The sequence below is a fragment of the Anopheles cruzii genome, chromosome 2, assembly GCF_943734635.1.
Source record: "Anopheles cruzii chromosome 2, idAnoCruzAS_RS32_06, whole genome shotgun sequence".
Taxonomy (NCBI): Eukaryota; Metazoa; Arthropoda; class Insecta; order Diptera; family Culicidae; genus Anopheles; species Anopheles cruzii.
Window position 1 is genome coordinate 27,522,551 of NC_069144.1, and position 116,489 is coordinate 27,639,039.

The 116,489-nt window shown below is 51.6% G+C and overlaps 13 protein-coding genes across 17 annotated transcripts in view; 6 read left to right on the forward strand and 7 right to left on the reverse strand.

The window, feature by feature from the left end:
- LOC128278046 (drebrin-like protein) overlaps positions 1-2,136 on the reverse strand; it is a 2,737-nt gene extending 601 nt beyond the window's left edge. The window contains exons 1-4 of the mRNA XM_053016685.1: positions 1,376-2,136; positions 941-1,133; positions 704-867; positions 1-632 (exon numbers count right to left, since the gene is read on the reverse strand). The exon at positions 1-632 is cut by the window's left edge and continues 601 nt beyond it. Of these exons, the coding sequence (XP_052872645.1) occupies positions 1-632; positions 704-867; positions 941-1,133; positions 1,376-1,630 (1,244 nt within the window). The 5' untranslated portion in view covers positions 1,631-2,136. The remainder of the gene's footprint in view (positions 633-703; positions 868-940; positions 1,134-1,375) is intronic.
- A 2,658-nt stretch (positions 2,137-4,794) lies between these two features.
- On the forward strand, positions 4,795-6,255 carry LOC128268021 (uncharacterized). Its single transcript, XM_053005013.1, has 3 exons — positions 4,795-4,834; positions 4,907-5,152; positions 5,224-6,255. The coding sequence occupies exons 1-3, from the start codon at positions 4,795-4,797 to the stop codon at positions 6,108-6,110; spliced, it is 1,173 nt and encodes a 390-aa protein (XP_052860973.1). The 3' UTR covers positions 6,111-6,255.
- An 8,949-nt stretch (positions 6,256-15,204) lies between these two features.
- Positions 15,205-46,481, forward strand: LOC128276105 (dual specificity protein phosphatase Mpk3). 2 transcript variants are annotated; one of them, XM_053014583.1, is made up of 6 exons: positions 15,205-15,821; positions 41,415-41,523; positions 44,766-44,961; positions 45,036-45,177; positions 45,259-45,635; positions 45,810-46,481. In XM_053014583.1, exons 1-6 carry the CDS (start codon positions 15,398-15,400, stop codon positions 45,972-45,974), a joined length of 1,413 nt encoding a protein of 470 aa, XP_052870543.1. In that variant the 5' UTR covers positions 15,205-15,397; the 3' UTR covers positions 45,975-46,481. The 2 variants fall into 2 exon arrangements, with proteins under 2 accessions (XP_052870543.1, XP_052870536.1); XM_053014576.1 differs by having other exon boundaries at positions 45,259-46,481.
- Positions 46,482-52,120: 5,639 nt separating this feature from the next.
- LOC128278780 (uncharacterized) lies at positions 52,121-64,762 on the reverse strand. The gene is made up of 5 exons (XM_053017509.1): positions 61,848-64,762; positions 61,563-61,756; positions 61,016-61,487; positions 52,296-60,940; positions 52,121-52,215 (listed from the first exon to the last, which is right to left on the reverse strand). Exons 1-5 carry the CDS (start codon positions 64,760-64,762, stop codon positions 52,121-52,123), a joined length of 12,321 nt encoding a protein of 4,106 aa, XP_052873469.1.
- A 6,882-nt stretch (positions 64,763-71,644) lies between these two features.
- On the forward strand, positions 71,645-73,482 carry LOC128269382 (uncharacterized). Its single transcript, XM_053006833.1, has 4 exons — positions 71,645-71,962; positions 72,191-72,319; positions 72,390-72,918; positions 72,977-73,482. The coding sequence occupies exons 1-4, from the start codon at positions 71,949-71,951 to the stop codon at positions 73,346-73,348; spliced, it is 1,044 nt and encodes a 347-aa protein (XP_052862793.1). The 5' UTR covers positions 71,645-71,948; the 3' UTR covers positions 73,349-73,482.
- Positions 73,481-75,651, reverse strand: LOC128278781 (GATOR complex protein NPRL3). The gene is made up of 2 exons (XM_053017510.1): positions 74,866-75,651; positions 73,481-74,795 (listed from the first exon to the last, which is right to left on the reverse strand). The coding sequence occupies exons 1-2, from the start codon at positions 75,649-75,651 to the stop codon at positions 73,533-73,535; spliced, it is 2,049 nt and encodes a 682-aa protein (XP_052873470.1). The 3' UTR covers positions 73,481-73,532.
- A 197-nt stretch (positions 75,652-75,848) lies between these two features.
- LOC128267647 (probable prefoldin subunit 6) lies at positions 75,849-76,734 on the reverse strand. The gene is made up of 3 exons (XM_053004533.1): positions 76,591-76,734; positions 76,407-76,507; positions 75,849-76,318 (listed from the first exon to the last, which is right to left on the reverse strand). Exons 1-3 carry the CDS (start codon positions 76,661-76,663, stop codon positions 76,115-76,117), a joined length of 378 nt encoding a protein of 125 aa, XP_052860493.1. The 5' UTR covers positions 76,664-76,734; the 3' UTR covers positions 75,849-76,114.
- A 599-nt stretch (positions 76,735-77,333) lies between these two features.
- On the forward strand, positions 77,334-88,902 carry LOC128268632 (uncharacterized). 3 transcript variants are annotated; one of them, XM_053005771.1, is made up of 8 exons: positions 77,334-77,417; positions 80,857-81,452; positions 83,922-84,383; positions 84,447-84,779; positions 84,846-85,331; positions 85,412-85,515; positions 85,586-85,639; positions 85,710-88,902. In XM_053005771.1, exons 2-8 carry the CDS (start codon positions 81,326-81,328, stop codon positions 87,909-87,911), a joined length of 3,768 nt encoding a protein of 1,255 aa, XP_052861731.1. In that variant the 5' UTR covers positions 77,334-77,417; positions 80,857-81,325; the 3' UTR covers positions 87,912-88,902. The 3 variants fall into 3 exon arrangements, with proteins under 3 accessions (XP_052861731.1, XP_052861733.1, XP_052861730.1); XM_053005773.1 differs by lacking the exon at positions 77,334-77,417 and adding an exon at positions 80,581-80,659; XM_053005770.1 differs by lacking the exon at positions 77,334-77,417 and adding an exon at positions 80,613-80,768.
- A 620-nt stretch (positions 88,903-89,522) lies between these two features.
- On the forward strand, positions 89,523-91,627 carry LOC128278143 (leucine-rich repeat-containing protein 57-like). Its single transcript, XM_053016812.1, has 3 exons — positions 89,523-89,951; positions 90,013-90,661; positions 90,818-91,627. The coding sequence occupies exons 1-3, from the start codon at positions 89,603-89,605 to the stop codon at positions 90,936-90,938; spliced, it is 1,119 nt and encodes a 372-aa protein (XP_052872772.1). The 5' UTR covers positions 89,523-89,602; the 3' UTR covers positions 90,939-91,627.
- Positions 91,628-91,754: 127 nt separating this feature from the next.
- Positions 91,755-93,646, forward strand: LOC128269452 (histone acetyltransferase KAT8-like). Its single transcript, XM_053006916.1, has 2 exons — positions 91,755-91,976; positions 92,052-93,646. Exons 1-2 carry the CDS (start codon positions 91,755-91,757, stop codon positions 93,492-93,494), a joined length of 1,665 nt encoding a protein of 554 aa, XP_052862876.1. The 3' UTR covers positions 93,495-93,646.
- Positions 93,576-94,832, reverse strand: LOC128269453 (haloacid dehalogenase-like hydrolase domain-containing protein 2). 2 transcript variants are annotated; one of them, XM_053006917.1, is made up of 4 exons: positions 94,762-94,832; positions 94,526-94,648; positions 93,941-94,466; positions 93,576-93,875 (listed from the first exon to the last, which is right to left on the reverse strand). In XM_053006917.1, exons 2-4 carry the CDS (start codon positions 94,615-94,617, stop codon positions 93,693-93,695), a joined length of 801 nt encoding a protein of 266 aa, XP_052862877.1. In that variant the 5' UTR covers positions 94,618-94,648; positions 94,762-94,832; the 3' UTR covers positions 93,576-93,692. The 2 variants fall into 2 exon arrangements, with proteins under 2 accessions (XP_052862877.1, XP_052862878.1); XM_053006918.1 differs by having other exon boundaries at positions 94,713-94,785.
- A 1,211-nt stretch (positions 94,833-96,043) lies between these two features.
- Positions 96,044-96,768, reverse strand: LOC128278783 (zinc finger protein 510-like). Its single transcript, XM_053017511.1, has 3 exons — positions 96,586-96,768; positions 96,164-96,363; positions 96,044-96,074 (listed from the first exon to the last, which is right to left on the reverse strand). The coding sequence occupies exons 1-3, from the start codon at positions 96,766-96,768 to the stop codon at positions 96,044-96,046; spliced, it is 414 nt and encodes a 137-aa protein (XP_052873471.1).
- A 4,729-nt stretch (positions 96,769-101,497) lies between these two features.
- On the reverse strand, positions 101,498-106,444 carry LOC128278229 (uncharacterized). The gene is made up of 3 exons (XM_053016907.1): positions 106,107-106,444; positions 103,267-103,403; positions 101,498-103,133 (listed from the first exon to the last, which is right to left on the reverse strand). Exons 1-3 carry the CDS (start codon positions 106,203-106,205, stop codon positions 103,022-103,024), a joined length of 348 nt encoding a protein of 115 aa, XP_052872867.1. The 5' UTR covers positions 106,206-106,444; the 3' UTR covers positions 101,498-103,021.
- Between the last annotated feature and the right edge of the window lie 10,045 nt (positions 106,445-116,489).

The following is a 116,489-nucleotide window of genomic DNA, read 5'->3' on the forward strand; positions in this document are numbered from 1 at the left end:
GGTGCCAGTCCCTGCCACCAGCCCTCATCGATTTGATCTATGTGCGTGATGATGTCTTCAGGATCGAAGCTAATCTCGGAGTCGTCCGCCGCCTGATAGTCGTACAGGGCCCGTGCCCGGATCATATTGTCCTCGTCGGACAGATCGATCGTAGCATTTGGATCAAAGTACTGTCCCGAGCCAGTGGCCGGTTGTGCCGTTTCGGCCTCGGAAGTAACGTCCGGCGTGGTGGCTTCCACGGCAGTAGCAGGAACCGGAGGTGTTCCGGCACCGTTCGAGCGCTGTTCGTTCTCCAGTTCCGCCTTCAGCTCGTTGATGATGCTACGCTCCTCGAAGGACGCGGTCGGTGAGAAGGGTGCCTGCGTTAGCTCCTGGGCCACTTCCGCCTGAATGTGCGTTGGGCTGAGCTGGGCAGTGCTGTTCAGGAAGCGTGCCTTGGCGCTGCTCACCTTGCCGCTCGCCTCGACCACCTGGCGGATTTCACGATCCCGCTCGGTTTTGCTCTGATCGGATGCCTGCCGGGCGTAGCTTCGATCGGGCGAGACGGGTGTCACTTGTTCACTGGCACCCGGAGTGGAACCCGTGGCCGCTTCTCGCTTTTCGAACTCACGTTCCTCTCGCCGTCGCCGTTCCTGAAAGGTGGAGAGTAAACCATTTAGCCCCCGTTGCGAAGCCCTGAACGTCACGGAGCGCAGACTGGTACCTCCTCGAGCAATACTGTTTCATTAAGCTTCCGCTCGTACTCGGACTGCAGCCGGTGCTTTTCCTCTTCTTCCTCCTTGCGCCAAAACTCGTCCCGTTCCGCCGGGTTGATTTCCTTCGTCGGGTTCACGCGACTATAGTTCGTCCCGACCGGTTTTGGTGACTCTGCGAGATGGCGTACGGAATAGCAGATGTTAGTTTATTTTGTGCCAATGGAGCGTAAGGCCGCACTACGTACCGCTTGCCTGGGAGTAGTCTTTCACTTTGAAGTCGTTCACCACCACTTTCTGCAGCTTCTCGAGGATGCGCGCCTCCTCGACGTCGTCCTCGTTGGTCGCGTGCACGGTGATGTGAGCCCCGTGAAGTATCGCCGTTACATCGCGCACATGCTTCGCACATGTTCCCTTCCGTGCGGTCGGTGCGCCTTCACCCTGCAAAGATAAACGTTTCGGTATGTTTAGTGAGTACCGAGATACCGGGCGATAGAGCACACCCGCCTCTTGGTGATGCGCAGAGATAAAGCAAACATTTACACCTGCTGATAAGCGTTACAGTTGGTGATAAGCAGACAACCGTTCCCCATGCATGCTGCCAGTTATGTTGGCCAGAAATGATTCAAATGTCCAACCCTTCGAGGCCGGATGTGGTTCCGGAACCGTGTTTTCTAACCCACCTGCCAATGGATGAACACGAACTTTACGATGCCCGTTTCGGTGTTGTCGACGCGCAGGAAGGCGTACTGTATTTTGCCCGAGTTAAGCTCGGCCGCCAGCTCCGCAATGCCGTCCTCGCCGGTTTCCTGCACCTTCAGCACGTTGCTCTGGCCCTCGTACCCGAACAGGGCCCAGTTGGTGGCGGTTTTGCGATCAACCACCGCTTTCCACGCGGCCACGATGGCTTCGTGATGTTTCTGCAAATCGATCGACATGCTCTCGGCTGACTAACTGCCACCTCCGTCCGGTCGGTCGGGTGACCGTGCCTGGTTTCGGGTATCTCGAGAAGGTCTTTGATGACCCACTTTCACGCACCAACGCGCCGCTACGGCGTTGGGTGGTTGTTAAATTGATCGCTTTTTTCTGCTGCTCCACCCGATCAGTGCATGGCCCAACCCTGCTCTCCGGTGGGCCGGATGTGCACGGGACAAGACAATGCACAACCTGACTCTCGGCGAAATGGTGACGACGACGACGATTCGGATCAGTAGTCAGCCTGTGCGGGGGTGGGAGCTCCGAGACCAGTCATTGGGTATGAAGACCCCGCAAACAAACACGCGGACCTAGGCACAACAATACGCGAACTCAAACGTTCTCACTCACGCGGCACACGGTCACGCTGGCGAGCGTGCAATACTTTCGAACGCGAATTGATCACTAGAAATCATTTAATCCACGAGCCTCCGCACGCCTATGCCGCGCCACCATACCCAAAAATGGTCTTTGGTGACTTCTTCTTGCGCTGCCAGCCGTAAACTTTGCTGCGAACATTTCTCGGACTGGTCTCACCGGGCGGTTGCGTGAGCGGGACGCTCGCCCGTATGCCGGAGTGAGAACGGTAGCATACAGAGAGTGAGAGTGAGAACAAATTGACGGCACTGACGGAATGTTCCGTTTATGGTCGCAGATCCATTTGTACACTTCGGCCGGGAGGTGAGAAAGTTTTCTCACTGTTTTCATCTCACTTCTCGAAACTGTTTAAACAAAGCGCCAATAAACACACAATCGGGACTCGGAATGGAAATTGTTGCCTTCCAACACCTTCGGAGGCCTTTTGGTGCAGAACGACTTTTCATTCGAAACGAATTAAAGTTTTCTCGTCCCCCAAGCAAATGTTTTCGATGGCCAACTGTAAACACATGCCCGCTTGACAGAACCCCTGGCCAGGCTCTGACGTTCATCGTTCACGTTGAACTCACGTTCTCACTTCACGTTCGCACTCCTTCGCAGCAAGAGCCTGCCAGAATCAGTAACAGTAGCAATAGTAGCAACAACAACGGCCAAAGCAGCTCCAGCATTCGTTTGTGCAACTCTGCAGTGTGTGATGCAAGAACACAAGTGTGATCAATAAAAGAATAACCAAACAAATAAACAGCCCCTAAAGTGTGGCAGCTGCAGCCGTGCACAAAGACGCGGCAGGCCGACGAGTGGGGGTTCACCAAAGAGAAGAGTGTGCCTCGAACCGATCGCCAGCAAAAACGAACGTATTACGATCGCGCCGTATTACGTGAGAGAAGAAAGAAAGTGTTCCAATCGAATGGGGTGATCTCTCGCGATCGCGTTGCGGGTGCTGAATTTGGCCCTATTTCGTGCCAGTGTTTTGCTGGTGATTTCCCAGAAGATCACCGTGTGATATGCGAAGCAGCGAAAAGTACGTGCACTAATCCTTTGCGCACACAAACAAACGTTTTGCGCGAAGCTGAAAAGTGTACGCTCCGTGGTGCGCCGAAAGTGGTCCTCATCGGGAAGCGAGTATAAAAGTACACGATCGCCTCGTACCGGACGGGAAGGAGAGAAGATCGAAGAAAAACCCCTCTCCGACAGCACCCCCCAGGCGTGGCACAACCAGCCTGCTGCTTCTTCGCAGGGACTTCGAAGAAAAGACTTTTACCCCCCTCGGGCCGCTCTTCGTACGATCGTGCTTGCTGATTCATCTGCTGCTGCTGCTGCCGCCGCCGTCCCCGCCGTCCCCGCCCCCAGCTTGCTCATAGTGCTGCTTCGCGTTTCTTCGGGTCTCGGGAAACCTCTCCTAAAAACACACACACACAAACACGATCCGGCCGACGATCGGCAGAAAATCGTACATTTCCGCTGTAAGCGGCTAGGCAAGGAGAGAAGACTCCAAAAGGCTTCCTCTGGAGCCACAGGAAACCGAAAGGGTGCGGTAAGGAAGGAAACGCTCCTCTCGGGGCAGGTCAGCTCCACGATCGCCCGAGCGCGCGAGAGAGAGAGAGAGAAAGGGTTAGTGAGAAAGTAAGAAAAACGCGCAGCAATAACACGAAGAGCACGGCGAAGTTTGGTGGAGCCAACACAACTTTGGTTGCGCGAGACGCGAGATGGTGCCAGTGGCGAGCATGTGAGAGAAAGAGAAAGGAACCGCGAGCAGACGGCGAGTGAGAAGCACAAACAACACTAGCAAACAACAACAGCAGCAACAACAACGAACCCACCGAAGAAGATCTCAGCTCACTCACTCACTGTGTGCGTGTGCGTACGGTGATAGAGATTGTGATCAGGATCGTAGAGAACTGCGGGGAGAAAAGAAAACAACGAAAACGGCAGAGCAGCTTCTTTGTTGCTGGTGCTCAGCGAAGAATCCTCACGGGTGGCGTTCAAAGCAGAAGGATCTACCGAAGGAACGTTCGTATTTCGTACCTCGCTGGCGACCGAAACGAATCTCTCCATCTACACTGGGGCAGCGTAAGCGGAAACCGGAGCAGCAACCGAAAACTAAGCCGCACCAACAACAGCAACACAATATCGGACACCATCCGCGCCTACGTGTGTGTGTGTGTGTGGGGTGCAACTTTGCGTGAGTCAATCGGTTTGCAGATGAGCTGCGCGTTCAGCTGTATCGTTCAGCGAGGCGAAAGACTTGAATAGGAACCGAATTGCGGCCGGTTCGAAGCGCCATGGTTTGTGAGCTAACGCATTGTGATACGAAGAAATTATCCTGTCCAGTGGTCAGTCTGTGCAAATGAACGTACGCATGTTCCACGACCGTCTTTAAAGCCTCGTGAGCCAGTGAAAGGGGTTTTTTCACGTTTTGACATCTCGTCTCACCGCTCACTGGGAAGGGTGAGCTTCTGTGCTTCGTCCTCAAACCGATCACCCGATATTGGCCGTCCAAGAAGGGTGCACTTGAAACGAAATTCATCGTTCATAACTCTTTGGAGGCTTCCGGACGCATCCGTGCGCGTGTCACCTGCTGGACTAATTCAACTGCCACCACCAGTCACTACACTTGTTGCTCCTTGACTCACGGCGGCGATCGGAGTGTCTGGTGGTGTCTTGTTATTCTTCTTTGGGAACAACCGGAAGGGATTGCGGTCCCGCAAACGCTGCCACACTGAAAAAATTAGTGCAAACCCGTCTTAAAATGATTCACGATCCCGGTGCCAGTCCAAACGAGAACCACGGTCAGTAACCGTGAAACGTTGAAACGTTGCAAAGCGCCCTTTTAAATGATTTTATTTCGTCACCACCTATAGATTCTCCACCGTCGCCAAAGTATGATCGAATAGGCGGCCCGGAAAGGACACCGATGGACGACACGGAAATCCCGCTGGACATGACCGTCCGGCGGAAGGATTCGTCAGACGGACAAGGATCGCCACCGGCCGCCAGTGATCATTCGTCCCGTGACGCACCGATCAATCTGAACGTTCGGCCCAGTGTGATCACGAAAGCACCGCCACCACCGATCAAGAAACGGATCAGCCATATGCACCCTAACGGTAGACGGATGTCGAAGACCAACTGAGAGAGTTTTTGAGGCTTATTTTGTGTTTTGTTTATTTGTTTTTAGGCGAAATTGTGCTTAAAAGTTCCGTCCGGACGACGACTGCTGGTCCGGGTGTTGGGGATTCAGCGCCCATCGTTAACCTGTCGGCCACGTATTGTGATGTTTCCATCGAAGAGCACTTCAGGCGATCGCTCGGGCCAACGTACAGTTCCATTTACGGTGATAAACAACAGCAGCAACCGCAACAGCAGCAACCGCAACAGCAGCAGCAGCAGCAGCCGCAAGGAGCACTGAAAGTGCTCAACACAAACAGCGTTGCCGCTCTACCGCACGAGCTGCACCTCGGTCAATCCAAGCACCCGCTTCCGGTGCCACTGTTACTGCAGAAGCCGCTGGAAACGAACGAGCAACTAGGCGGTGGCACGAAAACCGGTATGAGGAATCACAGTAGCAGCAGTATTAGCTCCAGCAGCAGCATTTCCAGTTGCCTCAGCAGCAGTGGCGGCAGCAGCAACAGCAACAGTAGCAGCAGCAGTAGTAGCCCTTCGGCGATCAGTGGCATCCGGGCGGTGGCTCTCGATACGATCGAGCTGAAGCTCTCTAGCGACCCGGCCCCGCCCGTCCCGCTGGTGCCGGCCACGGTGCTTCCTCCTTCACCGGGTGCCCCCTCGCCAGCCGTGCTAAATACGGTCGGTGCTGCGATCTCGCTGGCATCACCGAAGCACCCACCGACGGCGAACTCGCCAGCCTCGCTAACCACCGTTTCTCTGTCGTCCTCGTCGCCGTCCTCTTCGCTCGCTTCCTCCCCAGCGCCCTTTCTGTCGTTACAGCAGCAGCAGCAGCAACAACAGCCAAAACGATCCGACTCCGGCGAAGAGGTAGACGATCATTTCGCAAAAGCACTGGGTGATACTTGGAAGAAGATTCAAGAGAACAAGATGAATTTGTAAGAGCGCCGCCGCCGAAAGGTAGTTGCGGCCTGGCGGTGGCCTTGTAGCTAATATGCGCCGGGTTACATACGCTGGGAACGTGTAACAGGCCAAACTACTTTTCTATTGTTTTTCCATGAACCAGAATTGCGATGAGTCCGATTTTTTATAATCTGTTAATTCTTTACTTCGTCCCCCAGCAATCGTCGTAAGGACGTAAAGCATGGCGGGTTTTCTTTTCGTTTTGCATCGTAATATCTCTGCACGTAACAAATCTGGAGGGGAAACGAGAATTTGGATTTCATGTTTTTTTTATCGACTAGAAAACGATTACAGAACGTTGGCTGGCGGAGATATTAGTATGACTATATAGTGGCTATTCGTCTGAACAGATCGTCTGCGCTAGCCCACATTTTCAACGGGATGGAACTTGTTCAGAACGAGTTCATTAACCGGTTAGTTTGTTGTTTTGTTACATTTTTACGCGAAACCGGTACAATGTCCCGTGAGCCTTATAAACGCACGAGGAGCAGCAGGAGGTGAAAGTGATCGCCCTAGCGCTTGCAACGGGTTGCAATGTGAGGTCCTTCGGTACATTGGTACCCCGTGCATACTGGACCGTACTGAAAAGCAATAACAAAAGTTGATATTTTTTCGCTTGATCCTACCTAATTTAATTTAAGATCGATTTCCGTCCAGTTCTTTCATCCATAGCAGATGCATACTGCGCTTGGGAAGTGCAGTTTGGTTTCTTTTCTTTTTTTTGGTAGTTGAAAGTGAATCGATCTTCCCGTCCCTTCCCGTCGGCGGAGGGTTTTATTTTATTTTTTATGACTTATTATAATTACTATTGCTTATATGCATACCTATATATTACGTTGTTAAATGCCTAGTGTCTGAGACAAGCAAACCATCTGAGCGGAACGCTTAGTAAAGAAACAATAATGCAACCAACAACCGACTTCATTCTTCCAGTCGATCTCTCCGCACCGCACAGCAGTGGTGCGGGTACAGCAGCGGTTACGGTGGGGCAGAGGAATCGAGATATTTGTAAGCTAATTTGTAATTTTACCTGTTTTTATCTACACTGTTTAAGAAACCTCCCTGGTATCCGCTTCCGCTGTCGCTTGAAGAAGAGAGGTGAGCGTTGTTTGTGTGCGCTATTCATGTGTACAAACTTATTGATGCTTTTTTACTGTAAAGACGCGCAAACGAAGATCTTAGTAAAATGTTGAAATGTTTTAACCGATTCCTTACCAACCAGTTAACAACCAGTTTAGTTGGTACTAGCTGTGCTTAAATCGCTAAACACGGACACAAGGACTCCGTGAACGACGTAAAACAAACGGAAGGTTCCTGAAGGAAGCATCTTCATGCTGTTGTCCTTTCCCACTTCCTAACAATAACTTAGGTGGATCACCGTAGATCTGTAACGCGTAATTAAATCTTATGCTGGAACGTGGAAAAGAGGCACAAGAATTACTACAATTCGGTGCCACATTCTGGTTCACTCTTCTCAGAGTGATAACGAACCGTTCTAAATCAAGGTTTCACTCGGGGCACGTTGGGAACACAGTGGAGGGCACGACACCGTTCTGCGGGCCGTACACCAAGCACACGTTTACCATAAGTTATAAGCCCTGGTAACCACCGGTGTCCCTGTTTGCCATTTTTTCATTCACTCTCCATTGATGCTCCTTCACCGGGCACTGATTTCGAATGGTGCTAGACCAATTTCAAATGCCATCTAAACACCGATTGGAAGCCAGTGCTCGTTGGGTTGGATAGGTGACCCCGGAGAAAAGGGCCAAGCGAACAGCGGGGACATACATACACGACACTGCGCCGCCGTCATGCACTCTGACGATTGCCGAGTTTGTTGTGCTGTCTGTGTTCCGCCTGTGCAGCCATATATTTTTAAAACGTTTTTTTGTATTAGCAAAATCAAGGCAAACAATCACGGATTTTATGTTTAGCAGCAACAAAACGGTTTTAGATGGTAAGAGGCCAAAAATGGGATCGACGGTGGAGCAAAAACCATGTGGTGTCGGAAACGTTCCGCCCAAAAGCTAGTGCTTCAACGTTTGTTTGTTAATGTGCGAAGGACGGGAGAGAACCCGATAAATTGGCAGGCTCTTGGTAGTGATAATGTGCTGATAAACAAGCGAAATGTCTTTTGGAAGGTAACTCTACCAGTTGTTTGTTGTGCTACACAGCGAAAGATTGACCAGCTCCACACCAACACCAAGTGTAAGAAGAAAGGCAGCAGAGTGCATCAACATTCGAAGAATTCGCTCTTATTCGATAGAAAAAACTGCTACTATTAGTATATTTACGACTACTACTAATACTACATGTACTACACCAGCAGCAAGAGATAGAGAGGGCGTAAAGTTAATGTTTTTGAAGAGGTTTTCTCGTTTGCTTACCAGATACAGTGCAGCAGCACCAGCAGCAGTAGTGAGATTTACTACGTGGAGGGAATCCGCGTAGGTCCCCGGAGGGATTTAATAAGGAAAATATGTTAACTCTAGGGGCGCTACGACCAATCAAACCTATACTTGAGCAGGTACCGGCGCATAATGCTATCGTTTAAGAGGCTGATCGTCTCGTTTGAGAAACGGACGTAAGGCGAACGACAACGGTTATGGGACAACGGCGGGAGAGAGTTTAACATAGTGCGTTCAAAGTGTGTCCTTCAACCGAGCAAGTGTTATAGGTCGCGGTTACTAAAAATGATGATACATATTTTTGTGATAAAGTGTACACTAACGGCAAACACAGTCTTTTGGGGTCGTTGTGGGGCCAAAAAGCATCCGAAGTTGATCGGTCGTTTACAAACTAACCCATAGCCAATAGCACAACGACGCTAACAGCGACAGCCCCACACAACGCAGCATCGAATCAGGAGTTACACATCACACTCGATAAACAACTGCCCCAGATCCTGACGCACTGGCACTACGATTCGCCCATCATTACCGGCACGCGCACTCAGCTCCATCGCCAAACACGAACTGTGCGGCGCAAGCAACACAACCGTTCGGTTTAAATCAACCACAGCAACCTGTCCGGTGGTTTCACGAGCCACAGGTGACAAATCTAGAACACTGCGCGCAACCTCAACCGGTGCCCGCGCCACCCCCCCGTCCGGCCCGGCGAAACCCGTCGAAGGTTTCGCAGCCGTCATCTGATACGGAACCGTTGTGGCTGCTGCTGTTGCGTCTGTCACCGGTCCGAAGATCACCGGGATAAGCGCATGTGTTGGTGGCGAGCGCTCGCGACGCTTGCGTAAATCCGAGCAAGCGGTTAAAAGTCACTGCACACTGGGATGGCAGACACTACTCTGACGGTCCTCGAACGCCGGTTTTTTTATTTCGAGGCCACCGTGGCTTAGAAGGGAAACCGGCTGAAGTCGGCGGCGGCCCGATCAAGGGATCAAATTACCTAACCTCACGATACGCCTCGAAAAGGCTCCGTCAAACTTCAGCTCATCGCCAGTGCTGCTTGGCATTACCCATCCCCGCCATCCAGCGTCACCGCGTTCACCGCAAGTGTCCGCCGACAGCGAACGGTCGGTGGCATCTCAGCTTACCGCTGCGCGATGCTAGTGTTTCTCAAGCCCCTCCCCGGAATCACCCGGTAACGACTGGCTGCACACGGGTCTTCGAGGGAGCGGAACAAAAGAGGGATGCACTTGATTCTCACGTGTAACGGAGCCCAACCAAACACCTGATCCAGCGTTGTAACTATCCGTTTCCGGTGCTGGGGCCCGGCGAAGAAGCTGGGCTACAGAGCTGCCCCCCCAGAACCAGTAATATTTCCCATTGGCCTTTTGTTTGCAAAATCCCTGGCCTGCTACTTGGTAAAACAAGAGGTAATGGACATGTAACATCCTGCGCGTTGCGTCGTCGGTGGAGTATCTTGCCCAGGGTGCTTCAGGGTTTAACGCTGGGTTTATCTTTCATCGTTAGCCACACATCAAACAATAGAGGACAACGTTTCGAGCTTTTCGTTCCTGGTGACATTCAACACGATACTTCGGAACATGAGCATTAGCCGTGGAGTAAGTGAAACTTTTTTTTCGTAAGTTTAATCATTTATTTTATGGCCTTTATTGTTATTTTTTCTCCACTCAGCCACATCAGCTGATGCAGTTTCGGGTTCTGGTTTCAGTCGAAACACCTTTTCCTGGCCATTCATAACAACCAGCAGAACAAGGGCAGCTGTGTCGGGCTAATTTGGATTGGCTCCGTTTTCCTATCGCTTCCATTCAGAATAGGCCCTTGCGCCATCAATCAATTAGGTCGTACGGTGGGTATGCTGGTGTATCCTGGATCCTGGCTCCTGCGTCGGTGGTAGGGAGGACCATTTAATGAATCAAACCGCCGTTTGATTTGGCTGCAGTAAACCGAACCGACGAAAATTCAACGCATGCGAACTTGCATCACCAGCAAAGGGGTACCGTCGTTTGTACCGGGTCTCCAAGGTTGGCACACTTGCCTACAGCAGTGGCCTTCTGTTCCGCAGTCCGCAGGGCTCGCAATCGGGCAGGCTCGTGGCATTCGCTGCATTCGGCTGCACCGAGCCACGAGCCGCTTTGCGTCCCACATATTCCGGGCCGAGCTATTTGTCCAGCCACACTGCACTCCCAGCACCAAGCGTCTCCATTTGCGATGGTTGCCCGTCGCTGTCGCGTCGGTCGGTATCCATGAATGAATATCGAAACGTGTGCCGCGCCAGCAAGGAATCGCAACCCTTTCTCGCTTGCCAGATATTCGGCTTCGCTCTCTTTCATCCACAGGATGGTTCCGTTCTGTGGAGCAAGAGCGCCAGTTAAAATGGCAAAAAACGACGGCCTGCTCTGGGGTGTGTTCAACGGCAGTGAGTGAGCGAGCAAACAACAACACAAAGCGCTCGCTCACTCACTCCTCAGGGCTGGTCCGTTTTCGTCCTAGGAGCGGCCCAGGGTCGCAGGCGCAACCACCACCATCCTACACCGCTTAATTCATCCACATTCGCATGAATTGGCTGCACCAAAGGACCGTTTCTGGGACATTGTTCAATGTATAGCCCCAGGGAGGCTAATGAAAAACGCACACACACCACGAAATTTGTTTCGCAAGGAATATTGAAACAAGCGCAGAAGGATATCCACATCAGAGTGTGTGTGTGTTTCGATGGCTGTCAAATCGTTGGCTGGTTGTGTGCGTGTCTGAAGGAATGTTGCAAACTGCTATATTCTTCAAGGACACTCGACGCATGAGCAGTAAAGAAGAGGCGTCCAGCGGTGGCGAAAAGGAGACGGCAAGCATCACTGGTCCTTGCCATTCTGATCCTTCATGGTTTTCATGTTTCTCACTTTCGCCCGCAGCGCAACCAGTTTCGGCGTCCTTTTCTGGTGGCAGCAGGCTGCGCCCGATGCGGGGCAAGGCTCTCCGGGGGCGACTTCCTTCGCAGCCGATGGCAATCCGCGTTTTGGTGGCCGCGTGTGCTGCCCACAGGTGTGTGCGACGCCCCTGCTACTGCGCTTGTGTGTGCGCGCGGTCAAGGTAGGCGCTCCCGACCAAGGCCCACACAGCGGCCCATCAGTGTGTGGTTTGAGTCCAGGAGTCAGTGTTGCTCTGTTTTCGTTCCGTTCCGTTGACTCTCCTCCGTTGGGATAAAGCGAATCTCTGGCGGGCGGCCCCCGGTCGGATCTTACGTATGTGGGGGAAAGGTTTTGCTTTTGCTTTGGTTCAGCTTCCATCCGAACCGGAGACTCGCAACTTTCTTCCCATTTGTGAAAACCCGTTGCGTGCTGTGTGCGGTGCGGTGTGAGAGTGTCTCATTGTGCTGCCGTTTTCGATTGTTTCCTGTGACTGTGCGAAAAACAGCAGCTAAACTCGTTCGGGAGCTGATGGCAGCAGCGCAAGGACACCGTTGAAGTTGTAAAAGGTGCTGCTCTGCTGGCTGGTGTAATGTCGTTTGAACATTTTCCGGACAAACTGCGAGTTCGAAAAATCCCCGTTTTAACAACACGTAACACGGTGAGCCCGTACAATTGGGCTGGGCGAACTCGGGCTGGTGGTGGGCTGAGCAAAGAAAGGAGCAACGGAAAGAAAATATTTTCTTTCTCCTTCAACTGTTGGCTCGGGCCCCTCCCGTGGGGGGCGGCTGGTGTGGGATGCAGAACGCAGCATCCAGCGGCGCGTTCTCGTTCCGAGAATTGCTCGTCAACGTCATGCTTACGCACAACGAGCGGCGGCGTACGTAGGTGGCCCACGCTGGCGACAAACCGGGGCGGAGGTTGTTCGTCCACACAGTCATTATCCTTGTTAATTTTTTTGTTGTTGTTGATTTTCGATTGCCCACGCTCGGCCAAGGTGTGCGAGGCTTCTTTCGCAATGACGACAACGCAGCCTCCAAGAACCGCCTCCTATCACACGGCGCGCTGAAAGAGTCAAGCGACCGTCGCCCTCGCGCCGCCGTGGGGAGGCCATTCCGTGGAAAAGGATTTACGCAATCCAACGCCAATGTTTTCTTTTTTTTGCCCCCTATTATCTGACCCGACAGCATAAACAGCCAACCAGTGTTGCGTGTGTAGGCGACCGCTGGAAGCGACTTTGTTCAGATTCAACTTCCTTCGGAAAATTTGCGCTGCTATAGAGTGTTTAGCTTGATTGCCAGTGGCCTCCCGGAAGGTTGAAAGTGACCGCCCGTTAATCATGTTCGGCGGAAGAACATCCGTGACATTTTGAGGCCATTTATTCGGGCACCAAACGTGTATTTTTAGTGTGTCTTTCTTTATCATAACCCTGCATGAGTCACGGCCCCTTTTTGGCCGGGACGGGGTGCCCACCGTTTTGTGGATCTTTTTGCACCTTTGCTTCCCCTTGCGCTGGAAGACAGTTCGAAATTTGAAATACATTAGAAAAAACAGGATTAAAAAAGATTATGATTATGATTTGTCAAACCGTCAATTCAAAACCTCGAGAGAGAGAGGGAACACATCAGCTCCTCTCTCGCTCTGTCAACGATTATGGGATCGTGTGGATTATGGCAAAATCGTGAAGAAAGCGAGACAGCTGGTGTGGTTCCCTCTCTCTCTCTCTCCTCTGTGTGTGTTTGTGGTTTGTGTCGTATTTTGAGGGGAGGGAATCGGTGTTAGTGTGTTAGTGTGATCAGCAAACGCAAATGCGAGTGTGTGTGCGTGTGAAGCGAGTGTGTGTGCGTGTGATTTCATGTTCTCTTTCATTCATTCATTCATTCGCTCTCTCGCTCTATTTCGCTGTTTCTCCGAAGTTGCTCCATACACACATACACACTACCGATAGCGTCGCGACGCTGTGTGGTGGTGTGAGGTTCGATTGGGTTTGAAATTTCGTTCAACTGCTTCGTCCGTTCATTTTCATTTCAACTGGCGGTGCCGTTCACGTTGTTGGGGCCGTCTCAGCACGCTTCGCGTTTCTCACCCTGTTTTCGGCCGAAGGGCCTGTCAAACAAGTGCTTCTCAGAGATAATAGGTGTTCACCAAGCGGCGACGTGCAGCAGTAGGCGTCGTCGTCGTCGACAGTTTGTGAGGTGCAATTTCACGGTGTTTTTTATCTACCACAATCGACGGCCCGAAGAAGTGTGGCACGCGCGGCCCGGACAAGTGCGCGAGAGTGAGAAAGGAATTGGGCGATAAAGCGAGTCCGAGGCACCTAAAATTCTAATCAACGACGTTTGACCCCTTCGCCAACGCGACCGACGACGACGAGAAAGTGGCCCTCGCTCGAGACCGGAGGAGACGGAAAAGGCGACGACCGTCGCCGTTCTCGTTTCTTTTTTTCTCCTCACACATTCCAGCACGGGTAGGTGCAACAGACAGGCAGTGTGTGTGTGTGTGGTTGTGTTGTGTTGCGTTGTGTGTGTGTGTGCGTGTGTGCCACCAGGGAATGAATGAAGAAACGAGGAGAAAGACAGTGGACGACAGAAAAAAACGTGAGACGGCGACGGCGACGGCGCCCATATCTCTCTGCCTAAACATTGCGTTGCACCGGGAATCGGTCCTGCCGCTGCCGCCATGTGGTCCGCATCTTCGTTTCAAATGGTCTATGATTGAAAAAGACATGATTCCCTCTCCCTAACATCAAATTAATGCTTCGCGAAAAGTCAATCTACTGTAACACACCAGGCAGGCGGCGGCTCTCCGCCCGTCGTCCCATGCGATCAGCTTGTGTGGCTTTAAACATGAAGAGGAGGCTTTGATAAAAAAAAGCAGACTGTGCTCCGCCGAACGCATCCGTCAAGCGAAACGCGAGAAGGAAGCGCTGAATTGAAAACAATTTCATACAATTGTTGCAAACACAGCAGCAGCAGGCGGCGGCGGCGGCGTGCAGGCGCCTCTAGGGGCGGGCATTTATTTTTTCTTTCCATCTTCTGACTCAATTCACTCCGTTCGCTGCTGCTGCTGCTCCTTGCTGTGTTTTCGCCTGTTGCGCCACCAGCAGCAGAGCACATCCACACCGAGGGCCAGACCGACGAGAGTTCTCATGCGTTGTTTTGTCATCGCGGTCGTCATCGCATCCGCCCAGCCAACGCGGATCACGAATGGAAGTGAGAAGCTAGCGCGCGCGAGATAGTGAGAAGAGATCGGATGCGCGTGCCAATGTATGAGTGTGCTTTTTGTTCCTCTCGGTCTGCTCCATCTCTCTCTCTCTCTCTCGCTCGACCATTTAAACCGAGGGAACCGAGGCGAGGATGAATGAAGGAACCTAAATCACATAATCGAACCACGGCCACGGTTGTAACCGGCCATCGATTCCGAAGGGGGCACCGAGCCAAGAGGCCCATGGGGGGGGATCCTACTAAAGAAGCTTGTCCGATTGAATCCGACTGGTGACGTCACCCTCCTGTTAGTGGCGCTCTAGTAACCGACGGCGACGGCGGCGACGGCGTCCATTCATTAATTCGCATTCAACCGTACACTAATCGTTATCTCGCCATCTTTCGTTTTCATTCCATTAAAGGGTTGCTGCTGCTGCTACTGACACACACACACGCAACACGGGAGGGTTGTGTTCCGCGCTCAGGAAGTGGAAGTATGTATAGGTGTCCGCGCGGTGTTGAATAGGGTCCCTAGAGGTGCGCGAAGATAACACAATTCCAACGGCCCAACAGTGAAGAGGTGGTGTACGGTACGGTACTGTGGTGCAGTGTGTGACTCGAGCCCCCCGATCGATCGATCGATGCGTTTTGTTTGCGGAAAACGGCGGTGCTCTTAATCAACAGTAACAGAAAGACAAGACGTTGTCCAGGGAAACGCAGGAAGTGTCTAACCGATCATGCCCGATCACGATATCGAAATGATAACGAGCGAGCAGTTGCACGCGGCGCTGCGCAAATCGCAGAAACACTTCATCATACTGGACTGCCGCAGCTCGCACGAGTACACCGAGAGCCACATCCGGACGGCGGTCAACTTCTCGATCCCGTCCATCATGCTGCGCCGGTTCGCGGCAGGCAAGATCGACATCACGTCCACGATCAAGTGCCGCGATCTGAAGGAGCGCATCCTGTCCTGCTACAAGGAGAGCACCTTCGTGCTGTACAACAACAGCAACGAACCGCCGGTCGACGGTAGCGGGGTGCGGCCCGAAGAGCTGCTGCTGGGCGGCGGCCCGTCCGTCGTGGCCACCAACGATACCACCATTAACGTGCTGCACCGGAAGCTCAAGCAAGATGGCTGCCGCGTCGTTTGCCTCGAAGGTTAGTCCGGTATAAATTCATAAGTGGTCGAGATGGTCCGATCGAGACGCCGCATCGATCGGCGGGATCAGCAGCGTTTGCTAAGTGAATGATAAGCCCATTAACTGGCCTGGCCGGGGGGCACCCATTACCAGTAACAGAACCACCCCGCCCTGAGGTGGGTCAGAGATGAATCATATTTTATTTTCACTCTACCATCAGTGTCCGCGGGATGGCCCGGCGGCGGCTGAACGGAAAAGGTCGTCTGCTCTAATGCTACTGCGGACGAGGGTTGGTTTTTGTTGGCCCCCCCCGAGCTTAGTCATCGCAGTGCGCAGTGCGCGTTGAATGCAGCTCGCGCCCACCGGAAGGGCCCTGTGTAAAAGCGTCCGCTTTGTCCGCTGATCGTCACACGGAAGCTGTTTAACGTCCGATTCGATGTTTAATTGTTAACTCATCGAGAGAAAGAGAGAGAGAGAGACTGCGGCTTCTCGGGGAGGTTTTACACACGCGATCCGTGCTACGCAGACGTGTGACGCGTGCGTAAACTTGCGCTGCGTGCTAGTACAACCATCGGTCGGGGCTGTCCGAGTGATTAATTAATCAATTTAGTACCCTTTTTATCTGCGCGGCCCACCATATGCTCCGGCGGACGATAAGATGGGCACTTGAAGCCCATGGTGCCGCGAATGACACACGGACGGACGGTCCCTTTTGCGGTCGATCTCGCTCTTTTATTTCATCGAAAACCGATGACGCGAGTGAACGGTTGGACCTTCCCCGGTTCGATCAATGTGCTGTTGTTGCGTTGAACACGCACAGACAGCAAACATCTTCTGTGAATTGGCCTGGAGGACTCGGGGTGCCGAGGGCGGCAGCAATGATCAGTGGGGGATGTACAAAAGTGTACCAAACTCTGGATACCGGCCGCGTAGAGGAGGATACCGAGTAGAGGAGCGTGTACACAAACGTTTTCGGGGAAAAGATAAAGTTTTGCAAACAAGTTTACTTATTCTCGTCCGGCGGCCAAGGGGCCGGTTGGTGGAATTGTAAAATTCTGCTCCATGGCTTTGGCTGTGATGATGGGTAGGAATTACTCAAATATCCTAAAACGATCTGTTGATCATGTGAATGTCTTCTTTTTTTGTTATTTTTCTATTGTTTGCCTTCGTGTTACACAATCATAATGTTGGCGGCTGTGAGATGCGGCCACCATTGGGAACATCAATGTGGTGCTTACCGGGGAAAGATACTTCTTAATATTAGGTGTTTAGGTTAACATTTGTGATCTAACTACAACAACAAAACGTATGACTACATTAACGAAAGTATTGTCCGTCATTAGCTGCTATTTTCTGCCCTCTTTTAGGTAGTTCCTTGATTCCATGTCGATAGAACTCGTCACTTTTAGAAGCGATTCAATCAGAGACCTATTTTTCAAATTGTCTACTGCCAAATCATTACATGTAACGGAACAAATACTATAGGTTTGACCGGTTTTGCGATGTGGGGTCGAGTTTTGTCATTTTGTAAAATAAGCATGTAATCTTTTCATGTCTTTTATCCCATTGTCGTCGTTTTATGGCCAAAGCTTTGGTTCAAATGCATTACTTGTTGTTGATGGGATTGTCCTTCAATAATTCCATTAGGTTCTCAAAGCTCATAGTGCACCACACCTTTCGCATCTCACCATATGCACGGTATAACCTTTGCGCAGTGAATATTTCGCTTTGGTTGCGGTGGGCCTGGTTAACCAGGCTGTATCCAGGCCTTTTTGTGTTTAGGATTATTGTACTGGGGAGTTAGTACAATAATTTTCATCACCAGTACCGATTCGGTCTATACTATATTATACTCTGTACTGCGTGAGATGCGTAATGACCGTAGCTGTCAAACACATATTTAAACAAAAAAATGTTACCATCTATTGTAAAACGGGATGAATTAATTTGCAGACCCAATAGATATTTAATCAAGACGAGCAAAACAAAAAGTGCTAAACTTGCTATGAATTGATAAAAAACACGTCCTCTTCGCTGTTCAAAAACGACTTTCGCTCAACCTAGGCATAAAGCGAACTCCTTAAGAATCGACGTATAAAAGCTGAACGTAGCAATCTTCGCTATCTTGCTGACAATTTAGTGCATTGTCCTGTGTACAACCGAGTGGCGCTCTGGCATTGCGAGTAAATCTCGATGTGTCAAATAATTTCAATAGCCACCGATCTTTGACCCTGCCATCATTGGAATTAGTTAGGAATTAAAGAAGAACCCCACACACGCACCCCATGCTCATCGGGAGGCCTCACACAGCGCGACTCACAGCTCACTGCACTCTTCTCACGCTCGCTCGCTCGCCTCTAGTGAGCGGCGCCCCCCGGAACATTTTCATTCTCATTCATGTGTCTCGCGTGTTTCCCTCCATTGACATGCCCCACCACCCCACTCCCTTGGCCATCCCCCCACCAAGAGAAGGTCGGTCGCTTGAATCGCTGGCATTACGTGTCCACCACGTGTGCGTGTGTGTGTGTGAGTTGTATTTTTTGCATGCGCGCACACACTGTGAGAGAATTATCAAACGCGGGAAGCGCGCGAACACGAGCGCCGCCGCCGCCGCGAGTGCGTTGGCGTGTGCGGCGGGACGTGTGAGGTGAGCGTGGTGTGAGACGACGACGTTTCCGTTCCCCGGTCACCGCTTGTGTCACCTTTAAAATGGGGCCGTTTTGAGCAGGGGTCGGACGGGCGGGTGATAGAGGAACAGACCGGGGGGGCATTACGCAGCCAACCAGCCCCCCCACCCAGCACCGCCGCCGCCGCCGCCGCTCGTGTGGTTGAATTCAAATGGTTTTGATTTTCTTCTTGCCACCAAGTCTTGCGCGCAGCGCGTCTTCTTCCCACTATTTACGCTTGAGGAGAGCCGCGCGCTGTTGAAGGTGAGCCTTTTTTTCTTCCTCTCCTTCTTCTTCGTCGTTGCTGTGTTCGTGTTCGTCTTCCCTCTTGTGTGTTCGTTTCGTGCAATTTCCATTCATTCATTTATTCGTTCGCTTGCGCGCCCGGTAAACAGCGAAGCGCAAGGAGAGAAAAAGAGACAGGAGGAGCACGAGAAGGAAACGAAGCAGCAGGGTTAAAAGAAACGCAACGCGCGCGCGGCGGCGAGGTGGACAACCGTCCGTCGTGTCGTGCCACAGCCCCCACCACCCGTCGCCGCCACACCCTGATTCCGTTGCTGCAAAAGAAGGGCTGGAAAGGCGAAGGGGTCTTCTCACGCGACCAACCGCGCACGGTGGAAGGAAGGCGTGCGCGGCATGAGGGGCTGCGCTTCACCGCGCCCCACCTCGCCTCATCGGCCTCATAAGGGCCGAGAAGACAGCCCGCGGCGGAAAGCACCCCGCGCCCCGCTCTGTCGAGGTTCGAGGAGGGAATGGTTACAGTGGCGTAGCTGCGCGCATAACTCATTCATAAATATTCAAAACGGCCTTCCGCAAACGGCGGCCCTCGCCGCCACCCCACCCGATCGCGCCTGCTTACGTCGTCGTGTGACAGGAAGAGGAGGAACGCCGCGCCGTGCCGCACCGCGCTGCAAACTACCTGTACCCCAGCCTGCCTGCCTGCCACCCTGTGCCACTTCTGTGCGGTGCGCGCGTTTGGCGGCGACGACGACGACGACGTGAAGCCGAAATTTAAGAGCAAAAAACGCATCAACATTAAGACAAAAAAACGACGGTCCCTCTCACGCGTTAAGTGTCCGCGGACTGAGTTTCTTTCGGTTTCGGTGCTCCCTTCGGGCGACGGTTTTAGAGTCTTCCGACAAAGTCGTCTTCCGAAACAACACAAAAACGGAAAACTGCCAAAAATTTGGCCACCACATTCCAGAATTGGAGAAGCCAGCAGCAAATGGGTCCCATTATTACGGAGAGGGGTTCTTTCAATCGAAAGTTATCAGCTCATAGTGGACGATGCCGCACCGGTTCCACACCCAAAAACGTGGCCAAATCTTTCGGATCGTCCAGAAGTCTCTGTGAGAACATCGAATTCGTTCGGGAAAGTGGATAATTTGGACTTTGGGAACGGACTTCTCAAGAGGTTTAAGCACCTCCCAGTTCTTAACCCCCGGTGACCCCATCGGGGTTGTTGCATTCTGTTGCGCGTGGCTTACACTTTTGCAACACATAAGGCCGTGGCTGAAACCGTTCAGAAAACGATATCGTCACGGCGGGGAGTAATGCTAGGCTGTTCAATAAGTTCGTATGGTCGATAAGAAAAACATTTTTTATGGTTTGAAATACACTTTATTATTCAGTATGGACTTCCTGAACATCAATACACTTGTTCCGAGGAGACTCCAATTTATAAATTCCATCCCTGAAGTGAGACACTGGAAGGGCTTCAAAATACACTTCCGAGCTGTTATGACGTCATCATTTGATGAAAAACGCTTTTCACGCACGATTTTTTGGTCTGAAAACAGATGGAAGTCGCTAGGGGCCAAATCTGTGAATACGGTGGATACTCAACAACTTTAATTCATGGATTTTTGCCATTTTCAAAATGCTCTTGTGACAGGGTGCATTGCCCTGATGAAAGAGGATGTTTTTCTTCTTCAAACCGGGTCTTTTTTCACGAATTTTCTCTTTCAGTTGGTCTAAAATGTTACAAAATAATCAAAATTTATTGTTTTATCAATTTGCAAGTAATCCGCTAGCAAAATTCCATTCGCATCCACAAAACTGATGCTAACATCTTTTTGGCAATTTCTGGACGAACTCGTTTCGGAACTGAAGAAAGGTTCACACCACTCCTTAGCCTCTTGTTTTGATTCAGGATCATAGTGATAGACCCAAGTCTCATCCACAGTGATGATTCAATGCACAAAATCCACTTTATCCTATCGAAAACGCTTTAAATGTTGTCAAGAAATGCATTCGAATGCTTTGTATTTTAGCGAATGCGGCACCCATTTTGCAAACAGCTTTCAGGAACCCAAAACTTCAGTCAAAATATTGGTTATACTGCTCAATGAGATGGCTAGGCCTTATACTAAATCTTTTCAGTGATTCGACGATTTTCCAATACGATATCCTGTATTTTTTACGATTTCAGGATGTTGTGTCTGTTTTTTGACGTTTTTGACATGGATCGTCTTGAAGGCTACTACGACCACGTTTAAACTCAGAAACCCCCCTTTTAACCCCTAATTAAAGGGAAGAGTCCTTATACACTTTCAACATTCGTTCATAATTTTCCTTTGCTTTTAAACCTTTCAAAAATAAAAATTAAATCACTGCACGATACTTGATTTTTTCCATTGTAAAAAATACTGTGACATGTCGATACTAAATGGCTTGTAAAAAAAATTAAGTGACCGATTGAAATGAAACTTCACATACGTTCATATGAAGAGTGTACCAATCAAAAAAAATTAGACCATTCGAACTTTTTGAACACCCCAGTAGGTAGGCCCCCGGAGCCCACACGAGAGCTCTCAGGTTTCCGCCCGTGCGTGCGCTCGAGCACAGGTGACAATATTTTTATTATATTTCACTTTTTTTTTCCCCACCGCCCGTTAACAATGGTGCGCCACCCCACACACAACCTGCCGCGTTTAGACACACGACGACGACGCGCGGGTCGCGGCGAAAATGACGCAATCTTCTACTAGCCGCTGCGTGGTGGTGGGTTGGTGGCCGTTTTAGTTCGGTACGCCTCCGCAAGAGGCCACCACTCGCCGCCGGGTCTCGGGGGGCCCAGGCATTTCCTGCCCCCGGCTGCGGACGACAAGCCGCCAGTCCATATCTCGAACCGCTGAATGGGCGTTCATCCGCGGCTGCCCAAACCGGACGGCGGAGGTTGAAGTTTAGGCCACACACAGTAATCAACCCCCGGCCGGCGGCGGCCCCGTTCCCCGTGGGTGCAGGTGTTGCGCTCTCTTACGTGCGTCTCTCTAACGAGGCCATCGATCGTCGGTGGCGGACTGGGCCAGATCAAGTCCGGCCTCCGCACTCGATCGGTTGCAATATCCGACGACGGAGAAGCAGATTACGTCGTTGTCGTCGTCGCGCTACGGGTTGCGCGTCTTCGACGATCACGCGATTTACGCGACCGGATCCACCGAATACCTAATCCCTCCCGGGTCGAACCGGAAATTGAACACTCCAAACATGCACACGCTTTCGGTAGCGGACATGAGCGGTTAAACTTTAATGTGAGACCCTCCGGAAATGGCTTCTCAACTTCCGATCCGGATGCGGGCAGTTTATGGGGCCGGGCCGGGGATCGCGATTCCTTCCTTGGATTTCGTGTTACTCAACTCTTAATACGTTCCTCGTGCAATATTCGCATATTGTGGTTCCCGTAGAACATCCGTCTATATTGACCAACCGACCGAAAGCAATATAAAATCGCACCGCTGTTGTGGGACCAAACGAGTTTCTTCTTATCGCTCCCAATCTCTGTGACCGCCTTGTTGTTGTTGGGGACCGTGTTCCGTTAATCCTGTACATTTCTTATTCCGATGTCTCGAGTGCGCGCAGCGGAGCCAACCACCTAATTGGCCGGAAGCCGGAGAGACAATCGAATGGAGCGGCCCGGACCCCAACCGCTTATCGGTGGCTGCCTCAGGTGTTCTCAGATGTTGCAGGAGGGTGCCACGGAAAGGGTCTCAGCAGCAGATGTATTTTGCAGAATTACGCCCTTTTTTGACAGCCTATCGATCGATGCCCAAATGTCAAACGGTGACGCGCTTGCTTCACTTTCTTCTGGCACACCGGCCCCATTAGAGAGTAGGAGAGGAGACCCACCCCGGACGAAGGATGCTGGAGTCCTGATGATTGATGAGGCAACCGAAGCGGCCAAGTGTAGGCCAAGTTTGGATCGATCGAACGAAAGGTGAAAGGTTACACTTCTTCTCGCAAGACGCCTCAGACCAGACACACGACGGTGGCCGGCCAACCGATAATGTTGCTACGTCCTCGTCGTCATCGTAACGACTAGCCGATGATGACGATGATGATGAAGTAGCAGCGCGTCACCCCTAGCCACTTAGTAGGCGTCGCTTAGGAAAGGTTTTTTTTTCTGCTGCCCCAACACTGCGTCGTTGGTGTTAAAGTAGGCGACGGCGGCGGCTCGGTGAGAGAATGAAATGAAAACAAATTCGCAATCAAAGCAATCTTCAATGCGCGCCGCACCACGCGTTAATGGGGAAGGAGGCAGGTTCGAAATTAGGGAAACGGCAGAGAGCACACACTCACAGCGGACAGGACCAGTTTCGTGTGTTCCCTGCCGCCGCCGCCGGTGGGCACTTCTGGTGTGCCCCACCACCCCGGGCGGGGTCTTGCCGTCGCCGGTTGAGGTCTCTCTCTGGTGAGATGAAATCATGAATGAATTTTGCGCCCGGCAAGCGAACCGTTCCGACCCGTCCCGTCCCGTCTCGCCGCCATGTTTCGGTGTTCGAAATTTCGTAATTCGAGCGCTTAGAGTGTGTCGTCCGTTCCCGTGTCGAGCCACGCGGTTTTTGGATGAGAGTGAACCTTTTTTGAACGCGTGACACATAACGAAGGCGTGAGTCGTGTCTATGAGGTGTCTACTACCAAAGACACACACACACGGGGACGGGGAGCATGCGCGAGACTCACCACCAACACACCACACAGCACCACCAACGGTTGGTGCTGGTGGTGAGTTTCGCGTTGTCGCGTCTCACTCTCAGCGTCGCTCGCCCCGTGTGAGACGCGCCAAAGTCCGGATGAATGAAGTCACGTTCTCGTTAACGTGCGCGGCGAGGCCACAGCATCCATTACGGGGCGCGGGCCACACGGCAATCAGCAGCATGATCAACAGCATGATCGGTCCAACGCGGCACCAAAGTAAAGTTATCGATCTTCGTTCAAAGAGCTGTGTTATGTACATTTTGTCAAATACGTACCGGGATGTGTTGTGTTTTTAAGGAAAATGCTTTATTCGATTTTCATGTTTTTTGTAGCGTTATGTTGCTACACATGTCACTCACTTATGTTGAAAATTTCGGCCATTTTTAATGCTCGGTTAATTTTTTACAGCTGTTTTGCTTGAACGTGTTTTAGCTCATCAGCGATTTCTGTGTTCTGCCAAATTAAATGAATGAAGCGGTAATTTGATAGTGGGAAACAGGAAAAAGTCACACGGTGGCCAGATCTGTGGAGAACGGTAGTTTTGGCGTCATTAGTTCGCAGGTTTTGGCCAAAAGTTCGCGCACAGGCAACGATGTTAAACTTCGTATACACGTGGTCTGTTCAAAACATTTTCGCGACTTTCAGGGTCCATTTTGGCTTTCACGTTTGAGGCGCAAATTGCGCATAGCTTGCAGGAAATCTTCCTTTTTGACCTATCCTTTGACAACATCTCATGATGCACCAAGACCAAACTTGGCTTTTCGACGTTCACATCTTCTCGGCTCTCTGACAAAATTTGGAACCACCGTTAAGCGCTGCTTTTTGTCATAATAACTTCACCATAAGCCACAGTCCACATTTCTATTGCGTCCGAGCTCTTAATTTCGTTTTTTACGCAAAATTTGATAAAGATTCTTTGCCATCCATTTTTTGGAATAGAGAAAAATCGACGGTGAGCCAAATCTTGTTCAAGCAAAACAGCTGTCAAAAATTGACTGTTTACTCAAAATGGCCGAATTTTTCCACATAAGTGAGTGATATGAGTAGCAACATAACACCATAAACAAATCGAAAATTGGACAATGCATTTTCTTTAAAATCTCAAGACCCCGATACTTATTGGACAGAATGTATGGCCGAAGATTACACCAGCCAGAATCGCCAGCCAGCGAAGAACCAGATCGTAATTACAGTAGGTTCTTTGCGTTGGTTCTTTTCAATGAGAGCGCGGGGCTTCTTCGCTGTCGTGTCGTGTCCACCTGATTTTAATGCGCTCTGCGTGCTTATTTTATGCTTTCTTTCCGCGCGCCCTTTGTCAGTGGCCGATTTTGAATTCGGCTGGCACCAGGAGGAGGTTGGTTTCTCCGTTTGCACCGTCTTCCCTTCTTTTTCTCGTTGTATCTCTCTCGAGGAACCTTAAATTTGTTCGCTACTTCCGTCCTCAATTTCTCTCTCGTACACCACGCGTACCTTTTTGTGGTGGCGGCAATGATCGTGATCATCGATCACAGGCCAACCATTTCCTGCCCTGTCGTGTTTTGTGTCGTCCCGCGATTTACGTTGACAAAGTTTGCATTCATCTACATTCTTTTAACAATTCCACAGTTCTCGCGAAGGCGCGCGCGAAGACGTGACGCCGCGGAACTCACGCACCTTCTGCGAATTTTAGGGTGCGTCAGGCGCATGGGCGGCCGAGCGAGCGAGCGAGAAGGACAATTCCCAGAACACCCAGCGGGGGTTGCTTTTTTTGGCCAATTTTGGCAACATTACGTCATCCATTCCCGGGTTCCCGGGTTTGGCGGGTGGCGGCCATTTAATTTGCTCTCCCGAACCGCCGCCGAACCGCCCGATCCCCCTGATCCTCCTTTAAAATTAGTCCAAACACGCAACCCCCGCGCGCTCTTTATTGTTGTGCGCGCTTTGGCTTATGGTTGAGTGGCGGGCGCGATCGCTGCCGCCGCGAAGATCGATATTCCATTCGCGTTCGCGAGCGATTTCGTGTAATTCTTCGTGTTTCGGAGAAAGTCCACTCACACTAACGCGTACGCCCGTCCCAAGGACGGTCATTTATCTCAGCGCGATCGTTTCGCAGGAGTTCGCGCCATTTTCGGTTTCGGGCACCGAATGTACCGAAAAATGCTTCGCGATCGCTTGTCTCTTATTTCATTCCATTCCTCAGCGGCGGCCACCGGTTTACCGCGTGTGGTGTCGTCGTCGAACAATAATGGGATGCAAGAAAAGTAACGTTATACTCTTGCGGCGGCGTCGGGGCCACCGAAATTTCCATAATTCCACCCGAAAAAAAAAACCTCATCCATTCTCTGATCGCTATCAGAGCAACCCTCGAGGGGAGCTCCTCGTGGTCCCCGCCGCTCCAGGGCTAATTTTACATTCGATCGTGTAACGGTGGCCTCCTCCAGATAGATCGCAAAGAGGCCCACGACGAGAGCGTCGTGCTGCCGCCACGCCACACTAATAACACACTTCCGTCAACGAACAAGAACCCCGATCCGATCCAACCCGTTGCGCGGGTTGCTGAGCGCGCGATCCGCATTTAAAGGCGTGTCGCGCCGAGTCCCTGCCGAGAGGTGGCCAAGAGCGGGGCGGAGAGGGTTTCGAAACAGGAACGAAAACGAGAGAAAACACATTAAACCGAGCCCGGTGAAGGAAACACAGTCTCTCGAAATCATACGCTTGGTTGGGATCGCCGGCCTGGCCTGGCTGGCCATGTTCGTATTTCCGTTTTCCCATCATCATCATCATCATCGCGCGCGCTCCGCCGCCATGATCTCTCGGTCGGTGCTGTGCCATCTTTTCGATTTTAGCTGTTTCGCTCCTTCGCTCTGTGCGCAAAAACCTGGTTTGTGGTGGGAAGGTTACGCGCTCGGCTCTCTCCGGCGGCCATTCATACCGCGTGTGCGTGACCGAGGAGTGCGCGCGCACTTCCCCGGTACCCCTTTTTCCAATCTTCAGACACACTTCCGGTCCCGGTGTGGTGCTGGACGATCGTCGCCGTCGTCGGCGGCGGCAGCAAACGAAACGGAAATCCCTTTCAATCCCTCCTCTTTTTTCGTCGTTTTCTTATGCCACAACGGTCACGTCTTTTTGGTTGATCGTTTTGATAGTTTCTCTCGTCTCTATGCCTCTCATGCCACGGTGGTGATTCGTTTTTACTTTTCAGTGTCTTCCCTTTCCTGCCCTTCGCCTTGCGTTGTTTGTTTTTGATAACGCGATTTGCGTGTTTTCGTTCGACCTCTACAACGCGACCTTCGCGCACGCCAGCTTCTTCTTCGCTTCGCTTCCGTCGTCGTGGTTTTCTTCTGCATCGCGTTTTGGGAGTGAAAACTGGCCTGCGCGCACCGGAAATGGTTGATTTGTAGCTGCGCGTCTCTCTTCCGTTGAGCTTCATCTCCGTCGGTGCGCTTCCTTCCGGTCTAATTATCGTCGTCGTCGTCGTCGTCGGCCATCCATCCGTCCGTCCGTCCGTCCGTTGCTTCCGATTTCTCACAGCGAGTTTCCAAATGATACGGTCCTGTAAATTGCAGCTAAAAAATTAGGTTCTCTACATATGGACCGGATTGTGTTTAATGCGCAGTTTTAAAGCTGCGCAGGGGCTGTAGGCCAATGGTCAGCTTCTTCAAGTGAACCCTTTCTTATAGGCAGTGTAGGATCATGCGCCTTTTAAAACTTGCAAAGTCCTATGAGAGGTTTCTTTTTTTTATGTACACGTCGATGCTTCAGATGACTGATTTTTTTGGGTCGACGATTCGATGCACCGAACGATCAATCAAACGTTTTAAGGAGCAATACCCTAGACGTACGTTTATTTTGCTAATAGTATATTTTCAATCCAAAAATCCCTCCAGGCGAAAAAAAATAGCTTGTTAGTCGATGCAAACAAACGATTCCGCCATCAGCAACACTTCTGCCGTGGCTGTCAATATTTTGGGATATTACAGGGATTTGGGATTTATTAAAAATTTACCCAGAATACAATATCGATCAAATGACCGCCTCCATTAAACACACAAAAAGCGGGCATTTTTCATTGTTGTTTGGGCATTTTTCATTGTATTTGACAACATTTCATGCATAATAGCAGCAATTTCCGCTGTGATGTTAGCTGTCAGTTCTTCAATGGTCTTCGGTTGGCTGGCACGATCCTTACTCTTCGAATATAGCCCAACAGAACAAAGTTAGAAGAAATTCGGCATTAATAAGGACACACAATTTCACGCAATTTCAACCCGCTGTTTAGCCGTAAATTGATCCATCATTAAAACGGCATAGACTGACGTTTCAGAATCATTGGTCGAAATCGACCGACAAATAGCGGAGTTATTTAACATTTAAATTGAATAAATCGTGATGGATCACCCTGTGTAATTTTGGTAACTTTAGCCAAAAAGCTAAGTCTGCAAGGAGTTTTGAATTGCACATATTCGATAAGCAAAATCAACGTAATCTACACAATACACACTACCGTCTGAACTCCAAGGCTTTCCACAGTGCACTGAGATGGCGTTTGGTCTGCACAAGAATCTGTCATTGTGCCCTGGTACAAATGTGACGTAACTGTCATTATTGTTTGATGGAAATGGTTGAAATGAAGCAACCGGTCTCCATGTACTGGAAGGTGACGGTTTAAAAATTCATGAAGAGTTCTTACATCGCAAATTGGAATACGCTCCACGAACACTCTACAATATCGTTCGCAAAAGCTACGACTTGATTGCGTTGCTGCGTAATGCATCCGATGCGAGTGAAGAATCCACATTTCTCCGAACCACGACGTTCGTTGTTGACAGATTCTAGAAATCAAAACCCAAATACAAAAATGGACCCTCTCCAATCTAAACGTTGTCCTTGATGGCCACCAGCAGCAGACATCGTTTTTCTGCCCACTCTGTCCGATCGGTGTCTGTGGTGCAGTCTTTGATGTCCTTTTTCGTCCTCGCCACAGCGCGAAAAGAGTGAGCGCACGGAATTTTCCACGCCACGAGAAACTGTCCTCAGAAGCGCAGGGGACATCCTTCGCTCGGTTCCGTCTAATTATGGAAAAACCGTATTTCCAATTATTTTGGGCTATCGTTCTCTCTCTCTCTCTCTGGATCTGAACACTTTTGTGGCTTCGAAAAGCGGGACGATAGCTGCGAGGTTGTTTGGTTTGGACTTTCGGTGGCTGAAAACGAGAATCGGGAGCTTTCGACGAATGATGCAAAACGCTCCGCCACCCTTCCAAAAAGTACACAGCGCGGCGTAGAACGATTTGCGCACCGGATTTGTAGGAAAAGCTAAAAATACGCCGCCGCGAACTTTTACGTAGGGCCCCCACGATCAACCGCCCGACCGACCGACCGCGACCCGGCGGCGGCTCGTGGGCGCCGCCAGAGTAAGTGGAAAACCTTCACCACCAGCAGCTTTTCGTGTTTTTTTGTTGGCCATTTTCCTCCTGTTTTTCGCTTCCTCCCCGTCACCGGAACACCGGCTCCCACACCGAATGCAAATAATGATTACGGTTGGTTACACACACCGTTGGGGCCGCCGCCACCCCACTAGCATCGGAGCCGGGTTTCGGAAGGATAGCTTTCTTTCGCCTCCGCCACAACCACCGCCCCGAATCGGAGCACTCGGGCGGCGGCGGCGCCTACGCACACTACGCAGCGGCCACCGGAGCCGAAGTCGAGACCCCTGGAAAGGTTGAAAATAATTTTACCTTAGAATAGTGCACCGAACAGAGAGAACGAACGAACGGCCGCACACACACACACACACACACACTCTGGAGGAGCTTTCCGAAGGACGGGCAAAGGAAGCCAGCCAGCAGCCCACCAGCCACAACCGAATATAGCACGGCAGCGGCAGCGCGCGCACGTGGGCTGGCTGACTGGCGTGTGGAGGTGGCTTTATCTACTACCGCCCACGCTTGTCGCTCGCTCTTGGCAGAAGAAAGTTCTATTGTCGACGCTTTTCACGTGCGCGGTTGGAACATGGAACCCACACCCAGCAGCAGCCCACGAGGCGCCCTCGTCGTCACCCACGTGCTGATAATGGCGAGTAAGCGAGACGGCTGCGCTGCTTGTGTGTGCGTGTGTGTGTGGGCAGTGTTTTCTTCGGCCAAAGACACACAGGAAAAAGAAGGTTTTCGCAGCGAATCGAACAGAATGTGTCAGCATCCGCTGTGGAACTGTGTGTGGATTCTAATGAGAGGCTGGCTGAGCACATTTTTGTGTATTTTTGTAGCTTCAACTGGACGCTGGGAATATTTTAAACAAATGGCCGGCCAAACACAATTCAGTATCTATTTGGGTCGTTAGTGACACGTCCGCATGCAACCAAGATTCACGTCTTCTATGCGTCATAGCATTTGTACAGGGTGAGTTAATTAACGTGTAATTTTTCATTTGGTTATAAAAAAACGGCTTTGCAAAGGATGCCGGAAAACACGGGACAGAAGACAGAATACTTAAGTTCAGAATACGTCTGATACGGACAACATCCAAAGATGGAGTGCGTGACCACGTTTATTCTATTTCCGTTGACAGATCAAATTTTGACTGTTCGCAGGGTTCGATCTTAGCGTACGTAAACACACATTTGACAGCAGGGTACGATCTTAGGGTACGTAAACACTATGCCGCGCTACAGGGTCTACAGCTTAATATTTGTCGATGCTTGTACTTTTATTTGAAAGGTGCATTCAAGACATTTTCCCAATTTTCTGGAACCAAAATTGTATTTTATACATAAATTTGGCGAATCTACCTTCCAAATAAGACTTCAAGGATTGAAAAATATTCAGCCGTTTTGGTTTTATAATCAAATGAAAATGTACATGGTAATTAGCTGATACATCGAAAACGTAAGGTTCCGTTTCGCTGTTGATCTTCTTATTCAAACAAAAACGTGAGCTAAGCTGAAAACGATTCGAACGACAACTTTCGCCAATTTTTTTGCAACATGTTCGACTGAGTGTCTTGACAAAAGAAGGATCAAATTTAGATAAAAAAGGATCAAACTAAATACTCCTTCATATTCTCTTTCATATTCTATATATCAGGTTGGGGAAAAAGTAATCGACGTTTTTCACGACAGATGCCTTTTGTGATCGATATCTCGTGAAGTATCGATCGTACAATTTTAAATTTAGGCTTGTTTTAAAGCTGATACTTCACACTTAAAAAGATGCTTTCACTATTTATTGTTTGTTCCATTCGTTTGTGAGTTATAGGGTGTAAACAATGGAAGTCACCAAAGAAAAAAATGGGTATATTTTACCATTTTTGTCCGATAAAGGTGAAAATTCATGCTAGGCCGCTGAAATTGTGCATGGTGCTTATGGTCTCGATACTTTAAAAGCTAGTAACGTTTAATTTTGGGTTCGTTGACCCGTTTCGGTTATTTTTTATGTTAAAGATGCATCTCGCACAGGCAGACCTGTCATCGAAAATGTCGATAAAATCACAGAAATAATCAAAGTTGGTCGGCATGTTAGTAGTCAGAGCATCGACCAGGACCTAAAGATTAACAATCAAATAGTTTTAAGCCATTTGCGCAAAGCTGGATCCACAAAGAAGCTCAATGTTTGGGCGCCACCATATTTACACCTAAAAACATGATGGCGCGAATTTCCATTTGCGCAATTTTGGCCAAACGGAATGAAATTGACACATTTCGTAAACGGATGGGTACTGGGGATGTTAAATGGGATACATACGACAATACTGTGTGAAAATGATCGTGGTCTAAGCGTGTTGAAGCAGCGTACAGGGTGGTCAAACCAGAACTTACAGCCAGTAAGGTTCTACTGGGTTTATGGTGGGACTTGAGAGGAACCGTTTATTGTGAGTTGCTTTCGTGTGGTCAAACATAAAATTCTGATCTCTATTGTCAATTACTGTACCGTTCGAAGCTAGCAATTGACCAGAAACGACCAGAATCGGTCATCGGAAGAGGTTTTGTGTTCCACCAGGACAACGAAATGTTACGGTCGTCTTTAATGACTCGTCAGAAAGTCCGGGAGCTTGATTGGGAAGTTTTAATGCATTCACCGTATAGTGCGGACCTTGTACTAAACAATTGACACTTTTTTACGCATTACAAAATTTCCTGAGTGATGAAAACCTGAGATCAAAAAAGAATTGTGAAAATGAATTGCTCGAGTTTTTTGCCAATAACGACTAAGCCTTTTGAAAGAGAGGTATTATGAAGGAAGTTTTTAAAAGGCAACAAATTTTCCAACAAAATGGTGCATATTTGACGCAAATCGGACAATTAAAAGTATCTTAAATAATGTTTTGAAGTTCGCGCAAAAAACGTCGATTTCTTTTTCCCCAACCTTATATTTATCTCCGATTTTCTTCTACCCTCCCGCAAGTTGCTTTGAGCTTTCAGATTGAAGTGGACAGAGAGACAGACCCTGGACGAGCAATTGGTCTTGTGAGTTCCCTATTTTCGCCAAATTTCAGATTGTTAAAATTTAATGCCAAAAGTGTCTCACGCTATTTTTGGAGGATGTCGAGTCATATACCCTTTCCTCAGAAGACGATCCGTTCTGTTTTTTTCCACGGCCTCGTGACGTCCTTCTACGTCCGGACAAGGTGAACCGATGGAAAAGTACCACCGGGGACCGTGTTACACTACCACCGCCGCAGAACCAGAATGCTGGTGATTGCAGCGGCCTTTTCCCACCGTGCTACCGGCTGCGTCCGTGCGCATGGAGACGCCCGGTCGTCCGGTGGCGTCAGAGTGGCTGCGTGCGCGTCAACACCTCCGGCTCCTGGCCCCCCACATGAGTGGGCGCCGCAGAATGCAGCACAACTCTCGCCGAATGCGTGGTCCGCACTCCATCAAAAAGGTTGATCCTTCCGTCGTGGGCAGCAAGCGGCACACTCGCCGCGCCAGAACCCAGAATAGCTTTTACGGGAAAAGGCTCCAGTCCGAACCACGCCGCCCGCGCAATTCTCAGGTTGTGGGTGTTTTTGTGGAGACCAAACATAACTTCTTATTCCTACTAATTTTTGGATCCGTTGGTAGCTCTCTCCGGGGCAGCAGCACCCGCAGGGCCCGTCCTTTCCAGATCCTCCTCCTTAATTATTACCACCGCCGGAGTGCGCCGAGTTTGCAAAAAAGTATCTAAATTCGTTACCCCCGCGATTAACACCCGATTGCTTTTGCGGCCGACAATGTTAAGGATTCCGAGCCGCGTCGCGTGGACTCCCTGTGTAAACCGCAATTTTCACTCCCATGTTCCGGGCCCCAAAATGTCCCCGATCTCTTTTATCGGCCCGGCAAAGATTCGGCGAAGAGTTTTGCGGTCGTGGAGTCTTGAAATCATTGGGCCTTCTTTGTGGCCTCGAGCGGCGGTTCGAGTTTGTCTAACCCACGCGCGCCATGTGCAGGACATTACATCCTTTCTGTCCGCCCGGCCCGCCCCGGCCTGGAAAGTGACATTAGCACACGACGACGGCGGAGAGCAGGTGGTTTGCGTGTCAAAAAGCACTAAAAAACAGACACTAAACCAACCGGAGCGCAGCAAGGGAGAGAGAGAGAGAGATGGTGGGACCACCACCGGATGTACGCGGGGTGGCGGCATGATGACGTCGGCCAGCAGAATCCTCGCTCTAGAACCGATTCTGTCTCGATCGAAGATACACACACACACACAGGGGCGACCGCGCGCGCGTGCCGGATGTTTCGCTTCATCCTGACGTCAGTCCGGTGGCTGGCTGTGGCTGGTGATGACGTAATTCTGGGGATGGGACGGCGCCCCTGTGTCAGTTGATTGAACCTGTTTCGACACGCACATAACATTAACTCCGCGCGCGCGATGGACGACGCGTGACGTGTGAGTGAGTGATCCCCGGAGCGCCCGGGAGACACTTTTCGTTCGGGTTTTATTGGTGGATTAGGTGGTTTCTTTGAAGAGTTTTAAGCCGACCGTTTTATGGTCGCCCTTTGACCGACATCTTTCTCAGTGAGAAGTAACTAGAGACGTTTCTCAGCCAACTTCAATTTCATCAGAGCAAATCAACCCGGTTTTTATCGGACAGATGGGGTTGAATCACATCACAAACGCTACAGGAGTAGGCTGGTGTTGCTTAATCGAGCTTGGCGCACCGCTGCACTAAATTTTTCCGCGGCCTTGCGCAACTAAACTAGGCATTACAATTAAAGTTTAAGCCATTTTTAACTATTTCCAGTAAGTTTTGCTTGTATATACCTGCAACTTCGTTCGCTAGGTTTTTTTAACAAAACAATTCCTGATGCATAAGAAGGTGCCTGGCCTCTATGTTGTTTATGAAATGGCCATATTGCCTTTATGCCTTTTCTATTGTGTTTAGATAAACTAAGTAAAATCTCTATCTTATATTCGAACAACCGAATGTACCCTTTGCAGGTAATAAGTATTTACCTCTTTCACAATATACGTTTGTATTGAATTCTACGTTGTGTAAATTTTATTTCTTTTCGATGTGCAGTATGTGGCTAACTGAATATGTGTTGCAATATGTGTTTTTTCTTGCATAAATGCAGGTTGCATTCCTTGAAGAATATTTTAATCACCATTAGCTGTTTAGAAGACACTTTCATTCCTACAATACATAGCAGTGACCTTAACATTAGTTCTATTTCATTATAGGCAGCGAAAAAACCATAAACCTAGTTTTCCTAATGTAGTTCAGGATTTTTTTTTTATCATGAAGGAAAACATCAATGACGATATCGCGATTGATCATGTATCGAATCATGTAGATAATACCGATTTAAGTTTGGATGAAGAAGTAGACTAATAAGTATTCTATCAAACGTTTAAATAACAGTTCATGGGTTGGATACTTTGGATGGTAATAATTACTTGTTTCCAAATTCCCACAAACGCAATGGGTAAAGCTCCTCGATCGTTTCATATCCTTTTTTACACATTATGTTTTCATAAGGCATTAGCTTTTTATCAGTAATTCGATATTTGCAGAAGATTATGCATTCAAAACATTTTGGTGTAATGCAGATTGCATAGCTCAGGCGTTAAAACACCTTAAAATAACGAAAAAAAAACCGAACGCGAACGTGTAATACACGTGAACGCGTGTATTACACATAAAAAGTTGAATTTAATCAAAACACATGCAAACAAAACAAAAAAGTTCGAAAAAGTCCATAGATTCTTCCTAAAAACAAATATGTCCGCCTTTTTTCCTACATATTCCCCACTGTGCGCTGTGTTTACTTGGATTGACAATGTTGTTAAACTCTGTTTACTGTTTTTGACATACCGACGACGTTGATCGAAGACAGTGTTTTCGTTGTCGTCGTGGCTTTCGAACGTTTCGAAGGTAAATTAAGTAAATACCTGATAATGCCTTTGCACTGTGTGTTAATGTATTGGTAACATCTCCAAGAGTTTCAGCCGAACTTCCGCCCAAGCGGGAATTGCGCATTCGTTGACGGATTCTACGACGATGTTCTTAAATGCGACGGAAGCGGCCGGACACAACTCAGCTCCTAATTCCTGTATTGAACATTCTGAATACTGTTTGCGTAATATTAATATAGGCAGCGAGGCACACACAACCCCAATATTAAGCAGTGCCGTGTGAGCCAGTGTCTTAATGCCATTTGACTTCCTTTCGTCTCGGTGGTGACCACTGAGGGGACCACAACGGCGACTGCTACGCACGCCCCAGACGACGACGACGACGACGAGGAGTTGTTGGAACGTCGCCGGGACACGGTCTGGAAAACATAATGAAAATTGGCCGTCTCCGTTGGGCCCGGGCCGGCAACCGACGTTACGGTTGGGTGCCGCCGCCCTAGCTTCGGACCCTCGTCCCCCGTTTAGGCGCGCTCTCAAGCATGCCAAAGACACAGTGCATTCATTTGCATTTCTTACGCGTGTATGCTAAAACCCTTCCCACCGGGTCTCTGCCTCTCTCTTTCGCGTGCGCCCGCGCGCGCGCTCGGTGGTCACATCCGGCTGGCTTGTGGGCTCCCGGATCAATGGAAAGTGGCCCAAGAGGAGCGCGAAACGGGGGCAAAACAAAAAGAAATTCATTGACTCGGGGTGTGTGAAGTATGCACCACCTCGCCGCGCGCCACCCGATGCACCGGAATGCGGACCCAGGACCCTTGTGGGGGGCGACCCGGCGCGCCCGTTCAGGCGAAAGATTCATTCACCGGGCAAAAAGGCATTGAGAAGAATTAAATGGCGGTCGCTGCCGCTGCTGGTGCTGCTGCTGCCATCTCGGGAAGAAGTCGAAACCCGTGAGTGGTGCAAGCGGGACTTGCGCAAACGACGGCAGACGGACGGAACGATGGACCGACCCGGGTCATGGTGGACTGAGAGGGGTTGCGATTTTACTGAATGAATCCCACGCAGCCCGGGTTTTGCAACCACCGGGAGGGAGCCTTCGGACATGCGCAGTCAGTCCCTCCTCACCGGGGTGGGGTGGGCGACACACACACACACACGCGGGGGGTTTATGTGCTCCGAACCGGGTTCCCAACTATTCTTCTAGGAACGCACGGGGAAACGCGGGAAACTGCGGCGGCTTGTGTTTGGAGAGCAGCGCATACCGCATATTTTTCTATGGTGTACCCACCCCCCAGAAACCCTCGGACCCTCGGGTTTCTTAGTTCCACCAACGCGGGAACACAGCGACACGAATTCTACGCGCGGAGTGAAACCAACCGCAATCGATTTTATTACATAGAGAGCGCGGCATGCAGCGAACATTCCAAGCCGGGCCGGGAGGAGAGCTCTCTTCCTCTCTCTCTCTCTCGCCCTCTCTCGCTCCCTTTCAAGTGGTGGAGGGAGGCGAAGCCAAAGTTATGAATGAATTACACCCACGCACCCGTCGGAGGCCGCGTGGGTCATCGATACTCGGAGCGAGCGAGATCGTAGATGGCTGGCTCTCATTTATGTTTGTTGGCTGTCAGGCGGGTTGACGGCGGTGACGGGTGGACCTTTCCTTATGTATCTTTCCTGTGGTGCTTAGTTTTCGCGCGTGGGGCGACCTCTCCGCTCTTGATTTAATTTCTTTCGCGTTTAATGTGGTCCCGCTTTTTACGGGGTTTCTGTTGCTTTTTTGCACCACGTCCCCACCGGCCGTCGTCGGCAGGCGTCCAGATAAGTGTTCACCCCAGACTGCCAATCAGCTCCATTGTGGATACTGACACAAGATGCCACTGGATGCCACCTATAAAATTTTTCTGAAACAAGTATAAGAAAGCATTTATAAGCTACTGAAGGGTTTTAGCAAATTCCGCCATAGAAATGCCCTTATTTTAACAACTTGTAGGCTTGCAGAGTAACTAATTGAAGCACTAGAATTGAACTGAAACTCAAGCACTATTTGTTGAAGAAGTTGTCCTTTTTGTTATGACTAATTTTTAAACAAAATAAGTTTAATGCTTTGACTGACATCGAGAAAGATGGTGAAACAACTCAGAAACTCCAAAGAAGTGTCCAGAATCTCATTCGTTTCGAGTTCATTTGAAAGGCGTTTCAAACACTCCTGGCCACGCACGTGTTCGCATATCGCTCCCCCAACCAAAGGTAGCTCTCGGACCGGTAACGGTCCTCTCCTGCGGTCCGCTGCTGTCTCTTTTGGTAAGCCGTTGTTGCCATCGTAGGAGGTTCGTGATGTTTACGTCGCCAACACCCACACGCCGCCAACGCCACACGACCCTGACGACGGCCGGCTAAAAGCCGGTCGCCACCTCTTAGCTCTAGGTGTTTCGCCGGAGCCGGTGTTTTCGCTTTGCAGCATCAACCTGATTGCTGGAAAGGGGTCTCTTCCACACACACAAACAAGCAGGCACCCCGCACAGATTACGAACCGGACCGGAAACCGCGTAGGAATGGCGTGGGCGCGCAGCACACCCGCTATATCCCGCAATCGGCGCTCTGGTCGGGGCGTCGAGAAAAAAATCGCCCGCACAAACACACACGCGCAGATTTTTCAGCTGACTCTGTTGGGGCGTTAAGTTTGCTCAAGAGAACCGCCTTAAATCGCAAGCAGATCCGGCCGGTGGACAAAAAATAATAATTCAACGACCACCACCACCACCAATTCCAAGTGCCGCCGCGCGCCGGTTTTTGGGTGTTTGGGAGAGGGCGTCGACACGTGGCGTGTGCATGGCATAATTTTGTGGTCCCCCTTCGGTGGTTGGGAAGAGCTTTTTTGCGAGAAATGTAACTTTATTTTCTGCTCCTGCCAGGCTTCGGTCGGTGGCCTTACAAAAATACAGCAACGTCTAAAGTGAAACATTAAATCAATGATCAACCTGCCAATCGGTAGCAAGAGAAATGAAGAGAGAGAGAGAGGGGCGATTCGTTGGAACCTATCCAATTTTTGGAACTACATAAGTTTTGCTGTTTTGGGGTACTTTAGTTTAGTCTTTGGTTCATGTTGATCGCTTGCCAAATATTCCGTTCATTGTTCATCACACTTGAGCTACTTTCGAACGCTTATACACTGGAATATAATTATTTTAGAACAACTAGCTGTTCCCCGCCAGCAGAATTTGGTTCGATTTGTTTGAAAACAACTCGAATTGTACTGAACTTTTTGTTTCGTTTGTAAGGGAGCCCCCCTTCCCGGGGGTGCGCAAGGGTCGCACTGTCCTGTCCGGTGTCGCAAAACTACGCTGTGAAAAATTTCACGCGGATTGGTTCAGTACTTTTGCAGAAGTAGTGAAACAGACGACGAACAAACAATTTCTAAAACAATCCGAAACCCGCCAAATTTAAAATTTGACCAGGGAAGCAGGAGCGACTGATAGGTAGCAGCAGTGACTTGCATGCAACATTTGGTTTCCAAAACTTGTACGCAATATTACAAGTAACATTGTATGGAAAAATTTCATAATAATGTTGCACGATACGACCAATCAATATTTTCGGCAATATTTCAATATTAGTCCGAGTGAAATATTTTGGTGCCATCTTCCCGTACAAATTTACAAGGAAAAATTTCAAACAATATTTTTTGGAATATTTCATTATTATCGCTTGCCATTTGCCGGTGCATGACTTGTGTACAAGTGCTTCACAAAAGATTACACACAACATTGCATGCAACTTTGCATACAAGTCAGTGGTGCTACCTATGAGTCGCTGCTGTTCCCCTAGTGTTTTTGCGGGCCCAGGCAATCGAATTTTTTTCGGGTCATCGTTTGGCCGGGGGACGGCGAAGTTTTGACGAATTTTCGAAGCGAATTTTTCCGATTAAAAAAAAATTACCACACGTTGGCAGCGTGTTATGGAAAACGCCTAAGACACTGGAATGGTTAAGAGGTGGCGCAGCATGCGAAAACCGGTGACCAATCAAATCGGGCGCTCCTTGCCGATGCGCCTTTAATTATCCAAAATTTCACCAACTAACCAACATTCTGCCAGACACTATTAACCTTAAGCATAGGAATCAGCATAGGAAAACATCCCCTCTCGGTCACGAAGACCATTCCGAAGACCTAGTGACACAACCGAGGCGCGTGCGATGTTTTCCCAGTTTCCCGATTGATTTGACAGCGAGGCAGTGAGAGAACCCGGTGAGGTAACGGTGTCTAAAACAGCAAACGTGTTACGTGTAGGTGTCGTCCTTCGGTCCGGCCTGTGTTCCGCCGGTCGGTCCCATTCACTACTGCCGGGGCCGCTGTCATCCGCCGCTTTATCTCGTAATTGAAAGCTAAACATAGTACTCGGGGGGGAAGAGCTGCTCGGGCTGACACCCACAGACCCAGCAGCACTGCTCCAGTGGCTCACCAGTGTGGTTGCGCCACACCAGCCGCCGCCGGGATGTGGAGGAATCAATCAATAAAGGCCGAAGCAGCAGTGGAGTTAGTGGTCGACGAACGGAGTGCTCTGCGGGATTCATTCTATAATTGGAATTTTATTTTAAACGCCCACAGAAGGCAGGCAGGCTCAGGCTATAAATGCATCCCAAAGGATGTTTTGGCCCGAACTCTGGCCAAAAAGGATACCCTCTCTCGTGTATTCTGCTCGGCCCCAACCACAGATAACTAAAAACCCTAAATAAAGTTTTGGAAATAACCCGGGGCGAGCCGAGTCTCACAAGAAAGGTCCTGCTGTGCGCCACCTACACGGAGCCGAGAGTAGAGTAGATGACCGACCAAAAAAATGTGCACTTCGTTCCGAATTTTCACAAACTCCTGTCCCGGCTCACGAATTCCCGATGCGATGAAAATAACCTCTCCTCCACACGCGGCCTTGATGTTCCTTTTTGCAGGCCGCGTGAAATTTTGTGAATGAACGCCGCAGTCGCCCGCTGCCCCTCTGCAGCGTGCCACAAGGACAAACATTAAAGGACAATATTCCGTAGTACCGGGGGAGACACACACACACAGTGTCTCCGGACGGAATCGGAGCCAAAAATCGATCGAAAGTTGGACTCGGGAACGGTGGAGCCAACGATTCTCGGCGAGAACGGCGCGGTGATGGCGATGGCGCCCCATTTGAAAGGTGTGCTGCGCCCCGTATGTGTGCGTGTCCAGGACCAGTTAGGGGATCATCTGTCCACGAACCGGAATTTTCCCCAAAAAACTTTGGTACCACAAAAGCGCCACTACCTAACGCGCGTTGTACATAGCAGCAGGCCATGGCTTTTGTCGGTGTGTATGTGCACTACAGAGTGAAAAGGCACGAGTGAGCGAAGAAGGAGCGTGATAGAGCAAGGATGTGGTGAGCTTTACAAATAGTGCTTTTACCTCACCACCACCACCACGAAAGCATGCCGATGGTGTGTTTGGTGAATGAATCCGTAGTGTCCTTCATTAGAATCCTTCTTTCTCTCTCTCACACATAAACGAACGCGAGCTTCCAGATTTAAAGTTCGATCGAACGACAGGAAGATTCCTTCCGGTCGATGGCGTGCCATGTTGCTATTGAATTATCATCCTTTTCTGTGGCCGGCACAGCACGGAATTCGTCGAAGCTTCCTTTCCCGTGAATAGGAGACGGAGAAGATGAAGATCGCAGTGTCTATTTCGGGACTTCGGCAGGACGCGTAAAATAGTGTACCGTGTTCCAGCCAGCCAGCCAGCATATAACGCTATTCCGTGCCGTTCCGTTAGTCCGTTGGTGTTGGTGTGATTCTTCGGTGTATTGTTGGGTCGCCAAAGTTCGATCATCGGAGCAGAAGAGAACACCCACGCATTTCGTTCTGGTCTGACCGCCCACACACCCCACACACTCCAACGGAGGCGGCCACGAGACTTTCGGTTTCTTTGCCGGGTCGGGCCGGGAGCGCAAGGCCACGCGCGCGTGTTGGGTGTAGTTTTTTTATGTTTTATGTCTCCTCTTGCCCCACAATTTCTCTCTCTTTCTCTCTTTCGGTCGCCGGGGGTCGGCTGCGTGGGTACCGGTTGCGGGGGATTATGTATGCGAATATTTATGTGCCGACGCGACGAGACTACTGACGACGACCGACCGACTCTGAGTGAGGAGCCGTGGCTCTGGCGTGGCACGCACGCTGCTCTCTCGAACGGTGGTCGGGAATTCGGTTCGGTGTCGGGGATGAAGGCGGCCACGAGTAAACTTTGTACACTCCATTTCTTTTTTCGTTCCCGCCATCGCCTACTATTGGAGACCCCTCGCCTAAGCAAAAGGACCGTCCGTTCGAATGGATGAATGAAAAAACGTACGCAGCCAGATTTGTAGCGAACGCGCGCTCCCCGAGTGCGTGTGTATGTGCGTTTATGTGCACGCCGCGCGGATTGAGTTGTAACCGTGCGCGGTGGGGACGGAGCGAGTGGGGCTCATACTAGGGGCGGGTGTGATTGTGGTGTGTCCGCAGGCACAAAGGAAAGGGGGGAGTACATTTCCTTCGATACGCTTCGATAGCCTCATTCAACAACATTATGTGTGCCAACCGCGGCCGGATAACGGATCTCTGTTTTTGAATGTGTATTTTCTTTCTCTTCCTTTCCCGGGCGCCCGCGCGTAGGAGGCTATGCAAACTTTCGTCAGTCATTTCCGGAATGGTGCGAGGATGAAGTCATCAATGCCAACCTGCAGACGGGATGTGCGGCCACGGAGCAACTGATGGGACTGAGGTAAGCTGACGACGCCACCGCCACTGGCCACCGCCGCTGGCCTTCCACTAAATTCTGATTCGTGTGGGCAAAAGAAACCACGTGGAGCCCTCTCCTTGAATTTAGGACCACAAAGCACTTGTGGTTTCGCAACTTCGGCTCAGATAGGAACGAAATGTAAAGAAAAAGAATCGGAGAAAAAGTAATCGTTTTTTGCGCGAATTTGAAAACTGTATTTAACAGGTTTCCAATGGTTCGATTTGCCTCGATACTGCCTCTCTTGTAGAAGGCTTGGCGTGGGGAAAAACTCGAGCAACCTTTTCATCATTCAGGAAATTTTGTAATGCGCGTGAAAGGTGTCAATCGCTTGGTGCAAGGTCCGGATTATACGGTGGATGCATTAAAACAACCCAACCAAGCTCCCGGACTTTCTGGCGAGTCACTAAAGACGTGTGTAACATTTCATTGTCCTGGATGGAACACAAAAAGTATTCTCTTGGCCGATTCTGGTCGATTCTGAACAATTGCTAGCTTCGAACGGTGCAGTAATTGACAATAGAGATCTGAATTTGGTGTTTGGCTACACGGAAGCAACTCATAATAAACGGTTCCTTTCAAGTCTCACCATAAACCCAGTAGAACCTTCCGTGAGTCCTGGTTTGACCACCGGTTAAGATGCTTCACCACGCGTAAACCACGAATATTTTATTATATTTTTTATACACAGTATTGTCATATTTATTCCATTCTTCATCCCCAGTACCCATTCGTTTAAGAAATAGGTCGATTTCATTCCGTTTGGCCAAAATTACGTACATGGAAGTTCGATGAATCACATTTTTTAGAGTTGATTGGTGTGCCACCGAAACAACGAGCTTCTTTGTGAATCCAGCTTTGCGTAAATGGCTTAAAACTGTTTGATGGTTAATTTTTAGCTCCTGGCCAAGGCTCTGATTACTAACATGCCGATCAACCTTGATTATTTCTGTGATTTTATCGACGTTTTCGACGACGGGCGTCCCTGTGCGGAGTGCATCTTTAACATAAAAAATAACTGAAACGGGTCAACGAAACCAAAATTGCACATTACTAGCTGTTAGAGTACCGGCACCACAAAGACCATGCACAATTTCAGCGGCCTAGCTTGAATTTTCGCCTTTGTCGGACAAAAACTGTAAAATATACCGCATTTTTGCTTAGTTGACCTCCATTCTCCCTGTAACCCGCAAACGAATGGAACAAACAAAAACCAATGAAAGCATTTTAGCAATCAAGCAAGCAAGTACAAAGTAACAACTTCAAAACGAGCCTAAACTTGAAACTGCACGAGATATCGATCACAAAAGGCATCTTTCGTGAAAAATGTCCGCTCAGTGTAGCTTCGAAACGAAAATAGAGCGCCGGAAATGGAGCCCCATTGGGCGCGCGTTACGCGTTACATCGTGCGTAACACACAAAGAGTTGCACAAGTAGGCTGATGGTCGTCGTCGCCTACTACTACGACCCAGCAGGACGCTGCTTCTTCTGCATTTTCGCCTACATTTCGCCCCACGGGGGGACATTCACGGCGCCCGGTGGGTTGCGGGGCAAACACACAGCGCGTGAGTGAAATCCATCAACCGGCAACCGCCAACAGACCGACCGACTGAGGTTATCGAAGTGTAATCGGCGCGCGTAGGGGTCGTGTTACGGGCTGCGTTCGTTGGCGCCCTTCACTGAGGTCGACAGCAGCAGCAGCAGCGCAGCAAGAGGTGGAGAAAGTGTGGGAGCAACATGAATTCTTTCATGAGACACCCCCCCGCACTGTGCCGCCCCCCGGCACTATTGCTTTCTCCCACACAGGCGCGTACTCCTGCGCTGCGCACACACACACACACGTTGCCATTCGGGTTTTCCGAGCAACTCGCCGCCATTCACGCTCTTCTGTTGCTTGCTCACTCGCACACCGAACTCTCTCTCTCTCGCTCTCTCGCGTTCCCGTGTCACACGCAGAGTCGGAAGTTCCGTTCCGCTGTTACTAAGCTCCCGTTGCCACTGCGGGTGTCTCTGGTGTGCTCTCCAGAGTCCGGTCAGTGTCGGGCCGTGTCAGTGTACGTTCGGCACGCCGCTGCACCGGAAGGTATAGTTTCGAACGCGAAGTAGCTCGAACTCTCGCCATATCGCGGAAAATCGTGTGCATATCACAGAATGGCCACATTCGGTGCTGATCTTTGAGTGCCGGAATAAGGCGGAAAAGAACGGGAAAATGTCCCGTACCAACCACCGCCGCCGTACATATCGTTCCGTCGTTTGTGATAACTTGGTGCTGCTGATATTTGCCGGTCGCCACCGGAGCTAGTGTCCCGTTTTGTTTGGTGTAAGGACAATCGACGACGAGGAGGAGAGTGTGTGCGTGTTTTTTGTGCGTGTTGGTTGCTGGCTGTCGGGGCGAGTGAAAATGTATCTGACAAGGAGGTGAGCACGCCGGCTCGGGTCAGGATGGCTACCAAGACCAAACACCGACCGTTCGACGGCTGATTTGGTGGTGGTTCCGGGATTAACACCTTTACTACAATTTAAATGTAAATTTGTATAAGCGAGCAATATGGTTTGTCGGCGGCGGTGTCTCTAGAAAGGGAAACGAGAAGATTGGTGCGTTGCCGCGCGTGTGTCCTGAATGAATCTATCCACGCCGCGGAGGGATGTAGTGTGTGGAGACGGTGCCACACTGCGGCATGCCATCCCAGCCGTCGCCGTAGTACCGCCGCACGAAGCAGCGGCCCCACCAACGGTACTGCTGCCGGGAGTTACATCGGCAGATCTCGTAACGTCGCTCGGCGCAACGGCCACACTGGCACCCGTCATCATTCGCCATCCACAGCCCTCGCCATCGGCAGCGGCAGCACGTGTTGGCAGTTTGTATAGCTTTCGGACCAGCCGAAGGTAATCCGTCGACGACGAGCGGCGTTAGAGAGCGAGAGCGAGAGAGCCGAGAGATGGATAGTAGCTGAGTTGCTTTATGTGTTCCGTGATGCCGTGCTCTGATGCTTATTGTTACTCTTTTCTGTTTGTGCCGGTTGCCGAATTAGAAGCAATAGTGGGGTTAAATTATTGTTGTATTTTCCATCCCGGGAAAAACGAGGGTTTTCCGTTGTTGAACCGTCTGGGAACGCACGCAGCCACATAGGGTGTGTGTCTTGGCTAGCGCTTGGCGGCTGCGTGCTTTCCACGTACGTACGTAGCCATAATGTGTTTAAAACGTTTCTTCTGTTTTCTTTCGGCAGATCCCTACGCATTTCGATCCCGTTCTCGGACTCGGCCTGCAGCAGCAGCACCGAGTCGTCGGATTGCGAAAGCACAACCAACTACCTGTCGGAGGCGGCGGTCAGCGTGGAACCGGTCGAGATACTGCCCGGCCTGTTCCTCGGCAACGCCTCGCACAGCGAGGACCTAAAGTCACTGAGAAAGTACAACATTAAAGTGAGTATTTGGAGCGACCACGGGGGACAGCACCACACGACGGGGTCTCTAATCTTTGTTTCGCTCCATTACAGTACATTCTGAACGTTACGCCCGATCTGCCGAATGTGTTCGAACGCGACGGCCAAATACGCTATCTCCAGATACCGATCACCGATCACTGGTCGCAGGCCGGCGAACTAGCCAATCACTTTCCGGACGCCATCAAGTTCATTGGTAAGTGTAACCGGCGTTGAACCGGGTATCCTTTGGGTGTCACTAATGGTGATTCTGTCCCGGTTTCCTCGGTTTTTGCAGATGAAGCCCGCTCGAACGGGTGCGGAGTGCTGGTGCACTGTTTGGCCGGCGTGTCACGCTCGGTGACCGTGACGCTCGCCTACCTAATGTTCGCCCGGACACTCTCGCTGAACGACGCGTTCCTGCTCGTCCGCTCGCGCAAACCGGACGTGTCGCCCAACTTCCACTTCATGCAGCAGCTGCACAGCTTCGAGCAGCAGCTCAACATTGACCCGACGCAGTCGGCCACCGCCAAGCAGCAGCTCTACTCGGCCTCTTCCCTCTCGTCGTGCTCTTCCTCTTCCGGTAGCGCTGCAGGTGGTGGCCACGGTGGCGGTGGCGGTGGTTCCTCCACCACACCATCATCGCTGGACGGTGGCGGTGGCAGTGGTGGCGGTGTGGTGTCCACCACTCCGTTCAGTGCCAGCTCGGTCGGTTCGTCCGGTTCGGCCGGATCGATCGGGATGGACTCGAGGCACCTGCAGCAGCACCATCCACATTCCCACAATCCAAAACAGCAGCAGCAGCAACAGCATTCCCACCATCACCACCACCATCATCAGCAGCAGCAGCTACACTCGCGGCACATGGTCAAGTACAACTGCACCTGCGTCGAGGTGGAGTGCAAGTGTACGCAGGCGGCCATCGATCTGCTCGGCCCGTTCACGACCGGCATCTCGCCCGACTCCGGCATCGAGTTTGACCGGTGGACACCGAGCAGTAACACGCCGAAATGAGATTCGGCCGCCGAGGGTGGGCGGTTCAGGCTGCCGGACCACTTCCTCCTTCCATCATCATCACCGGCCGATCATCACCACCGGAAAGTCGGTGACACCGGCAGCACCGACGGCGGCGGCGGCGGTAACGATCGGCACGATCTTCCACGGCCCCCTCTTCTCACGACGACGATTGCGGACACGACGGCCACCACCCAGTACGACACTGATGCAACGGATTAGAGCAAGAAAGAATCCTATTCATTGTTAATCGTGCGTGCGTGTGTGTCCTGTCCGATCACCACACACCACCACTTCCGAGAATGTAGTTCTCTTCCTGGCGAGTGCGCCGATTTTGCCAGGCTAAAAATTGGTGCCAAAATTGTCCTAATGACGCGCACACACACGTTTGACACACATTCGATCGAATCCAAGCAAGGGATCCAAGCAGCCATGCCTCATGCGCGCGATGGTTGTTGGTACGTTTCAATCGGTTTTTTCCAGTAGGCGACGTGCGTGTGAGTCGATTTCCGTTTTCATTGCTGTCCAAAAGAAGCCTTTGGAAGAGAAGAGAAGTACAGAGAGAAACAAATGGAAAAAGGTGAAGGGGACGATAAGTGAAACCCGAGCGGACGTTGGAAAGTTGTAAAGTTTGATATGAAGTAACGCAAACGTTTAATATAGAGTGTTGAAGCGGCACTGGGAAGTGAACAGTTTCGAAAGGGAAAAAGATTATATTAAGGATGTTAGACGCAAGCAAGAATTGCTAATTTGGAACGATAAGCCACACTAAAGATGAGCAGAGAAAGAGAGTGCGAGAGAGAGAGAGAGAGCAAAAGAAGAACCATTACACAGCTGCATTGTAGCGCGACAGATTGTAACACAAACTCGCACACAATTACACGACAGACACGCACACTCGTTCAGAGCACGAGTGTGCGATCAGAGAGAAAGACAGAGCAGAAGCACACATATAAATTGGCAAAGGAATTAACAATCGTGCGTTCGTATATATTACAAAATAATATATGATATGATATAGATACATATAGATATATATTTATGTTGACACGTCGTTATATTAATTAATGCATTAATTATTTCTTATTACATGTAGTTCGAAAGTGTAGTACTCTTGTTCACGCGCACACGTATACACGCACACACCGAAAGACACACACGGTTCGTGTTCTTTGAAGTTGAGAAAAGCAAGGGGACAATCCTTTTCACTGATTGTACCGCCCTTTGAGCCGCCGCCACACTTGGTGATCCCGGGTTGGAGTCTGAAGACGAACGGAAACGGAAACAACACATTAGTGCGTGGCATAATGGTGTCTTTCTTCCTTTTTTCTCGCTGTTTGTGATGTTTTCCCTGGCCCCGCGCACCCGATCGACGGGATGTGGGGCACACGACTCTCTGACGGTCATTCCTCATCTCTCAAGTTCCCCGTACTCCTCCTTGGCTCGTGGTGTGTAGCGTCCCATATCCCCCCCATATCACAATCCGCTTTGTGAGAACCGTGACCGGAAATGATGAAAACGGACGGACGGACAACTCGAAGCGCACAGAGAGCAAACACTAACGGGACAAACATCACCTTTGCCCTTCTGTCCGCGTGCGCGCACCCCATCCGAACGCGATTTGCCAATTACTAATCCAATTTTTATCCATTTTATGTCAAACGAGAGCGTTGTTAAGCGGGAAGGTGACAGAAAAACGCACAAAATTCATTTTGGAAAACACAAATTATAGAAACGCGACGCAAAAATGGGGAGAATCTTGGTCAGGTGTGAAACAAACATTCTGTACGATCGCAAGAGAGGCGAAGGATATGGTTTTGTATACTCGTGTATGTATGTGTTGCTGTGTGTATGGAGGAGGAAGCTTGACTGACAAACGGACATTGGATTAGGTGGATTGCATCCACAGGACGGACGTTCATCCTGCGATCATATTGCTCAGCTCCTTGTTATCGCTCTTTCTTGTCCTTGCCACTGTTACTCACGTTACTCAAACTTGTGTCTTTATCAAGGTTGCTGATGCCATTGTGATGAAAGATTATTTTTTAAATGCCTGCTTAACGAGCCCACAAGGACAGCGAAGAGTTTGCGCGTATAGGCGGCTTGAACAGGAAAGAGTGATCGATGGATCGGTTCTTAACGATCGCAGTACAATCCACCCATCAATCATCAAACCATCATCCTCGTGGGTGAAGGAGAAGAAACACAACTTGTCCTATACTTTTTTAGGGGCAACACAATGCAGAAACAAAAGTCTCAACAAAATAATTAGCACGCGACACAGGCGAACGGAAATGTGGAAATGCAGGAAGTGGACAACCATTTGACCATTTGACAAAACAAATGTGACGAAAAGAACTCACGCAACACAATTGATATTTATAATTGTCGGTTCACACCGAGCAGAGCCCCCGTTTCGGAAGAGGTCCTTCCTTCGTTCCTTCTCCTCCAGACGCGAAAAACACATTTTGAGCGAACTAAATTGAACAAAGAATGTGCGGATTGAGGATAGAGCGTGTGTAGTGGGATGATGAGTGTGTGCGGATGGTAGTAATTGCGCAAACCAGACAAACAAAAGCCAAACAAAAAAAGTAATAATAATATTAATAATAAAAATTAATAACACAACTCTTAAGAGCATGCCGTTTCCGTTACTTACTCAGTGTTCCTTTCGAAAGAAATCCTTGGTCCTCCTTGGTAATATCAGAGCAAATGACAAAAAACCCGGGTAAGGAAGTTTTCAACCACTAGGCTTTATTCGCTAAAACCAATCGACAGGCCGGACAAAATATCGGGAGACCGATTCCGATCGACGTCGAGCCAAAAAGTCCCGCAAAGTGCCGATTCGAACAAAACCCGATTTCTACCAGGGCACCATCCAAGCGTAGAAGGTAGCTCAAGAGCTCCCGATAACGGTGGTCGTTCCGGAGGAAGCCGCACCGAAAATCTCCTCCGCCAAGTGCAGAATCGGACAAAACCCGATTTTTACCAGGGCACCATCCAAGCCCAGCAGGTAGCCCGAGCGCTCGAGAAAACGGTTGGCGTGGCGCGAGTGGCTCCGCAATTATCAACAGTATGAAGTATTTTCAACACATTTGAAGTAAGAAACAACGAGAGCTATGGTTTATCGATTTATTATACCTCATTCGGATCGTAAAGAAAACACACACACACACACACACGGTGTGGGATTTAATTTTTAAATTAACTTTCATTAACTTCTCTTTTCGATAGTTTATTTCTTTTTCATTTTATAATTTTTTTGCTTTCTTTTTATTCCGTTTTATGTCAAAGTGATTTCTTTTTTTATCAATATTCGGGCCGTTAAACATACACACACACACTGCGCGCTCTCTCTCTCCCTCTCTCCCTGTCCTTTTTCGCTTGTTCGCTCTCTCGGCTTCTGTTGAGTGCGCGATCGCGATAGTATAGTGTGTTGTGCCGCCGTTTGATTTGATTCGTTTTTTGCGAGGCTGTGCCGTGGATAAAATGGTGTTGCCACGCGACCGACGTACGCGCGCGCGCGGCGGTTTGTTTTTTGTGTTTCCCCACAGTGGCAATTTTCAGCGGATGCTGCGCTTGGCGCATTTCAATTGTTTTACACGTTTTCGATAAATTACACCCCACCGCCGCCGCCCTATAAAACGCAAGGAAAAGCGCGCAGCGGAAACACACACCTTTTATCTACCACAACCTGATCATTTCTTTTGTCCAGTCCCGAGGCGAGGAGGCGGTGGTGTGCGCGCCTCTCGCCTGGGAGATGGTGTATTTTAGAGAAGCCGTCGTAAGTAGCAGAGTGTGAATGTTGTTCCTTAAACGCTACAGTTACTTTTTATACAGATATATCATTTGTCTCCAGAATTACTCACTGTCTCGCCTTAAAAGCTACTTTGTATTGATTCGTGTGTTAAATTAGCCTTTCTTGTCTACAACGTATGTATATCGTTACTCTTTTATAATGCAGATATAGAGAACTACAAAAATACAATTTACAAAACATAGTGTGTGACAAGTTTGCCTTTGTTGCGGGGTTAAAAAATCATCGTTTGCTTACACACTAATACAAATTTTAAAGTTCCAAGCACAAAGGGGATTTTCATTCTTATCTCTGTATGCATATATATATTAAACTATATGGTTCCTCTTTGCTACGCGGCTTAAACCTACTTATGTACAGTACATTGCAAAACTGTACGATTACAAAGAGCGATCGGCGAAATGAAACAGCAATGGTAAATCGAGAAACAAAAATGGTTTTTTTAGCGATCGATGCATTCTTTCCTTCTGTTTTAAACATCTCTCTTCCACGCGCCACGCTGCATCCGAGCCTTTCGACTTCCTTTCAAGTTTAGAGGCCTCCCCGTAGTTCGTTACCCTGTCACTAGGTTGCCTCACGGATGCAGGATGCATTTGCTCGGGTCGGTGTTTCTCTTTCCTCGGAAAGAAGCTCACCTACTGGGAAGCGGGTCACTGGTCGGGGGGGGGTCAGAGAGAGAAAGTAGTCTCTGCGAGCGGAAGCTGCAGCAGAATGAAAGGAATGTGGTGGTCGTGACGGAGAAGAAGTATGTACACTGGGTGGAGGCCGAAATGATACTCTCGGTTCGATAGCGATAGAGATTGAAAGGTTGAGTCAGGGCAGAAGAGATGATTTCACTAGGTCCGGGGGACTTATTCCGTAGTTTTGGGCGAAGAATAACCTAAAGTAGTTGGTTAAAATGAATATAACTACTAGAGCCCTCTACGTGGCCGTGTCGTGTTGCGGCCCCAGAACACTCGCTCACGCTCGCGTTGTGAAGATTATTATAAATAAATGTGCAAATAAGTAAAACTACAAACGTAATAAGTGTCCCTCTACCCCACACACGCTTTATACGCGCACGCAAAGATCGGGATGATCGCCGTCCGTCGTGCTTCCAGAGGACTCCCCAAACGCTAAATGGCTGTTATTTAAAGTGCAATCAATTCGTCAAATCACCGTTAAATAAAAGAGATAAATTATCGTTTAAACCAAAGCAAAAAAATTAAGACCTAAAAAGAAAGAGAGATTGGCCTGTTTCTCTTCTGTGGCGCCACCAGTGCCCTCGAGGGAAATCGGCCTCTAAATTCGGATTCGCATGATTCCTTCTCCCTTCCAGTTCCGCCGTTAGCTTCTCACGCGACGCATTTTCCCATTTTCCTCCGACTAGGGCTAGGGTGTGATGTGTTTTAATGGGGTCAGTAGTGCCCCAATCGGGTTTTTTTTAGCTTGGAGACCATCGTTTCGTAGCGCGCACTGTCGGGGTGGCGCGCTCCTCAGAGAGACAAGCGCGAAATTTGTTTCGTTTGTTTCTGTTTTCAACGCATCCCCGCTTCTTCGGTGTGCTCTTGTTCGCTTTTGTTTTATTAATAACTAGAATTAGAATTAATAATGAATTCTTTGCAGAAGTTTAATAAAAATTACTCGAATTTTACTTGGCTTTGCTGCTCCTTTGCAATCTCTTCTCCAGCACCTTCTTCTTCGCTGTTTTAAGCATTCTCCAGCGAGAGACCAAAGTGACACCTAATTAAATTCCTTTATGTCACCACACTTTGTCGCCGCAACCTTTTCCAGTTTGTACTTTGTACTACGTGTAATGTGTGTGTGTGTTGTGGGTGTAGGTTGGTCATCAATAATCTACCGGACCGGACTCTCGTGTAGCCACCACCGCGCGCGGTCGAAAGCTATGAAAGGAACTTTCCGTACACAATCAACCGCTGCACACGCCGTTCGTGGCGTGTGCACATCTTGGCCGCCCCCAAATTATGGGTTAGTTAGAAGATGGGGAAAGAAATGTATCTTCGCTTACAACGAAGACGGGTAAATGAAATAAAAAATGACACCCCCATTAGCCGGATTACATTCACTACGCGCCAGTACCAAAAATATGTGCCCTAAATGTGCCAGTTTAATAGAGTACAATACCGAGATAAACGAAACTGCGCCAAGGGGGTACGCGCAAGAGAATAGAAAGAATCTTCTCTGGACATCTCGAAGAAGATTTCGTCAAAGCAGAAACCGTCAGGAGAACCGAACTTTCCGTTTTCCGTGCCACTTGTATCCCGCGAGATCCGGTACCGACTTCTCATTCCGTCACCGCTCCGGTCCATGACGTTGTCGCGCCTTGGGTCTAGGGAAAGTATTTCAACGATTTCAATCGCTCCGCCGACATTCCTCCTTCGCTGCGCAATTCGGCCAACGTCGGAGTGGCACTGAAGGTAGTTGCTACGCGGAAGCAGAGACGGAATTGCGAAAGGTTAGAAAGGCTTCTTGCCCCGCCGGTTACCGGTGCTGCCAAAACTTACTTATTTCCTCCTTTGGCTCGTAGTGATGATGATGCAGATGGTGGTTGTGGTGGTGGTGATGGTGGTGGCGATGGTGCACATTGTTCGGGTGCTGTGGATCCGGCGAAGCGGCCCCACTGCTACTGCTGCTGCTCTCCTTTCCCGCCGGCAGCACCCCTCCTGACGACGACGTTCCGTTGCTCATTCCGATGCTGCCGCCGCCCCCGGAACTGGTGGCATTGTTGGTGCTGGTACTCGTGCTCGACGAGCCATTCGAGTTGTCGCCCCATTTATCGCCATCCTGAAGCTCCAGGTCCAGCTCCATGCTAAGCTCGCGGGTGAACGAACTAACCGTGGACGTTGGACTGCTGCCTACAGTTGCACCGCCCGGATCCTCCTTACGCTTTCGATTCGCCGACAACGTGGCCCGCGAGGATGCGGTCGAGATCGTAGTGTTGGTGGTTGTAGTACCGCCACTACTACTACTACTACTACTGGTGCTGCTAGCCGAACATATCGTAGACGACGTTGAAGAATCGCTGGACGTTTGCAGCTTCCGCTTCCGGTACTCCGTGATGGAGAGCTTCCGTTTCGGTGTGGCTGACACGGGAGAACCGCCAGCGGCAGCACCGTTCGCTTCACCGGCACCTCCAGCACCATTGGCAGCCGGCGTCAGTAACGCCGGGTTGAGCCGCGGGTCGGAGCTGGCGGTTTTGGTGAATATCTTCGGATAATGTCCCACCACCGTACCACCGACGATGGCGCAGGCTCCTGCTTCTGCAACGGACGAACCGCTGATCGCTGATGCCGCCGCCGCCGCACTTCCCAGCGGCGTTGGCGTTACGGTGGTTACGTCGCTGCCGGCAGCAACCCCCGAGAGAAGGGTCGATTTGCTCAGCAGGGGCGATGTGAGCGAGCCGAGTGTCGAGAAACTGGTCGGCCGATGCGCCGGATCGGTGGAGCGATGGGCCAACATTGTACGCTCGAGCAGGTTGGACACCTCCGATCGGTACTGATAGATGCCACCGGTAATGGAGGTGCCGGTGGGCGTTACCGAACCACCGGGAGCTCCCACACTGCCGCCCGGCGTCGTCGGGTAGTCAAGGAACGAGGACGAAACACTCCGGAGAAGGGGCGGTTGCTGCGGCTGATGATGCAGATGGTAGCCACCGAGGGTACTCAGATGGCTGCCCACCGTCGGTATCGGATCGGAGCGGAGCGACGAAAACGAACGTATCGGTTCGGCGCCGAACGTGGTGACCGACGGAACGATGCCCGGTGGTGCGCCGAGGAACTTGAGCGATCCCAGCAACGACGTGGCCGGCGTCAGGGTGCTTGTAGCCGCCAGAACCGACACCGACGACGGTGGGAGCGTCGCCTGTAAGACCGTCGGTATCGGATTGCCTGTCGACTCCAGCAGCGAGGACGCTGTTGTTGCCACGCCGCCGCCACCGGGTACTTCGGCTTCCCGATCACGATCGCTCTGCTGCAACGTCACGTTCACGGCGTCATCCTTTAGCGAGAGATCAAAGTTGAGCTTTACCTGCTTCTTGGCCGGTGGCTGACCACTGCCGCTGCGCTCCACGTTCGGTGGCGTCAAGCTGGGGCTCTTTTTCGATTTGCTGCGGTTGCGCGAGATCAAGTTCATAATGTTCTCGCTGTGGAACGATGCGATCACCTTCTGCAGATCTTCCATCTCGTTCTGTTCGGTGTTCGCCGTGATCACCGGAATCTGCTGCGGGGTCGGCCGTATCGGGGACGATGTGACCATCTTTCCGCCGCCCAGTTTTTCGACCATCTCCGGAAGCAGCTCCTCTTCCTTTTTGCCATTAACCACTCCGATCGGTTTGGTTGGCGGTTGCCAGTGGCCGGCCGGCCCATCGTGATGAACAGCGACCCCGGCAGCGCTAGAGCCAACGGTCACCACCGTCGTGATGGGCGAAGAGCTCGTCTCGGACATCATCTCGCGCATCTCCTGTTCGATGGATTGTACCCGCGACTTGCGCTTCCCTTGACCCTCTGGCGATCGCGCCCGCTGCGGAGCGTCGTCCTCGTCTTTGGCGCCGTCGTGCACGTCCTCTTCGACCCTACCCTCGTCCATGGCCGCCAGCTGTTCTTCGACCATCGTTTCGACCAGCTCGTCGAACGTGGACGACAGCGAGGCACAGATCGAGGTGTTGAGCTTGTCCGTCGACGAGGAATGTGCTACGTCTGCCGCGTCGTCCTCTTCCGCTTCGCAGTACTTGATCTCGTTTCGCTCATCATCCAGCAGCAGTGGCGTAATCCGCCGCCGCTGTCGCCGCCGCGGGTTCTCCCGATAGGTAACGACGTCCTTCTCGTCACCACTCATCAAAATGTCGTCCGCTCCCATTGGCGATAGCGGTTCGGGAGAAACCGATTCCAGTTCGTCTTCCAGCGCTTTCTCGGCGGCCGCTTTCTTCTGCTCCCCGTCCGGTTGCTGCCTTGCTTCGGCGTGTACCAACGCTTCGACCACCTGCTGGGTGATAGCCTCCAGCTCTTCGGGCCCTATCTCCTCCTGCTCGCTGACGACGTTAACCTCAGCCACTGGGTCCGACTCCTCCTGCAACTCGACCGCTGGCTCGTCACTGACAGTGGTTCCCCCGTCTTCCGACGTATCGTCCTGCTCCGGCTGTATTACTTCCTCCGTAGCAATGTACTTCTGGCTACCCTTACTGCGTGGAGTCGTCGGCGGTGTCACCGATGGCAGCGCACTGCTCGAAGGCGCTTCATCGTTCGTCGCTTGAGGCTGATCGTCGCAAGCATGAGGCGATTCTGCCTCCTGGTAATGCACGCTAGTGGTGGTGTCCGTTGCAGCAAAGTGCTCCTTTTCATCGGCCTCTATCGCCACCGCCGGTGACGATGGTTCCTCCGCGGTGGTGGTGGTGTCCATTGGCAGGTCAATCAGCGCCGGTTGGTCCGGTACAGTGGGCGCCGCCGCGTCAGAGGAGATCGTAACGGACACTGCCGTTGTTGGGGCAGTGTCCGTTTCGTACTGAATCGCGTCCGTCACTTCCAACGGGAGCACTGCGTGATGCGGCAGCGGCGGTGGTGGCAGATGGGGCCGGATTTGCTGCTGCAGCAGCGTATGGTGCTGTGGATGTTGAAGATGCTGCTGTAACGGGTGGTCATGATGGTGTGGATCGGAGGGTAAAGTGCTTTCGCTGCTCGTGGTCGTGGTCGCAGGAGTCGTGGCCGCAATCATCGGTGGCATCGGTCCAAGGTCGACAAAGTGCAACGGGGTCAGCATCTTGATCGGTCCCGTTGGCATCGCCGAGCGCGAAAGATCGATCGCCTGCTTCTCGGTTCGCTGATCCCAAAATCGGTTTTCGTTCGTCCCCCCGGTGGCCGTATTGTCACTGGTGCTGGATCCAAGCACCAAGTGGCCTCCGCTACTGTCGGACGGATAGGTTGAGGAGCCACCAAAGACTTGCTGCTGCTGTTGCTGCTGCTGCTGCTGCTGTTCATCCAGAATTCCGGTCACGTTGGAAGGGTTCTCTCGCACAACGCGCCGCTTTTTAAGGGGCGTCACGAAGCCATTCGGGGGTGGCGGAGAAGACGACGAAGACGAGGACGAGTGCAGTCCACCGCCGGTCGGGTGCTCATCCGTTTCCTCGGAGATTGCCTGCCGCAACCAGCGCTTCTTGACGGCCGCACTCTCCGTTGTTGCTCCGGAGCTCATGAAACTTCCGGTTGCGGTTCCGCTTTTATCACTTGCCGCTCCCGCACCATCACCAGACACTCCTGCGCCGATCATCGCCGATGACGATGATGGCCATTTGTTGCCATCCTGCTGCAACCTTTCCATCGAATGCGGAGAAGAGGTTTGCATGATAAACTCTTCGACTTTCTTCGCCGCGATCATTATGTTTCCGACACCACCGCTGGCCACCTCACTCGCACTGGCGGTGTTGCCAGTGTCCATCTGAACCCCTCCGTCGATGAGCGACAGGGGCGCCAACTTGTCGTCCACCGTCGAGATGTAGCCCGAATCCTGATCGACCGCGACCTGGGCCATGATCGGTGGTGGTACCACTGCCGTCGCCGTCGCTGATGATGATGCGGCCGCCGAGCTGAGCCACTCGCGGCTCATGCTCTTCTTGGTTTTGGCCTTGGTAGGATATTTGAAATCTTGCTGCTGCTGCTGCTGCTGCTGGGGATGCTCCGGACCCGGACTCGCCAGCGAATGCTCTTGATGGTGGGCCACAACCGGCGGCGAAGGAGCACCGGGAGGCACGGCCAGCGGTGAAGGAGAAGGCGAAGGAAGCAGATGATTCAGGTGATGATTGGCACGCACTGCTGCGGATGCATGCTCGAACGGGCCAACGGCCGCTTCGATGAGCATGCAAGCGGAACTAAGCAGCGGAAGATTGCTGCCGGTGCTATCCGTTCCGGCTTCGTCAACACCCGCCGCCGCCACTGGGATCCCAGTGGTTCCGGTGGAACCTTCCGCAACCGATGCTCCGACCGTCATATGGCTCGGACCGATGGCATCGCTGGCGGATTGCGAAAACGTTAGCAACAAGTCGGCGGCCTTATCGTAGTGCTGCTGCTGTCGGCGGTGGCCACCGGCATCTTCGTTGCGAAGCACCGGCGAGACGACCAAACCGTTGTCAACGCGCCCGGAAGATGGCTTACTGCTACCGGAGACTTTGGACTTGGATTTCGAACGGGCCGCGGCCAGCTTCTTGCGCCGTTGCTGCGTCGACGAAGCAAAGTGTTGGCTGACCGCTTTTTTGTTCTTCTTTTTCTTCGACCGCGCTGCCGTGGCCTTGCTGCTGAGGACGGCTTTTCGTCGGCTGCTCGCGGTGCTGCTGCTGCCACTGCCGGACGATGAGTGCTGGGAGTGGTGCAGGAGAAGCGTTGCATTGGCGCTCGACGACGAGGACACCGTCTCGAAGGCCCCCGCCGCCGTACCGGTCTCGCTGTTATCGTACGACAGCATTCCGGGCGCATACGAGGAGCCGCCTCCGATGCTTCCATCCATCGTGCCCTCATCGGACAGGTTACTGCCACCGCTCGCGTTCGTGGCGGTGTTGGACGTGGAAATACTGCGCCGTTTACCTCCGGTGCCAACGCACGCGCCACCGCTGTCTACGCTGCCACCGCTGCGTCGCTGCTCCTTCAGCTCCTGTTTGCGCTGCTGCGACTGTTCCATCTTGGCGAATGCCTTCACGATCGCTTCCATCTTGCGCTCCTCGCGCGTCAACTTGCGGCTCGGCTTTTCGGACTTTTCCGGCTTCTTCTTTTCACTCCTCCCGGAACCGAAACCACCTTCGGCACTGCCTCTCCGCCGGCTCTTGTTGCTGCCGCTGGCCCCGTGGAGGTGTTGTGCTCCGCCGCCACCGAACAGGTGATGCTGCGGTGACGTTAACCGTTTCAGGGGTGAAGACGTCGTGAGTGGGCCGTGGGCCTCCGCCGTGAGCGAACAGTCCGCGGTGTGTTTCCTTTCCAATGGCACCAATGGCGGGGAAGGTAGTTCCTCTTTGACGCTGTCCGCAGGCGTTAGCGAGGGCAACAGTAAGAGCGCGTCCTTCGCGACATCGAATGCCTCGGTGGTGATGGTGGCCGAGGACTCTTCTTTTACCACCGTCGGCTCTTTGTGCTCCTCCGGTTTAATACCGGCTTCCAACTTGGGCGCACCTTCTTGCTCCTTGCGCTCTTGTTGGTCGTGTTCCTGTTTTACCGTCGACCCGCCGCTTGTCGGTCCTTCCGATGGTGGGCCATTGTTCAGTGGTTCCACTTTTGCCTGCAGAATGCCACCGTCCGCGCCCTTTAGAACCGCCGTCCCTAGCCCTGATGGTGGGGGCGCTGGTGGTCGTGTGGGCGACAGTAGTAGAGAAATGGGCGATGCACGCGGTTGTGCCTTGATCGGTGATGCCGGTGGCGAGGGTTTGATCTGGATCTTGAGCACATCCTCGAGAATCTGTTGCTGGTGCAGCTGCTGTTGCTGCTGGATCAGCTCCAAGCGGGTCCCGTGCTCGAACGATTCGACCAGATTCCCCCGTGCGCCACCAGAAGTCGCCATTGCCAGCAGGGCAGCGGCAGCCGCATCTGGCGGACCCGCCAGTTGCAGCTGTTTAATGGGCGAGGGGGACAGCTGCTGCGGTGGATGGTTCGCGTAGAGGTGCTGCTGATGGTGCGGTAAGGTCAGTGGTTGCGGCACGCCTGCTGGTAATGGCACTGCGACGGGAAGGTGTCCAGGTGGCGTTGCCCCGGGAAGGGGCACCGCGAGGGACATCGGCGTCAGCAACGGTTGTGGCGATCGAAGCGGGGACGATTTGATGTCGTACATATGGTACGGTGAAGAGCCGGCTGCTGCTGGTGGTGCGAGTGGACTTCCTGCCGCAGGGAGATGCTGGGGAGAACCCATCAATCCGCCCCCGTAGAGGTAAGGACTACCACCCGTCGCCAGGATCGGAGAAGCCGCAGACAGTCGCGTTGTTGCAAGCTGCGAATGCTGCTGCTGTTGCTGTTCGTGTTGTTGTTGGAGTAGTTGCTGTAACTGCGCCGGAGGCATCATCGGTGGTACCGGGTGACCCAGCGGTGATCCCATAAAACCCGAAACATTCGGTGAAGCGGCACCACCGATCATCGGCATCGGCTGGCTGCCGTAGAGACCTTCCAAGCCACTTTCTCCGCCACTGGTCGACAGCGACCGATGCCGTTCTCCGATATCCGGGGCCATCGATCCACCAGCGTTCACCGAACGACTAGCACTATTATTGCGTGCCTTCTTCGAACCCGACCTCTTGCCCGGTGGCTGCCCTCCGGCCATTGCTCCGGCCGTGTTGGCTGCATCGAAATGATTGCCGCGCTTCGAACCCGCACCACTCGGCCGACCGACCATCGCTTTCCCTTGCGGCGCCGCCGCAGTGGCTATTGAAACTGGCCCATTATTACAAACTCCGATGCTGCCAGGGGCCACTGCAGTGCCACCTGTGCCTGTAGTCCCCGCTGGCTCATTTAGTTGCGCCGAATAGGCACAGTCCTTGATCAGTCCACAGGCGCACACGTTCGTGACGGTCGTGTGCGTCAGGATAACGACACCGCCCATCCGCCGAATCAACTGCTCATCGTGCCGGATCGTGATCTCCGTGTTGGACTTGATGTTGGTAGTGGCCACGAGGTACAGATGCACCACGCCCTTCTCGACGCTGTGCTGCAGCTCGGCATTCGGGCGGCACGAGCGTCGCACGAAGCGCGCATCGTTCCCGTAGGTGCGCGTGTCGACACACAGCTCCAGTCCACAGCTGGCAGCTCCGGCACTGCCGAGACCCACCACCGATGGTAGCTGGTAGAGGAAGAGGAACGGGCCGGCATTCTTGTTCTGGCTCAGTTTCCCGTTGGCGGCCATATTGAACAGCGACTGGAGCTGCTTGTGTTGACTCGTCAGCATATATTTGCCGCGCACCTCGATGATCGGAGTTCGCGGCTCGATATCGCTTGTGCCGATCAAGATTTTGCCGCCGGCGTGCGGAACGGTCGTACAACGGGGCGGAAGCGAACCCGTCCCCGGAACCACCAACAGCCGGTCGTCGGTTAGGAGTGGATTTTGCTGCGATTGCTGCTTGGCAAACGCCTGCAGCCGGGCCCGTAACTCGGGCGAGTAGTGGTTCGTCGTGGCCCATTCGTAGCTGTCGATCCAGGTGCGAATCATGTTCGTCAGCTTCTCCGTGCTCTGCTCGGCACTTTTCGATTTCTTCTTCGATGGCTTGGCCGTCGCTCCTGCGGCGGCCCCGGGTGCTGCTGCGTTGTTTCGTAGCTCCTTGCGCTTGTTATTGTTGTGACGATTGAGTGCCGCTTCTGCTTTCTTGCTTAACTTTTTCATTACGGTGCCCACGAACGGAGTACTGGTTCCGGGCCCGGTAACTGAAACACCAGCACCACCACTACTGCTATCACAGTGCATCGGAACGGAGGATAAGGGACCACTGGCGAGCACCGATGGGCCGACTGCACCACCTCCCATTGTCATGAGCGTCATCGGTGAAAGGCCGCTCCCGTGAACGGAACTATCCGCTACGCTGGCTCCGAACGATGTAGACAATAATGCGCTATTACCACCAACGCTGTTCGCGTATTCTGGGTTCTGTGAAGAAAGCACCGCCGAGGCGGACATCCCGCAAGATGATCCCACAATACCACCGATCGCCAAGGATGACGTAGACGAAATGCTGTCCGATTTTTTGCGCGATCCACTGGTGGTACGGGATTTCTTCGTTCCCTTCGCTGGCTGGTGGTGGGCTTGGAAGTGCGCCTGATAGGCACCACCCGCCACCGGGTGCCCATGGGTGCCGTCGTTGTAGAACTGGTACGAAAGCTGTCCTTTGCCGCCGGCGGCCGTTGCTGACACTGTCGGTGGCATAAGATGGGTAAGTTGCGTGCTTGAGGACACGACACTGCCATCGGCACCACACCCGCCGCCCAGACTGCCGGCGATCGTTGAGGACGAAGACGCAGCCGCGGCCGCGGCCGTCGAGGGTACATTGTTGTTCGCCAGGAAGACATTTTGCTCTTTGCGTTTGTGCTGCTGCAGCTGACGGGCGCGAACTTTATCCACCTTTCGCGGTTGACACAGCTCACAGTTGTACTCGTCCGGAATGTTTAACCGATCGATTCCCATGCAATCCACGTGTTGCCAGGCGCTAGAGTGAGAACGAGCAAAATGTTGGGTTGGCAACAGGAAAACCGATGGGCAAGGTGGCCATCAGGATACTTACGAGCATTTATCACAGCATATCATGTAGCCATCGTCGTGCGTCAGATCGCAGATGCAGCGCGTTACTGAATCGTCCTCCCCTTCGCACTCGGGCGCCGTGTCCGTTTCCTCTCCCAGATCGTTATCGAGCCCGGTCCGGGAACCGTTGCTAACTACCGACTGCGCATCGTCATCCGGGGCTCCGGGGCGTGTCGTAGAGAGGCCACCCTTCGCTTGGTACAGATACTCAAACATGACCCCCGTCGATGCTCCTCCGGTCGCTGGACTGGCACTGGCACTGCTTGCGGAGGTGGCCTTTGCTAGCTGCGCCAATGGAATCGAAGACGATTGCGCCATCGGCGACACAAGTGCATTGGCAGCCGAAACCACGGCGGCGGCTGCGGACGGCGTAGCTGGCGGGTTCATTGCCTGCTGCTGCTGCTGCTGGCCAGAGGAATGTAGTTGCTGCGATGAGGAGGAGGATCCAGGAGCCACTATCGTCGACAGAACACTCGCCGCCGTCATCGTCGTTGGCTGATCGCGCGTGGAATGCAACGACGACGCTATACAGTACGTGTGATCTTGCATGATCGCCTGCAGCAAGGCGAAACGCCCGCAGGAGGGATCGACCGGTGCCGGACGCACCTCGACACTGTTCACCTCATCGTCATCGCGCCCGGAATAGTGTGAGCCGGAGGCATAGCCATCGTTTTTCAGCGGAATACTATCGGCATACATACTGACCGTTCCGTCGATGGATCCGCTAGAAAGGGTGACAAAAAAAAGGAGGTTGAAAGTAAGTGACTGTTTCTGTTGAACGAGAATGGTTTGACATCTTTGTCCCGTAAACTTACCTTACTCGACGCCCATCCAGGGAATCGCCGCTCCTACCAGCAGCCGGGAAACTGCTGCTCGCCGGTGTTGCCGGCGACGGTGCCTCGAACGAGTGCTGGCGGCCGTAGGAAATGGTTGCCGCCTTCGCCGCACTGCTGTCGATGGATTTTTTCGACAAATTCTGCAGAATCCGGGCCGTTAGCGTCTCATCGGACTGCAGTTGCTGTTGTCCGTTGAAGTAGGAGGAAGCGGTAGTATCACCAGCACCACTCGTGTCGCTCGCTAATTGCTGCTGATGCTGCTGTGAAACTCTCGATGGCGAAGAAGCGTACACGTAACGGGCGTGTTGCTGCTGCTGGTAAGGCGGAGAAACGGCATGATTGACCATCGCCAGTGGTGGTTGGTGATCGGCACCAGCACTCAACTGATGCTGATCCAGTGCCACATAGTTGCACGGAGCCATAGTTGGGACCGCCGCCGCCGCTAGCTGATACTGGCCACTGTTGTTTCGCCCTCTACCGGAACCGAACGTTGTGGGAAGTTTTGTGGTTGCTTTCGTGGATGAAGTGACCACCGAGCCACCGCCATAGGTTGATATTACGCTCGTGAAGATGTTGGCGCTGTTGCCAGAGCCAGTCCCTTTGGGCGCGCCACTTTTGGCGATAGTTTCGGGCTGCTGATCGAACGCACCGACCGTGGCCGCTGCCGTGTAGAGATTGCTGAGCCCCTTATGGCCTTGGGTGGTCAACGTGGTGGTACCGAGTGACACCGGCGAAGAACCTACGGGCTGAAAGCTTGATAACGAAGTCGGAGTATTGAAGCGGCCACCGGAGATTTTCCCCACAATTGTCGTCGTCGTTGTTGCACCGCCACCGGACGAAAGTATTATGGGCACTCCCGTGGCGGTGTGCGGTTGCTGCTGTAACACGATCTGGGTGCTGCCGGCGGCGGCGGCGGCGGAATTCATTGCATTGCCGGATGTGCCCATCATCAGCGGAACGCCCCCCACGCCAACGGCCATTCCGCCCGGTGAATGCGTCCGAGAGTGGGGCGATGGCGAGGCAGGCGATGACGCGGCCCCGGAGCACCCGGACTGATGATGCTGCTGCTGCTGCTGGTGCTGATGCATTTGGATCAGTTGACTTTTTGTCGTTTTCAGCATATTTCCGGTTCCCCCGGTGGTCGTTAGTTTTGCCAAACCGACACCGTGCAAGGCACTGGCCGAAAGTTTAACACTCGTGACGGGCGAAGAGGAACTGGCCATCACCAGATTTCCTGGCTGCTGCTGCTGCTGTACGAAGGATGGTGACGATGTCACCATCATCGTCGTTTGCTGCTGCTGTTGGATGGCATTCGGATGGTGAAAGCTGACGGATTGTGCCGGCGAGGTCGTGTAGATGGACGAGGTCGTCACCGAGCCGTGCGGCTGCAAGGAACCGCCGTTGGTCGCAACGACCGCCAAACCGCCACTTTTCATGTACAACGTTGAGGCGTTGCTCGTGGTGAGCGTTATGTTGCCACCCTTCGCCCCACCGCCACTCCGGACCGCTTTCAAACTCACATTGACCGTTCCTCCGGTGCCGGTGCTTCCTGCAGCGGGTTGCAGCGAGTGTTGCCCTTTGCCGATCGTGACTGTCCCGGGTGGCTTGGCCGCCGTGTTGCTCAACAACGCCGCTCCCGTTCCCGTTTGCTGCATCAGTTTTAGTGACGCATTTTGACCCACCTTACCCTTGCTCGCTATTGGAATCGGTTTGACGTGCGTCGAAAGGACATTCTTTATCTCCAGCATCCCACCGACGGCCAGCGCATTACCGCCCGTATCCTGGACGGTCGTGTACTGGGCATGCTGCTGCTGCTGTGGTTGCTGTACTATTCGACCACCACCGTTGCTCAGCGAGTTACTAGCACCGGCCATGTTTGCCCCACTGTTGGGCATCCGTGTCACGAGCTGAATGTTCCGCGGAACGGTCAGCTTGTGCACCATCGTCGCCGAGCCGGCCGAGCCACCGATCACAGTACCGGCGGACGAAACGACCGGCGTGCTAATAGTGGCCGGCAACATATGATGATGGTGCTGCTGCTGCTGCTGATGGTGATGGTGCGTTTGGTTGTTGATGGTTTTCACGTTCGAGATCGGCACGCCGATCAGTTTGCTGGCATTCAGCTTGGCACCGGTCGACGTGAGAACGTTAAAGTTCTTCCCGCTCCCATCGATGTAGTTGAACGTTTGCTGCTTCTGCTGCTGTGCGGACACGGTTTGAAACGTTTGCTGGTGTCCGCCCGGCTGGTGGGCACCACTTTTCGACACAAGCGTCACGTTGCCCAACATCTGCACACGGGATCCGACACTGCCACCGACACCGGTGGACACCAGCGGAATGTCCGCGTGCACCGGTGCACCACCCGGTGTCTGCTGCTGCTGCTGCTGCTGCTGTGCAGCAGCTAGTTGCATGTTGATGCTGTTGCTCATTTGTCCACTGTTACTAACACTACTACTTATGACACTATTGCTATTGCCACCGGTGTTGCTGCTAAAACTAGTATTGCTCCCGTTGCCAGTAAGGGACGCGACGGACGTTGCAGTAGTTGCTGCCGTCGTTCCATAGCTTATCAGATTCGAATATTGAACGGCGCACTCGCGCAGCTTGAGCGCATTGGCGGCATTCGAAAGTTGCTGCAGGCCCGCGGCCGCCGTCACCACGTCGCTACTGTCGAGCAAATGGTGGTGCTGGTGGTGGTGGTTGTTGTGCTGATGATGCGACGCCTGATGATGGATGCTACCGGAGCCTTCCAGGATCAAAACGTTCGCGGGCGTTGAAACGGTACCACCGCCACTCACAATACTGCCGCCGCCGTTACTATTGCTACTGTTGGATTCTGTCGTCGTTGTGCCGCTCTTGAATGTGGTGCTACTGTTCATGGAAGCTGCAGACATGTTGTGTTGTGGTAGAAGGTTTGGACACAAATTGCTGTAGCGCTCGTTGTCGTTGGCTTACTCTGATCGATCTCTCACATTCGCACACAGTCGCCGACCGAAGGATATTCCCGAAAGGGGTCTAGAAAAGAAAACCTCGTACGGTTCACACACTGGCGGCCAGATATACTCACTGAACACTTGCGATGTATGTGCACCGCCGTCGCCGACGAGCTTCAGTTTTTAGGTGTGTCAATTTTCTTGTGCACTCTCTATAACGGAAAGATTAACTAACAAACACTGACCGCGGAGACTATCCATTACAGAGTACCGCTCCTCACAACACTATCGGCAGACCAGGGATGCTTGTGTACGGTCACAGCGAGACAACGGGATGCAATCACGGGTGTGACGAGAACTGAAACGACGATCCTGCCGTGGATATAATTGAAACGAATCACTGCTGGTTGGGTGCGATGTGTTCGCTTTCGATTTGCAGCAGCAGTGCTCCTGTTCGCCGCCAACGGCCAATGGTAACGCTGATGATGATGGTGATGCTGTTGCTACGGATACTGCTTCTGTTGTTACCGCCGCCACTACTACGGCTGGTGGATCGCCGACACTACGAATAATATCGATATGGCCTTCGTTAACGTCCGATAGTGCTGGCAGCGTGAAGGCCATGTCAGAACGGTTCATAGCAACGAGCAAGTTTCCTGCAACAGAGAGACAATGTGTTAGAGAAAGGAGCGTTAAACAATTGCATCCACGGAAATTTCTTTTACAACAAGAGAAGTGCGGCAACTTTGCGTGAACAAAAAAAATCTATCAATTTATCGATCATGCCCCCGGTGCAAAAGGTACTCCCGTCACTCAACGAATCACACAAAAAAAGCGATAAAAGCGTCTTGTTGGTTGCGTGAAAGGCAACACAAAACGCGTTGCCGATGAAGAAAGAAACTGGAAGTGAACAGTAAACATGCGCACTTGTCTTTTACCCCCTATGTGTATATGCTCAAGGCCGGGCATGATCAGTGGCGGTGGAAAGGAGCGCAACTTTTTTATCGACATTTCCGTAAACGACTCGTACACACTGCAAGCTCATCTAAACGAAAGAGATACGATCTTGCGTTTATTTTGAAATGCCTATAAAGCAATGATTTAATTTCATGTTTTTTCTATGGACGATTAAAATAATATTAGCACCAACAGCATTAGTCTTCAAAGCCATCCGGCAATTTAGGTTGGACAATATTCCGTCAGCCTACTGCGTCATACAAAAAGGCATCCACAAACCAAGCGGAGAAGCGACTCCCACCAAAGCAAACAAAAGCAGCTTCTGCTACTATTGCTGCTGTATTCGCTACATGTCTCTCGGAACCTTCAACTTCTATACCATAAACGAACGGAATTTATCTGCTAAACTCTACCACCCAACCAAACACCCACACCAGTGCAAAAGGGCATCGAGAGAAGCGAAAGCAATCAATACCAAAACCGAGAACGGCAGAGAACACTGCAACACCAACACACCGAGGACTAGCCGTGTGTTCCATTGCGTGTGCGCAATTGCATTCAATTCTGGTTCAACAAAGCGAACACACATGCAATCTATACGCACGGGTCCTACCCACACATACACAATCACTAAAAAGTGTGAGTCAAAAGGAAGCGTCGAGAGTGCGCACAATGGAAACAGCTTGACGTTTTCCTATCTTCTCTCTTATTATTTCACGCACACTCACTAAATGCGTCCTCTTCCTTTCACTCATAGTAAAAAGCTAGTAAACTCAGTGTGTTTGTATTTTTTTAAACGAATTAAACGAATAGGTCGAATTTATGACACAAATTAGTAGTAAAAAAAATAATCTCACAAACACACAAACGCAGCAAAGTGTCATGGCGATGATTCCATGAGCGCGTTCACATTCCACAGGGGATAGTATGAATTGTTCGCTCCCTCTCTCAATTCCACACTCGCTACGACACATTCTGACACATTCACATAGTTCTCACACAGCCTGACACTATTCTCCCTCTCTTAAATTTACTCACTCACATCGCATGTGTGCGTGTGTTCGTTCTCTTCGCACAAAACAAAAAACAAATATGGCGGCATTGATATTTTGCGTTGCACATTTCAACCATGCCGCGAGAGCTTCAGCTTGGCCGGCGGATAAGGAATGGGTTGCCACAACTAGCCACATTTGCTCGCATTGCAATTAGTGCACCAGGACGATCCTTAAAAAACATAACCTTACACGCTTCCAATAAAAAGCATCAATAATAATGACTTCTTCTTCCTGTTCCCATTTTCCACACACTAGAGTGTCTGCCGCGACACACATCTACACTCTCACCCATTGCGCGCACACGGCCGCAACAACCACCGTCGTCGTCACGTATGCCGAGCGAAAGCAAAGAACGGATATTTGTGGAAAGATAAAATGGCTCACTAGCACATTTTTTCGGAGTCTGCCGCATTTTTGTACCTTCTGCACTCGTCCTAAGCACACACATCCCGACTCCAGTGGCCGCGCGTCACCGGCAATCGCGATGATCGGCTACAGTTATTCAACGTGCCCGGAACGCTATGAAAAGCTGGTGGTGCTTGATTTTGTACCACCTTTGTCAACCATAACCAAACAAAGTGTTCACGTTTTCGGTTCAACGGATTGCAACTGACGCAATGGTGCTTCATGCTGGACGCGGTCTGCAGCATTGGGGATGTTGTTCCTACACTCAATTGCTGAGGAAACACACTTTCCTCACTAGGTGGGTTTGTGATGTGGTTTGATTGATAGACCGAAATCGAAGATCACACACAGCACAGCGGAACTTGCACACACATACACACACGCAAACACACACCTGCGTACCAGCGCGTTCGCATTCCAATGCTTTATCACCACTACGAGGAAAAAAGTGCATCGCCTCAGTAAACAACGCATTTATTGCAAAACCCAACTTCTCGAGATCTTCTCAACAGTTCGCAAGTTGTTTGGCACGAGCAGAAGCAACTCTGAATAAAGATGGCGCGGTAACTTTATAATAGTTTCCTGTTTGATTTTAGGAGACATTATGATTGCCGAGAATCCATCATACAAAGTTTCTGGGGCTACCGAAGGAATTCATCGCAAAAACTGCACCTAAATAAGCTAGCATAAGCGTCGAAAGTCAGCGTAAGCGCGAGCGTCTATTCTTCTATTTCTACTTGCCCAAACGGACGGAGCACGTTGTTTTTCGAGCCAGAAATGACAGCAAGTTTTGCTTCCGTTTACAACCAGCAATAGTGTGCTCCGGCGCTTCAAATACGGTCTGACATTTTACTGCATAAGACCATTTGAGGCTATAATACTAAGAGCGTTTGTGCAAAACGGTAACCATAGCAACTGTAGCCTCGGTAAATTTCAACTGAAACATTACCTCACAAAAATACCAAAAAGATTACGTTTGTTTTGCAAAAATGCACCAAGTTCCACCACCAACGGTATCAACCCGGCTTGTTTACAGAAACACAGCACATATTCGCACTTAAAATATATGTGTGTGGCGCAACCCGAAAAATATCACTTAAAACCAAAGAGAACATTCCGGTGCGTCGCAGAGGATCGGACCGCCGGGATCGGACCGTGTTGCGTAATAATAGAATTGTCAACTTGCGTTCTCTGCCTTTCCGCACATTTGACAGCATCATCCGATACCAGACACGGGAGCAGGGCGGGAAACGATGTTATCATAGCGGAATAGCTTGGTAGCAAATTGAAACAAATCATGTTGATCATTTGCTTGTGCACACCAGCGGATGTCCTATCCGTATCCGGGGGCGCTCTCCCTGGGCCTACGGAACAGTTGACACAAAACCACTTTGACGCTGGTGGTCGATAATAACATCCGCCCGTCATGCTTTGGTGTGCCAATGCGAAAGTGCGGCCCAGACCGAGAGAGCGTTCCGCAAATCCTGCTCCCAGGTCCACGGTAAAATGACAAGTCTCTCGTATCTGTGGCTCTCTCAATATGTTGTGATGATGCTCTCGTAATCGAAATGGAATCGCTCTTAGCGCCCGTGGTACCATTTTTAACTGAAAATATACAACAGAAAATGGCATAGGCCGATGATGTACCTCTCACCCCGATATGCATTCGAGAAGGGGTGCTCTAAACCTCATGCTGACATCTCTTGTGCCATTTTGCCACACTGCCCCCGGCGAAGCAGGTCAATGCACGTAGTTGTTTCACGAAGCAGTTCGTTCCGCGGCAATCACTTTTGATGATGAAAGCTACCACCTCCCTCCCTCATCATTTGCAGCAGCTGCGGTTGATTGCTCGTTCGATTGTTTTTAAATGACAACTCCCATCGATCTATGTGGAGTGCAAAGTGTGCTATGTGCAGCGCCTATCATGCCGTATCTTGTTTCGATCGTATCGTTGCTCACAGTAGGCCGATATGAGAGAGGCGCTTGACTCCTAACGACGGCCCTACAAAAATACAAATAAATCGTTACATTGTGACCAGTCGGCGGCGGCCACGGACTGGTCGCAGGATATCGAACGACCAATAAACCAATGATGCACCATTTTTGTGTGGAGTTGAAAAAACATTCAAACATACATATTACGCACACCAGTTGGAGTTGCAGAAGCACGATTCGAATTTGTGTTGCCTTCTAACCAGTTTCGTCCCGCGAAAAACTAATCGCCCCGTTAATTATAATCGAAAATATATTTTTCCACTCCTCACTCCGAGCATTTTTTTCCCTTCGCTTCAATTTCGGATCATTTTTAGGCATTTAGAAGCAGACATCAAGTTTCAGGATGCAAATCACACACACACACCATCGCACACAGTTAGTTCGTGGGCGATACCTAGAGGGCGCTACCGTCCACAGTCAGTACCGTGTAAATGCATAGGCCAATGTGTGCGTGCGTGTTTGTATGTGCCCGTGTGTACAGAGATGCAGCACAACAAGCGGAGTAAAAATACTAAATATCCATCTCAGCAGCCTGAGTCTGAGCAAAAAACAAACACAAACTGCATCTGACTAAACCGAGTCTTTGTTTTTACCGATTTCGCAACAATCGCTTTCAGAACGATGGCTGACAAAAAAGCCAGTTTCGGCGAAAAAACACATCAATCGATGCCACACCGACGAAAGGCCAGTCCGCCGTGTTTCCGCCGCACCCATTCCATTCGCCGCCTCTTTTGCCATTCAAAGCGCGTTGCAGCAATAGCGTACGGCAATGGCTACTGTGTATTCATTATAATAGTACCACCTTTTCTACTCTTCTGCTACGCGACACACACACACACCGCACACCACCATCGGTCGCGCACATAAACACGCACACACGCAGGCGCGCACTCGCGGCTCTCGATGCGGGCGCTCGAAGTGTGCGGTGGCAAGGGCCAAAGTTCCGCCGTTTCACTGATTTTTTCCTGCCATTCATCACTCCTCGCGCGCGCTCCCGTTCAACTATTTTCGCTGTTACTCTGACTTCCTTCCTCACTTTGCACTGCAAATACACGCACGCACACACACACACACACACGCAGGCACACGTTCGCACGTCGGGCACGCGGAATATTACCCTTTCGACTGGGGGATGCTGGTTGCTGCGATGCGATGAACGATATCGACGCGCGGCGACAGTAAAATCGGCCAGCAGCACATTTTTGTCCTATCCTTTTTTTTAGGTGCGTCCCCCCGCCGCCACCTCATGGGCTCATGGGGATGTTTGGATGGGTTTCCCCCTGCTATGCACTTTCCCTCGACGACGATGACACGGTTGCATGGAAAAGGAATCACGGGAAAAGTGTGTGGGAGACTTACGTTTTTGCCAGCCACTGCTCTGCTCCTGCTGGTGCCCGCAACAACTTTGCTGCTGTTGCGGCCACTTTCGGACGATTCGGTCGGTGGCGGTCGGTGTGTGTCGATGTTGGATTCTGCACTTCCTCTTCCCAAGCTGTGTGCCTCCGCCGTCGCCGCGCCACACAAACTCTGCGCGGAAAAGAGCACTTTTCGCCGCGAAACGCACAAATCTAACACCTTCACTGGCACCACATTTTGCTAGCACCGTCTGAACTCTCCAATTCTTGACTTCCAGTGCACGCTAGCGAGGAAAACTTATTACTTCTTTCTCGGACCTACGAACTTGCTTTTGCTGCTTCTGCTGCTGCATTTGGTTCTGCGTGTGGAACTCTGGCACTCTTTTCTCGACCGCCGTCGACATACTCTGTCGACATACACGTCGACTTTGGTCACATACTGTAACTGAAATGTGCCATCTATTGAAAAAAAGTAAAACTAATTAAAACTAGTAAAAATTAAAAGTAAAATTAAAACAAGCTGATTTGATAGTTTTTGACTTGTAATTAAAATGAAATCTATTTACGAAGCGTCTCGGTGATACGATTTTCATAGATGTACAAAGAAAAAACGCACATTTGTTTGCGGCGAAATGGAAATTTAAACACTTTTACCTAAGAACGGTTGCCGAAGAAAGTGTTGAATGAATAAGAAAAGAAAGGCAACAATCGTGCCAACTCGTGGTAAAATTTTTTACAATCATCAAAAATCTGTTAAATGTTATAACTGAACGAGTGGTGTTTGGTCGACTATTGATTCAAAATAGTCGGTGTTCCGTTGGTTTGACAGGTATCAAGGTTGTTACAAGCTGGGGTGAATTGCTCACTTTCTAACAAAATCAACCGTTGCAAGGGCTAATAAAAATTTCGCTATGGTTAAATTTCTCCCGGATGTTTCTTCAACGAGTATTCTATATTTACTATAGAGGAAAACCTCGTTTCATTTTCCTTATTTACGCTGAAAAGAGTCAGTATTTCTATATATACCTTGGTATGTTCCTTTCTCGCGATCATGTGTTATGTGTTTTCATCCGGCGATGAACGAATACGGTGTTTTTAGTATCGTTTGTTAGTTTGTTTCCGTCGGGCGCACGTGGGATTGCCGGTTAACGCGGACAGCTTTTGGCCGATGTAACCAGAGCGCGTTGCGAGTGGTTTATTAATAGCCCCATCGCATGTTTGGCTCCACCGGCGTGTAACAACGTGGCCCAAGAGTGCGCTTGTGAATAGTTTTTTCCCATCGATCGTACACGCGGCGAATGTAAAGTGCACCACCGTTAAATTGTCGCGTATTCGAATTTGCTTTGTTGGTGCCGCTTAGCTCATCTTTACATAATCACCATGGAGGAGCTTAGGTACGTTCATGAGGCGGGCGAATCTCGAACGTTCACCGTCGCAATTTTGTCCAGCCAGGGTGAGCACGCGGTGCGGAGAAATGTTTTGATTGAAGATAACGAGGGTCAGGGCCTTCGAACCGCGGTGAGCAACGGAGCCCCTTTCCTTCCTGTGTAAAACGATGGACCGCCTGTTGTTGTTAACTAGCTCAACTATCACCCTTTATCTGTCTACTCCACTTCCGCTAGGGATAATCTGATTGTGGGCCTTGGCAACCCGCTGCTCGACATTTCGGCCGTGGTGGACGACAAGCTGCTAAAGAAGTACGACCTGAAGCCAAACGATGCTATTCTGGCCGAAGAAAAACATATGCCAGTGTAAGGTTCAGCCCTATCTCACTTTTACGCACAAAGATTGATTGTCTATTGTGATTGTACCGCTTTGCAGCTACCAGGAACTGGTGGAGAAGTACGACGCCGAGTACATTGCCGGAGGTAGTGTGCAGAACTCATTCCGTGTCGCTCAATGGATACTGCGGCGACCGCGGGTTGCCCTGTTTTTCGGTTGCATCGGAAAAGACGAGTATGGCCGCATTCTGGAGGAGCGCGCCACCGCCAGTGGTGTGAATGCGCAGTATCAGCGTTCCAGTAAGAATCCGACCGGAACGTGCGCCGTATTAATCACCGGTACGCAGCGTAGTCTGTGCGCCAATCTGGCGGCGGCAAACGATTTCAGTCGCGAAGCCTTGGAACAGCCATCGAACGTGGAACTGCTGAACCAGACCGAGTACGTGTATGTGTCCGGGTTTTTCTTTACCGCCAGTTTCGAGAGTGTACAGTACCTGTGCCGAACGCTGCTTACGAGTCGTACGCGCACGTTCCTCATGAATCTCAGCGCACCGTTCGTGCCGATGTTTTACAAAGATAATCTCGAAGAAGTTCTTCCCCTAATCGACGTGCTGTTTGGCAACGAGACGGTAAGATTACGGAAAACCCGGACCGAGTTTTGAATAACACCGCGTTGAAACATCGTAGGAAGCGAAAGCCCTGGGCAAAGTGCTCCTGAATGGCGAGGAAGACCTGGTCAGCATCGGTAAACGGCTCACCGACTGGCGGTATACACGCGGCGGCGATAAGAAGCGAGTGGTCATCTTCACGCAGGGAAGTGACCCGGTGCTGCTATTTGCTGACGGTTGCGTACGAGAATTTGCGGTCCACAAGTTGACTGCCGACGAAATTGTCGATACTAACGGAGCGGGTGATGCTTTTGTCGGTGGCTTCCTGGCGCAGTTCGTGCAACACCGCTCCCTGGACACGTGCATCGAGTGCGGCATTTGGGCGGCACGCGAAATCATCAAGCGATCCGGCTGCACCTTCGAGGGTGAACCAACGTTCCGATCGGCATAGCTTACGGTGGTTCTGAAGCCAGACCGAAGTATCTCGAATGAAACACACCCGCCGGCTGGACGCGCACCAAAAACCGTTTTTCTACTGCAATATACAGCTGAAGGGCGAAATTAAACAAAAAGTGATTCCAATACGCCACGGTACTTATTATTCCATTCGCCTATTCAATTGCCCATTCGATTGTTTACACATTGGCCTGTTCCGTATAGAGAGAAGCTATGGCGGGATCTTCGGTTTCGTAGATAATTAGCACCTCACGGAACTTGTCGACCAGCTGAAGTAGCTGCGATCGACGCAGATTCTCAAAGTACATGATCTCCTCCAGGTGGTGTTCGCCCTTGAAGTAACCGGCCTGCCACAAGCGCACCATCAGCGCCAGGTCTTCCGGGCTCGAGGCGGCAGGAACTCGTGCTACGGCTGTACGGTCCGGTTCGGGGAAAGCCGCCAGCAATCGTCGCAGTTTGTCGTCATCGTCGTCGATCGAGGCGATGCTTTCATCGTTATCGGTGCTCGATGCAGTCTGCAGTCCGCCGCCAACGCTCGACCGATGGCTCGCTGAAGAGGGTCGCGTATTCGATGCCGCCGGTGTCGCAATCAGCCCCTCCGACAGACTGTCTGCGTAGCGATCTTCACTCAGTGAATGTTTCCGATTGGCGAATGGGACTGCGAGCGGTTGGCTCGTTGAGCCACTCGGTGCAGAACTACCGTACAGCAGCACACCGCCTATGGTCGGAGCATTCGTAGGATCTCGGTCCCGGATGTCCTTCTGCGGCGATCCCTCCATCGGTCCGTCCGTTCCTTCGATGCCATCAAGATTGGCCACAAACTGCACGTACGTGTGCAGTTGCATCAGCAGATGATGCTGCAGCATCCACAACACCATCTGCGCCAGTCGGCCCTGGCGAGCGGGATGCTGCAGCGGCGTTGTCAGATGTCCGATCGAAGTGGGAAGTGAAAAGTCACTAATCACTTCGAACAGCGACATACCGGGAAACTTGGTCGCAAATTTGTCCGGCAGATTCGAGTGAATGTTGAGCTGCGCGTCGGGGGCAATCACGTACACGTTCGTTTCACACAGCGGGTAGATAATGGTTGCTTTCGCCCAGTAAACGAGGTGACCCACGATCTGGTAGACGTAGTCGATCAGTAGCTCTGCATCGGAGGCCATATTTTGTAAGCTTTTCAGCGGGTTGTAAACTTCGATCAATTGCAGCAGCATGTTGGCACCGGATGGTGGAACGCAATCGAACAGCTCGGACGGATCAACCAGCAGCAGCATGCCGTGGTATGGTTTCAGTGCCTCCAGACACCGGTCAATCGTTTCTGGCTCAACCATGATGCCTTTTTTGTGAAATTGATGCGCCTTCTGGGGCAAGCAGAAGCACAGTGTGACCGTTTGGTTCATGGTCACATTCAGCACCCCGGTTGTGCACAGATCGTGATAAATCTGAAATTATTTTCAAGTACAATGTTCGATTTATGGAAACGAACCTCTACCTTGTGATCTGTTTACGTACGGTTTTAATAAACGGGGCCAGCGTGGTGTTCTTGAGTATCGTATCAAACACACTGACGGCCGTGTTAGCGGCCGCTGCTGCGCTCGTCACCGTCGTTTGGCCACTGGTCGCCGCCGGGCCTGTTCCGGCGACTCCGCCCGGCCCACTGGGGCCACCGGTTCCGGCCGGTGGTCCGCTCGGTTGTTCGAGAGCTTCTTGAAGGGCACTGTTTTCGTCCATCACAGCAACCATTGTTTTGATTTCGCGTGTAAAGTAACTATCGCGACGCTCTTCGTAGATCAGTGCCATACCGATGCGTTTGCTTAGCTCGTAGTAGCACCGGACGACGGAATAGCTGGCCGAGGCGTGCAGTGCGAAAACGACGTTGATCTGCACGTAGGAAGACTTTTGCTCGTTCCCAGGCAGCAGGGTCGGGTGAGATACGAACCGAACATCGTTTACCTTAAGCTCAAACTTTTGATTGCACAGTTCCGACTTGACCGCGAACAGTGTTGCAAGATCTTTGTCGGAAATCCCGTAAAGTTGGTCTGCACCGAAACGCCGGCAAGAGTTGTTAATTGACTGGTACATGGTCTCATTATCGTGTTGCTTACCGTAGCAAATATTCGTTGGAGGCACATTTTGCAAGATATCGTCCCCGGTGTTGATCAGCGAATAGGGTGTTTTTCTGGTAGGTATGACGGCCGTCTGGAACTGTTGCGGCAAATTGTACGGATAGCGGAACAACAATCGGTCGCCCTTACTGTCCGATTTTACCAAAATAATGCTCAGCGGATTAACTTCCATCGTTCTTACGGACCAGTCCAATATCTACCATTCCAATTCCACTGATAAGAATGAGTGCCGCGTGTTTGGATTGCACCGTGTGACAACATTCGACAGTGTTGCCAGCGAGCTCGACAGTTTGCTATCGAACAATTCGAACATAAACAAAGCGACCGTCACCGTTGAATTCCTCGGAAAAATAAGAAATCCCCCGCTACTAAGCCAAAGAATTAATTAAGCCATTTATTTATTAGTCGTCTCCGAATGTCGATCTCGCTTGAGACTAACACAATTGCAACTCAGGAATTTCATCGTTACCGTAGCAAACTTAATCGACGTTAAATCAATACATGACCCACATTCGCCAAACACGGAAGTAGCAACGGAGCAACGGTATTAGCAACGGGCGCGTTGGTTCGATGAAACACGTGGCGGATGCTAATCCCTGGATAATGAAAGCGTGGCGGAGGCACCGACTACCGCATTAGGGTTTCGCCATCTGGCTATGGTACTGTTGCTGGAGCTTCTGCAGATTCGCACGGTACTTGTCCTGCTTTTGCTCGAGCTGGTTAATATTTTCCGAGCAGCGTTTCAGCTCTTTCGTAATGTATTCGATACGTTTCCCGACATTCTGTTTGCTTTCTTCCAGCTCCTGTTTCACCAGCACAGGGCCGTACAGTTTGTAAACCTGTGGCGGAAGGGAAAAGGGGATCCACATTAAAGAGCGACCATCTGGCGCACGAACTGTCGGCCATAGCTCCGTGCGTTGCACGTACCGTGTTGGTTGGTTTGAGCATTTGAAGCTCCTCCAGAATACTTTTATTCTCTAGATATTGTCCATCGAGCTGCTGCTGTGTTTGCATGAGCTTTGAGAATTCTATAAAAGGCGAAAAACGGAACCACTCATTACCGGCAGATTCGACACGGGTTTGGCAATGTGCGGGCGCGGGTTTTGCGTACCTTTCTGGGAATCTCTGAAGTTTTTCAGCTCCGAATCGAGCTTGCGTTGCAGTACGGCGGTTTCCTTGTCCATTGTTGCAGTAAATCTCGGTGAGCAGCGAGGATCAGCGGCAGCACAGCACAGAAACTTTGATCCTTCTCGTGTGTTTTGTGGATTTGCGGTTTGACAGTCACACCGATTCCGACAGTGCTGCCAGCATCGTTCAAAACACTTCACTTCACCCGACCAAGGTGTGTACAACGTGCACAGGATGATTTTGAAAAAAGCGGGTTCTCTCACAAAGTTGCGATTAAAACAACTGATTTAGTAACAGCAAATTTGCATCCTTCAAACAAAACTGATTAAAAATTTCTTGGAGCGTATCACGAAAAGTAATTTAGAAATAGTACAAAGATTGGAGTAGAATGATCCAACCGCCTGCTGGCGCTGCATTGCACAAAACGGAACGGGTCGATGCAGTTGCACTATGCACCGTTCGGCGGAGAGTCGATGCACTTCAATCAAGAGAGTGACCGTTGGGAAAAGATACACCGAGGAAAGAGAGACGAAGTCTCCCCGGCGAAGAAGAGAGAGCCTGTTGCCGAACGAGCGATGCATTCTCTTCTAACGGCCGATTTGTGACCCCATCAGAATATTGAGCTTTAGCTGTTAGATAACGAAAAGGGCGAGAGAGCATGGTGCGACTAAGATGATGATGAGCGACTCGCGGTCTCGCGGTTCAAGCCAGAGCAACAAACGTTCAGTTCCCGGTTTACTATCGCCCAGATTCGAACGCGAAACCGCGATCGACGAGATAATCGGCCGTAGTGGTCACGCTCCGCGCTAGGTAACGCATCTCCCTAGCGAACCCGTTTTCTTCCCCCCCCAGTTAGTGTACGGCACAGAACGTTTACAATTTAGGCACAATGTTGCCGCAAGTGCGTCGTGGTAAAGAAGGATTGCGTGCTTCTTGATGTAACGTTTGTTAGTTTTGCTCGTGCCCCGCTAATATTTGCCGCCTGATTAGTGGACTGATTAGTAGTAAGAAGCTCGCTCTCTCTCTCTCGCTCGCGGCGGAATAAAAGTGCGAAGAACTCACAATCGGAAGTATTCCCGCGGGAGACGGTGGCCGAAAGGATTGTATAATCTTTCACGCACGCCAATGTGTGACGGAACTTGTGACGCTCCCGGAATTCCGTACTTTCGTTGGAGTAGCTGATGGTGCAACCTGCGGAAAATTTATATGCTCAGCCAGGCCACCACTTCCGGTGGTGTCCCGGTGCAACCGGAAGATGACGGCATGGCGAGAGCGAGAGCGAGAGAAGCGAGCCCAGCAAAAGCGGAGGCCGGTTGGGGAATCGATTTTCCCAAGTTTGTGAAATTCTCGCGCTCGGACAGAGGACGGCAACACCGAGTGGTGTGGCTACCCCGACAGTATCGGTGCCCTTTGGAATAGTTCCAGAGGACAAATGCTCTGTAAAATTAGCCAAATAATCTCGTAACCACCAAAAAGGAAGCGGACGTCGGGGGTGCCGCTGGAACTTCCTGGGAAGTGGTGCTGCTGTGGCTGCGGCTGCGGTTGTTTTGATGCTCCGATTGGACGTGACAGGTTTCGCGGGGGCCCGACGATGATTAGGAGATCCGCGATGCCTTGGAGATGCCTCTTATCACACCGTAAATTCGTTCGTTCTTCGCCCCAGCACACAGTGGCCGATGGTCCTAGTGTGGCCGCTGTAACACATGATTTCCTCATCAGACCTCGGACAGCCGTTTTGTGGTTGCGAAAAAACAAGTTTAATAACGATTGTGTTGATCAAGCGGCGGCGTGTGGACCTTGCGTTGAACGTATTCGCGAAATTAGCCCACCGTAGGTGACGAAATATTGCACAACCGGCCGCCGCCGAAAGCACCAGAGAGAAGCATTTTCATTTTTCTTTGCAACGAAACAGAAGTTCCTTCGCTGCTGCTGATTGTTCTGGTGCCTCGCAACGCCATACATACACACGCCCGCCAGGGGGGGTTGACATATGGACATATGCTCGGCAAGGGGGCAATGCTAGGCAACGGTATAGCCCCATCAGGCGCCAAGAGCTTGTGTGTGCGGCGAGAGTGTGTGTGGGTTTTCGGTGGTGGCCCGTCCGCGGTTCTTGGCGGTGGCGGCTGGTGGCGGCGGCAAAGAGCATACGGTGCATTTTCCCGGCGACGGCTATGGTTACATAACAGCTGATCTCGTGCATAAACGTGCTCTCTCTCTCATTTTCTTTTACCGTTATAACCTCTCCGCTGGTTGGTTGAGTGCTCAAACTCGCGGCTCGCGGCACACCGGCAAACGGCGCTTTTCCCAATTGAACTCGGCACTCGCTTTCCTTCGCTGGCGGTCGAGAAAAGTTAGTTTGTTGTTACTCCCGTAGCGCCTGCTTTGCTGTTGTGATTTGGTAGTGTGTTTTATGCTGCCTAAGAATAGGGATGGTCCCTTCCGACAAAGCCGGCATCGCCATAAATAAGGGCCAGAGATAGAGAGGCTCATTTTCTTCGTATCCTACAGAAGGAGAGATAAAGAAAGAGTTTAGTGAAACAAAACACAAACCCCAAAACATGCCTTGGCTGTCCTTCGTGTGACTTCCATCGGGAAAGTTCCACTCGAGAGAGTGATAGCCCTCCGCTAGACCGGAAGGCAACACGCACCGTCACCGTCAGCCTCATTTGTATTGTAATGCACGCCGCTGAACATGCACCCCACCTAAACCCCTCCTGCCCTCGAGTGCAGATGCACATTTTTGGCAACCCGCTGCAGTGCTCGTGAATGCGTACGAATGCAGGCGTAGAAACAAGAAGGAAAGCAAGAGATGCCAGATTCGAACGTGCAGCGGCGAACTAAAAGTGTCTTTGCAAACTGACTGAAATCGTTTTACTACCGTTTGCTGCGTGGCCTGATCGTCTCTCGGTTCCCTCCGACAAGAATGTGGCGAACAGAGCACGGCACGGCACGGCACGGCGAATCGGTTCTGCGGTTCATTTTCTTTGTTACTTTTCCGTGCCGTCCGTGCTGTTTTGTGGCATTGTAACCCGTTCGCATTGTTTCTTTTCTGTTCCGTGAGAGTGTTTTTTTGGGGGGGAAATGTGCATTTCTGCAACTGAGCACTCGATCAGAGTGCGCGACGACAAGGACGAAGGCGCCTGCCAGCAAGATCTGGTTCGTGTGTTCGTGCTCCCAGCTTGCTTTAACCTTGCTTTGGTTGCCTTTGGCTAGCGTGGTGTGAGCCATCTCACTCGCTAACCATCCTTTAATGCTGTTTGCCGTATGACATTGAAGATGGAAACGTTGTTCCAACAACGTTCGGGCGCCTAGGCATCGAAAAGAAGCAGCAGACGGCCGTCCGTCCCGCGGCGGCCGGCTTCACACTAATTCCGTAGCGCACCGCAGCGCCGCCCCTAGTCTTCGCCGCCGCCGCCACCGGAGCACGTGAGTGAGCTGTCGTGTCGTGTCGTCGTCGCTGATTATGCAACGGCGCGGCGGCGGGGCAGAAAGGGGCGAAGAAAATACAGAACCCCCCTTCGTGGCCCAGGCGGAGAGTTACATTTTAAGACTCGAGTCTCTCCCCGTGGTCCGCGATTTGTTTTTTCTCAGTTCAGTTCAGCGTTTTTTTTCTTACCTTTGCGTGCCGGACCGATTCCGGAGTGCCCGGACCGTTCATTTTGACGTTTTGGGTTCGATCGCGACAAATGGCTGCCGCTGGCCGGGGCCGGCCGGAAGCGTAAATCGAGTGCGAAACGCGAAGAAGAATGTGAACCGTTGCCGCTAGTTCTGTAGTTCAACCTTCATAGAAGTGTCCGGGTGGGGAAGGACTGGGCTGGTGGTGGTGTCAGAGCGATGGCAGCAGCGATCGTTCGCAGAGGATGCCAAGAGACGACGGGTGTTCGGCTTTCGGCTCGCTGGTTCGTGGACAAGGACTCGCGAGCACTCAGTAGTAGCAGCATCAGCATCAGTAGTAGAGTGGTGTTGCCGTTCACCGTGAAGCTACTGCTGCTGTTGCCACCACCGTCGTCGTGTGTGCGCCGGCTGCTGCCGACGAGGACGAGACGAGGAAGGTGCTGAGTGATTATCTAAGCGCGCGCGGGCGGGTGACATGCCATTTGGGGGCCATTCGGACGTTGCGCATACCCAGAGTGAAATGGCCACGATCGGGGCACGCGTTAGGTGTGATCGCAGAATCCGGTGCCATCTTTCCAGTGTTTCCAGCTGCCCGCAGTTGTGCTAAATGTCTCTTCTCTTCTCTCGGTTACAGAGATCGATTCGGTGGGGGGTCGCCGACTTAAGGGTGTGCATGTGTGAGAAACGGCGCGCGCGTGTGAGTGTGAGAGGTTAGTGTGAAAATGTTTTAGTTCTAGAGCGGAACAGCGACACAGTGTCCTCAGCGGGGGGGGCCAGTGAATTAGAACAGAGAGAGAGCAGCAATCGAATTTTAGGATCAGTAAGAAAGGATCAGGTTCACGAGAGTCCGAGACGGTCAACAATCATCCCCGTGGGCCCAACGTAACCAACAGTCCCCGTCCGTAGCATCCAGACCGGCAACAGATCGAACGAAACGAGTCCCGGGTGTGTGGCTGCGTCGCTGCGTGCGTCTATAGCAGTCCGAACAGCACCAGAAGTGGCCATCCCGTCGCTTCGTTTGCCCGTCGTCGTCCTAGCCGAAGGATAGCGTGTCTGGGACGTCGCACCGCCAGGAGCTTCAGCGTGCCCCTAGGAAACTCTCGATGGCGAAGGGTGCCAAGAAGAAAACCAAATGGGTCTCGTTGTCGCTGGACGGTGCCAACACAACCACCTCCTCGGGGGCTCCCGGGTCCGACAGCGAGCAGCACCACCAGCATCCCTACCACCACGGTAAGAGCAGCAACATCTTCGTCGTCTGGAGTCGGAACACTCGGATTGGGCGAAAAGTATACAATGTCTGCCTTCGAAGTCCCGCTGCATTGGTCCCGCCTGCGTTCTTGCGATCCAGAAATAAACTCATCACGTGGTGTCGAGTCGATGGACCGACCGGGGCATCTTGGGCACCGCGACTAAACGGCGTGCAGACGGTTCGGAGGATCGCCGCTCTCGATCTGTGCATGTGGAGCGATATGTCTTCGATCTCTCTCTCCTTCGCCTCTTTCTCTGGAAGGCGCAACGGAATAACTTAACACTGTTCGCCGGGGCCATGCTTGCGGCGGGCTGGTATTGTTGATTCAGCCAATTAACTCCGCGGCTCCGCGGATGCTGCTGCTGCTGGTGCTCTAGTTGCTCTGGGGCCATGCTCATTATGATCCACTTTCTAATCAGCTGCCGGTGCCCGTAAAGGTGCCGACCCTTCCCGACTTACCTGACTTCCAACCTGGCCTGCGACCGGTGCCGTGTGTTCCCCCGGCCGGAAGCGAGTTTAAGGTTCATCCACTCCGGGCGAGCGGGGCGTGATGGATTCGTTCGGGAGTCGCGTGGTTCGCCACCCCAAGATAAGATATGCGCCCCCGGAGGGAGAGCGCACATGTGTTGTGGAAGGGTCTCGGTCACATTTACCTAAACCGTTTGCCGGTGGCCCCCTCCGCTCCGTGCTCTCGCTTCACTTCGGCATCTGCCGGTCCAGGGCGATGGTAACGGGGCGTCGTTAAAATAGAATCAGACATGCTCTGACGGGCTACGCTTTTTGCTGACGGGCTTCCCTTGTCCAAATACCGTGTCCTCCCATACGCGCATCTTGTCGCTGGCGCATACCTTATGTGTCTGCTTATCTGAAATGAAAAAGAAGGACACAACAAATGTGGATCGAAGAGAAGCAGCTCACACGGATTGATTAAATAACGCCGGGCTTTTGGGACGGCCGGTCCAGTTCGCTGTCGCTCTCTCTGCCGTGTCTCTCTATCTTTTATCGCTCCCCGGCCCACCGAAGCCACCGTCAAGTCTTGCATCATGCATCCCTCATGGGCGGAAAGAGCAATGGTGGCGCTTGATTACATCAGGTTTGTGTACCGTTCTAGAGGAGTGTCCCTGAGTGCGCGCGATAAGTGCGCGATTTCGGGGGTCGACTGCGCTCTCCACGGTGCCACGGGTTTGTCTCTTAAACCCTTACGTAAGTGGCCGCGTGATTATGTGGGTCACCCGCTTTCCCGCTTTCTCGCTTTTTGGGGATAATTGACTAACGGATGGATGCTGCGCCGCTGTCCGGCCGGCCAGAGGGCATTCCACTTTTGGCTCGACATTTTCGTCCTCCGTGTAAGTGTGCTCAGGGCCCCCGCGCAAACAGTGAATGGTCAGTCGGCGATCGATCGGGCACATGTTGGGCGGATGCCAGCGAGATGTCCCCAACGACGGGCGTGCATATGAATAATGAGTTGAGTGGGGATGGATTCCATCCCCATTAACGAGAGCGGCCGGTTTGTGGTCTCTGTCTAGGAATGTTCGATAAGTGCTTGAACGTAAAATTTGCGTTAGATTATTGATGTTGATGGCGTTTAGTGTTCCATTCGATCAACACGAGTGGGTACGAAGGATCCGAGGGCCATCGGAGGGGATCTCGGACACAACAACAAATCCGCGAGAACGCCTGGCCTCGGTCACATGATGGCTGCGCTGCGCTGCGCTGTGTCGTAAGACGCAGCCCTTCGGACAGCGCCACCGAGCGCGTGATCGCGCTCCGTTGGGTGAGAGGATCACTCCCCCCCCGCCCGTGCTTGTCGATGCGAATGTTTTCCAATGTGTGCGGCGCCCGCACACACCCGCGCGCGTGTTTGCGGCGGAGTTGACGCCCGGCGAAGGAACACTATTTTTGGTGACGCAAGGACTAGGCTAGGCGGCGTGTGACACATCGCGTACGCCACGAAGAACGACCCGAGGGCGGCGGCGAGGGGACAGGCGCAGGCATTCACTCACTTCACGACAGAAGCAGCCGCAATAGGTGCTCCTCGGTTACGGACACACGGTTTACGGATTACCTTTTTAAAAATAGCTTACACTTTACTTTTCTTTTCTGTTGCCAAAATTGTACAATTTTACTGTAAAGACGACCGAGACCGAGCGAGGGGCCGAACAAGGTAACATTGTGGTCCGACAGAGCGACAGAGAGCGGAAGCTTCGGTATCTGGGCAGGATCCACTGGTTTTTGATGGTTGTTTAGTGCAAGACAACCCGAGCAGAGTTATGGCACCGTAATGATCTGGATTATTTTGCAGAGTGTTCGGAACCCGTGCGTGTCCTTCGAGTCGCTAAACGTTCAACCACCTTCTATAAATATAGAGCCTAGTTTGATTGAACGTCAAAAAACTGCACTGCACCGTTTTTTGTGGCAATAATCTAAGTGACCACACGGATTCATTCTAGGTCCGCGTAACAAATCCTATCACCATGGGCCACTGAGCACACTGAAGCACGGCAGCAGCAAAGAGTCACCGATCAGCGGCGCTGGTGACGGAGCAGTGAGCGTGCCGGCAAGCACCGCCACAGCCACCGAACAGGAACAGAGTGGCCACCGGACCGATACCAGCGGTGACTCGGCTAACGGGTCCGGCTCGGAACGACGCCAGTCGGCGCCCTACCATAAGCGAAGGCCCCAATCTTCGTACTACTCGGACCGGCGCAGCCACGCAGGCTGGAACTACAGTAGCAGCAGCAACGGTGGCCGAAGCCACTACGGTTACTACGGAGCGGCGAACCGGAGATCGTACTACGACAGCCATGGCCGAAGAGCAGCACCGCAGCACGCCGGCCGGCCCGACGACGACGGCACGGCCAGCAAAACGACCACCGCCAACGAAGGTGGAGGAACCAATACGATAAACGATGGTAAGATGGTGGCGCACGGTTCCCGATTAAGATTCCCCGAAATGTATTCCCCCATGTCCACAGATGAGTACACGAGAATCACCACTCCGCGACAGGATGTTCTGTTCAAGAAGGGGTACCTTTCGCGACCGAAACCGACGACGGGAACGGCGACGGCCGGGACGACCGCCAGCACGTCGAACGAGAACACGGCGTCCAGTTCGATCGCCGGCACGACCGGCAGCAGCAGCAGCGAGGGCAGCGACGGTGGAAACGGTGGTGGCAGCAACAGCATTTCCACGACCGAGTCCATCACGTCCGACTACGGTGGGTCGTTTGCGGCCGACTCCTACGGTGGCCCGATCCCGTGCCTACCGTACGGGTACTTCACCGAAAACGGTGTGCTTGTGATGAATGGTAAGCGATGCCCTCCGGGGTTGTCTCCGGGGCTCGGATTGACCGATCCGATTCCGTTTCCGATAGGTTTTGCGGTCGACAACAATGGATACTCATACTTCAACGGAGGTCAGACGTACATCTATCCCCCGAACTTCGGCAACTGCCCGCAGCAGCAGTCTGCGGTAGAAGGTGCGGAAGTGCCAGGTGTGATCTACACCGACGATGGAACGATCGTGGCGGCGGAACCGATCGATGGATTGGCGACGGCCGCATGCTTAGACGGCTCAGAAGTCCCAGGTCCAGCAGTAGCAAGGGATGAAACCGCGGCTACCGCAACGGACCCAGCGGAGGCTTCCGAGTCGGAGGCGGCCGTTCCGGATGGGTTCATGGTGCCGGTGATGTGTACCGATCCAGCCACTCCTGCTGACGGCACACTAACGGGGACGGCGGGCGAAGCCTTGGAAGTAGAGGAAGGATGCTATCAGTTCGGAGATGCGGCCTACGATATGGGACAGTTCTGCAGCTCGCTCTACTACCAGCCACCGTGGTTCATGAGCCTGTACGACGACGGTAGGTTCTGCTAGGGCTGCTGATGTTGAGGTGCTTTTTGTGCCTAACTAACCCCGTTAAATTTTCCCCGCAAAAAAAAGGAATGCAAACGGCAGCCCCGGAGTATCTGATGCCCAACGGAGAGGTTTACACGCATCAAACGGGCTTCAGGAAGCGCAAGAAACGGTTCCGTAACATCGATGAGGTAAGAACATTCGGGTGGGACTTTAGATTGCTTCCTTAACCGCTATCGGTGCCTTCTTTTCGTTACTCAGCTGGACGAAAGCGGCACTTGCATCGGTACCGGTGATGTGCCGGCATCGCTAGTGGTGAGTTTAATCCAAGCAACCACCTGAAATAGAAACTAACCTCAGAAACCTTGGCGCTTCCTACCCACAGTACGGCAACGCTACGTTCGAATGTAACTTAGTTCCTACCCTGAGCGCCACCGTTTCCGGTCAGCAGCCGTATCAGCTGAACGCCGACGTACGAGAGTTTCTTCCGACCGTTCCAATGCCGGCTCCCGATCCGATGATCGGCGCCGCAAACGAACAGATTTCATCGGTCGAGGCGACACAAAGCCTACCGCGATCGGGTCGAAAGGATAATGCTCAAAAGTCATCCAAAAATGCTTCCACCGCGGCCAAGCAATGCAAGACGGGCGCGAAGAGTCAGCTGACACCCGCGGTTGTGAGTGACACCAGTTCGGCCACCGTCATCGTATCCGCTCGTGCGGAAAACCGAGCGTTGGCCGCCGCACAAAAGAACCGCCGGAAGGATCTGATCGAATCGACCCGTGCGTTTGCCGAACAGAACATCGATCTCACGCGCCCGAAAATCGCGACCGGCGGCGGCGGCGGCGGCGGAGTGGGGACGAATGATAGCGAAATGTTCTGGACCACGGTCCGGAAGGGTGGTAAAAAGCGAGTGGAACAGAGCTCACCGGAACCCACCGTAACGGATGTGAGTCATCGCAGAAGTCCTGCGCATGAGGAGAGCGTCACGAAGCAATCGGCGCCGGTGGACAGGGCCGCCACGGTTGCGTTGGTGAGTAATTCGGTTCCGGTTGACACGGTTCTTAGCCCTCCGGTCGCGGCATCGCCACCGGTGACTACGGAGGCGGTAAACAGACCGGTAAAGAGTAAGAAAAAGACACAAAAGCACAAAAGACAGCACCGGAAGCCGGGTGGCACCGGTGGCGGCTTCCATCGGCAGCCGCTCGAAGGTTTCCAGTTGATCGAACCGGAATTTCCTTCCGCGACTTCGACGGTGCAGCGTGCGCGAGGTTGTAACGAGAGTGCGCCAAACGATCAACGTGATGAGGCCGAAGATGATGACCAATGCCTCGGTTGCGACGATGGCCACGATGATGATCTGACGACGGTTGTCGAGAACGATGATCCTGGCGAAACGCCGGAGGATACTGAAGTAAGCACCAATTGGCCGGCGGAAGTGGTGACCGGCGATGAACTGATATGTGATATGACCGTGGAGGATGTTCCCCCCGAACCGGAAGCTGAGCCACTAGCGATCGTGGGTGAGGCTCATCACGAAACGGTGCTACTGCCGTTGCCGGTGTCGTCGGCTCCGGTGGCCGAGCAAGCGAACGCCCTTCATGAGACTGAGACTGAGCAGGAACGTTCGACGGAACTCCTGGACAATATTGCAATACCAGTGGCGAACGACCGGGAAGATGATGTCCGGTCAGTTGTTGCGGCGAGCATCGTTGACCACTGTCCAGAATCAACGGCCAAGGCCATAATAGGGGTGATGGATGGGCAACAGGAAGAGGTTGCGGGACTACAGGAAAACACGCCAATCGCCGACGGACAGGTCGCAAAACCTTTGCTAACCATTGCTGCCAAACAACGGTCACCGGCCACGAGCGACAAGGAGGACGACGAAGAGGACGATCGAGTCGAGCGTCGGGATCTGGCCGCGGGAGGCCCGCACGGAAAGCGGGACAGTGTGTCCGGTGGTGGGTACACGGAAAGCATCGATTCGGGTCTCCAGAGTCCGGCCCCGTGCGGATTGGCTTCGCCGGAAGCATCGTCCATGGTGAGCTCGCTCGAAAGCGAACCACCAGGCACGGGCCACCAGACACTGACAGCGGAGCCGCAGCAACCGTTGAGCCAGCTGGTCGGCCGGTGGCTCTCCCGCAAGCTGGAGGTACACGATCCGGACGAGGTGTTTGTGTTGCCGCACAGTAATCCGCTGCTCATGGAGCGCCTGCAACGGTTCCAGCAGCTCCAGCGGGGCCGTGACCGTCTCGCTTCCGATGCGTACGAATCGGAGGGCGTGGACGATGAAGCGGATGACGACGACGATCGGTCGCCGGATACCGATAGCGACTACATGAGCGACGGTCAGGGACGGCTTGATGCTGGGGATGGAGGCACCGGCACGAACAATCCGAACTCTCCGACCAATCTGCCCGCACCGGTCTTCGCTGGCACCGAGCACGACGACCACGGTGGTGGCCACAAACTCAATCTCCACCTGAGCTCCTCCACCGCTTCCGGTGTACTTAATGGGAGCGCTGTTCCGTTCGAACCCGAATGCCGAAAGGCGACCGCATCGAAGCGCTGCCTTATCATGTAGGCTCGCGGTACTGAGAAATGCTTAAATCCACACCATTGCCTTTTTCCGCACACATACACACACACATACGTATACACGAAATTCCCGTCGCATCATAACGGCACACGTTCCGTGAACCGTAGCACCGTAGCGCGTGTTGGTGCAGCTTTTTGCTCTGCTTCACCGACCCACAAAAAGCCGAAACGGATCTACGAAAGGACCCAGGACCTGCGGTCCGTTAGTTCATCATCATCGTTAATGTTAGTAGAACGCGGGGTACGTGCGGACGGCGGACGGCCCTTCACCGTCGTCTGCGTCGATATCCGCGAACCTCCGAGCCGCACCACCGCACCGGTGTTGGCCGTTGGACATGGAACAATGGCCCGCCGCCCAGGAACGGACAGCCCCTCCCTTCCGTAAAGTAGCAGTAAGGGCCCTTCGCCTTTCGCTCCGTCGTGCCCCGGGAAGCACGCACCGCGCGGTCGTTTGTAAATGTTTCTTTTATAAAGCGATCGGACGAAACTAAAAAAAAAAATGTTTGATATAACCCTTTAGTGCGTTACGTGGCCAAGCACCGGCCACGCGTTGAAGCCCGTGTTCCCGTTTGTCGGTTTTGTTTCCCGTTTTTTTTTTGTTTTACTATACTCGCATTAGTGGAAAGTTTTAAAATAAGAACCTGTCGACGACGACGACGACGCCGCCGTCGCCGGAAGTGCACCCCACAGCCTGTTGAATCGATGCATATTAAAGAATAGAATGATAATTTAATTATTGAACTCGCAAAGTGAAGAAAAAAAGTGCAGAGCGTGCAGAGCAAGACAGACAGAGAGAGAGGGAGAGAGAGACCTGGGATTGAAATTGACTACTAGAGCGTACAATAATAAAATTAATAAAAGAGGAAGCGGAACTGTTTGAGACACAGTCCGAACAGCGAGCGAAGATGAGACAAAAAGGATGAAATAAATAAATGAAAAAATCCCCACCAACAGCAGCTCAAACTGTTGGGGCTCAAGTTGCAAAACCAAGGGTCGATCGTCGATCATTGTCATTATCCATTCCTGGGATCCATTCGAAAGAAATCTAGCACGATCTGCGCGAAGAAGTGACTATGTTGGTTCTGAGGATCGTTTCGAGTAGATCACCGGCTGGTGGCTGGATAGCTGGACATGTCCCGAAGAAGTGTCGCCGACCATGATGCGCCATTGAGGCCATGTCTCATAAAACCATGTCCTTGACCTATAACAAGTCAGTCGTCAGCTGGCTGCGGGCGCCTTTTCTTCTTGGCCGCCCCGGTTCATGTTTCGCAATTAATCGGCCGTCGGGTGTGTTTGTTTTTCGGACCACTTTCAAACAAGCGAAGGTCAGTGCGCGCACGGAGCATAGACTTGGTGGTCACGCAAACAACTCGTCGGCTGGCTGTGTGGCCGAATAAAAATAGCATCACCCTCCCCCGGTGGCTTGACCAATAGACACACCGCGCGCGCGGATCTGCTGCGAACGATCAGCATCGCGGTCTTCTTCTGTGTTCGTCGCTTCGCATTCCACGGCAGCGGGCAGTGCGCCAAACCCTCGATCGGCTCGGGCGAAACAAAAAGGTTTTCCATTTTTATTTTCACTCTCTCACGGTACGGGTACGGCACCCACAGCGGGCAGCGGCCAAAGGAGCTTTGGAACTCTGTGAAGTTGCGGTGCGATCGTGGGGTGAAAGTGCAATGGCGCAAAGTGGCTTCCGCAATGTGCTCCACCTGAGCTACCGCGACTATCGGGCCGTGCCGGAGGAGCTGCGCGAGTGTTCCGACGAGGTCGACGAGATTTACCTGAAGGAAAACTTGATCCGCTACTTTCCCGACTGGTTCTTCGTTGAGCTGGCCCACCTGCGCTTCCTCTGCCTTGCGGGAAACGTGATCGACACTCTGCCCGCCCAGCTCGGTGGCTTGCAGTGCCTGGAAACGTTGGACCTCTCGGACAACTCGCTGCAACAGTTACCGCCCTCGTTAGGGCAACTGAGGCGACTCACCAAACTACTGCTGAACGGCAACTGGCTACCAACCTTACCGTCCGGTAAGGTGGTTCTAGGGACTAGGGATACTACGGATGCCGCATTATCGTTCTGTTTCCGTAGAACTGGGACAGCTGCACAGGCTGGAGGTGTTGGAAGTGCGCAAAAACCGTCTGACGGCCGTCCCGGTCGCGATCGCCCGGTGCACTGCGCTGGAGGATCTCCTTCTGGACGATAACCCGACGCTGGTGTCCATCCCGACGCGGCTCTTCAGTCTTCCGCACCTGTGCTACGTATCGGCCGAGCGCTGTAATCTGTTCCAGCTGCCGTTCGCCATCAACACCACCAGTCTGCGGTTTGTGCTGCTGTTCAGCGGCAACCACAGCCTCACGTACTGCCCGCTGCAGCTGGAGCGCTTTACCCAGCCCGACTACGAGGCGCTCGAGGAGAGGCTGCGACGCATCCGGAACCCACCTTGCTACCGGCAAGTGCACTGTCCCTCGGTGCCCTTCCGACTTAACTTTCCCTCGGAGCTGGTTCGCCTCAGGGCGAGAGGTGATCCTCGACGGTGCGAGCCGCGATCGCTACTCGAACAGGCGCTTTGTGCTTGCAGCCGGGCCATGCCGGACGGCGCGGAAGAACAGGCGTTGGCGAAGGTGTCTCTGCCGCGGCATCTGGCCGACGGGTTGCTGGCCGGGCCCATCGCCCGTTGCTCCAGTGTGCCCTGCGCGCGGTCCCTTTTCACCGGAGCCGTTCTGGTGCTCGCCAAACGGTAAGTCACGTGGCGCCCGGTGGAGACGCCCGGTGCTCCACGCGCTCGGGGGGGGGGGGCGGCACAAGCAATCGAGGCACGCGACTCCTCGCCTCACAGAGCGTAAGCCATATTGAAGGCCGCGTTAAATTTTGCCATTTTTTTAAATTTCCATAGCAAAGGGTATGTCCGGAACTTCCCGCTCAGTGCGCTGTTCTGCTCCGCGCGGTGCGCCGATCGCTGGCATCAGTACAACGATACGTACGAGGAATTTCCGTGGACGTTGGCAGCGCCTTGACCTTACTCGCTCGGTGCACCTTCAGTCGGGATTGGAAAGGAAAGGATAACTCGGTCGAAACGCTTTCGACCCGTGGAGATGTTCGTCAGGACCAGCTTCTGAGGAGGCGGGCACGGAGTGCGGTTCGTGCTATCGGTCCGATGTCCCCTGGGCCGAGCAGGAACACGAGGGGCATAATAACGCTATGAATTGCACTGCCATACTTTCAAAACTGACCGGAGGCCGACGTAATCGATGCTGTTTTAAAGGGTCTGTTTGGTGCTGAGAGGCACGCGCAAGTGGTTTCTGTTTTTAAAAGCCCCAATTGCGATAGGGAATGATACCGGCACCACTGATAACAGATTACAGACAAGCTTTCGACTCGAAAGCTTCGCAGGGATTCCTGGTACACGCAACTGGAAGAGTAGATTAGTGAAACAATTTAACGCATTCTAGTTTTCTAAGAAACTGTTGTATTGCTGTAATTTTAAATAATAGTTATCAGATTTTGTTGGCACGTGAGGAAAGCGAACTCATAAAATTAATTACACACATTGCTGGCGTTTATTTCACACGAAATATTTCACCAATCGCAAATTCAATTTCCAAGTGCTGTCGGCGCGCAAACCCCAGCTAACTGGCAACACTGCTGTGCTGTCACTTTGCACGCAACTGACAGCATGAATGACAACGGAGAAAAAACAATAAAACCTAACCTCTAACCTAACGTTGTGGTTGTTTGAGTCGCAATTTTCGCCTTTTACACCGTAAATCAAGAGAAAAACCGAAAGCAGCGAGTGCGGAACGAGAAAATATCGCGTGCAAAGTGGTCGCGCGATGGTGGCGCAGAGATCACTCCGCGGCAACGCGGAAAGTGAGAAGGAAAACAAAGCAAGCGTCGGCGGTGGCGATGCGGCGTCGGTCGGTGGTGGCTCACCGCCCTCGGATGAGGTTTCAGCCGGCTCCAGACCAACGCGCAGTAAACCGTCCGATATGGCCGGTGCCGAGGCGGCTCGAAGTGTTGCCGCTTCACCGGACGCACCGGACGGAAGCAGTGATGTAAGTAGGGGCCCTTCCGCCCGTCCGAAAGGGGCTTATGATGCTGTGATGCTAACGTGTGAATGTGTTTTTCAGGGAATGAAGGAAGAAGAGGACGACAAGTTGTTGGTGATCGGAGATGATTATATGGTGCAGCGACAGGATGGATCCTGGCACCAGGCGCAACTCATCCAATCGCGCCAAAATCCGTGCGATCCGAAGCAACAGGAGTATTACATTCACTACGAGGGCCTGAATCGCCGGTTGGACCAGTGGGTGACACGGGACCGTATTTCGAGTGATCCGATGCCCGGTTCCAGTCCCACCGGAGACCGTGTGGTGGGGACTGGTGTGGCCGTAGGCACCGTACCACCCGTGGCGGTCGATGGAGGAGGGACGGCACGCAAAAGCCCTCTAGGAACATCCAGCACTCCGAACGCGAAAGATACGACGGTGGGAGTTACGGTCGCGGCGGCCAGATTGGGGTTGAAACCGAGTTCGAAGGAAGCGGCCAATTTGCTGCAACCGGCAGATGTTGCACTGTCCGCGGACGGTGATACGGATAGGAAGATTACGCGCAACCAGAAACGGAGACACGACGAGATCAATCATGTGCAAAAGACGTACGCCGACATGGATCCGACGACCGCGGCGCTCGAGAAGGAACACGAAGCCATCACGAAGGTGAAGTACATCGACAAGCTGCGCATCGGACGGTACGAGATCGACACGTGGTACTTTTCGCCGTACCCGGAGGAGTACGGCAAGGTGGGCACGATGTACGTGTGCGAGTACTGCCTGCGCTACATGCGGCTGGCCAAGACGTTGCGCGAGCACCGGGCCACCTGCACGCACCGGCAACCGCCGGGCAACGAGATCTACCGGAAGGGCACGATTTCGATCTTCGAGATCGATGGCAAAGACCATCGGTTCTACTGCCAGACGCTCTGCCTGATGGCGAAGCTGTTTCTCGACCACAAGACGCTCTACTACGACGTCGATCCGTTCTACTTCTACGTGCTGTGCGAGATCGACCGTGACGGGCAGCACATTGTGGGGTACTTTTCGAAGGAGAAAGAATCGCCCGAGGGCAACAATGTGGCGTGCATCCTGATCTTGCCACCGTACCAGCGGAAGGGCTACGGCAAGCTGTTGATTGCGTTCAGCTACGAGCTGTCACGGCGCGAAGGCATCATCGGGAGCCCGGAGAAGCCACTGTCGGATCTCGGGAAGCTTAGCTACCGGAGCTACTGGGCGTACACGTTGCTGAAGCTGATGAAGGACTACCGGACGACGACGATCAAGGAGCTGAGCGAACTGTCCAGCATCACGCAGGAGGACATTATCTACACGCTGCAGTCGATGAACATGGTCAAGTACTGGAAGGGTCAGCACGTGATCTGCGTCACGACGAAGGTCATCCAGGAGCATCTGCAGATGCCACAGTTTAAGAAACCGAAACTGATGGTTGAGCCGGCCTACCTTAAGTGGACACCCCAGAAGCGCAACATTCCCGTGAAGCAGGTGAAGAAGAACTAGGGGACGAAGCCGCTCTAGCGCTGCGCCATCTCGACACCACACTATCCCCTCGTCGGTCGTCGATTCGATTTGTGTCGTGCTTCAACATTACTTGTATTTTACGTTTAAACCACTGAACTGTCGCTTTAAATATAAATGTAACTTAAAAAATAGGCAACTAAAACAACTGTTTTGTGTTTTAAATAGAGAAAGCGCCCGTTACGGCCGTGCTGGCGGCTGTCCGTCGATTATGTGCTGTACGACGTCGCGAAACGTGGCGAAAATGCCACTCACCGCCGGTCGCTTATCGGCCGAGTGGCGTTCCGGTTGATACTTGCCCGTTTCCACGAGAAAGCCGCGCATGCCGATCTGCATCGCACCCAAACAGTCGTCGTTTGGATCCTGCGAAAGGAACATCGTTCGTTAGCATGGCTACCGTTAGGACCAACACAGTTGTGCCATCTTACATCGCCAATCATGACGCACTCGCCAACGGCTACACCTTCCGGTAGGGCGGAGCGAAAGAAATATTCATTTGGTTTACCGATACAAACGGGAGTGACGCCGCTGCTGTACGCTAGTCCCTTGACAAAGCAACCCGGTCCAAGGGCTATCCCATCCGCTGCCTTGTAATAGCGTCCTTCGTGGATGGCAACGAGCTGCGCGGCCCGAGTGCCCGGTGGTCGATGTAAAACGCGAAACGCTTCGTTCAATCGTTCGTAACAAAAGTGGCCCGGTGCCAGGCCAACGACGACGGAATCATGCGGAAGGTCCGGTTGCGGAGGCGGCATATCACCTCGGGCATCTTCGGTTAGCAGATAGTACGGGTTTAGGTGGTGCGTGCGGATGTAGTCGGAAGCGGCAGCCAGGGAACCGTAGATTTCTTCGCGTTCCAACTCGAATCCGATACGGCGCAATCGCGTGTACAGTGATCCCGCGCTTTCCTTCGTGGTGTTTGTCACAAATTTGACCCCCACACCGTGCTGACGGAGCCTGCGGAAGATCATTTCCGTGGTTAGTAAGGCACCGTGATAGACATACACGAGACAAACCTTTTGAGCGCTTCGACCGCACCATCCGTCGGTTGGTCATCGACGTGCAGCGTGCCACTGAGATCGATCAGTGCCATTTTAATCGGTTCCATCGCGGAACGGATCGGCGTTGGCGAGAAGTTTCTGCAACACAAAACGGGAAACTGATTACCGTGGCCCGGTGAAAAGTGAACAGTTTGATCAAAACATTCAGAACCCAATGTCTGACTGGCGATATTCGGAATTCACACTGTTACCGGTGATGGGAGGATTTTAGAAGCAAACTATTTCGCAGCGAGTGGACACCACGAATCGCCAATATCGGCGGCATTGCGTGATGTTTGCTCCTTCGACAATCTGCTGTCTTCTTGGTGAAACATTTCACACTGAAACTGGGGGAGCCACACGGAGCGTAAAAACTCGATTTGCAATAAATACTTTTTGACAAAATGTCCACTAAAGAGAATGGACATTGAATTGTGTGATTGAAATAAAAAAAAAGATTTCCTTTTCAAATAAAGCCCATCAAATAAAAATTGAGGAAATTGTGTGAGGGTTGTCGACGTGTGACCGCCTTCAATTGTGCCAACTGGTCGGAGCATTCTCCTGCTCCGTCTTACCACAGAGACGAGAAGGTTGCCGGGGGACCAGAAGGTTCTCCCGTACCGGGAGCAGCATTGAAACACGGAGTAATTCGTTTAGAAAAAAAAAACGCAGCGCTTCAAGTCTATTAAATTTATTGACGAACTTTTCAGATTGTTGGTGATTAGCACACTGTCGCAGGTTCTTGTTATGAACTTTCACATGTTTCTGCAAGTAATGTTTCGAACGAAACTTTTTACCACAAACTTTACATGGGAATGGCGTCTCACCGGTGTGCAAGCGGATGTGAATCTTTAGTTGATATCGATGTCCGAACTCTACTGAACAATGAGACACTAACGTTGGCCCTTGTCGTGAATTTTCATGTGGTTGTACAGGATGCTTGCCGCATGGAACGCTTTGCCGCAGACTTTACATTGGAATGGCTTTTCGCCGGTATGAGTTCGAATGTGATCCTTAAGAAGCTCTTTCCGTGCGAATTTACCAGTGCAATGTGGACATTGGTGTTGGTCCTTGTTATGAATTTTCATGTGGCTGTGCAGGATGCGTGCCGCATGGAACGTTTTACCACAGACTTTACACATGAATGGCTTTTCGCCGGTGTGAGTGCGGATGTGATCCTTAAGACGGGATCGCAGAGCGAATTTGGCAGAGCAATGAGGACACTGATGTTTGTCCTTGTCGTGAATTTTCATGTGGATGCACAGGTTGTTGGTCGCATGAAATGGTTTGCTGCAGACTTTACACATGAATGGCTTTTCGCCAGTGTGAGTGCGCATGTGGTTCTTAAGCTTGGATGTGTCTGGATACGTGGCCGAACACTGGAGGCACTGGTGTTTTTTCTTGTTTCTACGCACATTACGATTATCTTTGCAGCGCTGCATTGTAGACACTGAGAACTCTGCAGCGGCGATATCCTTTCGGGAACTTCGTCGCTTATTTGACCTCAACAGTCGCTGCTCGCCGACTACGGAGACACGTTGATTACCAGTGTGTTCTGATTGTTCTGCACCAGTAGCATCCATTTGATTCAATCTAGGGACTTCGGCGGCATACTTGGTACCCAAATTGTTGTGATCTGAAATTGATGCTGGGTTGTCAGGACCCGTGGTGGTCTTCCCTGCCATAGAAGCTTCTCCTTGGACATCGAAAGGATGGATTTGCATATGGGTACGCAGATTATTTGCCGAATAGAACCTTTTGCTGCACACTTTACACAAAAATGGCTTTTCGCCGGTATGAGTCCGAATGTGATCCTTAAGACGGGATTGCCGAGCGAATTTGGCAGAGCAATGAGGACACTGATGTTTGTCCTTGTCGTGAATTTTCATGTGGATGCACAGGTTGTTGGCCGCATGGAACGTTTTGCTACAAACTTTACACATGAATGGCTTTTCGCCGGTATGAGTCCGAATGTGGTCCTTAAGAAGGTATTGCCGTGGGAATTTACGAGGGCAATGAGGACATTGGCGTTGGACCTTGTCGTGAATTTTCATGTGGTAGCGCAGGTTGCTTGCCGCATGGAACGTTTTGCTACAGACTTTACACATGAATGGCTTTTCGCCGGTATGAGTACGGATGTGATCCTTAAGACGGTGTTGGTGTGCGAATTTGTCACGGCAATGAGGACACTGATGTTTGTCCTTGTCGTGAATTTTCATATGGATGCACAGGTTGCTTGCCGCATGGAACGTTTTGCTGCAGACTTTACACATGAATGGCTTTTCGCCGGTGTGAGTGCGGATGTGGTTCTTAAGCTTGGATGTGTCTGGATACGTGGCCGAACACTGGAGGCACTGGTGTTTTTTCTTGTTTCTACGCACATTACGATTATCTTTGCAGCGCTGCATTGTAGACACTGAGAACTCTGCAGCGGCGATATCCTTTCGGGAACTTCGTCGCTTATTTGACCTCAACAGTCGCTGCTCGCCGGCTACGGAGACACGTTGATTACCAGTGTGTTCTGATTGTTCTGCACCAGTAGCATCCATTTGATTCAATCTAGGGACTTCGGCGGCATACTTGGTACCCAAATTGTTGTGATCTGAAATTGATGCTGGGTTGTCAGGACCCGTGGTGGTCTTCCCTGCCATAGAAGCTTCTCCTTGGACATCGAAAGGATGGATTTGCATATGGGTACGCAGATTATTTGCCGAATAGAACCTTTTGCTGCACACTTTACACAAAAATGGCTTTTCGCCGGTATGAGTCCGAATGTGATCCTTAAGACGGGATTGCCGAGCGAATTTGGCAGAGCAATGAGGACACTGATGTTTGTCCTTGTCGTGAATTTTCATGTGGATGCACAGGTTGTTGGCCGCATGGAACGTTTTGCTACAGACTTTACACATGAATGGCTTTTCGCCGGTATGAGTCCGAATGTGGTCCTTAAGAAGGTATTGCCGTGGGAATTTACGAGGGCAATGAGGACATTGGCGTTGGACCTTGTCGTGAATTTTCATGTGGTAGCGCAGGTTGCTTGCCGCATGGAACGTTTTGCTACAGACTTTACACATGAATGGCTTTTCGCCGGTATGAGTACGGATGTGATCCTTAAGACGGTGTTGGTGTGCGAATTTGTCACGGCAATGAGGACACTGATGTTTGTCCTTGTCGTGAATTTTCATGTGGATGCACAGGTTGCTTGCCGCATGGAACGTTTTGCTGCAGACTTTACACATGAATGGCTTTTCGCCGGTGTGAGTGCGGATGTGGTTCTTAAGCTTGGATGTGTCTGGATACGTGGCCGAACACTGGAGGCACTGGTGTTTTTTCTTGTTTCTACGCACATTACGATTATCTTTGCAGCGCTGCATTGTAGACACTGAGAACTCTGCAGCGGCGATATCCTTTTGGGAACTTCGTCGCTTATTTGACCTCAACAGTCGCTGCTCGCCGGCTACGGAGACACGTTGATTACCAGTGTGTTCTGATTGTTCTGCACCAGTAGCATCCATTTGATTTAATTTAGAGCGTGCGGCGGCATACTTGGTACCCAAGTTGTTGTGATCTGAAACTGATGCTGGGTCGTCAGGACCCGTGTTGGTCTTCCCTGCAAGAGAAGCTTCTTCTTCGACATCGAATGGCTCCGTTTTGAGAATATTATGTTCATGTTTCAGATCAGTATCTGATGGCTGATCCTGCTGCTGGTCGTCCATTGGTTCACGTTTCAAAAGTGTTTCCAGCGATTCTTCCTCTGCCTCGAACAAATCGTCATGATGATTATAATCGTATGTAATGCTTATCTGTTGTAAATTAGAAACCGTTTGACTCGATTGATAATCCTCTTCCGAATCTTCCGCGGCAACCTCTGTTTTGACCACCAATTTAACGCCATCGGTTTGCTGCATTTCGTTGTTAGAATGCTCTGCATTTGTATCGGAACCGGCCAAATGGGTGGTGTCGGCTTCTTCCTTAAACCGTTCGATTCTTGCATTGTTCAGAATCCATATCGAGCGCAACTTATCATAAAAGTCGAACCGCGATTTGCAGGCCGAACACAAATACGTTGGATATTCTGGCAAAAGTTGCATCTGCAAAACGATGGGGAGCATGTAACGTTTCGAAAACATGAGAAAATTCATTATTAGTAGGGCATATTACCTGAACATTTGTACAGGAAAATACTTGTTGTAGCAAATATTCGCCTCTTTCGTCGGAAGAGACCGGCTCCAAAGTGCCATCAGCCGACAGGCAATTTCGACATCTAGGCGTGCTTCTAGAAAGAAATGCGCTATTATAAATATTTACTCTTGGTTATCGTCAACTTACTCGGCTGCAAATGCATCTTTATACGGCTTCGAAGATGCCATTTTGACTCCAACAGTTTTTTACAGAGAAACGTTTTTCCGCTTTGCGATCGTTTTCTGGACAAAGGTCGGCGTTTGACAGCTTCTTTGCGCCCCAAGAGAAAAGATAGTTACTTAATGATGCTGTGAGTTGCTAAATGCTGTCAATTTGGTCATTCGAACACAATAGTTCTCAACGGATGAGTAGAATTTAGCTGTTCCCGGCGCGGGTCGCCATGCCTCAGTTCATCCTCATTTCTCGACCAAATCCATCTAAAATACCAAATATGATCCCCTTCATTCCAACATTCCCGGATTCCAATAGGTTGTGGCCGGAATCGCACCAATTTTCAGCCAAATCGGTGGTTCTTGATCACAAATGTCGAATAAAAACCGTTGTTTTGTTTGTTAGTTGCAAAATAGTGATTTGATAAGGGTTATGAGATTATTATGATTAAGATTTATCAAACCCCGCCAATAATTTGTTTGAAAATGAGATTTTTTCAAAGCTTTTTAAATTCTTTTCTACATCACATTGTAGCGCGCCGAACGCTCATCCATAGGGCAATGATGTACTTTGGCAAGAACGTTCTGTTTTCCTACTGCAGATGTTTTAAAACGAAAAGTAATGATCGTTTAATAGCTGCGTCACTGCCCGTGCACGCATCGTCTACGAAATCGTCTTCGGAGTGAAATTGTATAGCTAAGTGTTTCTTATCTCGCGTGCCTCCTATCGATTGAAGGAACTCGTCGCGCGGCCAGACTCGTACGCTGCCGCCATCAGCTACGGCCCTAATCTAAGACACAGTAAACGTGACGGAAACGTGTCTCTAATCAACACGCCGTGCAGCTGCTCAGCTGCCCAACTGAGCCAGGGTTTCGTTACTCCATCCCCCGCTAATCGGGCTCCGTCGTCGGTCCGCGTCCATATCACGTGATGATACGCGGGGCCCCAAACAATTGTGGTCGGTTTTTCGGGGGTTTCACCGCTGATAATTCATTTCCAGAGCCGCCGGAGGCTGTTTTCGACGTATGTGGCACTAATTGAGTGCGTTATTGCGTCGTTCGAGGGCAAAGCGATACGAAGAACCTCCATTACCGGGATCATCCACCCAAGGGATCAAGGGAAGCACACCCGGCTTGGGAGATCCCTCAAACCGGATAGCCCGGAACTGCGACGCAATCCGGAATGTGATCATGGAGTTGTGGCGTGATGTGGACCAGTGTTCTCGGGTGCTCCGGCTTTTTTTGTTGTAATGCGGTATTGCGCTAGACGAAAGTTTATTTACCTAACACTAAGCAACATCAGCAGCCGCCGGATGCTGCGCTGCTGCTGATAATTCGAAGCAGTCGCTTATCAGCTGATACCTTCCACGCCCGTCATCGCGTAGCGGCCCGCGAGCGAATTTCTTGAATGAAAAGAAATCGGCGATCACCGGCGGAGACGAAAACAACCAATTGGTGGATCGTCTTAATATACTAACAGGTTATCAATCAGGGGAATGCTTTCTGCCTGACTATGCATTGAGTGATTACGTATTTAGAAGTGGAAAAAAAACTGCAGTCAATAACCTGTTTCATAAATATGGTCAATAGAGGCGGTAAGAGGAGCCCCGTTTTTTGGGTATCCGTTTTAGCGTAAGTTCGAGTCATCTCATTTCATCATCATTCCCGCTGCCAGACAGCTGAACTTTGGCCATCTGGCCGTAGCTGGAAGTGTATGTACGTCAATGAAATAGTGAGCTGATAGCGATGAACATGACCAGCAGAAGAAAAGAAATTTCACAACATAATGACCGATAACGTCGGCTGGCCGTTTGCTATGACACTCGTGTCTAAGCGACCTGTCCATCACTCGTCGCGGTGAGCATAATTCTGATAATGCGTATGCGGTTTTTATTAAAACGGTGCCGATCCGCCTATGCTGGGGTGCTGGGGTGAACTACGTTTTGAGCTAAGCCGCGCCACTAACAGCCGCTAATATGTTTGAGGTCCGAGGCCTTCGTACCAGACATTGATCGCTTGATGGTCGGCCATTAACCGCAGGATCGCGGGAGAATTGAGTCATCGTCAAGGCCTGTTATGCTGTGCTGCTGCACTATACGGGTCATCAATCGCGTGGTTCTAATCGCCACAATTCGTTCGCTTCCCAAGAACAATCTGCTACTGGCTGCCGTGGCCGGCTGCCAGTCTGCAGATCGTCGACGATGCGAGAGCATCGTGTCAAGGTTACCGCCTTTTATGACTCAGCACCGTAGTGTGGCGTAGTAATGCTGGGCAACCAAGTAGCATTTCCAGAGTACGCTACGTAACGGAATCAGGCCGGCCGGAAATTTTCCAGCAACAAGTGCTGTGCGTAAATGGGCGCCGGCCGTGATTAGGCACGTTCTGGGAGATTAGAGGAGCGGTAGAAAAACAAGTCTACAAACAAGGAAGTGAGTTTATATATTAAATCACACACCACCGGTTAATCACAAAGTTGTCCCTTCCGAAGGCTAATGGGTTGAATTTTTAACGAGGTAACTTTTTTTTTGTTTCGAACTTCGGATCTTCGATTCACACCATCACACGATCTCGCTGGCAGTTTCAATTTATTACGCATTATTTATTTCCAGTTCAAGAACCATTGATATCTGTCAACTACAGGACTGCGCCCTGGCTCCAAACACCTTATGGTAAGATTATTAGCTCTGGGCCGTTCGATAGGCGTACAATCAGAGACGTCCACAGAAGACACCGGAACTAGTACAGGTTGAATGAAGGAGAAGGGTTTGTGTGTCTGCTGAATACTGTATGTAGTGAGAGGGTTTGTGCGTTGCGGTAAAGCTTTTCCGTTACACCGAGAAACAGAAATTGACATTGTAAAACCTGTAGGCTGTGTAATTGTAGCGTTTTTAGGACAACATTCAGTTTTCGTGCTTTATCATTGGGTCCGATCGTTTTTCTTTTCGAGCTGATTTTTCTTTCCCTATTTACCGCCGCTTAACCACTAACAGTTTGCACTTTGTAAAACTATGCACTGCCTTAAGTACGAAAGCTAAACTAGTAAAACAAATAGAAGCATTAGGACCAATTCTAAGGGGCTCTTGGTGGTCTTAGCGCAGAGGGTGCGCGCGTACGTGTCGGAAGCCAGCTTTCCAGACCACGTGCACGATCACCAATTTACATGCTAACACTACCTAACCTAGGGGCAAGCGAAAAAGGCGGCTCCGATCCCGGGCCGATGAGTTAAGCGGCCCAAAAGGTCTGCAGAAAGCAGTGCTTACGAACTAGGATACATCTCTAACAGGAATCATCATACTGCCCCACTGGCCACTGTTTGCGGAGAGGATTCGCGCGGAGAGGTCAGATTAAATCCATTCGTTCGCTTTTTTATCGTCCATCTACTGCGGACCCTTTCTGTGTGCGTTGACTGATGGGAGGCTGCGGCCAGTTTGGCACCTTTCCTTATGGCGGAACTATGAGAGGTTTAAGGAAATCGTTCGAAACGAATCGTACCATCAGCTACGGGGCTACCTTGTGTGCTTAACACCGAGACAGCATCAATATGACGTCGTCCAGTACAGAGCGAGAGAGGAATAGAGAGAGAGAGACGTTGCTGACTGTTTCGGCTAAACGGCTAAACCAACAGAATGATCGTTTTGATGTCGATGGGGACGATGGGGACCTAATTATATAAGAACAGTGCTTGCTCTCGTGTAAAGCATCGTTTCGCGCAGCATATCAGATATGCTGCAACCGAAACGGGAACGTTAATAAAAAACAAGAAACAATAAGCAAATATAAATATACGTGTGTTTGTGTGTGTGTGTGTGTTTTGCGTTTTAAATATTACTCCGTCCGACCGAGTTTTGCGCGCACTGTGATCCAGTTTTCCGCGACATCATAATAATAGTGTCCACACCGGGAGGCGAGTGCTTACCTTCGCTACATGCTCTTAGAGTATTTGTTTTCCGGCACGATTTGTTTTTTATCTGTTCTCGTATAGCAATACGCATAATGTGTGGGGTGGAGTTAGTTTTCAATAGTTTTTAAAAATTACAACTGTACACCCTCCGTAGTGGGGGTGGTTTCGACGGTGGCGCGTTAATTACAACCCGGAGGCGCTGCCGCTCGCGGTAGTTGATCAGGACTCGGGAGTCGACTTTTTATCCCCTTCTCGACAGCGGTACACAAAGGTGCTGGTCGAGATGTCGTCGTCCGTTCGGATGCACACCTGCGTTTTGGGACACTCGCAACTAGTGATGGGAAACGGAACAGGATAGAAAGGTGACGCAGATAAGTAATGGTGCCGTAGAGAGCGTGTTTGGTGAGAAATTCGACTCCCTAAGGTGGGACGACAAATACTACTTCCCGCTGCAAACTACTTACGTGTTTTGTACGAATTTCTCTATCTTACGGGTGTAGGGCGTGTAGATGGCCCAACCGCAGGGTGAATTGCTTTCACACTTTTTGTCGATCATATCGAACGTTTCGTTGACAACGGATCGCTCTGCCCGGGACAGAACCTGGAAGCATACAGACAAAGGACAGACAAGTTGAGTCTACGTAGGCGTTGATTGTAACGAACTAATGAGGATGCGTAAAGTGAATCACAATTCTGAAATGCTTGAAGCCCGCCACAATTGTCCTGTGGAAAAGGTGATGTTCACGGCACGTCGATCCCGTGGCTCGCTATCGCCCCACTCCTAATCCAACTGTAAACATGACAACAACGATTCGGTTCGCCTGTTATTCATTGAAACCGCGCCGTTTGCTGCGATCGAGCCCCGATGACGCACATTGTGCAGTTGGCAGCGGTTTGTACAGGATCGCTGGCGAGATTATGCTTCAAACGTCATAAGGGCTACCAAGATACATCGCCGCGGTCCCATGTTGAGGATGCACCCACCCGACCACAGCCGAATAAGGGCGGTATAAGGCGCAGAAACTCGCACAGGTATCAATCGTATGGTGTGCGTTACTCCAATTAAAGTCGTACGCACGTCCTGGCTCGTGAGGGGTTTCGTTTTTTTTGTCTCTGTGCCCAGACCCAGACAAGCCCACCCAGATATGCTTATGTGACAACTTTTACCGGCGCTTTTACGCGCTTCCTTGCGCTGGGGTCATCAATTTTCAAGCGTCTGACGGCAGAATTGGTTTGAGCATCAAATTTACGCCACCATCGTACCTTATCGTACCACACGACACCGCTGCTAGGTATCATTATGGAAATGAGGTAGTCTCGGCGTGGCGTGTGGCATCTATCAGCCCGAACTTGGTGGCGCCTTTCTTCGCGGTTTTCTGTTTCTGTAGATGAACTTTGCAGTTGAACACTCGAGACAGCTCGTAATGCGGTGCCACGGAAGGGGTATGATTTTATGGACAAATGTGAAATTGAAAAACACTTTTAGGTCGTTTTATTGAAGCTGCCCGAATGGAAGGAATTAAAGCCAGCGTGACCGTGTGCCTAACTTTATTTCCGGCAGTGTGTGTGCGGGTCGCGACATGGGCGCGCGCCAACGATCGTTGTAAACAAGCTCTACGCTTTATGAATGGATGAGTATGAGAGCTGATAGGAGCTGACTCGCTTCGCTTGACAGGCTCTGCGCCACAATCTTGGATCAACCGTTACGGTAGATTACAAGTCGGGCCCGAGGAGGCCCGTTCGATGCCGAAGCGGAAAATTTGTTTTCTTCGCCGACCGAACGAACCGAAGCGAGCCACAGGTTTGTGCCACAGGCTGGGAACGAATTTTAAACTCTTAATTAAAAACAAAGTCTTTAATCGCAAGCAGTCTTTGTTGGTTATTCAATTGATTACAGTTCTTTCTTTCAATAGAACTTTGTTATAATTTCTACCATTGGCAAGGGGGCATAATTCGGCGAACACCGGCAGCGCGCAGAAGTTGGCATTCCCAGAAGGTGGGTCCGCTCTTTTTGTCTCTCTCTCTCTGTTGTGCTTCTTCGAAGGGCCCGCAAGGGCCTACCCGTCGTAAGCCTAATGAATTAGGTTTGACTTGTTAATGAGCTGCGGAAGGTTTATCTTCGCCCTGCCTGAGAAAGTTTGTTTTCCATCACATCAATCAGAGCGCCGAGAGGTGATTTTCCATTCTGCTGCCCGGTGCGGCCGCCCGGAGGGCGACCTGAACGGCAACGGGGAAAATTATCATCTTCGAAGATTTGTCCCGCCCGCCCGGCCCTATGCTATTAGTTGGTGTCCCTCATTAGCAGGTCTGGACGTACCCGGTGGCGACATCTTTGCACGAGCATACCACACAAAGAGCACACATTAAAAGACGGCCAAAGCCGCGTTAAAGAGGCCTATGTTTAAGCCGGTGGTAATGGAAGCCTAAACGGAGGGAGGTAAGTGGAACGCTGCCGGTGCTCCAGGAAGGGGTCAACGCTCAGCGCGCTCGCGCGCGTCAATACTGGCCCCGGGTTGCATCAGACCCGGAGCGGTGGAGTCAGTCAGTCACTGTGCACAGGAGGTTATAGTTTAAGATTGCACTTTTTTCTGTGCAACCAACCGTTTGTCCGCCACCTAGTTTCGACCTGCTCCTATCGTAAGGGTGGAGGAGAGCGTTATGTGCAGAGTGCACACAAACACAGCACAGGGGGCTTGGCCCGTGGCGCATCTGGATTTTCGGGAGTTCCATCATATGCGGGTCCGGCCCAATTTAGCAATTGTGGTTCCCTATTACATAAACCAATTTGCTACCGAAAAACCGGTGGCGGTGCAGTGGCAGTTCCCGTTCCCGTCCTGCCCGGCCCGGTCCGCCCGAAATTTCTTGGCGCGATCGCCCCCGGGTTCCCTTCCTCTACACCGTTGCATATGCGTTTTCGATCCCTTAGGGGCCCATTTTGGGCCGCTTTTCACCCCACACATCCCAAGATGTTGGTCGACCGCAACATTGGTGCTTGTGGTGTTGCGTGGCCCATTAGCGGCGGGCGGTGGGGACCCAGTAATGCGGGCCGGATTCCGTCAGGGGGATGGAGAGCATGGCGGGCGGCCGAAAGAAGCGTGGTTTGTTTTGGTCGGACGAATTGGATCATCGTGAAGGTCAGACAAATCGGACCGCGCATATTGTGGCCGCGCTGAGCCAGCGCGCGGTTATTGCGTTGGATCCAAAGTCAAGAACATGCCGCGGGAAGATACACGAAACGTTCGCCTTCGGTTCGGCCCTTCCGCTGGGTGGAAGAGAGTTTTGCCTGTGGGTGTGGGGCACTTACTTGCAGGGAAATGGACGCTTGCCGGGACACGTGCACGACGCTCAGTACAAACAGGGCCACCAGCAGGACGGCGCTGAACGATCTTACATGGCTGGCCATTTTTTTAACAGAATGCTACACGGCCTCGCTTCCTCACTTGCTGTATGTTGGGACGCACCAATTCAGCAGAGTGTTCGAGAAATTGGAACTTTTTTGGCGCTAAAACTTTCACGACACTACTGCGATCACTTGCCACTGAGCCGATCGATCCGGGACGTTTGTTCGTGGCGGGCGGTGAGCGGACGGTGATAGATCGCCACGGGGGCTTCAACTGATACAAGGGACTGGGACCAACGGGATTCCACGCCAACAAACACTGCGAAAACAAGGTTCGACTGATCTCGGCCGAGTGCGGAGAGTGAATATGTTCGCCGTTGCCGTTGGCCCTACAATTTATTCGAATGAGCGCCCGTTGGTCCGGCGGCGGCCCGAACCGCGGTTCTCAACCACGAACGCAACGCACGCACTTTCGTGATTCGCTCTCTTTCTGCCCCGTCCGGTTCAACGTCGTCTGCTGTCTCTGTTGCGCCCTTATACGCGGTATACGGACATACACAAATACAAACGCCAAGTTATGCTCGCTCGCTCGATCCACAGCGTCATGCATGCGCCATCTCGCTCGCTCGCTTCCTGCGAGGAGTTCATCGGTGAGCGCTTCGGGGTTGAGAAAATTAAATCGCACGAAGCGGGAACTCATTTTCACGCTTTCGTTTGGATGAACGTGAAAAAATAGATCTTCGAAACGAACCTATACGAAGGGCGCAGGATTTTGGGTTCGTGAACCCGCAAGGATATGTGAGAATGTGCGTGAGAATGTGTGTGGTCCGGAGAAAAGGTGCAAGCATGCATTCACATTCGCAGCAGGGGCGAAGCATTTCTCCGGGCCGAAAGGAAACCGAAAAAAGGATCGACGCCCGACGGATCGTCACGTGCTCGGCCGCACGTGTGTTCGCCGCCGCCCGGTTCCTTCGCATCCCGTCTTTGTCACCCCTCCGAGGAGCGACTGCGATGGAGACCGTTGGTGGATTGCACTTTTGGAAAGCAGATGCATCGACCCCGTGCTGAACAGATTTCGTTAGTTGTCTCCGTGCGGGGTGCAAATCCTGTAGACGATTAGTTTATAACGACTATTTTTTAAAAATGTAAACTCACATTTGTGCCTAAATCCGCAAACATTCCCTTTAGAGGACTCCAGCCCGACTGCACTTTAGATAGCGCGTTGGGGCTGTTTATATAGCGCCGCAATGAAGTGTTCGTTATCAGCTCTCAAAATCCAGAAACCTCCTCCACTCACACCAATGCTGGCCTGTGCAGTGTTTTAGAGGGGCAAATTTTGAACTCAATCTGTATAGTGTCGTGCCTATTTCATCAACCAGTAGTCCTTAGTCTTAGAGGCCAGCTAGTAATTAGCAGGAAGAACACACAGGCACCCGAGCAAGCGAAAGGAACCCACAGAGCGTAACAAATATCTCTGCCAGCGCGAGAATAAAAGCAGCCGATTTACGCGCCCATTAGTTCGCGGACGTATTAATGATTCGTGCGTTTGTTTTGCTGCGTGTTTTGCGCGTCACTCACGCACCGGCCACCTGGCCGGCCCCCCCTCAGAGGCAGCATTAACCTTTAGCTTCCGCCGAGCGTGTCGGGAATTGAACCCATCGAATCGTTACTTTTTTCTTCATCGTTCGTTTCTTTCCCGTTTCGTTTCGTTCGACCACCCGGGATCGGGATCGCGATGCAAATTGATATTTGAATTTATATCTTTGTTTACGCCATGAATTTTCTTCCGGCGGCGCGGCCCGGCCCAGCCCGGCCACTTGCTTATGTTGCCTGTTGCGTGTGTGTGTGTGTGTATGTTGCTGATGCGAGATGCTGGACGTGCGTGACTCACAGTGCGCGCGACATAACGACGCGATTGACGCGTTTTTGGCGCAAACGGTGGACTTTTAACCGTCGGTCGATGATCGACCGAAACTGCGTACCCGCTGCCGGAGCTGCCGCGCAGGGTCGCCCTCAGCCCGCGGGTCAAGTTGGGCCCGTCGGGATGCGATCGATCGGGTGGTCGGTGGGCACGCGCAGTTTAATGCGCAGTAACATCAATTAACCGTACCAAACGTCGTGTCGTGCGAGATCGAACGATCGGTGTCTTTAAACTTGTTTACATTGTTAAAGTGCGACACGTTTCCCGTGCCGTGCCGTGCCGTGAGGATCTCCTCGTAAACACAGATGGGGAAGGAAATTCCTGTGGTGTGATCGTGTTTCGCTACGACACACGCGGCGCAGCGGTGTGGACTTCTGGACCCCTTCAACGCCCTGGACAGTCCCTGCTCGGTATCGACTTTTGGGCGGGCGTCCGAATTTCCCGCGACAATCAAATCAATTGCCGATTTGCCTTTTTGTTTGTGGCCACATTCCACGGCCGCCACCACCGGCACCGCAGTTCCGGCAGCAGGCGTGCGGCCACGCTGATGGGTTGATTGAATTATGTCATCCGATGGTGATGCTTCGGCCGTTGATTGAACTCTATGCTTATGCTGCTGCTCCCAATTGAGCACCCGGGGCCGGCTGGCCGCCGCGTTGTGTGTGCCTTCAAATGCGCCTCGGAGGGATTTTGGAAACCACGGAAACCGCGGTACCCGATCGAATGCGGTGGTTTCGGGTGAGAAAAGCAAACCCGGGAAGGTTTAAGGAATGAAAAAGGGAGTTAAGCCAATTAAACGGCCGTGTTTACCGTGCCAAACACACACACATATCTTCCAACCGGACCGACCGAAGCCCTGCCAGGAACCCGGTCGGCCGGCCAGCCGGCCGGCGGGTGGATTTTAAATGGGAAAGATGGCGCACCCGGGCACTTCGGTTTATGAGGTCCGGTTGTGTGCGGCTTCTATCCGGTGCGAACCGACGCCGTCGTCGATGGCGGCGGCGACGGGGGAAAGGAAAACTCATTCGTTCCGGCAACGGGCAGTTAAATTTTAACGCTCCGTAATGAGCTCACCACCGGCACCGGTCGGGCTTGGGATGTGACGGGATGGACGGGTTGCCAAGGGACTTTTCACTTAACGGCCGCGCGGTTCCAATGTGCATTTCGCTAGTTCCACTAATTCTGCTTTCTGCTGTCGCTGCTGCTGCTGCTGCTGCTGCTGCTACTGGCTGGTGCCGCAGGATTTACATCATAATTATGCTCATTTGTGGCGAATGTTTTACGACCGCAACCGCGAGTGATGACGTCTGACCGGATCGAACGGATCGCGTCTTTTTCTGTTCCTTCGTTTCGCGCTGCGATTCCTTGAAGGGCTGCACTTTGCACAGTCAGGCAGCGAGGAGTGGGAAGAAATAATGATAAAATTCGTTATGTTTACGATGATGATGATGATGATGTTGATGTACCAGACACCGAAACGATGCAGTTCAATTTAAGGGAGGAAGCAGCGAACTGGCAATAAAAAAGGGGCGAATCGTTAGCGAGCCATCGCGTGGATCGCGTAAACCTTTAAAGGCGACTCGCTAATGTGGGGCAACTGCAGCAGCAGCAAAGCAAATACTCGGTATATCATCACAAACCCGAAACCCGTCCATAAAAAGCGGTCCGTAGTTTGGTGTGTATTATTAGCCGACCATTTTAGTGTATATTAAATACCCAAACCACCATCACTTACTAGCTTACCCAATTTAGTCCAAAACCGAAGTTTACGAAAGTTTCGCGCGCAATTGCGACCGCGAGTGAACGCCGCATCCGTTAGCGGTTCATCCGGGACGAGTGAACGACGCGCATGAGTTACTCAGGTCGGGCCCCGAAAAAGCACCGTGGTATGCGCCAACCGTTGGCATCCTTTTTTGGCAGCTACACCGGGACCTTCTTCCGCCGGCAGGACAGCCGGCCGGGAGCAAGTGGGCCACGGTGCAAGCACGTGCACCCAGGCGGATGATGCAACAGCACAGTTCCGGTTGTCATGCATCGGCTTTCTAAACGAGCGCCCTAGCCGTTCGACCCGAAGACACCAGACCCAAGGAAAAGTAACGAAATTCCCGCTACAACGGAGCCGATGCCGATGTTGGAAGGGTACCAACTTTATACCGGCGACCGAGCAAACACATTGGCCTCTGATAGGGTCGGGTCTTGCGGGTAGATCGTCTTTACCTGCGGAGCTGCGGTGTCCCGGGCTCGGCATACAGACATTCATTCACAAGCCCCAGACTCGGGTGCAAAGGGTGCGCCACGGTCGGCTGCACCGGCTGATGCAACCTGGGCCCGGACTTGGGTCACTATCACAAAACCACGCTGACGCTCGCGGTCTCAGGACCTTGCCCAGGTTATTACACCGTGGCGGCAAAATTCGGTTGTGGCGGCGAATAGCATGATCATTCACGATCGCAGCTCCCACTAGAGTAACAGGGAAAAACACCACGTGGGAGTTTCGGTGCGTGAAAAGTCGCGTTCTGCGCCGTGTCTGCCTGGCTGACATGTCTGAATGCGCAGGGGTCGATAAAAATAGTCATCCGTCGATCGTCCGTCGCCCGTCGGGGATCGTTAAACGGTGATCTTGACGCGTGGACCCTCAAGTAGGGCACATTCTTGACGAGCGCTGCGTGCAGATGTTTGGTCGAAACCGACTCGGAGAGACAATGATAACATATGGGTGGCCAAAGACGCTCGAACCGTTGAGATCGGCGTCCTTCGTTCGGGTTGGGTCCGGTCGAGACGGGGTTGGAGTTCCTGGAACGAGCAGGGTATTCCTGGTAGGAATTGTGGGAAGATGGCAAAAGCACCGATGGATTTTTTTTTCTAGTCCAGCGTCCCGCTTCCAGGAAGTCGCCCCGACCCCGTACCTGCCACCTATCAGACGTCCGGCGTCCTGGGGTGTGGAAAAGTACTGGACTTTCGCGGACGCCCGGAGCCGGACCCGACCGAAGAAGCGGTTTTCAATCATCATAAAAGACCAGCCTTCTGCTTTCCGTTCCCCCGGCCCGACCGGGACGATCGGACCATGCGCAACTCGGGCGCCGATTGGTCCGGTCCGGCAGTAGGCACCGGGCGGCTACCGAGCGGCAGGCGCTGAAAGGTAGGGTCATTTTACGCATTTACGATTGCCGACCGCCGACCACCGACCACCAAACAACAGGTAACGACAGGGAGTCGATCCTGTCGGCACGTTTATGAGGTATAGGGTTTGGCTCGCAACATTCTCGAGGGTCGGGTCCTGAGATCTTCGACAGCCTCGGCGGAGCTCTTCCGGGCCTGGTCTGGGCTTGACAGGCGTCACAAACGTGGTGCGTTCTGTAGCTGAACTTTTCAATGAATTCTGATGACTCACCAGCGGCTCAACGGGCGAGTTGAGGAACTGATTCCGTTGACCTAGCCAAGTAGAAGATTCCAGAACCGATAACTTCCGGCACGCTATAGGGAACGACGGTTTTGAAAACATCCAACCACGACAGTCGCTGGACACGCTGACGACCTCGATTAGTAGTGGCTCACACGACCAACCCACTCGTGACGCACCGCGGCTGTTTTCTTTTCGCCAGAACTGCGACTAAAATACCGGTTCCCTAGGAAGCGCTCTAGTTGGCGGCGTATAGCGACGACACAGTTGCCACAAGTTTTACACACAGGGCCCCGCAGGCCGGCAAACGTCCGGTGACTATCGCGTGATCGGAGGCCTGTCCGCCGGCACCGACCAATGGCGGTGGACCAATTATATTGGGCCACAACTCAGCATGCGTCGGACAACGACACACTTGCGGGGTCGACCGTCTTGATTACACCTTCGGCGCACCCTGAACTTGTTGTTTTGAACCACAGCCAGTCAGGGCGGGGATTTACAATCGGAAAACGTCATTTTAATGCGTCGCGCTTCAGGCTGGAATCGCCGCGAAAGGCGCAAACTGCAGTCTGTTTTGACGGTCTCGGTTCGATTGTGTTTTGGTCGGTCTCGATCGCAAGGCCACAGGTCCTCTCCATTCTTGAACGCGATCCTCCGGATCAGATAAGGTACTGTGCGAGCGAGTGCTGTTCTGCGTCATTGCGGGGTCTGAGAGCTGTGCCAGATTCGAAGCAAGGAAAAATAGTCGTTGAACCCTATTGAACGCTGGCTCCGGTTTTCGGAACGTTCGATCGGCAGGATGTAATCTCAACATCAAAGGCATCGATTGTGGCAGATAAGTGTAAGGCTTGGGTTGGGTTACGCAATTGAAGGCTGGCGCGGAAAACACGACTCTTGGCGAAGCGGTTGTTTTGGGACGCGATTTTGGACGGGAGCCCGATCGGTGACGTGGAGTCCAGATCAGAAGACAAACCTGGCCTGGCTGGGGTCGAGGGTAAAACACAGTGGCTCCTCCGAATGGCCGTACAGCGTCGGCCGGACCTCCCAATTAAAAAAGATCAAGTAGTGCTGGCGATCTCCCATCTTGAACTTGATCGCGTTGACCTGTGGCATGTGGCACCGTTGTGCATCGGGGCGCATAGAGCGGCCCTTCCTGCCCTGGCGGACAGCGCGATCCTCCGGCAGGGCCGCAGCAGACGACTTAGAAAGCGCACCAATTGGATGAATTGGACAAAGGGAAACGCGATGTGCGCTACGTGCGCGCCCGGATCCGACCGATGGCCGGCCGATGGGCGGCCGATCGATTGACCGCGGGAGACAAACTGTCGTCAGTGTTCTGCCACCCTTCCACGCTTCGCCGTCGTCCCTGCGGTGTGAACCGGACCGTACCGGCCTCGCAATGCCGCCAATTGGCGATGCGCATCGCGTGATCGATTCATCATCTGACACGGCGATACGGCGAGACGCTGCATCGCGATGCTGCGATGCTGGCGGTGCCGGCGACGGCGGCGGTGTTTGAGCTAGGTTTACTCGGGTTGGGGTGACTTCATCGGCCAAGTGCCGTGGCCGGGTGCCAGTGGACCGTGGCTGCGCAGACAACGCGGCGCTAGCTGGGAACCAACCTACTGGCAAATTCTCTCGATCGCGCGAATGGGTAGTCAAGTGGCAGTTAACGGCAATTATGCGGTGCAACGTGTCATCGATTGTGGCGTCGAATACGTAACAGAACGCAGCCTCTCCGATCATAGTTCCAGAGATGCTGTGCGGGATGCTTCGTATTTATCGAAAGATTTTCGACGGCGCTACCATTACAAATCAGAGCAGAACCAGCACCGGTTTGGGGGGTTGATTAACTTATTACAGCTTTATTTTTCCACATCCACAACGGTCCTGTGTTCGGAGTCGTCGATTATATGTTCACACACACACACACACAAACACGTGTTTCTTTTGGAATTGGTCTTTCCCATTGGAACGACGCGCCTTCCGTTTCACATCCTGCCTTGGTTTGGAATATGTATAGGTTGTTTGCTGCTGCTGCTGCTCGTTAGTGGATCTGTTTTCCATATTATGTGTTGCATTTATTGTTAAGTTTTCCACGCGATATTCGCGATCCTGTCTGTTGCCTTTCGTTTCTAGTTTTGCTCTAACTTATACGTGGCTTCTTATGCTTCTGTTCGAGCTGCAAGGTTATCTGCTGCAATCTTTTTGGTAACAGCGGTGTTCCAGTTGTATAGCGACTTTACCTATATCCTTTTCAGCTTGAATCAGATCATTTAGTGTCCCACCTTCGGAAGCACCCTTTTCCGTGTAACGGCTACGGACCATTTGCTGTTGCGCCATTTGGTGCCTGTGCGCTAGGAGTTTTTCCGGCTCGGTTTGCTTTCCTATTTCAACAACTCTCTACCATCTATGGTTTCGATATGTCGGTACAGTTTGTTGTCGATGTGAGTAGAAAAGTCGTCGTCTATGCGTTGAGTTAATGCAACATGCGGATTTTGATGTTGCCTATTTGTATCGCTTCATTCGATTAACAGAAATCGGTTATGTTAAGTTCCATTCTCCTCAATCGTAGACTGATATTTTGCAACCTTCGCTTCGAGCATACAGTTCGTTTACATGGAAATCGTTTAAATTTCGTCGGCGCATTAAATAAACCACAACCTGGTAAATGACAGAGAGGATACTTTATTTGTTTCCGTTTCGTTTTATGCTCCCAGTTTTTGGGGGAGATGAAATGAATGATTTAAGAAAAACAAATGCCACATTCTTGCGGTTTTCGACTACATTTCTTTTCCTGTTAATTTATCAGTTTCAAAGATCGGCTATGAGTGCAGAATTATGCGCATCAGTCGCATCCGAAACAAACATTATCTGCTTCTCCTGCTACTGGTTATGCACTTTGCTTTGCATCCCACTAACTGTTCTAGTCTGTGGCTCGAGTTTGTGTACCGTTCCGTTATCCGTTGTGTTCAAAACGCACCAACGCGTTTGTTTTGTAATAGTCGCGAACTACTTCTAGTATAATTTTATTAACTTTATCCATGTTTTCGCACCTCTTTTCATGTTTTGTGTAAATTTTTCGTTTAAAGCTCCGAAACAGTTTCTAGAATTAAATGTTCGAGTGTGATTGTGCGCGTTACGATCACGACCGTTGCCACGTTCGTATTGCGCTACGTATATTTGATTTACTTTTTGTAACACTTCACCGGAACCGGGTTTTTGCTAGTTTTGTTTGCCGTTTGCTATTCACAGGTTACGTATCTACCGCTGCGCCACGTTGCGGGTTGAGCCACAAAGTTTGGTACGGTTTCGTTTACTGTCCCGTGTTTATTTCGCTTAATAGGAGTGTTGAATGCTGATTTGCTGATTGTGAGTGAAAATCCCAACCACTGGTGGTGTCATGTTTCTACACAATTCTATTTCTTGATTTTCTTTACAAAATAGCCAAAGGCGAGGCACATGTTTGCTGTATTCTCTGTCTTGTTTCTCCGCGAATTCCACGATTCCGCTACCATACCTTCTGCGCGCGATCACGTTTATGCACTCTCTCTAATATAGTGCATCTTCAATATCTACAAATTTATCGGTCTTTGTATCCAAAATATACTACTATCGTGTGTGAATCCGTTTTGCTTTTGTAAGTGCGTACGACGACTGTGTGTAACCGGCATGTTTACCTTTATGGAATGTATATTATAATGTTATCTGTTCGATTTGCAACGCTGTACGCGAGTTGGGGATCTTCGAGCACGATCGATTATAAGTGATCGGGCTGGATTAAAGAAAAAGCCTCGAGCCTCAGACTAACGCAGTTACAGGGAGGCAGCACTCAGCTACGTTCGAGACGAGTCGTACATCCCTCCAATACGGTATAACTATCTCCATGGATCCGGATTTCGTTCATATCGTAGATAATAATTAACACTCTTTTGATGACAATATTTTAATATTCAGCCGGCGTCAGTCAGTCGTATTTAAATCGTGTAGCTTGTTTTCTTCTCCCTTCCGATCGGCGATGGGTCAGTCGTAGAATTTTCTTACTTTCTGTTGTCCAAGTTGTATGGTGGACACATGGTTTGCCGCTTTTGCTGTGCGATCTTCAACATCTAATCGTTTCCGTGAAATCTCTTCGTATGGGCAAGCCACACCGGGACACCGCCAACAGAAAGGCTAAAATGGTTGGATGATAATTTTCCAAACAAATTTCTTCGGGTCAACGGGTAAGTACGCCTAAGTCTTAATGTAAATTCCGATCCGAATATGTAACTAGTAATCATCGCTTCGTTTTTTTTATGCTGCCTTATTTTTCCCCGTAATATAGGTAGGATATAAACAACAATTTTTCTCATATCATTTCGATTTCGCCAATTATGTTTCGTAACAAAAATATATGATAAATATTCATTCTTTTATGTTTCACATTTTTGTTTTTCACACGTTTAACCTAGATAATGTTACCACTACGGTTGGTTTTCAACATTTTGGGTCGATTTTTGGGCCGGAAGCTGTCCCGTTTGATTCGAACCGTTTGTTCAGCTTCGCTTCGGGTTCGTGTTTCGACCATGATAACGTTACGTGATTAACGTGAACAGGTATAGATTAAAAAGTGAATGTGGGGCTGCGGGAGCGTAAAATCGACCTTCTAGAGATAGTATCTTGATTACGGTTACGTAAATTTGGATAGCTGAACGGCTCCGGGGGGTGGTGGAGATGCAAAGCGGACGTCTGGTTCGCTTCGGTTTACTGTACCTAACGGATGCCAATGGGAAAGGTCCTGCGGGGCACTTGTAATCTCAAACTCAACACCCAGAAGCTCTAAATTCCAAACTGTAGGTATTAGATGAAGCGTCCCGCGTGCCGAAGTTCTCGCCGGCGACAGATCTTCAGATCGATTCAGCGGTTTGCACAGTTCATTACTTCTTTTACTTGATGTGTTGTAATTATTCATAAGCTCAGTGGTCAGTGGGAAGTAGTAACCTAAATTAAAAACGATTATCAACTAAATTAAAACAGGAAATTCAAT

Excerpts from the sequence above, each read along its gene's own strand:
- LOC128278780 (XM_053017509.1), bottom strand. The coding sequence starts at position 64,762 with ATGTCTGCAGCTTCCATGAACAGTAGCACCACATTCAAGAGCGGCACA. Across the intron at positions 61,757-61,847 it reads CTGGATGGGCGTCGAGTAAG|CGGATCCATCGACGGAACGG; the intron begins GTAAGTTTACGG and ends CACCCTTTCTAG. Across the intron at positions 61,488-61,562 it reads CATGCAAGATCACACGTACT|TGGCTCCTGGATCCTCCTCC; the intron begins GTATAGCGTCGT and ends TGTCGACGATAG.
- LOC128269382 (XM_053006833.1), top strand. Across the intron at positions 72,320-72,389 it reads GAAGAAAAACATATGCCAGT|CTACCAGGAACTGGTGGAGA; the intron begins GTAAGGTTCAGC and ends ACCGCTTTGCAG. Across the intron at positions 72,919-72,976 it reads TGCTGTTTGGCAACGAGACG|GAAGCGAAAGCCCTGGGCAA; the intron begins GTAAGATTACGG and ends GAAACATCGTAG.
- LOC128267647 (XM_053004533.1), bottom strand. The coding sequence starts at position 76,663 with ATGGACAAGGAAACCGCCGTACTGCAACGCAAGCTCGATTCGGAGCTG. Across the intron at positions 76,508-76,590 it reads CTTCAGAGATTCCCAGAAAG|AATTCTCAAAGCTCATGCAA; the intron begins GTACGCAAAACC and ends CGCCTTTTATAG. Across the intron at positions 76,319-76,406 it reads TGCTCAAACCAACCAACACG|GTTTACAAACTGTACGGCCC; the intron begins GTACGTGCAACG and ends CTTCCGCCACAG.
- LOC128278781 (XM_053017510.1), bottom strand. The coding sequence starts at position 75,651 with ATGGAAGTTAATCCGCTGAGCATTATTTTGGTAAAATCGGACAGTAAG. Across the intron at positions 74,796-74,865 it reads TGGCCCCGTTTATTAAAACC|ATTTATCACGATCTGTGCAC; the intron begins GTACGTAAACAG and ends AAATAATTTCAG.
- LOC128268021 (XM_053005013.1), top strand. The coding sequence starts at position 4,795 with ATGATTCACGATCCCGGTGCCAGTCCAAACGAGAACCACG. Across the intron at positions 4,835-4,906 it reads CAGTCCAAACGAGAACCACG|ATTCTCCACCGTCGCCAAAG; the intron begins GTCAGTAACCGT and ends CACCACCTATAG. Across the intron at positions 5,153-5,223 it reads CAGCCATATGCACCCTAACG|GCGAAATTGTGCTTAAAAGT; the intron begins GTAGACGGATGT and ends ATTTGTTTTTAG.
- LOC128269452 (XM_053006916.1), top strand. The coding sequence starts at position 91,755 with ATGGTGGCGCAGAGATCACTCCGCGGCAACGCGGAAAGTGAGAAGGAA. Across the intron at positions 91,977-92,051 it reads CACCGGACGGAAGCAGTGAT|GGAATGAAGGAAGAAGAGGA; the intron begins GTAAGTAGGGGC and ends TGTGTTTTTCAG.
- LOC128276105 (XM_053014576.1), top strand. The coding sequence starts at position 15,398 with ATGCCCGATCACGATATCGAAATGATAACGAGCGAGCAGTTGCACGCG. Across the intron at positions 15,822-41,414 it reads CCGCGTCGTTTGCCTCGAAG|GAGGCTATGCAAACTTTCGT; the intron begins GTTAGTCCGGTA and ends GCCCGCGCGTAG. Across the intron at positions 44,962-45,035 it reads TGAGAAAGTACAACATTAAA|TACATTCTGAACGTTACGCC; the intron begins GTGAGTATTTGG and ends GCTCCATTACAG.
- LOC128278143 (XM_053016812.1), top strand. The coding sequence starts at position 89,603 with ATGGCGCAAAGTGGCTTCCGCAATGTGCTCCACCTGAGCTACCGCGAC. Across the intron at positions 89,952-90,012 it reads GCTACCAACCTTACCGTCCG|AACTGGGACAGCTGCACAGG; the intron begins GTAAGGTGGTTC and ends CTGTTTCCGTAG. Across the intron at positions 90,662-90,817 it reads GTTCTGGTGCTCGCCAAACG|CAAAGGGTATGTCCGGAACT; the intron begins GTAAGTCACGTG and ends AAATTTCCATAG.
- LOC128278229 (XM_053016907.1), bottom strand. The coding sequence starts at position 106,205 with ATGGCCAGCCATGTAAGATCGTTCAGCGCCGTCCTGCTGGTGGCCCTG. Across the intron at positions 103,404-106,106 it reads AAGCGTCCATTTCCCTGCAA|GTTCTGTCCCGGGCAGAGCG; the intron begins GTAAGTGCCCCA and ends GTATGCTTCCAG. Across the intron at positions 103,134-103,266 it reads GAGAAATTCGTACAAAACAC|TTGCGAGTGTCCCAAAACGC; the intron begins GTAAGTAGTTTG and ends TCCCATCACTAG.
- LOC128268632 (XM_053005771.1), top strand. The coding sequence starts at position 81,326 with ATGGCGAAGGGTGCCAAGAAGAAAACCAAATGGGTCTCGTTGTCGCTG. Across the intron at positions 84,780-84,845 it reads CGGTGTGCTTGTGATGAATG|GTTTTGCGGTCGACAACAAT; the intron begins GTAAGCGATGCC and ends CGTTTCCGATAG. Across the intron at positions 85,516-85,585 it reads GGTTCCGTAACATCGATGAG|CTGGACGAAAGCGGCACTTG; the intron begins GTAAGAACATTC and ends TTCGTTACTCAG.
- LOC128278783 (XM_053017511.1), bottom strand. The coding sequence starts at position 96,768 with ATGAAAATTCACGACAAGGACAAACATCAGTGTCCTCATTGCCGTGAC. Across the intron at positions 96,364-96,585 it reads ACATGAAAATTCACGACAAG|GATCACATTCGGACTCATAC; the intron begins GTCCAACGCCAA and ends TCCCGTCTTAAG. Across the intron at positions 96,075-96,163 it reads CACAACAATTTGGGTACCAA|TCGGCGAGCAGCGACTGTTG; the intron begins GTATGCCGCCGA and ends GTGTCTCCGTAG.
- LOC128269453 (XM_053006917.1), bottom strand. The coding sequence starts at position 94,617 with ATGGAACCGATTAAAATGGCACTGATCGATCTCAGTGGCACGCTGCAC. Across the intron at positions 94,467-94,525 it reads GCGGTCGAAGCGCTCAAAAG|GCTCCGTCAGCACGGTGTGG; the intron begins GTTTGTCTCGTG and ends GATCTTCCGCAG. Across the intron at positions 93,876-93,940 it reads AGTGCGTCATGATTGGCGAT|GATCCAAACGACGACTGTTT; the intron begins GTAAGATGGCAC and ends TTCCTTTCGCAG.